The sequence below is a fragment of the Oncorhynchus tshawytscha genome, linkage group LG19 (assembly GCF_018296145.1).
Source record: "Oncorhynchus tshawytscha isolate Ot180627B linkage group LG19, Otsh_v2.0, whole genome shotgun sequence".
Lineage (NCBI taxonomy): Eukaryota > Metazoa > Chordata > Actinopteri > Salmoniformes > Salmonidae > Oncorhynchus > Oncorhynchus tshawytscha.
Genome location: NC_056447.1, coordinates 42981101 through 43125279, shown reverse-complemented (window position 1 = coordinate 43125279; position 144179 = coordinate 42981101). Strand labels below are relative to the sequence as shown.

At 42.8% G+C, this 144179-nt stretch overlaps 1 protein-coding gene across 1 annotated transcript; it reads left to right on the top strand.

Annotated features, from left to right (window-relative positions):
• The first annotated feature begins 25425 nt into the window (after nucleotides 1-25425).
• spon1b (spondin 1b) lies at nucleotides 25426-129254 on the top strand. The gene is made up of 16 exons (XM_024379986.2): nucleotides 25426-26045; nucleotides 38867-38973; nucleotides 48894-49027; nucleotides 58495-58568; nucleotides 58764-58886; nucleotides 61015-61163; nucleotides 92597-92661; nucleotides 98047-98248; nucleotides 100317-100457; nucleotides 100856-100931; nucleotides 101501-101683; nucleotides 105206-105376; nucleotides 105687-105854; nucleotides 106183-106344; nucleotides 122684-122968; nucleotides 127948-129254. The coding sequence occupies exons 1-16, from the start codon at nucleotides 25817-25819 to the stop codon at nucleotides 128115-128117; spliced, it is 2439 nt and encodes an 812-aa protein (XP_024235754.1). The 5' UTR covers nucleotides 25426-25816; the 3' UTR covers nucleotides 128118-129254.
• The last annotated feature ends 14925 nt before the right edge of the window (nucleotides 129255-144179 follow it).

Sequence of the window (144179 nt, the reverse complement as noted above, 5' to 3'; positions counted from 1 at the left end):
GGGCATGCGGGTGCAGGCAGCGATCGGTTGAAAAGCATGCATTTGGTTTTACTAGCGTTTAAGAGCAGTTGGAGGCCACGGAAGGAGTGTTGTATGGCATTGAAGCTTGTTTGGAGGTTAGATAGCACAGTGTCCAATGACGGGCCGAAAGTATATAGAATGGTGTCGTCTGCGTAGAGGTGGATCAGGGAATCGCCCGCAGCAAGAGCAACGTCATTGATATATACAGAGAAAAGAGTCGGCCCGAGAATTGAACCCTGTGGCACCCCCATAGAGACTGCCAGAGGACCGGACAGCATGCCCTCCGATTTGACACACTGAACTCTGTCTGCAAAGTAATTGGTGAACCAGGCAAGGCAGTCATCCGAAAAACCGAGGCTACTGAGTCTGCCGATAAGAATATGGTGATTGACAGAGTCGAAAGCCTTGGCAAGGTCAATGAAGACGGCTGCACAGTACTGTCTTTTATCGATGGCGGTTATGATATCGTTTAGTACCTTGAGTGTTGCTGAGGTGCACCCGTGACCGGCTCGGAAACCAGATTGCACAGCGGAGAAGGTACGGTGGGATTCGAGATGGTCAGTGACCTGTTTGTTGACTTGGCTTTCGAAGACCTTAGATAGGCAGGGCAGGATGGATATAGGTCTGTAACAGTTTGGGTCCAGGGTGTCTCCCCCTTTGAAGAGGGGATGACTGCGGCAGCTTTCCAATCCTTGGGGATCTCAGACGATATGAAAGAGAGGTTGAACAGGCTGGTAATAGGGGTTGCGACAATGGCGGCGGAAAGTTTCAGAAATAGGGGTCCAGATTGTCAAGCCCAGCTGATTTGTACGGGTCCAGGTTTTGCAGCTCTTTCAGAACATCTGCTATCTGGATTTGGGTAAAGGAGAACCTGGAGAGGCTTGGGCGAGGAGCTGCCGGGGGCAGAGCTGTTGGCCGAGGTTGGAGTAGCCAGGCGGAAGGCATGGCCAGCCGTTGAGAAATGCTTATTGAAGTCTTCGATAATCATGGATTTATCGGTGGTGACCGTGTTACCTAGCCTCAGTGCAGTGGGCAGCTGGGAGGAGGTGCTCTTGTTCTCCATGGACTTCACAGTGTCCCAGAACTTTTTGGAGTTGGAGCTACAGGATGCAAACTTCTGCCTGAAGAAGCTGGCCTTAGCTTTCCTGACTGACTGCGTGTATTGGTTCCGGACTTCCCTGAACAGTTGCATATCCCGGGGACTATTCGATGCTATTGCAGTCCGCCACAGGATGTTTTTGTGCTGGTCGAGGGCAGTCAGGTCTGGGGTGAACCAAGGACTGTATCTGTTCTTAGTTCTGCATTTTTGAACGGAGCATGCTTATCTAAAATGGTAAGGAAGTTACTTTTAAAGAATGACCAGGCATCCTCAACTGACGGGATGAGGTCAATGTCCTTCCAGGATACCCGGGCCAGGTCGATTAGAAAGGCCTGCTCACAGAAGTGTTTTAGGGAGCGTTTGACAGTGATGAGGGGTGGTCGTTTGACTGCGGCTCCGTAGCGGATACAGGCAATGAGGCAGTGATCGCTGAGATCCTGGTTGAAGACAGCGGAGGTGTATTTGGAGGGCCAGTTGGTCAGGATGACGTCTATGAGGGTGCCCTTGTTTACAGAGTTAGGGTTGTACCTGGTGGGTTCCTTGATGATTTGTGTGAGATTGAGGGCATCTAGCTTAGATTGTAGGACTGGTGGGGTGTTAAGCATATCCCAGTTTAGGTCACCTAACAGAAATGAATGACTCATAAGCTTAGTTCAACTGTTGTACCCCATCAGAACCCAAAATACAAGCTTGTTTTACTCCAATGTTTGTAAAGGAAGTACATGTAAACAAACAAAGGTATTGCATATTAAACATGCTTAAAACTACAATTTTGATATCTTGGATGTTCAGTCCTAGCATCCATAGCTCTGTCTATGAATTTGAGTGTTTACATTTCTCCAGCCCCATCCCTTTGCTATATACCGAAACAGAGGTGAGGAAGACGCGTTGTTAATGTTTATACTGCAGATTGACACTTTAAGGACATTTATTTTCTTTCCACCCAACATTTAACCTAAATCCAATGACATGGTGAAATGTTGCATTGAATTCACGTTAGCTGACAACTCAACAAAATATAAATGAAAACTATACGCTGAACTGATGTCGGTGTCCAGTGGGTACAGTCAGTGGACTGCACCATGAGAAAGAGATTGCAAGAGTAAGATGTATGACTCATCTACATTGAAAAACTGTTATTATTACATGCTATAGTGATTGTTATGTCCTCTCACTAGCCACACACACTCAACCTTTATAAGAGAGGGCAGAGATGAGATGAGATGGGATGAGGAATGGAGGGATAGATGGGAAGAGGAGGGAGGAGGATAGAAACTTGAAGGAGAGGCTGATTTAAAAGAGTTGGAGGAGGTCAGGCAGAGAAAGGCTATTACAGGAGAAGGACAAGGGACTCTTCTATTCCTCTATATTTCATCTCTCTCTCTCTCACGTTCTCACTCTCTCACTCTCGCTTTCTCAGTGGTGTGAAGTACTTAAGCAAAAAATACTTTAAAGTACTACTCTTGAGTGTAGGGGGCAGTATTTTGATGTTTGGATGAAAAACGTACCCAAATGAAACTGCCTATTTCTCAGGACCAGAATCTAGAATATGCATATAAGTTGAAGATTAGGAAAGAAAACACTCTAAAAGTTTCCAAAAATGTCAAAATATTGTCTATAACAGAACTGGTATTGCAGGCGAAAACCTGAGAAAAACACAACCAGGAAGTGCTGTTTTTCCTGAAACCTCTCTGTTCCATTGCATGCCTTCCCTCCATTTAAAGGGATATCAACCATATTCCTTTTTCCTATGGCTTCCACATGGTGTGAACAGTCTTTAGACATAGTTTCATTTATTTATTTATTTTATTCAGAAAAATTAGCGAGAAAGATCACATCGCGTCAGTGGATGGCTGGGTGCCAGCAGAGTTTTGCATGCACGAGCAGCTTGGAGCAGACATTTTCTCTCTCACTCCTATTGAAAAAGCTACGGTACGGTTGAAATATTATTGATTATTTACTGTAAAAACAACCTGAGGATTGATTGTAAAAAAACTTTTGACATGTTTCTACGAACTTTATGGATACTATTTGGAATTTTGCCCCGTCGTGACCGCTTGAGCCTGTGGATTTCTGAACATAACGCGCCAACCAAATGGAGGTATTTTGGATTTTAAAATAATCTTTATGGAACAAAAGGAACATTTATTGTGTAACTGGGAGTCTCGTGAGTGCAAACATCCAAAGATCATCAAAGGTAAGCGATTCATATTGTTGCTTTTCTGACTTTCGTGACCAATCTACTTTGCTACTAGCTGTTTGTAATGTTTTGTCTGCTGAGAGAGATGTCCTAACGTAAACGCTTGGATAGCTTTCGCCGAAAAGCTTTTCGTAATCTGTGAATTAACAACAAGCTAAGCTGTGTTTTGCTATATTGCACTTGTGATTTCATGAAAATTAAATATTTTTAGTAATTTAATTTGAATGTGGCGCTCTGCCATTCAGCAGATGTTGACGAAAATGATCCCGCTAACGGGATGGGTGCGCCAAGAAGTTAAGTCTTTTTTGGGGTATCTGTACTTTACTTTGCTATTTATATTTTTTACAACTTTTACTTTTACTCCACTACTTTCCTAATGAAAATAATGTACTTTTTCCTCCTTACATTTGACCTGACACCCAAAAGTACTAGCTACATTTTGAATGCTTTGCAGGACAGGAAAATAGTCTAATTCATGCACTTATCAAGAGAACATCCTCGGTCATCCCCACTGCAGACTCGCTAAACACAAATGCTTAGTTTGTAAATTAGTCTGATCGTTGAAGTGTGCCCCTGGCTATCCGTAAATTTAAAAATCAAGAATATCGTGCCGTCTGATTTGCTTAATTAAAGGAATTTGAAATTATTTATACTTTTCCTTTTGATACTGAAGTATATTTGTGATTACATTTACTTTTGATACTTAAGTACATTTAAAACCAAATACTTGTATACTTTTACTCAAGTATGACTATTGGGTACTTTTTTACACCACTGATCTCTCTCTCCCCCCCCCCTCTCTCTGTCTCAATCTCTCTGTCTCTCTCTCTCTTTCTCTCTCTCTCTCTCCTCTCTCTCCCCCTCTCTCTCCCCCTCTCTCGCTCTCTCTCTCTCTCTCACTCACACTCTCACTCTCACTCTCTCTCACTCTTACTTTTGAAAAAACCAAATACTTTTATACTTTTACTCAGGTATGACTATTGGATACTTTTTACACCAATGACCTCTCTCTCTGTCTCTGTCTCTCTCTGTCTCTCTCTGTCTCTCTCTCGCTCACAGGCTCTCTCTCTCTGTCTCTCAATTCAATTCAATTTGCTTTATTGGCATGATGTAACAATGTACATATTGCCAGGGCTTATTTTGGATATTTACAATATAAAAATAAATAAAAATGAGAATCAAAATTGTCAACGGAACAACAGTAACAACAATAACCAAGGGTCTGGGGGGGAGATAAACAACGAATCTCAACGTCGCCGACCCACGAGGAGTTAGCTGAAGAGGCTAGCTTCCAAGAGTACCCCATAGAGCCTACTCAAAGTGACATACTGGCTGCCATAAACTCACTAAGCAAGAAGGTGGACACAAGGTTGACTGATATCTCAAAGAGTATTGGGACTTTGGCCAAAACTGTGAAGGCAACTAAGGGAAGGGTGCATGAGGTTGAGCAGACGACCGTTGATCACGAGCCAAGGCTACAGGACATAGAGAACCAGTGCGCAACATTAAAAAATGACAACAAAACACTGAAAGCCCGACTGGAAATGCTCGAGTCGCATTCAAGACGCCAGAACTTCCGAATATGTGGGATCCAGGAGGACACTGAGAAAGGGAAACCCACTGAATTTGTGTCGGAGCTGATACTGGCATTGCTGGGGAGAGAACACTTCAAAACGGCCATCCTGATCGACCGCGCACACAGATCTCAGGCAACGAGGCCGGCCAAGGGCGGGCCACCAAGGCCATTCATTGTACGGCTGCACTATCCCCAGACCAGGGATCTCATCCTCAAGCTGGCTAGTCAAAGGTTCCCCCTTAACTTCAAAGGAGCCAGGGTGTCTTTCTACCCAGATCTTACCTTGGAGGTGAGGAACCAACGGAAAGAGTATGATGAGGTACGCAACAAATGCAGGGTGGCCAACATCTGATTCGGATTCCTCTTCCCAGCCCGGTTTAAGGTGACAGTCGAGGGATCAACACGTAGGTTTGACAACCCAAAAGAGGTCGATCTGTTCTTGACAAGCAAGCTCTCTGGCTGAGGATACAAGAACGGCTGTGTCAGCCAGCTAAATGGCCAAATACAGGCCAGGAATGTGTTTGAATTTCCGGCCTATGTCTTTTCGATCAGAAGATCAGAATTTGGGACTTATATGATAGGTGAGATGTTGTGGCTAATAGAGCATTATTTAGCCTATCATGTTTTAGCACCACTCACCCCCTAACGTGAGTGTTAAGTGTTATTTAATATTACTTTATATGTGGAGCATCTATAGATGACGAGTTAGTTCAAGCTGTATGTCTAGACACCCTAAGGTTTGTGTGTTAGCCAAGGAGTGCTTCATTTGGGGAAGTCACTCAGTAAAGGGACGGGAGGGGGGATGGGGTCTGTGTTTTATGTTCACGTTTATTATTAGTACAGGTGGCATGACAAGCTCCCGCACGGCGGGACGTTCTTCTTCTGGGTTTTGTATGACAGCAACAATTTGCTCTAAAATAAGAAATGCCACATAGTGACAGTGCACAGAGTAGACCAGGTGGAATAAAGATAGTCAGCTGGAACTGTAATGGCTTAGGGCATGTGGTGAAATGAGGTAAGGTTTTTTCTCATCTTAAATCACTGGGGGCTGACATAGTGCTTCTTCAAGAAACTCATGTTAAACGCTCAGCTCAGGCCAAGCTACGAGTCGGCTGGATCGGTCAGATATACCAGTCTAACTTTGATGCAAAAGCGAGAGGGGTAGCAATCCTGATAAGGAAAAACATTCCTTTTGTTTACTCATCCTCCATTTCAGATCCTAATGGTCGGTATATTATTGTGGCTGGTACACTGAATTCGAAACCAGTAACCTTGGTAAATTTATATGGACCCAACTTCGATGATCCATTATTTTTTCAAAGGGTATTTAAGGCCATACCAAATATCTCGGATACAAGTGTTATTGTGGGAGGTGACTTTAACTGTACATTAGATCCTATTTTAGATAAACAGCTATCAAGGTCACTTCAACAATCAAATGCCAGAGTCTGTCTAAATACATTGATGACAAACCTTAACATTGTCGATATTTGGAGACTGACGCACCCAACAGACAGGGATTATTCTTTCTTTTCATCAGTTCATAAATCATATTCCAGAATGGACTATTTTTTGTTGGACTCCAAACTAATTTCAGCAGCTGAGTCGGTTACCTATCACCCTATTCTAATTACGGACCACTCTCCTCTGTCCAGGGTGCTGAAACTCAACAATATGTCGACAGGTTGGCGACCGTGGCGCTTAGACGCATACCTGTTGAAAGATGAGGTTTTTTGTCAGTATTTGAAGGAGCAGATTGCCTTTTTTCTCGGAACTAACGACACGGGGGATGTTGACGACTCCACGCTTTGGGAATCTCTAAAGGCTGTGATTAGAGGTTACATTATTTGTTATACATCAGAGAGGAAGAAACGCGCCAGGACGAATTCCTCATATACAGTCACAAAGTTAAAAGTTAAAATATGAATACAATACCATCCTTTCGAAATTGGTGGGCTCTTTACTTGCTAGAACGCAACAAAGTTATTTTGAACTGGGTGACAAAAATTATTAGCAAGACAGCTAAGGCATGTACAGGCATCTAGAGCTATTCACAAAATAAAAGACAAGGAGGGTAAAATAGTAACAGATCCGCAGGATATTAATAAATGCTTTGCACAGTTTTAGTCAGAGCTATACCAATCAAAATGCGATGCTACTGATCCACAAACTATGGGACGCTTTCTCGCTGAATGTGAACTTCCTAAACTAGACAGGGGGGCAGCTTCTGCACTCGATGCAGGGATAACTTTAGAGGAAATTAACACAGCGATAGCACAATTTCCAAACAGCAAGGCCCCTGGGCCCGATGGATATGTAATAGAATTCTATAAGAAGTACTGCGCCAGTCTAGCTCCACTTGTGTTGCGAATGTTTAAATAATCCAAAGAAAATGCCAAACTCCCGCAAACACTGTATGAGGCTACAATAGCACTGATCTTGAAAAAAGATAGAGATTCCATGGAGATGTCGTCTTATCGCCCTGTGTCGTTACTCCCCATAGAAAACAAGGTGTTGACAAAGATATTGGCAAACCGATTGAAAACATATATTTCGACATCATACACCCTGACCAGACAGGTTTTATCCCGGGTCGACATATATACTACAATTTGCCTTTTCAACGTAATGTATCACGATCACAAGGTTGAGGCAGTGGTAATAGCTCTTGATGCAGAGAAGGCGTTTGATCAGATTGAGTGGAAGTATATGATATGTCGGTTCTGGAGCACTTCGGGTTCAGAAAGGAATTTATTCATTGGATAAGAATTATTTATGCACACCCAATGGCGTCCGTGGTAACCAATCAGGAAATGTCGCAGTCATTCCGCCTGTTCAAGGGGTGCCGACAGGGGTGCCCTATTTTGCCTGCTCTCTTCGCTATAGCGATGGAACCCCTTGCTACTCGCATTCGGGCATGTGCCGATATAGCTTCTGTTAAAATTAAAGACACACAGCACAAAATTTCCCTATATGCAGACGATGTTCTTTTGTTTTTGTCCAAGCCTAAAACTTCTATTCCACCCTTACTTAACTTGATAAACACATTTGGCTCCTTCTCTGGCTACAAGATAAACTGGCAAAAAAGTGAGTTGATGCCAATATCACGGCCTGTAGATATGCAATTTCTGCAATCTACCCCGTTTAGAACAGTGAGGGACAAGTTCACAAGCCTTGGCATTGTAGTGACAAGAGACCTTGATCAGCTATTGAAAGCGAATTGGGACAAGAAAATATATCAGCTTTAACAAAATATAGATTTTTGGAAAACTCTGCCTATTTCCTTGGTTGGTCGTATAAACGCTATTAACATGGTTGTCCTACCCAGGTTTCTTTACCTCTTCCAATGTCTACCCAATTTCATACCACAAAGCTATTTTAAGAAACTGGATTCAATAGTAACACCATTTTTATGGGATAACAAGGCAGCCAGAATTTCAAAGAAGCATTTATGCAAGTACAAGATAGAGGGGGGCTTTGGCCTTCCTCACTTCAAACTGTATTATTGGGCTGCTAATCTGAACATTGTCTTTCTGGAGGGAAAGTTTACCTGCGATGAGACAGAAGGATATGCCTTCATGGCTTTTGATTGAGCAGGCCTCCTGTTAACGTTCCTCACTCCCTGCACTTGTTAATAGCCCATCATATGTGAAGAAATCCACTTATGACTCTAACCCAGTCATTTGTCATACGCTTAGGATCTGGAACAGATTAGGTGTTTTCTTAACATACCTACTGTTTACATAGACAGCCCAATTTGCCTGAATCATGCATTCCACCCTGCATTGGATGATGTGGTGTTTTCACAGTGGAGGGAGAAGGGGCTCACAACAATTGGTAATCTATACATAGATGGTCAGTTAGCTTCATTTCAACAATTACAGGGAAAGTTCAACATGCCAACAACACATTTTTTCAGATACCTTCAAATCAAGAATTTCGTAAGGACACATATCCCACAGTATGGCATGAAGCCAAATAGTCCTACATAAGATAGCTTGATCCTAGTCAAACCCCATTCAAAAGGGTCGGTCTCTAGACTGTATGATGTGCTACAGGCCCACATATAGGTATCCACAGACACTATTAAAAGGGCTTGGGAACAAGAACTTGGTTCAGAAATCTCAGATGAGGACTGGGTAGAAGCTCTCAGGAATATAAACCACAGTTCAGTGAATGCCAGACACAACCTTGTACAGTTTAAGGTGATACACAGGTTACATTACTCAAAAGTAAAACTGTATAAAATATTCCCGGACACCTCACCACTGTGTGAGAGGTGCAAGCAGGATGAGGGGGCGTTGACCCACTTATTCTGGACATTCCCTAAGTTACATGCTTACTGGGCTCTCATTTTTGATTACTTATCTAAAACCTTTGATAGAGTTCTAGCCCCAGACCCATTGATCGCTCTGTTTGGTACAGTTGATGGGAATAACCAGGAAGGGAAGGCTGTCTCTCTTTGTACTCTATTAGCCAAAAGGCTCGTATTGCAATTTTGGAAACTGGAGACTGTACCTACCTTTGAAATGTGGTTACGAGATTTAGGGAATGTAATACATATGGAAAAGATTCGATACAATACCTCCAATAGAAGTCCAGTGTTTTACAAAATATGGCAGCCGATACTGGATAAATGGTCTAGTCCCGCTTCATAACTGGGTTGACGATCTGATGCTACTCTGTGTTGTACTCCACTCAATATTTATTTTTAGCTTAACTACACTGCTTATAATGACTATATGCTGTCTTCTATTACATGTGCCACCTAATAGGATTTTGTTTTATTTTGTGTATGTGTGAGTTAGGTTTTGTTTTGTCCTCTAAATTGGCCATCCCATTCAACATTACAATGAATGTCATTGTTAGTATTGCTGTCTTTTTTTATTTGTTTTTTTATTGGAAAATAATAAACATATTATTTATAAAAAACAATAACCAAGGGTCAAAATAACAATACATTCAACAATAACAATAAGCATACAGTAGAGTACATGTGCAGGTTGATTGGTCTGTCTCTCATCAGAGAGGTCTTTGAAACCTTGAATAAGGGTTTCAAATTTGGGGAAATGACACTCTCTAATTGTTTTATATTTTTTACATTTTGTCAGGAAATGCAGGTCAGTTTCAGGTTCTGCTGTTGTGCAGCGGTTGCACAGCCTTTCCTCTACAGGGAGCCAGGTTTTCCTGCGTCTACCTTTCTCAATGGCAAGGCTGTGCTCACTGAGCCTGTACTTTGTCAAGGTTTTTCTAAGGTTTTGATCAGTAACCGTGGTCAAATATTTAGCCACGGTGTACAGTCGATTTAGGGCCTGATAGCACTGCATTTTGCTTTGTGCTTGTGTTTCCCAATAAGCAATATAGCTTTGTTTTGACTGTGTTGTAATTTGGTTTATCCTGATTGATTGGATGTTCTGGTCCTGAGGTTTCTGTGTGTTAGTAGAAAAAGTATGTGAACTCAGCCCCGGGACCAGCTGGATGAGGGGACTCTTTTCTTTGCTCAGCTCTTGGCCTTGCAATGGCCTCTTGGCCTTGGGCTTGGTAATGATATGAGAGGGGGTCACTGTATTTTAAATGCTCTTTTTTTGAGTTTTTATTATTAGTGGATATTGGCCTAATTCTGCCCTGCATGGCCTAATTCTGCCCTGCATTCTTGCCCTGCATTGGCCTAATTCTGCCCTGCATGTAGTTTTCCTCTGGACATGTAGGCAAATCTTACAGAACTCTGCATGCAGGGTTTCAATGGGGTGTTTGTCCCATTTGATGAAATCTTGTTTTGCAAGTGGACCCCACACCTCGCTGCCATAAAATGCAATCGGTTCAATGACATATTCAATTAGTTTTAGCTCAATTTCAGTAGGTATTTCAATTTGAATTTGCTTTTTAATGGCATAGAATGCCCTGCGTGCTTTCTCTCTCAGTTCATTCACTGCCTCATTAAGGTCTCCAGTTGAGCTTATTTTTAAACCTACATAATTGTAGTGTGTACAGTACTCTATATATGTTGTACCAATTGAGAACTTTGGTCTAGTTTCCTGAGATCTGGATCTTCTCTGGAAAATCATTATTTTAGTCTTTTTGGGGTTTACTGCCAGGGCCCAGGTCTGGCAGTACTGCTCTAGCAGGTCCAGGCTCTGCTGTAGGCCATGTGACAGCAGGCATAGGTCATCTGCAAAGAGTAGTCACTGAGTAGGCAAAGAGTAGGAACTTCTGAATTGTGGAGACTAACACCAGGGGCTGAGGATTTTTCTAGAATAGTGGCCAATTCGTTAATGTAAATATTGAAGAGTGTAGGGCTCAGATTGCAACCCTGGCGAAGGCCCCACCCCTGGTTAAAGAATTCTGCTCTTTTCTTACCAATTTTAACGCTGCACGTATTGCCAGTATACATTGATTTAATTATGTCATATGTTTTACCCCCTACACCACTTTCAATAACTTTGTAGAACAGTCCTATATGCCAAATAGAATCAAATGCTTTTTGGAAGTCGATAAGGCAAGCGTATATTTTGGTATTATTTTGGTGGACATGTTTATCTATCAGGGTGTATGGTGTAAATATGATCAGTTGTGCAATGTTTTGGTATGAATCCAATTTGGCTTTTACTCAAAACATTGTGCTTATTAAGGAAGTTTAGAACTCTAATACTACAGAAAACCTTCCCCAGGTTATTTTTCACACAAATGCCTCTGTAATTGTTAGGGTCAAATTATTCTCCGTTCTTAAAGATTGGGGTTATGAGTCCTTGATTCCAGATGTCAGGGAAATAACCCACACTCAGGATCAAATTAAACAGTTTTAATATAGCCAATTGAAATTTTGCACTAGTGAGTATGAGTATCTCATTTAGGATGCCATCAGGTCTGCATGCCTTTTTAAATTTGAGAGCCTGAAGTTTCTTATAGAGCTCCTGGTCAGTATTGGGGAGTCCAGTGGATTTTGATTGTCCTTTATAGCATTTTCTAATCCATTCAACTTCTCATGAATTTGGCGTTGTTCTGCGTTTGTGTCAATTTGAACGGTGTTTTAAAATGGGTTGTCCATATGTCACCATTTTGTATCGCTAATTCCTCTTGTTTAGATTTTTTAAAGGTTTTTTCCAATTTTGCCAGAAGTTGTGTGTGTTTATGGACTCCTCAATTAGTGTCAGCTGCTTGCTGTTGTACTGTGCTTTTTTTTGGTTCTGAGTGTACGTTTATAGAGTTTTAAAGTCTCACAGTAATGAAGGTGTAATTCACCATTATTTGGGTCTCTGTGCTTTTGGTTGGATAGTGTTTTAATTTTTTTCCTTATAATTTTACAATCTGCATCAAACCAGTTGTCATCTGTGGTGTTTTTTATTTTGTTTTTTATCAATTTCGATTGTGCTTCTTTTGCCATTTGCCTGAATATATAGTTGATGTTTTGTACTGCCAGATTGATGCAGTCTTTACTGTGAGTGAATGTGGTATCCAGAATGTTATCTAAGAGTGTTTGGATATTTTGGTTCCAGGTTGCTTTCTGTGCTGTTTTGGGCGAATCTGTATGAATTTCTGATGTTGTACAGCTTACTGGGCTGTGAATGTGTGGTTGTTTCCATGTCGTGCAGATGCTCTGGGGTGATTGTTGGGTGGTGAGCAACGTGTACGTTCGGGAGTAGGCCACACCCTCTGGTGATGTCAGCGTTGACGTTCTGAATGGTACGGGGATGAAAGTCTTTGCGGGGCAGCAGAGTGGAGATGGTGATGTGGGAGTTGAGGAACCGCTCAGAGGCCCTCTCTGCTACTCTGTTGACCAGGCTGCCTACTCTCTCCTGCTCCTCTCGCAGGTTGTTGGTGCCGGTGTGAATAATAATGTGGCCTGGTGTGCCAAAGTCAGGCTGGAACAGGATGTGGAGTGCATCTTGTGTTGGGGGAAGAGTTTATCGTCTTGGATGAATTTCCCAATCCCAATGTTTCTGTCGATATTATGGATATAATTAGAATGATTTTTCGGCGTTGTCGTGATCGCTATAAACAGAGGTATTTTGGGTATAAAAATTATCTTTATGGAACAAAAGGAACATTTGCTGTCTAACTGGGAGTCTCGTCAGTGAAAACATCTGAAGATCATCAAAGGTAAACTGTTAATTTGATTGCTTTTCTGATTTTTCGTGACCAAGCTTCCTGCTGCTAGCTGGACATAATGCTATGCTAGGCTATCGATAAACTTACACAAGCACTTGTCTTGCAATGGCTGTAAAGCATAATTTCTAAATCTGAGATGACAGGGTGATTAACAAAAGGCTAAGCTGTGTTTCACTATATATCACTTGTGATTTCATGAATCTGAATATTTTCTAGTAATATTTTTTGACCGTTGCGCTATGCTAATTAGTGTAATTGATGACAATTCTCCTGGATCCGGGATGGGTAGTTCCAAGTTAACAGGAGAAAAGATATGCAGCAGCACAGCATTTCAGGTTTCAATGAATTAACAGTTTCCCAGCCCTCTCCAGAAACTCTGACATTTCTAGTTAATGTATGCAACTTAATGTATGCTACTGGATTTTAACTTAAATGCAGCTAATTTGACTTATGCTTTGAATGATGACTTGTTGTCATATTGCATATTTATCATCCTAATGCATGCTTTACCTGCATGGAGCTGCATCTCCCATAGGACAGCTGTGGTTCTCCGGAGGGTGGAGGCCGGTTGGCTTCCCTCCTAGCCCTCTCAGCAGACCTCCACCCCAGGCCCCTGGAAACCCACCCTGGCCTCCATCACGGGCCCCTGGGACCCACACTGGCAGACTGCGAATGTCCCTCCACGGCCTCAGCCTTGAATTATAAATGAGTGAGCTCACCAGCACCCAGCACCCCGCGACACGATGACACCAACCGTTTGTCAGAGCTTTGGATCCAGCAACGATTAGAAAACCATTCAAATTTGACAAATCACATCGGACATTATCAGGTACAGAACAAACCCCAAGGACCTGCAGATTTCCCCTGCTTTATCATTGTCTAATTTGTCACCTTACCATTAGTGTATTATTCCCTATGTTTCGATCTGCTGTCTCTAATAGACTTTGGGGCTGGGTGAAGTGAGGTAAAGTGGGGTTGGGTATCTTGTACATTACCTGGCAATGTTACCATTGTCATTTATTAATCATTGGTTCTGATAATTATTTATTTACTTTAACTTTGAAATCCCTGGTTGTTGTCTTTAATCAGGACGGCACTACTTTGCTTTTATCCTTCTGTTTTCATCTCTCTCTGACGTCTCTCCTGTTGAGATGGTGCTCGTCAGAGAGAGCCTCTGGAACTGACCCTGAGGGAGCAACCCAATGTTTGGCATTCCTCAGCAGGCCTGTAAGACACATCCTGTTGAGGTTGGACTATCTGAAGTCGAAATGAAGTGTCCATTAAAGAGAGGAGGAGGAGATTCAGTCTATTTGCTTCAGCTGCTTCTCTCTCTCTCCTTGCTCTCTCTTGTTTCTCTCTCTCTCTCTCTCCTTGCTCTCTCTTGTTTCTCTCTTTCTCTCGTCTCTCGTCTCTCGTTTGCCTTAGGGGTTAACAGAATTCACATCACTGTCCAACCATCACAGCAGCATATGGTTCTGTCTTACTAGTTCAGCTGATGTAATGCATGTTCTCATTAGAGTCCATGTAATCTCCTGTCCAGCCCAACAATGATTTACAGACATGCTATCCTCTTTCTTTGACCGACCCAGCTATCAGCAATCTTAATTTATTGTGAATCCTCCGAGAGAATGTGAGATTGATGATCAAAGAAACTCTATCAGGTCCATGTCTTTGCAGATCATCAGCTGGCACACATCATAACCTTACGGTGCATACAACTTTTCGGCTCACTTGTTTCATTGCTAAAAGAGCCATGAGGTATAAACATACCTTTATGTTCATATCGAGTGAGAATGGTGATGGTGAAAAGAAGTTCATCTGGAATTACCCCCACTGCTTTCAACTGACAAATCTTTACTTGGTCAGCAAAAAAGTCCCTACCTTCTCTGTCAGATGTCAGTCAGGTTGGGGATTCACTAATCTCTGTGTGCTTCAACTCACATCCACCGCCTTAAGCAGCCAGCACAGGGAGCTGACAGTGGGTTGTTGCAAATGCTGAGCAGAAAATAAAAAGCCTGTAAAAATGGACATGTAAGAAACTTAGCTTAAATAATCTTCTTGGGCCCTCGGGTCCTCTAAGGTCCCGGACTTCATGTTCAGAGAAGTCTGCTGATGCTACAATACATTAACATATATATGAGACCGTTTTCCCACCTGAGATTCCAAAGTGGGTTCGAGTAAACTCGTAAAGGGAGACCATGGTAATGGGTTACTGAAATTAGATGTGGTGCCTCCTGTTTGTCTTCATTGTATTAGGGACAGAGATCCATTACTGCACAATCATCACTCACAATAGGAAAATAAATGCAACAAAAGGTGTTGCTCAGAGTGAACAGTCAGCTGTTAGGACATTTAATTGGATAAAAATGGCGTTATGTAAAATAATTGTAACCATGTTTTTAACCAAAATCATTTTATGGCCAGATCTAAAGTTGTTCCCTCATGTTCTATACATCCCAGTACTCCAAAAGGTTACCTGAAACTGATGAGCACACTATCTGTACCAAAGGTAGGCCAACGTGTAGCCAAACACACTGGGAATAGAGACAGAGCCAAGGGAAAGGAGAGTGCCCATTCAGCTGATAGTCAGCACAGTAAGAGGGAGCCAGCCTCTGAGATTGTATAACACACAACCTAAGGCAACTATGAGATTGGTTCATTTAAAGAGATTGAACAGGATCTTAAGCACTTACAAATTCGTAACATATTGTACGAATATGAACTCATAATATATACTATATATATATATATATATATATATATATATATATATAATATATATATATATATATATATATATATAATATATACTATATATATATATATATATATAATATATACTATATATATATATATATAATATATACTATATATATATATATATATATATAATAGCAGGAACATGTATTTTGCTTTTTTTGCAGTAAGTTCCATACGAAATGGATAACATTGCGCACAATTTTCACTGACTTGTTTTGGCTCGTGGGCGCTACTTTCAAAACGACTGGCTGCAATTATACAAAACCTTTAAAACACATCTTTAAGTCTTCACCGCAGCCTAGACTTAAAGTGCTTTTTAGGTACTGATTTGTCTTTGTATCTACTGTAGGCCTATACCAGAGCACTGTGTGGGAACTATTTATTTATTCACCTTTATTCAACCAGGTAGGCCAGTTGAGAACAAGTTCTGATTTACATCTGTGATCTGACCAAGGTAAAGCAAAGCGGTGTGACAAAAACAACAACACAGAGTTACACATGGAATAAACAAACGTACAGTCAATAACACAATAGAAACATCTGTATACAGTGTGAGCAAATGAAGTAAGGAGGTAAGGCAATAAATAGGCCATAGTGGCGAAGTAATTACAATTTAGCAATTAACACTATAGTGATAGATGTGCAGTTGAGGATGTGCAAGTAGAAATACTTGTGTGCAAAAGAGCAGAAAAACAAATATGCCAATTCTGCCAATGAAAAACATCCCCAGAGCATGATGCTGCCACCGCCATGCTTCATTGTGGGGATGGTGTTCTTGGGGTGATGCGAGGTGTTGAGTTTGCACCAGACAGTGTTTTCCTTGATGGCCAAAAAGCTACATTTTAGTCTCATCTGACCAGAGTACCGTCTTCCATATGTTTGGGGAGTCTCCCACATGCCTTTTTTTCTTTAAGCAATGGCTTTTTTCTGGCCACTCTTCCGTAAAACCCAGCTCTCTGGAGTGTATGGCTTTAAGTGGTCCTATGGACAGATACTCCAATCTCCGCTGTGGAGATTTGCAGCTCCTTCAGGGTTATCTTTGGTCTCTTTGTTGCCTCTCTGATTAATGCCCTCCTTGCCTGGTCCATTAGTGTTGGTGGGTGGCCCTCTTTTGGCATGTTTGTTGTGGTGCCATATTCTTTCCATTTTTTAATAATGGATTTAATGGTGCTCCGTGGGATGTTCAAAGTTTTGGAATGTTTTTTCTAACCCAACCTTGATCTGTACTTCTCCACAACTTTGTCCCTGACCTTATACAAACGTAAAACAAGAAGGGGTCTAGTCTCCCTTGAGGTTCTTGAGAGAGCAGCCAAGGAAGTGAGAGAAGGGAAAAGTCCATTAAGCAGCAGCAAGAGATGAAGAAATGGACTGAATGACACATGTACGTGTGTGAAAGAGAGGCTATGATACAGTAGCTTTCTAAACATATGCAGACTTTCTCCGACCAGTTTCATGGGCATAGTAGCCTCAAATGCAGAGAACTTGGCTACGAATTGGTACATCGAAACATCATCCCTTTCCCAGACAACTGGCCAAGAAATGGAAGGGAAAGTGATATTGAACAGATACTGAAGATATACAGTATATGTGAATGTAGGCATCCATAACCCACTGTAACCCACCCCATACCCAGAGTAAGTTCATCAAAATTTGATTGTACCGCATCAGCAAAACAACAGTACAGTAACATTTTGGACCCCATGATTTGCATTTTTGTGTCCTGGCCTTCAACTGAATGCCAAGTTACATAATTTTTGCAAAGTCATAACTTTGTATTCTATATTTCACAAGAATACAGCACATCATAGGTTTATGTGATTTTTAAATAATTGAACACCTTACTGTTACTGCGATTCTACAGTGCCTTGCAAAAGTATTCATCTCCCTTGGCGTTTTTCCTATTTTGTTGCATTACAACCTGTAATTTAAATGGATCTTTATTTGGATTTCATGTAAAATAGTCCAAATTGGTGAAGTGAAATGAAAAAAATTACTTTTAAATTTTAAAAATTTAAATTTAAATTTAAAAAACGGAAAAGTAGTGCGTGCATAGGTATTCACCCCCTTTACTATGAAGCCCCTAAATAAGATCTGGTGCAACCAATTACCTTCAGAAGTCACATAATTAGTTAGATTGCACACAGGTGGACTTTATATAAGTGTCACATGATCTCAGTATATATACACCTGCTCCGAAAGGCCCCAGAGTCTGCAACACCACCAAGCAAGCGGCACCATGAAGACAAAGGAGCTCTCCAAACAGACAGTGCATGATGATCTACTCTATGTCTGCTCTGTAACAATAAAAATGCACTATCTTGAGTACATACGCATAACACATTGCAAAAAACTATGCATAAAACTGACTAAATGTAATCATCATTTGTATGGGGTATTGTGGACATTGGCTCAACTCACAGTACCCCAAGGCAAACATTTTGACTATATTAGCCCACACAGCTACAAGGATGCACTTTCATGCTAGGTTTAGGACCTCATATTGTAGCTTATAGAGACCCCGACTGATGTATACTGAACAAAAATATAAAACACAACATGCAACAATTTCAAAGATTTTACTGAGTTACAGTTCATAAAGAAATCAGTCTATTGAAATAAATTCATCAGGCTCTAATCTATGGATTTGACATGACTGGGAATACAGATATGCATCTAGTGGCCACAGATACCTTTATAAAGTAGGGGCGTGACACATCTCCTTCGCATACAGTTGCTCAGCCTGTTGATTGTGGCCAGTGTAATGTTGTCCCACTCCTCTTCAATGGCTGTGCGAAGTTGCTGGACATTGGCGGGAACTGGAACAAGCTGTCATACACGTCAATCCAGATCATCCCAAACATGCTCAATGGGTGACATGTCTGGTGAGTATGCACACCATGGAAGAACTGAGACATTTTCAGCTTCCAGGAATTGTGTACAGATCGTTGTGACATGGGGCCGTGCATTATCATGCTGAAATATGAGGTGATGGCGGTGGATGAATGGCACGACAATGGGCCTCAGGATCTCATCACGGTATCTCTGTGCATTCAAATTGCCATCGATAAAAGGCAACTGTGTTCGTTGTTCAAAGCTTATACCTGCCCATACCATAACCCCACCGTCCCCATGGGGCACTCTGGTAACAACATTGACATCAGCAAACCGCTAAGCCCACATGACACCATACACATGGTCTGTGGTTGTGAGGCCGGTTGGTCATACTGCCAAATTATGTAAAAGAATGTTGGAGAGGTAGAGAAATTACATTCAATTCTCTGGCAAAAGCTCTGGTGGACATTCTTGCAGTCAGCATGCCAATTGCACGCTCCCTCAACTTGATACATCTGTGGCATTGTGTTGTGTGACAGAACTGCGCATTTTAAAGTGGTCATTTATTGTCCTCAGCACAAGATGCACATGTGTAATGACCATGCTGTTTAATCAGCTTCTTGATATGCCACATCTGTCAGGTGGATGGATTATCTTGGCAAAGGAAAAATGATCGCTAACAGGGATGTAAACAGATTTGTGCACAAAATTAGACAGAAATAAGCTTTTTGAGCTTTTATTTGAGCTTATGTAACATGGGACCAACAATTTACATTTATATTTTTTATTTTTTATTTTTGTTCAGTGTATAAAACAATCTGGACCTAACTTGCTTACCACTTTTTCCATGTGGTTTCTTCCTTCCCACACTCCATGAAATGATGACCTCTTCCTAAATATTCGGTCACATTGATTCATTTTGTGTATTCTTTTTTAGAAACAAAAGATGGCTCAACTAACCCTTTGGCTCAATTTACCCCACTCTCTCCTACTTCCCCTACTTTATCTCTCACTCAAATCTTAGAGACAGAATACCTGCTATACAAGACAACCATTAAGAAGAATTTCAAGACATTGTCCATATTTGAATACCTTCGTCACTGACAAACAGTAACACTTTGGTGCACCCAAGTCCATCCATAAAGCTCTGACTATGATGCTTTGCTATAGAGCTTATGTTAGTGCTTGCATGTCCTCACAATCAGGATAGAATTGTACTCACCACCCACCACGCTACATTCACACACACACACACTTCCTCCTCCTACCTAGGAGTGTGTTCTGATTATGTTTGATGTGAAGTGTTGATAGGCACATGTCAGATGCCGCTCCCCTTATCTACTCCCTGATAAGATAACTTCCGTTGGCTCCTGTGTTTGACAATGATGTCCTCAGGAAAGACATGACCACAATAGTTGGATTTCACCTACAGATAACAAATGAAACAGTGTTCAAGGAATGTAACAGAATTGGGTTATTCACACATGGTTACAGGCTTTTAGAAATCAATAATCAACATATTTCTCCTACCTTATTTACTGGAGCTATGGGTAGCTACAGTAATTTTTTACCATTATCTATGACAGAAGCATCACTACAGGCTGCATCACACCCGGCTGTGATAGACCCTGGTTCGATTCCAGGCTGTATCACAACCGGCTGTGATTGGGAGTCCAATTGTGATTGGGATGCACAATTGGCCCAGCGGGGTGGGCCGTCATTGTAAATAAGAATTTGTTCTTAACTGACTTGCCAGTTAAATAAAGGTTAAAGAAAAATAAAGAAAATTAAATTAAATCAGCTAAGCATCACTGCATTAACATGGAGTATAATTGAAGGGTTATTTGGGGTATGATATCCTCTCAGTCAGTGAGAAATACCGCAACTACCTGGGGAAGCACATTTCGATTCAGAGTTGTCTGTCTTGACTCACTGTAATTGCATCTGATGGCCTCCAAATGTTCACGATATTTCAGCAGGGTGTTTAAATGGACGATCTGAACCGATTACCTCCCAACTTCCATCAAGGTGCACAAAGTACAGTTCCCGGGAAGCGGGTCAGACTGACACAACACATGCCTGCTGAGAGATAAACACTTTCTAGTCTACTACACATTATAAATAGATGTATATAAATAGTTGTATACAGAACATGGTTTATGATATTATTAATATGCTTATCTTATACCATTTTCACACTATCGTCCCGACCCAAATCAAGCTGCACAGGCTCAGATTTATTTTCAAATGGTCCTCTTCAGCACGGTTCCAGCGCCCATGGTGGATAGGTATCCAGGCCAGCTCACTACAGCTTGGTTTAGCTTGGCTAGGCTCACTAGTGTGAACCACCATTTATTATTGTTTATGTCCGGCACAACAGGTAGGTTTGAAGGTTGAGACGTCCATGTAGACATCTGTGTGTTTATGAAGCAGTAAAATATAAATGTACCATTGGGAAATAGTATTGCAAGTAGTAAACAGCCAAGCAGGCCGCTAGATGGGAAACAGCCACCACTCATACATACACATGGGACCGAAGTACAGCGGTGGGCTTCCTCAGACAACGTCATGGTGGATGCAGAGTAACCACCTCCAGCCTCAGGTACTGTTCTCCTCTATGTGTTGTTAACACTGCCACATGGGTCTCACTCCCAGGTCCACACCACCACACCTTTCCCCGCCATTCAGACCAAGCAACCACCATTATTCAATAATGCATGTGTAGTGATGTTTATTTGATCTTGCTAGGGGAAATGTTTTCATAGCAGCGCATAGATTGGTTTGCTTCAATGGAGGTTTTAGTGAATGGCAGCTAGGAAGCATTATGGCAGACATCCACACAGCTAATACACTCCTGTTGTCTTCAATACAGACCAGACCACTACTAACTCACATTGGCGGGCACAGTGTCCATACGATACAGAAGGATTTGCGTAGATGGAAGACAGTGGATGGAGAGTGGTAGTATGGAGAGTTTCAAATTCTATCCTTTCGAGCGGCTCATAAAAAAAGCTAGAATAAGTGAGACACTTTTCAGATGATGAAAGGATATGCCAATTGGTCTCAGATATGTTTATGCAAATACTTGAGGCACATTTACATAAAACAAATAAAACTGTTAGAAGATGACACAGTGAAACATCACAGTAGGCTGTCTCAATCAAAAGTGAGATTTCCTATAGTTTGTAATACTTTATTATACAATTTCATCAGTGTTTTAATGTATTGGATATGGACCTTATAGACTTTATGTGCTACTGCATAGCCATTAGTAAATATTTATTGATATGAAATGGAAGTCTGCCTAAATGATTTATTACAGCTACCTCCATTGATTCACTTCCAGATCTCACATGTGCTTTTTATGCATGAGGTGAATGTAATTCAATTACATCCCAGTACCCCAAAAAATCCTCCCATTTGCTATTTTCCACGTTCCTACGCCCAAGGCTATACATTCCTACCGCCAGCGGTGGAGTGGAGTTTGCCGTTCAAGACGTGATTTGCATCTCTGGCAGGTGTGACCCCCACTCATAGGAACCTATAAACCCTTGGCAGGCACTTTTGTATCTCTGGCATTTAGGCTCCACTCAGAGGACAGCTATAAGCCCTAGGCAAGCCATCTAGACATGAATTAATTTGAAAGACAATAGCAAGGAATTTCTCTCATCTCAAATTCATCCTGCCACCTTCTAGCTAACCACAGCCAGCCAGAGGCTGCAAGCTGTTTTTGCTGTTTCTATAAATACCTTACATTTGTTGTGATTTGATTTACCAATGCAATAGTTGTCACCTTACTCCACTACTAATGTATATGTTTCATATAATTATATGCTGCTTCTGCACTTTATTCCACTCACTATGCACATGGCAAATAAGGTCCATACTATATCCTTATAGGCTATGTTTAAAAATCTTATTTTCATTTATATTTTATTTTATCTGCATGCCTATTTTACTTGATTTAGTTTATTTAGTATTTGTATTAGTGCGTTGTACTGTATATTTACAATGTTACTTATTTGATTGCTTTCCTTTGTTACTTATTTGTCACTTTTGTCACCATTGCACTGTGTGAGAAGCCTGCAAGTACATGACAATACAATTTGCTTAATTTACTTACAAAAATATGCATATTTTTCTGAATATCTAATACCTATAGAGCTGGTTGTATCCTCCTGACTGGTCGTTCTTTTTTTAAAGAAACAAATTATGCTTCTCTGCACCTCTGCTAAAATCTGGGTAAGTACATTTAGTTATTGCTTGCTTTTCTAAAGTCTACTAACCTTGCCAGCAGGCATGCCAGCTAAAATGGTTAGACAAGCTAGGTACTCAAACTTGATTGATGGTCTGAAATGGCTTCTTGGTAGCTCTTGAAAACTCTAGGCGTAATTCTGTTTCTCCATCCGAAGAAACTACATTTCCACTCCACTTCCTGAGTTACGCTTACACACAGGTGTTCAGAGCATGCTAGATCGCTAATTAGCACACGTGGTTGCCTCATCTTCCGTCTGTTTTCTGTAAACAAGCGTTGTAGCATGGAGATATTGCTGTGTGGGGGAACTAACCTTAACCCTATCAATTTAACATTTAGCTTTTTGAAAAGGATTTCTCGCTGATATGAATCAAATCAAACTTTATCAAAATCTGGGATTCAACAAAATAAGGTCCTTATGCTTCCAATACCATATGGCAAGCGATGCATGTTAATGAGCAGCTTGAGCGTCAGGGATCTTAACAAAACTCACCACTACAGATACGCATTCGTCCAATGACCTAGCAAATATATGAAGGTGGCTTTAGCCGAGATAGGTTATCAATCTCCCAACCTCATAACTAGCTACCAAGAAGCTAACCTTTGATCATGACTCTCAGTTCCATTACATGATCATGACTCTCAGTTCCATTACATGATCATGACACTCAGTTCCATTACATGATCATGACACTCAGTTCCATTACATGATCATGACACTCAGTTCCTTTACATGATCATGACACTCAGTTCCATTACATGATCATGACACTCAGTTCCATTACATGATCATGACACTCAGTTCCATTACATGATCATGACACTCAGTTCCATTACATGATCATGACACTCAGTTCCATTACATGATCATGACACTCAGTTCCATTACATGATCATGACACTCAGTTCCATTACATGATCATGACACTCAGTTCCATTACATGATCATGACACTCAGTTCCATTACATGATCATGACACTCCATTACATGTCATCCATTCCATTACATGATCATGACACTCAGTTCCATTACATGATCATGACACTCAGTTCCATTACATGATCATGACACTCAGTTCCATTACATGATCATGACACTCAGTTCCATTACATGATCATGACACTCAGTTCCATTACATGATCATGACACTCAGTTCCATTACATGATCATGACACTCAGTTCCATTACATGATCATGACTCTCAGTTCCATTACATGATCATGACTCTCAGTTCCATTACATGATCATGACTCTCAGTTCCATTACATGATCATTACACTCAGTTCCATTACATGATCATTACACTCAGTTCCATTACATGATCATGACTCTCAGTTCCATTATGCTACATAATGGAACTGAGAGTCATGATCAAGGGCTAGCTTGTTGGCAGCTAGTTATGAGGTTGGGAGATCAAATCGTATGAATCACATGCACTGAATAAAACAGGTGTAGACCTTACTGACGAGCCCCTAACCAACAATGCAGTGAACAAAATGTTTAAATACAAATAAGAATAATAAATAAAAGTAACAAGTAATTAAAGAGCAGCAGTAAAATAACAATAGCGAGACTATATACAGGGGGGTACCGGTACAGCGTCAATGTGCGGGGGCACCGGTTAGTTGAGGTAATATGTACAAATGTACAGAGTTATTAAAGTGACTATGCATAGATGATAACAACAGAGAGAGGCAGAGTAGCAGCGGTGTAAAGAAGGGGGGGGCAATGCAAATAGTCTGGGTAGCCATTTGATTGGATGTTCAGGAGTCTTATGGCTTGGGGGTAGAAGCTGTTTAGATTGGGAACCTATCTGGGCTAAAGACACCTTCATAAAATTGGTAGGTGGTTAGTAATATTACAGAGAAAAAACAACTACGAAAATTACATTAAAATATATATATATATTTTTTAAACAGGACAAATCTAAGGGGACAAGTGCCCCTGTGCCCCCAATGGGCATGAAGACTGACAGGACTGACCCTCATTATCTGATATATTTTGCACACATAATAATTTACAATACTTTTCCACAAACCTTTTTCAATGCCATCCAATGTATATTAAATAATAAAAATCAATAAACATATATTTTTTTAAAGTGGCGACAGGGAGTAGGCATGCCGCTGCCTTGACACAGAAAAATATTATTGCTTCCAATTGGCAGCTGTAGTGTCACAGGTCAGGAGAAGGACGAGTGGGCTGTGAGAGGAAAACGCCATGTGAGAACCACGGTTGCGGGAGTCCGGTGAATGCAGCCGGTGGGCAAAAAAGCTATCGCACGGCACTCCACCACTCTGGAGGGACGCCGGTCACTCATTGTTAATCGGGAAGAAAACGTCACGCAAATAATTGTGCACTATATAAACGGTAAAATTGTAAAATCGTCAAAAGTAAATCATTGAGCACACACCAAACATTTGCCTTGCCATTATCATCAATACAAGAAAAGGCGCATGATTGTTATGAGCGCCCTGCTATATTCTAATTGACTTGTGAGATCCACCGCTGTGTAAACATTGGCCGACAGTTTTCCTGCGTCTCACCAAGAATGTCAAATGCACCTCTCGGTCACAGGGGTGATTAGGAATGTCTGGGTTTTGTTTATACTCTGCTGCCTTCATCGCTACAATCTAGTTATTCCCTAGTTGTCGGGGACAGCTGTGCTGCTGCGCTTCGCTATTTCCCGGACCCTGAGAATTACTCCGTTAACTCAACACTCAAGCTACCTATCACCGCTTTCCTCTCAGATCAGTGTAACTGTATGCTGAAGCAGTGCCATCGAACTTCGAAACCCGCTCTGTCTGGGATGGATTCACCGCGGTTTCTCTCACCATTTATTACCAAGTGTCAGGGCTAATAGTTTGCAGGAATTCCGTAGTTGGGGACTGTGGGGAGATAATACATCCTCTATTTTGTTTCCTTTGTAGAGGTGGAATAAAGAACTTCCCACCACACCATCAATAATGGGAATATATTTGAATTTGCTGCTTTTGCAGTATTTTGTCTCCAATTGTGTGTGCAATGCTCTCACGTTCGTCGAGGAACCAACAGATAAGCAAGCGAAGTCGGATGGATATTGCGGCAGGATTTTACGGGCACAGACACAGGGTACACGGAGAGATGGCTACAATGAGTTTCGGCTAAGAGTCGAGGGGGACCCAGAAAATTACCAACCTGCAAGCACATACAGAGGTATACAACAATAAGAGCACATTTTACGTATCGTTGCTTGCTTGGCTTTGCATATATCCACCAAATTGGAGTGACTTTGAAAAGGACAACTCTCAGAAAGTATAACCTACTTCAGTTGTCTAACACACTAATAAGATAAGTTTATAGATTCCGTGCGCAAGTCACTTCCATTGCGTAATTGTGACAAATGTAGCTAACGAGAGCTACTAATCACACCTCAATATGACACCTGAAGACAAGTGCAATACTTGTATGAAAACAATTAAATCTGCACTGAACAAACATATTAGTGAAAGTAACACATATTATGCGTTTGGCACTCTCAGGAAAGATGTCAATATGCCATGCACTCTTGGAAAAAAAGGTGCTATCTGGGGCCTAAAAGGGTTATTTGGCTGTCCCCAGAGAATACCCCTTTGAAGAACCTTTTTAGGTTCCAGGTAGAACCTTTTGGGGTTAGAATCATTTCCACAGAGGGTTCTACATGGAAACCAGAAGGGTTCTACCTGGAACCAAAAAGGGTGCTCCTATGGGGACAGCGAAGAACCATTTTGGAACCCTTTTTCTGAGAGAGAGAGAGAGGGGGGGATTTATGCTGGTAAAGTCATACGTCACAACACGTTCTAAACCGCTTTGGTGACAAACATTGATTTCCTTGTTTCCATTCGTCCACATGGCTGTGCTTTGCTTACACCGAAAATATCGTGAAGATTGCCCATTTATTTTATTTTTGTAAGGACCCAAAAAACAGAGGCAGTGGAATTACCTATTCAAGTAAGTAAATACATGTTTAAATGTTTTTTTTAAACTGTCTTATTAGCTAGCTAGCTATGTGGCTACAGTTCGCCACTTTGAAGGCAAACTCAACTGAGCTGCTAGCCAAATGGCCAACATTGCACACCGTTTAGCTAAGTGAATTAAATGGCACCAGCTAGCTAATTTTCTATTAGCTAGATATCTTGGTGTAATCATTCTAAATTAAAAACAGTCTCCAAATACATTTGTAGATAACAGCCATGGAAAAGGGTGAAATTGCAGCTCTAGCTGTCAGTAAAGGGAGATTGTAGGCTACTAGATTGGGCAGGTAATTTTGTGGGAGGACATTATGAAAATATTCTCCAGTTCCAGACCCAAGAGGGAAAAACCATAAGGCCAGAGATAATAGCAACATAATATTCAGTGCTGTCTAATTGTATTATAATGAAGTCTGTTTCTTTGACGTTTTCTGTCCTCAGATATCGAAAACTGAAAGCCTGTTTGCAGATTAAAAGAGGTCCCAATGAATGTCACATAAGACTAAGGGTATATCCTATATGCCATGGGTCATATGTGTAGGCCTGCCTATGTTGCCAAATACACAATACAGTTAAACATCACACACAATGTATAAACCTATTACAATCTGAGCAGGCCAACCTTGCTGGAAGTCTGCTGGGTGTGCAGGGTTCTGTTTTAGCCCAGCAATAACACACTTCATTGAACTTATCAAATATAATGAGTTGATAATCAAGTGTGCTATTGTTGGGCTGGAATAGAAGTCTGCTCACCCAGTAGATCAGGGATCACTGGAGAAAGTTTGGTCACTGCTAGTATGGAGTTGTTTTTGTTCCCCTGAAATGATGCTTTAGTAATAATAGCGTACAATTATCGATTGTTGTTTCGACTAAGATGTCTAATCTTTACATACAGGTAATCTTATTTGTACATTTTGAAGTGACAAAGTGTTGATTCTTTGAAGTGAAGTTTTTAAACTTATTTGAATTATTAAACTATTTTTCAAAATGAACTAGATTCAATGTTGATTAATCATATCACAATCCTGCAATAAAGAGGAGAAGGGGTTCCGTGTCTATGTTTCTGTGTTTCTGTGTATTCTCAAATTAACATTGCATTTTTGTGTAGTTGTAAGATCCCAAGTCAGTTTTATTTGATTTTCACTCTCTCTCAGTATATCAGCTATGTGAATACATTTAGCAGCTTATCATATGGCATGCATTGCCAATGGAGTCACAGGCCTACAGTAGGATGGCATTACTGGCCTTATGGGCATCTGAAGCAGAGCGTAGCTCAACTCAGACATTGTTTAAATGTTGAGCTATATGTTCTCAATTTAAAATGATACCAGTAGACAATGTATGAGGGAAACCATATACCAGATTTTGTACATGCCTTTTGAGTGCTGACATAAAATGTTTAGTGCAAATCCACTCCTTGTAATTTAGGTACAGTATAAAAATAGGTAGACCACAATTAGGCTACAGGAGATGAGCATTACAGGTAACAATTAGGCTACAGGAGTTGGGGCAATACAGATAACATTTTAAGAGGTTCATTAGAATGTTCTTCATTTTAGCAACGTTGCTTGCAAAATGACTGCAGTTGTCCCCATAGATAAACAGTACATGGTTGCCGTAAAATATTGACATGGCCAGCATTGTAGACCATTTCTGCAGCTTTTGCTCACCTTGAAATAACAGAAATGCTGTGAAAACCAGCGTGTTGCAAACGTTGTCATATGTTTTGTCACCAGTGCATGTTTTGATGATATTTTTAGTCCTCACACACTGTTGCTCCCATGGCACTAATCTGGTGAACTTCTTTGTAGCTCCGCCCAAGTAAGGCATTTGATTGGTTTGATGTGTCGTGAGGTGTCAAATTCCACTCCTATTTAGTTGATTTCTGCCATGGAACTTTCCCAGGCTTCCCGTTAGCCTGTTCTGCAACGAGGCTTGGTATGCCATACCCCACCTCTAGACCAAACATTTTAAGTAGTCAAAAAAGTGGTTGAAAACGTACTCAATTGTTATACTTGAGTAAATGTAAAAATACCTTAATAGAAAATGACTCAAGTAAAAGTGAAAGTCACCCAGTAAAATACTACAAGTGAAAGTCTAAAAGTATTTGGTTTTAAATATACTTAAATATACTTAAAAGTAAGTGGAATTGCAATTGTCTTCTTTTTTTTTTTACATTTACAGATAGTCAGGGCATACTCCAAAACTCAGTCATAATGTATTGTAACGGTTTTCTTCCTGGGAAGGAGAGGAGGACCAAAATGCAGCGTGGTTATTGTTAAGCATCTTTAATAAAGATGAAAAAGTAAACACTATACAAATACAAAATAAGAAAACGTGGCAAAACCGAAACAGTCCTAACTGGTGCAGAGAACACAGAGACAGGAAACAACCACCCACAAAATACTCAAAGAATATGGCTGCCTAAACATGGTTCCCAATCAGAGACAACGATAAACACCTGCCTCTCATTGAGATCCACTCTAGGCAACCATAGACTTACCTAGACAACTACACTGAACACAACCCCATAAATCTAATAAACCCCTAGACAAGTCAAAACACAAAAAAAAAAAAAATCACCCATGTCACACCCTGGCCTAACCAAAATAATAAAGAAAACACAGATAACTAAGACCAGGGCGTGACATGTATAAACAAAGAATTTGTGTTTAGTGAGTCCTCCGGATCAGATGCAGTAGGAATGACCAGGGATGTTCTCTTGAGAAGTCTGTCAATTGGACCACTTTCTTGTCAAAATGTAAGGAGTGCTTTTGGGTGTCAGGGAAAATGTGTGGAGTAAAATTATTTAATCTAGGAATATAGTGAAGTGAAAGTAAACGTTGGCAAAAAATATAGTAAAGTACAGAAACACCAAAAACTACTTAAGTAGTAGACTACTTTAAAGTATTTTGACTGAAGTACTTTACACCACTGGTAAAAAATAATAAAACAGACTAAATAATTCCAATCCCGATTAAAATACAACAGCTGTTTAGCGTACAGAGAGGGTGGTTTTAGGACCATGCGGAGCATCCCTCAGAGAGCAGCTGCCCACCTGCGTGCCTTTTGTCTCATTTTAGAAAGCAGAGTGCAGACAGTGCCAGTTTGCTTTGATGGTCAGAGAATCAGGCATTGAGTGGATTGCTTTGAACTTGATGTAGGCATTTGAACTCGGCCTTGATTTCCTTGTTGTAATCTGATAACCAGGGGTTAATTGAATTGGGAAGTGGGGGAGCCTGCTTTTTTGGTGACCATTCTAAACCAAAAGCTGTTTTATTGCTATTAAAATATAGGTTGTGATAGCTGTATGCCTAATTTAAATGTTCATTCATTCGCCCAGTAGGCTAGCGCAATTTTCGTTTCATGTATTGGTATGAAAATAAACACAACTGAACAACTTGCTATTTATTTTTTTATTTCACCTTTATTTAACCAGGTAGGCCAGTTGAGAACAAGTTCTCATTTACAACTGCAAATGTAGAAGATTAGGGAGGCAAGGCAATAAATATGCCATAGAGGTGAAATAATTTCAATTTAGCATTATCACTGGAGTGATACATGTGCAGATGATGTGCAAGTAGATACTGGGGTGCAAAAAGATAAATAACAATATGGGGATGAGGTTGTTGAGTGTGCTATTTACAGATTGGCTGTGTACAGGTACAGTGATCGGTAAGCTGCAGCTTACAGCTGATGCTTAAAGTTAGAGAGGGAGATATAAGTCTCCAGCTTCAGTGATTTTTGCAATTCGTTCCAGTCATTGGCAGCAGAGAACTGGAAGGAAAGGCGGTCAAAGGGGTGCTGGCTTTGGGGATGACCAGTGAAATATACCTGCTGGAGCGTGTGATACGGGTAGGTGTTGCTATGGTGACCAGTGAGCTGAGATAAGGCGGGGCTTTACCTAGCAAAGACTTATAGATGACCTGGAGCCAGTGGGTTTGGCGATGAATATGTAGCGAGGGCCAGCCAACGAGATCATACAGGTCGCAGTGGTGGGTAGTATATGGAGCTTTGGTGACAAAACGGATGGCACTGTGATAGACTAATTCCAATTCGAGTAGAGTATTGGAGGATATTTTGTAAATGACAAAGTCAAGAGACGTCAAGGATCGGTAGGATAGTCAGTTTTACGAGGGTATGTTTGGCAGCATGAGTGAATGAGGCTTTGTTGCGAAATTCTAGATTTAATTAATGAAGCCGATTCTAGATTTAATTTTGGATTGGAGATGCTTAATGTGAGTCTGGAAGGAGAGTCTACAGTCTAAACAGACACCGAGGTATTTGTAGTTGTCCACATATTCTAAGTCAGAACTGTCTAGAGTATTGATGCTAGTCGGGCAGGCTGGTGCAGGCAGCAATCAGTTGAAGAGCATGCATTTAGTTTTACTAGCATTTAAAAGCAGATGGGGGCCACAGAAGGAGTGTTGTATGGCATTGAAGCTCGTTTGGATGTTTGTTAACACAGTGTCCAAAGAAGGGCCAGATGTATACAGAATGGTGTCGTCTGCGTGGAGGTGGGTCAGAGAATCACCAGCAGCAAGAGCGACATCATTGATGTATACAGAGAAAAGAGTTGTCCAGAGAATTGAACTCTGTGGCACCCCCATAGAGACTTCCAGAGGTCTGGACAACAGGCCCTCCGATTTGACACACTGAACTCTATCTGGGAAGTAGTTGGTGAAACAGGTGAGGCAGTCATTTGAGAAACCAAGGCTATCGAGTCTGCCGATAAGAATACGGTGATTGACAGAGTCAAAAGCCTTGGCCAGGTCGATGAAGACGGCTGCACAGTACTGTCTTTTATTGATGGTGGTTATGATATCGTTTAGGACCTTGAGCGTGGCTGAGGTGCACCCATGACCAGCTTGGGAAACCAGATTGCGTAGTGGAGAAGTTACGGTGGGATTCGAAATGGTCGGTGATCTGTTTGTTAACTTGGCTTTCAAAGATTTTTAGAAAGGCAGGGCAGGAGGGATATAGGTCTATAACAGTTTGAGTCTAGAGTGTCTCCACCTTTGTAGAGGGGGATGACTGCGGCAGGGCAAGTTGCTGCAGGGTGTGCAGAGCTGTTGGCCAGGGTAGGGGTAGCCAGGTGGAAAGCATGGCCAGCTGTAGAAAGATACTTTATTTATTGGTGGTGACAGTGTTTCCTAGCCTCAGTGCAGTGGGCAGCTGGGAGGCAGCTGGGCAGCTCAGTGCAGTGGGCAGCTGTTCAATGACTTTACAGTGTCCAAAAACTTTTTGGAATCCCGGGGGCTATTCGATGCTAATGCAGAACGCCACAGGATGTTTTTGTGCTGGTCAGGGGCAGTTTGGACTGCAGAGAACCAAGGGCTATATCTGTTCTTAGTTTTACATTTTTTGAATGGGGCATGCTTATTTAAGTTGGTGAGGAAAGCACTTTTAAAGAGCAACCAGGCATCCTCTACTGACGGGATGAGGTCAATATCCTTCCAGGGGACCTGGGCCAGGTAGATTAAAAAGGCCGGTTGAAGACAGCAGAGGTGTATTTAGAGGGAAAGTTGGTCAGGATCATATCTAAGAGGGTGCCCATGGCTACGGATTTAGGGTTGTACCTGGTATAATTTGTGTGAGATTGAGGGCATCTATCTTAGATTGTAGGACAGCTGGGGTGTTAATAAGCATATCCCAGTTTAGGTCACCTAACAGTACGAACTCTGAAGATAGATGGCTGGCAATCAATTCACATATGGAGCCCAGGGCACAGCTGGGGGCTGAGGGGGGTGTATAACAAGTGGCAACGTTGAGAGACTTGTTTCTGGAATTATGGATTTTTAAAAGTAGATGCCCAAATTGTTTGGGCACAGACCTGGATAGTGTAACAGAACTCTGCAGGCTATCTCTGCAGTAGATTGCAACTCCGCCCCCTTTGGCAGTTCTATCTTGTTAGAAAATGTTGTAGTTGGGGATGGAAATTTCCGAATTTTTGGTGGCCTTCCTAAGCCAGGATTCAGACACGGCTAGGACATCAGGGTTGGGGGAGTGTGCTAAACCAGTGAATAAAACAAGCTAAGGGAGGAGGGTTCTGATGTATACATGCATGAAACCAAGGCTTTTACAGTTACAGAAGTCATCAAAAGAGAGCGCCTGGGGAATAGGAGTGGTGCTGGGGGCTGCAGGGCCTGGGTTAACCTCTACATCACCAGAGGAACAGAGGAGGAGTAGGATAAGGGTACGGCTAAAGGCTATAAGAACTGGTCGTCTAGTGCGTATGGAACAGAGAGTAAAAGGAGCAGTTTTCTGGGCGTGGTAGAATCGATTCAAGGCATAATGTACAGACAAGGGTATGGTAGGATGTGAGTAGAGTGGAGGTAAACCTAGGCAATGAGTGACGATGAGAGGTTTTGTTTTTAGAGGCACCAGTTAAGCCAGGTGAGTTAACCACGTGTGTGTGTGTGTGTGGGGGGGGGACAAAAGGCCTATCTAAGGCATGTAGGGCAGGGCTGGGGTTTCTACAGTGAAATAAGACAATAGTAACTAATAACTAACCAAACCAGCAATAGACAAGTCATATTTACATTAGGGAGAGGCATGTGTAGTCGAGTGATATTGGGGTCCAATGAGCAGCAATAGGTGAGTCAGGGAGCCGTTCAGTAGTTGCTACTACGCTAGGCGAGCTGGAGACACGCCGATTCAGACAGCTAGCAGATGGGCCTTAGGCAACTTTGCAATGGAAGAGCCTGTTGAAACCTCCTCAGAAGATTACGTCGGCAGACCAGTCGTGATGGATCGGTATGGCTCCGTGTCGGCAATAAAGGGGCCAGGCCAATTGGAAAAAGAGGTATTGTAGCCCAAGAATTAGCTGGTAGACCTCTTCGGATAGCCCGGAGATGGGCGCAGCTCAAGGCTAACTGGTGCTCTCTTCGTGACAGAGGTGTTAGCCAGCAGTAGCCACTCGACTGCAGCTAGCTAGGTGCGATGATCCAGTGTAATGGACCAGGACTTGCGGCAGGAATCCGGTGATGAGGTAGAGAAAAAGCAGTCTGATATGCTCTGGGTTAATATCGCACTGTGCAGACTGGCAGGTATTGACCGAGCTGAAGCTGGCTGGAGTCCGAGTTAATGGTGAAGACCGCTAGCAGTGGCTAACTGACTACTAGCTAGTTAGCTGGCTAGCTCCTGATGGGGTTCCGATTCTAAAGTATAAAAATAGCATATCCGTACCACATTGGGTGAGGCTGGTTGCAGGAAAGTATATTCAGTTCGTGGATGGAAAGTGAGAATTAAATATATCAGAAAAAAATGAGGAAAATGACTGTCTACAAGATATGACAAGTGTCACAACTCCGACCGAAGGTGGCTCCCCTTCCTGTTCAGGTGGTGCTCGGCGGTCGTCGTCACCAGCCTACTAGCTGCCACTGATCCTTTCTCCCCTTTCTGTTTATTGGTTTCACCTGTTTGTGTTTTAGGCTGATTAGTCAGGCTTTATTTACCGGTAGGCCCGCCTGCTCTGTGTGTGGGATTGGTTTTGTGGTACTTCTGTGGGTTACCTGTTTCCCATTTTTGTGGGGTTTGCTGGACAGTTTTAGTCCCTGTGTTTGGGGCATTTGTTTTGTTGTGCGCCCTGTGTTTTCGTGGGGTTGCTTATGTTCGCCATTTTGTGCATTAAAGTAGCACTACCCTGAACTCTCTACTTCCTGCGCCTGACTTCTCACCCACTACACCAAGAACGTTACAACAAGGCAAAGACACGTCCGACTGCTATGCCATCTTGGAAAACCTTTAGAGCATTTACCCAAAAAACATGTCCTGTTTTTGGCTTCAAAGACAATAACAGTTTTAGGTTATAATAAACGTGCATTGTAATGCAGTGACAGAATGATAGGCCTACTTGTATGCCAGCAGCATTCCACCCTGCAACCCACTGCCAGTTTGCTTCTGAAGCTAAGTGGTGTTAGCCTTGGTTAGTTTCTGGATGGGAGACCAGCTGCTGTTGGAGGTCCAGTAAGAGGCACCATTCCCTCTGGTTTAAAAATTATACCTATGCCGTAGGGTGGTGTCTTTTAGATGGGACGTTAAACAGGTGTCCTGACTCTCTATGGTCCCAGGGCACTTATCGTAAGAGCAGGGGTGTTAACCCTGGTGTCCTGGCTAAATTCCGAATCTCCCCTGTAACTATTCCCCAGTTCGTTGTTGTAAATGAGGATGTGTTCGCAGTCAATTTACCTGGTAAAATAAGGGAGATAATGCAAATCATTAATCATTACTTTGTTGGGTTAACTTTTTTTTAATGTATTGCTGTAGGCCTACGTCATCATTATTCTCTGCCTGAATCCCTAATCCCTACATGTAGCCTACCGGCCTATGATATAATGCATTTCCACCTTGATTGTCCATCTTCCTCAATTAAAATGAGAAATTCTTACTGATCAATTTGGCTGGCAAAACGTCATTAAATAGGCTATTGCTAAATTATTTAGCTATACTGTAGACGTAGGGCTGTGCAACTACTAATATCAGACAGAGGCAAACTGGACAGGGGAAAAAATGGTTCTCTATGTTACAATGAATATTCTCGGAGCCGGTTTGGTGATACTAATTGTTTCAATATTCTCTGGTCCTCTTCGTTTGTTGATGCAATGTTTCAATGGTATCAGAGCCACTTTGTTGATACAATGCTTCAGTATTTGCAGAATGTTTCCCTTCCCTGGCGAATAATTGCAGACAGGCAAATGCAACAATGTGCAGGAAGTGCAGGAGACAATTTTGGTGGGAAGCGCATGATACAATGATACTGTCATAGTAAACTGTTTGCACCGTTCCACAAGGGTGGCTTCATATAGCCTATAGAAGGGAATCGGCAACCTTTTTTTCTACAATTCTACAATTGATCCTACCATTTCTAAAGATCTGCATGCCAGTTATGATTTTCATATACGCATAACTGTGCCCAACCAATGTCAAACTGCACACAACCAAAATAATTCTATAGCTGGCTGCTAGACAGGTGCTGTCTATTCAGCACCATGCCACGGAGCTCCACTATGCTTACCTGTACTGAGGCGCTGTCCATGTGGCAGTGCTGAATCACGGGCGGGGCCTTAGCTCCCTTTAAAAAGGTATGTGTATGTTTACCTTTTGTATTTTGTGTTTTCGCCGTTCTTTAGTCGAGTTTGTTTGTCTTCTTGCGTACCTGTCGAGGCCTACGTAAATCCTTTGATGTGTGCATTTTATTTCAATGCATGTGTAGGATTTATCTGGAATAGTTTGCATTCACGATCAGCTGTTTTATGCTCTGGAAACTTTCACATTGATGTCGGCATTTGAAGTCGGCCTTGTTGTGACTTGATAGATGCATGTATGCACTGTTCTACAAGTAAATTAGTCCATTTATGATATGGTTGAGTAGTGGTTGACATTGTACACACGGTCCACAGACCTTTAAACCTAATATTGTGGTGATAATTAATGGCAGGGGTCATTTTTTGTATTTTTAAAAAGAGAAAATTGCCCACCCCACTTTGCTTAAAACAATGTTTATTAAAAACGTTTTTTTTTTCACATTTTACAAACATAATAGATGAATATAAATACAAATCTGTTTTAACACCCATACCCTAGGTTTAGCTGAACTGACACGCCTAGGGGGATGCAAGGTTATAACCTTCAGGTGTTCATTGGTCTGTGATAAGTGGCTCATTATCACATTATAATTCACTGTTGTGTGATTGTAAGCAGCATTTTTTCCCTTGGAAAAATAAACCAGGTGTGCTTTTGACTGAGCTATGCTGGTCAGTAGTGTGCAATTAGTAAATACAATTATATTATTACATTCTTCATAACTGTCTCAAAGTTTCCGATACAGGTGTCTGAATATCATATAACTGCTCCCAGTGACCCTACATTAATAATACTAATTATGTTCACTTAAAAATGAATTACATTATTATCGAACGAATGTGTAAATACATCTAACAATGTTTATCTTTTATAATGTACCCGATACAGCCCAAGGAGGATGCATTGTGTGTTGTCAGTTTTCAGGGAAACCATAAGCTAATATTGTTAGTAAAGCTGACTTTTCAAAGATCTTTTACCACCGCAACACACGTTACATTTGACCCTGTTGAAATCACTGACTGGAAAACAGTTAAACAGCAGGCAACTAATGAGCTGCTAGCAGCGCATACCTTTATCCCACATTCTGTAGTAGGCTCCTCCAGCTGAGTTTGTTGCTCTCTCAACAGTGCCTGGGATGGGGCGACAATACATTATCTTTCATCTTTGATAGGATCTTCATTTGATCACTTGTTTGTTGCTGAGTATTTTCTGTAGTAGGCTCCTCCAGCTGAGTTTGTTGCTCTCTCAACAGTGCCTGGGATGGGGCGACATTACATTATCTTTCATCTTTGATAGGATCTTCATTTGATCACTCGTTTGTTGCTCTCTCAACAGTGCCTGGGATGGGGCGACATTACATTATCTTTCATCTTTGATAGGATCTTCATTTGATCACTCGTTTGTTGCTCTCTCAACAGTGCCTGGGATGGGGCGACATTACATTATCTTTCATCTTTGATAGGATCTTCATTTGATCACTCGTTTGTTGCTCTCTCAACAGTGCCTGGGATGGGGCGACATTACATTATCTTTCATCTTTGATAGGATCTTCGTTTGATGACTCGTTTGTTGCTGAGTATTTTCTTGCACCACAGGAAATTCAGATGAGCTTCACGATTTACATAAATTCTCAGAATCGCCTAGAATGTGTAACGGCGTTGGTCTGTTGCAGGAGAGTCAGACCGAAATGCAGCGTGGTGGTTACTCATGTCTTTTAATGAAGAATAGCGATACATGAAAATACTATATATAAACAAAACAACAAACGGAACGCCAAAACCTATTACAGCCTATCTGGTGAAACTACACAGAGACAGGAACAATCACCCACAAAATACACAGTGAAACCCCGGCTACCTAAATATGGTTCCCAATCAGAGACAACGAGAATCACCTGACTCTGATTGAGAACCGCCTCAGGCAGCCAAACCTATGCTAGACACACCCCTAATCAGCCACAATCCCAATGCCTACAAAAAACCCAATACGACGACACAATAAACCCATGTCACACCCTGGCCTGAACAAATAATTAAAGAAAACACAAAATACTAAGACCAAGGCGTGACAGAATGTCATTGTATGCTGTAGCATTAAGATTTAAGTGGCTAGCCTGAACCATGAAAAACATCCCCAGACCATTATGCCGCCTCCACCAAACTTTACAGGTGGCACTATGCATTGGGGCAGGTAGCGTTCTTCTGGCATTTATCTGTCGGACTGCCAAATGGTCCGTGGGACAGCCAGATTGCCAGAATGCGTTTCCACTGCTCCAGAGTCCAATGGCGGTGAGCTTTACACCACTCCATTCTACACTTGGCATTGCACATGGTGATCTTAGGCTTGTGTGCGTGAGGCTGCTCTGCCATGGAAACCCATTTCATGATGCTCCCGAAGAACAGTCATTGTGCTGACGTTGCTTCCAGAGGCAGTTTGGAACTTGGTAGTTGGTGTTGCAACCGAAGACAGACGATTTTTACACGCTTCAGCACTAGGCGGTGCCGTTCTGTGAGCTTGTGTGGCCTACCACTTACAGTTGACCGGGGCAGCTCTAGCATGGCAGACATTTAACGGACTGACTTGTTAGAAAGGTGGCATCCTATGACGAAGCCATGTTGAAAGTCACTGAGCTCTTCAGTAAGGGCATTCTACTACCAATATTTGTCTATGGAGATTGCATGGCTGTCAGCAACGGGCGTGGCTCAAATAGCCGAATCTACTAATTTGAAGGCGTGTCCACATACTTTTGTATTCATAGTGTATATTAACAGTATTGTACTTTTCATGTAGCCTAATTTTGGCCAGGTAATAGCCTAACTACAGATCAAGCAACATTAACATTCAAATCCTGTTGAGCAGGATTATTTTGCCCGCGACAATACTGGTCAAATTAAGATCTAACATCTGTATATTCCCTAAACTCCCCTCCTGTCCTGTTTCCAGTGACTCTGCACGCCTCCAGTCCCTCCTATTTCAGAGGCTTTACCCTTATCGCTCTGAAGGAGGGGAAGGAAGGAACCACAGATGACCACTACGCTGGCAAATTCCAGGTAATGTACTATGCATGTATATTGTGGCCATATTTCAGTAATTGTCTTCAAAATCACTTTCCTCAAGACTAAATGCGTATTCCCTAACGTCTCCATAAGAGCAGCTAAAAGCAAGTAAATAGTTGTCTCCTTTGCTCAGCTCATGATAATAATACACAACCTACTGTGTGAGAGTGCTCTACAGCAGTGAGAACACACTTCCTTACCTGGCAATTACCTGACAACATAAAAAGGAATAAACACTCCCACAACCTGCCTGCTCAGCCTCAGCCCACACTTCGCGCTCTGCATCCTTCGGTTCCCAGAGTGTGTAACCCTTTTTTAGTCTCAAGATTCTAATCCTGTTTTCATTTGGCCTCTTCAAATTACCATTGTGTCACCCATAATAGATAATCAAACACATTCAATATGCATTATGGTTCTGTTGTTAAGAACATGGTTATATTACAATGTCATTACTACTGTAGGTCTTTGTATTGTAAAGAGGGACTGATTGTCATCACTTAATTGGACAAATAATTGACAAATGATTCAATGAGATCAGAATGATACAGCTAAATTAAGAGAAAGAGATGGAGATATCGGGAATGTGGGTCAGGGTGCCTTGTAAGGATCCAACAGCGAGTGGGTATTCTGCCTTTACCATCAGTCCTATTAGCCAATGTACAATCATTGGATAACAATATAGATGAACTATGATCACATACAGTTGAAGTCGGAAGTTTACATACACTTAGGTTGGAGTCATTAAGACTCGTTTTTCAACCACTCCACAAATTTCTTGTTAACAAACTATAGTTTTGGCAAGTCGGTTAGGACATCTACTTTGTGCATGACACAGTAATTTTTCCAACAATTGTTTACAGACAGATTATTTCACTTACAGTATAATTCACCGTATCACAATTCCAATGGGTCAGAAGTTTACATACACTAAGTTGACTGTGCCTTTAAACAGCCTGGAAAATTCCATAAAATGATGTCATGGCTTTAGAAGCTTCTGATAGGCTAATTGATAGACTAATTTGAGTCAATTGGAGGTGTACCTGTGGATGTATTTCAAGGCCTACCTTCAAACTCAGTGCCTCTTTGCTTGACATCATGGGAAAATCAAAAGAAATAAGCCAAGACCTCAGAAAACAAATTGTAGACCTCCTCAGGTCTGGTTCATTCTTGGGAGCAATTTCCAAAAGCCTGAACGTACCACATTCATCTGTACAAACAATAGTACGCAAGTATAAACACCATGGGACCACGCAGCCGTCATACCGCTCAGGAAGGAGGCGCATTCTGTCTCCTAGAGATTAACGTACTTTGGTGCAAAAAAGTGCAAATCAATTCCAGAACAACAGCAAAGGATCTTGTGAAGATGCTGGAGGAAAGAGGTACAAAAGTAACTATATCTTTTGTACCTGTAAAACGAGTCCTATATCGACATAACCTGAAAGGCCGCTCAGCAAGGAAGAAGCCACTGCTCCAAAAAACCCATAACAAAGCCTGACTACGGTTTGCAACTGCACACGGGGACAAAGATTGTACTTTTTTGAGAAATGTCCTCTGGTCTGATGAAACAAAAATAGAACTGTTTGGCCATAATGACCATCGTTATGTTTGGAGGAAAAAGGGGAGGCTTGCAAGCCGAAGAACTCAATCAAAACCGTGAAGCACAGGGATGGCAGCGTCATGTTGTGGGGGTGGCAGCATCATGTTGTGGGGGTGGCAGCATCATGTTGTGGGGGTGCTTTGCTGCAGGAGGGCCCGGTGCACTTCACAAAATAGATGGCATCATGAGGATGAAAATTAAGGTATTTGAGTGGTCATTATAAGCCCTGACCTCAATCCTATAGAAAATTAGTGAACAGAACTGAAAAAGCATGTGCGTGCAAGGACTCAGTTACACGAGCTCTTTCAGGAGGAATGGGCCAAAATTCACCCAACTTATTGTGGGAAGCTTGTGGAAGGGTACCCTTTAAACAATTTAAAGACAATGCTACCAAATACTAATTGAATGTATGTAAACTTCTGACCCACTGGGAATGTGATGAAAGAAATAAAAGCTGAAATAAATAATTCTCTCTACTATTATTCTGACATATCACATTCTTAAAATAAAGTGGTGATCCTAACTGACCTAAGACAGGGAATTTTTACTAGGATTAAGTGTTTGAAATTGTGAAAAACTGAGTATTTGGCTAAGGTGTATGTAAACTTCCGACTTCAACTGTATATTCTTCGTAGCTGTCTATTTACCACCACACACCGATGCTGGTACTAAGACCACACTCAATGAGCTGCATACGGCCATAAGCAAACAGGAAGACGCTCATCCAGAGGTGGAGCTCCTAGTGGCCGGGGAATTTAATGCAGGGAAACTTAAATCCATTTGACGTCATTTCTACCAGCATGTTAAATGTGCACCCAGAGGGAGAAAAAACTCTAGACCACTTTTACTCCATACACAGAGACGTGAACAAAGCTCTCCCTCACCCTCCATTTGGCAAATCAGACAACAATTCTATCATCCTGATTCCTGCTTACAAGCAAAACCTGAGGCAGAAAGCACCAGTGACTTGTTCAGTAAAGAAGTGGTCAGATGACGTATATGCTAAGCTACAGGACGGTTTTGCTAACGCAGACTGGAATATGTTCCGGGATTCTTCCGATGGCATTGAGGAATACACCACATCAGTCATTGGCTTTATCAATAAGTGCATTAATGATGTCCCCCCCCCCCAGTGACTGTATGTACACACCCCAACCAGAAGCCATGGATTACAGGCAACATTCGCACTGAGCTAAAGGGCAGAGCTGCCACTTTCAAGGAGTGGGACTCTAACCCGGAAGCTTATAAGAAATCCCACTCTGTCCTCCGACGAAACCATCAAACAGACAAATGTCAATACAACTCTAAGATTGAATCATACGACACCGGCTTCGACGCTCGTCGGATGTGGCAGGGCTGGCAAACTATTACACACTACAAAGGCAAGAACAGCCGCGAGCTGCCCAGGGACATGAGCCTACCAGACAAGCTAAAATACTTCTATGCTCATTTCAGGCAAGCAACACTGAAGCATGCATGAGAGCATCACACTGTGTGATCATGCTCTCCGTAGCCTATGTGAGTAAGACCTTTAAACAGGTCAACATTCACAAGGCCGCAGGGCCAGACGGATTACCAGGATGTGTTCTCCGAGCATGTGCTGACCAACTGGTAAGTGTCTTCGCTGACATTTTCAACCTGTCACTGACTGAGTCAGTAATACCAACATGTTTCAATCAGACCACCATAGTCCCTGTGCCCAAGAAGGTAACCTGCCTAAATGACTATTGACCCGTAGCACTCACGTCTGTAGCTATGAAGTACTTTGAAATTATGGTCATGGCTCACATCAACACCATTATCACACTGCCCTCAAGAGCTTCCTGGTTGCATCACTGCCTGGTATGGCAACTGCTCGTCCTTCAACCGCAAGGCACTACAGAGGGTAGTGTACATCACTAGGACCAAGCTTCCTGCCATCTAGGACCGTTATACCAGGTGGTGTCAGAGGAAGGCCCTAAAAATTGTCAAAGACTCCAGCCACCCTAGTCATAGACTATTCTCTCTGCTACCACACAGCAAGCGGTACCGGAGCACCACATCTAGGTCCAAAAGGCTTCTTAACAGCTTCTAACCCCAATCCATAAGACTCCTGAACAGCGAATCAAATGGCTTATCTATTTTTTACATAACACTTATTTTTCTTAAAATTGTATTGTTGGTTAAGGGCTTGTAAGTAAGCATTTCACTGTAAGGTCTACACCTGTTGTATTCGGCGCATGTGACAAATACAATTTGATTTGTTTTGATTTGACTAAGCCCAAACCATATGGGATGTCGTATCGCTGCAGAATGCTGTGGTATCCGTGCTGGTTTAGTGTGCCTTCATTTCTAAATAAATCATGGACAGTGTCACCAGCAAACCACCCCACACCATCACACCTCCTCCTCCATGCTTTACGGTGGGAAATACACATGCGGAGATCATCTGTTCCCCCACACCGCGTCTCACAAAGACATGGTGGTTAGAACCAAAAATCTCCAATTTGGACTCCAGACCAAAGGACAGATTTCCACTGGTCTAATGTCCATTGCTCGTGTTTCTTGGCCGAAGCAAGTCTCTTCTTCCTATTGGTGTCCTTTAGTAGTGGTTTCTTTGCAGCAATTTGACCATGAAGGCCTGATTCATGCAGTCTCCACTGAACAGTTGATGCTGTGATGTGTCTGACACTTGAACTCTGTGAAACCTTTATTTGGGCTGTAATTTCTGAGGCTAGTAACTCTAATTAACATATCCTCTGCAGCAGAGGTAACTCTGGGTCTTCCATTTCTGTGACGGTCCTCATGAGAGCCAGTTTCATTATAGTGCTTGATGCTTGAAGAAACTTTCAAAGTTCTTAACATTTTCTGTATTGAATGACCTTCATGTCTGAAAGTAATGATGGACATTTCTTTTTGCTTATTTGAGCTGTTCTTGCCATAATATGGACTTGGTCTTTTCCCAAATAGGGCTATCTTCTGTATACCCCCCACCACATCTGTATACCCCCCACCACCACCACCTCTGTATACCCCCCACCACCACCACCACCTTGTCACAACAAGAAGGAAAGAAATTCCACAAATTAACTTTTAAGAAGGCACACCTGTTAATTGAAATGCATTCCAGGTGACTACCTCATGAAGCTGGTTGAGAGAATGCCAAGAGTGTGCAAAGCTGTCATCAAGGTAAACGGTGGCTATTTGAAGAATCTCAAATTGAAAGTATATTTTGATTTGTTTAACACTTTTTTTAAAATTACTACATGATTCCATATGTGTTATTTCATAGTTTTGATGTCTTCACTATTATTCTACAATGTAGAAAATAGTAAAAATAAAGAAAAACCCTTGAGTGAGTAGATGTTCTAAAACTTTTGACCTGTGGTGTATGTGCTGATAAAGTTTGCATAATACTTTTCCAAATGAATTGAAAGGATGATGGAAATTTGAAGAAAAGATTTACTATAAAAATGAAGCATGGTAAATGCACAATATCCCCCAGCAAATAATCCTTGTTGTTGGCTCCTTTCCTGGAATGTGCCTGGCGTCCATTTCTAAACATGTACAACCTCCAGGAGTCATACTGCTTTTATGTTTAGAACACATTGTCTTTCTCTTCACACGTTACCATGAGACCCCCATTTGTGCCTTAGGCCTCAGAGAAACCCCCGCAGATTTTCTAACTCTCCTCATTCTTATTTATTTAGGCCAGAGACATGCTATTACCCAGGGAAGCAAACTAAGTTTATTTGGAGAGACAAGATGAGCCCAGATTAGATAGGATCTTGTGTTTACAGAGATCAAAAACATCACTTTGTTTCTGGGTTGCCATGGATAGACAGACAAGCTGACTCAGTTAGATGTCTTCTCGTTAGGTCAATGGCTGCAAGTACATTAAACACAGCAGGGCAAATACAAATGAGTGGTGGATGATCTACAGAGGCCGACTCCTTAGAGAAGGGCTATTACATCACAGCAGGATATGACATGGTGAGGGGGGGTAGTCAACAGGTCAGGGGAAATACAGTGCCTTGCGAAAGTATTCGGCCCCCTTGAACTTTGCGACCTTTTGCCACATTTCAGGCTTCAAACATAAAGATATAAAACTGTATTTTTTTGTGAAGAATCAACAATAAGTGGGACACAATCATGAAGTGGAACGACATTTATTGGATATTTCAAACTTTTTTAACAAATCAAAACCTGACAAATTGGGCGTGCAAAATTATTCAGCCCCCTTAAGTTAATACTTTGTAGCGCCACCTTTTGCTGCGATTACAACAGCTGTAAGTCGCTTGGGGTATGTCTCTATCAGTTTTGCACATCGAGAGACTGAATTTTTTTCCCATTCCTCCTTGCAAAACAGCTCGAGCTCAGTGAGGTTGGATGGAGAGCATTTGTGAACAGCAGTTTTCAGTTCTTTCCACAGATTCTCGATTGGATTCAGGTCTGGACTTTGACTTGGCCATTCTAACACCTGGATATGTTTATTTTTGAACCATTCCATTGTAGATTTTGCTTTATGTTTTGGATCATTGTCTTGTTGGAAGACAAATCTCAGTCCCAGTCTCAGGTCTTTTGCAGACTCCATCAGGTTTTCTTCCAGAATGGTCCTGTATTTGGCTCCATCCATCTTCCCATCAATTTTAACCATCTTCCCTGTCCCTGCTGAAGAAAAGCAGGCCCAAACCATGATGCTGCCACCACCATGTTTGACAGTGGGGATGGTGTGTTCAGGGTGATGAGCTGTGTTGCTTTTACGCCAAACATAACGTTTTGCATTGTTGCCAAAAAGTTCAATTTTGGTTTCATCTGACCAGAGCACCTTCTTCCACATGTTTGGTGTGTCTCCCAGGTGGCTTGTGGCAAACTTTAAACGACACTTTTATGGATATCTTTAAGAAATGGCTTTCTTCTTGCCACTCTTCCATAAAGGCCAGATTTGTGCAATATACGACTGATTGTTGTCCTATGGACAGAGTCTCCCACCTCAGCTGTAGATCTCTGCAGTTCATCCAGAGTGATCATGGGCCTCTTGGCTGCATCTCTGATCAGTCTTCTCCTTGTATGAGCTGAAAGTTTAGAGGGACGGCCAGGTCTTGGTAGATTTGCAGTGGTCTGATACTCCTTCCATTTCAATATTATCGCTTGCACAGTGCTCCTTGGGAAGTTTAAAGCTTGGGAAATCTTTTTGTATCCAAATCCGGCTTTAAACTTCTTCACAACAGTATCTCGGACCTGCCTGGTGTATTCCTTGTTCTTCATGATGCTCTCTGCGCTTTTAACGGACCTCTGAGACTATCACAGTGCAGGTGCATTTATACGGAGACTTGATTACACACAGGTGGATTGTATTTATCATCATTAGTCATTTAGGTCAACATTGGATCATTCAGAGATTCTCACTAAACTTCTGGAGAGAGTTTGCTGCACTGAAAGTAAAGGGGCTGAATAATTTTGAAGAATAATTTTGCACGCCCAATTTTTCAGTTTTTGATTTGTTAAAAAAGTTTGAAATATCCAATAAATGTCGTTCCACTTCATGATTGTGTCCCACTTGTTGTTGATTCTTCACAAAAAAATACAGTTTTATATCTTTATGTTTGAAGCCTGAAATGTGGTAAAAGGTCGCAAAGTTCAAGGGGGCCGAATACTTTCGCAAGGCACTGTATATGGAAACTTTGACCAAGTTTCAGTGACGTCATGACAGTGGCTTCTGCTTTAAGTCTGTTCTTGCTGTGTTGATTCTGATGTATTGAAAGACAATTTGCACCACTCATATTCTCACATTTAAGAAGCAGAACTCATCTTCACACCTTTTAAAAGGCAATACATCTGGCCTGGTTTCTTTACAGCGCCGTAATGTTAGTTCTTCACTCATTTTACGGCAGCTGCTCTTAAGAGTGTCTTTTCTATCCAAGTGATAGACATGTCTCCTGTGTAAAAGCTTTTCTCACTAACCCAGCCGGCGCTAAAAGCTTTCAGGGATTGGAACAGGAGGAGTGTCTTCCATGACTTCCTCTGGGATCTCAGCCCCTGTATACTGTATGTAAAGAGCACCGTTCATCATTGGCATTTTTGTTTTGGGCCAGAGATTGCCCGCGACAGTTATTCAGTAGCATCCTTGAGCTAGCTCTCCAGGCTGAAGCTCGCTGCAGCATTACAGACTAAAGGAAATGCCCAGGAAGGCTTGGACCTTTACTATAAATACTGTCAAGCCAAGAATGACCAAGTGATGTATGAAGAAGAAACATGGCAGTTGCTGTTACAGATATCTTGATAAATAAGACTACCCAAACCCAAAAGGGTTCTACCTGGAACCAAAAGGGTTCTACCTGGAACCAAAAAGGGTTCTCCAATGGGGACAGCCGAGTGCAGATAATTTCACTGTTTGAAAAATATATAATAAGATTTAATATCAGAGATTTATATGGGTTTCTGTTGTAATAGAATTATTTGATTGGTAGGAGGCTCAAGGCAAATGTTAGTGCTCTTGAGTCCAGAGATTTCCATTGAGATGGGAAGAAACCTGTTACTTTTAAATCACATGTTGATGTGACATTTGCATCGTGTCAGAAAGTTACATCCGCCCCGAGTCTCTTGCCAAACTATCATCTATTCCATGTCTTGATTTTCCAAGGGGGCTTCAAACTTCTACTCAGCCCAAAATAAATACTGTCCATCTGTGTCTCCTTGAAAATACACATTTACTTTAGCAGGCACTGCAAAGCATCTGTGTTTGCTGTGTCACCAGGGAGAGAATGACTATGAAAACAGAAGTATTCAGCTGCTCCTCCAGACCCAGACCCTGCCTCCCTAGGCAGCCCCAGAGGAGCTCTGAGGAGAGCTGGGCCACTGAGCCAAGCCAAGCCAGGAGCCACAATTAAAACAAACGCTCCACTTTCCCAGCTCCTCCGTCCTCCTGACGGCTCTGCTGCTTGGCTGCAGTTCAACCCCGATCTGACAGCCACTTAGATTCCGTTTTGAGAGGAAACTACAGCGCTGGCCTCCCAGGAGGGGATAGTGGGTTTACAGGACAATGGATCCCCCTCCCTCCCTCCCTCCCTCCCTCCCTCCCTCCCTCCCTCCCTCCCTCCCTCCCTCCCTCCCTCCCTCCCTCCCTCCCACAGGGGATAAAATAGATATGCGCTGGGTGTACTGTAAGAAATGCACAGTTTCCGAAGTAACTAAACTCCAAGTTCAGCCTCCTATCAATTGGTTGTTTTCCTGTGCACTGTCAGTTGTTTGCAGCTGTCTGTGACTGACAGGATATCAATGGTGAAGAGGCAAAAAAAAGACATTATTTCAGTATGAGTATAATGAGGCCTAAGATATAGTATGGAGGAACCCTGGTTGAGCAGGGAGCATATGAGTCAGAGAGAGAAAAAGAGAGAAAGCTAGAGACGGAGGCAAGTTACAGTGAGGGAAGACATGGCTCACCAGGGTTCCTTAGACAATCATCAGCATCAATGAAGACTCTTTTATTTTTCTAAAAGGCCTCTATAGAAATGTATTCCTCTTACTTTCTGTCACGTGTGAAGCATCTGGCTGTTAGGTCAATGTTATGGTGGAGTCATAGCAGCTGGCGAACAGGGGGCCAGAGGTCATCTCTGTGTGAGGCTGCTGCTCGTCATGCCAGGTTTTCATTCCTCTCTCACAGCCATGACATAGAGGGGGACTGGGCTGGACACGCCATGGACTCACAACACTGTTATTACACTGTCTCATTGCACAACGTGGAGTATTATTTTATTACTGTCCCACTTTACTGCGCCAAGGATAGGTGAAGGAACGTTATGCACTGTACAGTCAGCTCTCAATCAACCAGTCACATGTGCAAAGAGATGAGGTGAAACAGAACTACAATGTCAGCGTTGGCATCTGAAAAGGATGCCATTTGAAAACATCCAGCCACGCTTGACGTTGAAATACACTATTGATCCTGGTATTGGGAAGTACTAGTGGAGTGTGTCGCAGCAAAGAGGTGATTACAAAACACATATTACAGCCTGTCTCAGACTCTAAACCATCGGTTTATTACAGGAGCCCTGAATTATAGCACCCATTAAATGCAACCAAACATGCATAGCAGAACATATTGCTCAACAATGAAAATTAATCATAAGTCTCAGGCCAGAGTTGTGATAATTAAAAGCACCACGGTTGAAAGTGAAAAAGGATTTTTAACTATAAAAATAACAAAAAGTTAATTGACTCAATTACTTTCTTTCAGCTAATATGTGTTTGTTTTACAAAAAACGTAATTGTTTTTGCCAAAAGTGAAGTTGGTGAGAAATTGTGTAGTTGTGACTGACTGGTTTTCTGTGTCTCCTAGATCATAGATGAGGAAGACACCCAGTTCATGACCAACTGTCCCCCGGCTGTGACGGAGAGCACCCCCCGCAGGAGGACCAGGATACAAGTGTTCTGGACAGCACCCTCTTCTGGTAGCGGCTGTGTCATCCTCAAGTGGGTAACTTTAATACTGCTGCTACTACCACTACTATAGCTACGGAAATATGTTTTGGGTTGGGGGGGGGGTGCTGAGGAGTATGTTTGTTTGTCCACTCACACAGGAGTAATAAAGCCCTACTTCACACAGGAGTATTAAAGCTCTACTTCACAAATCAAATCAAATTTTATTTGTCACATACACATGGTTAGCAGATGTTAATGAGAGTGTAGCGAAATGCTTGTGCTTCTAGTTCCGACAATGCAGTAATAACCAACAAGTAATCTAACTAACTACTGTCTTATACACGGTGTAAGGGGATAAAGAATATGTACATAAGGATATATGAATGAGTGATGGTACAGAGCAGCATAGGCAAGATACAGTAGCTGATATCGAGTACAGTATATACATATGAGATGAGTATGTAAACCAAGTGGCATAGTTAAAGTGGCTAGTGATACATGTATTACATAAGGATGCAGTCGATGATATAGTGTACAGTATATACGTATGCATATGAGATGAATAATGTAGGGTATGTAAACATTATATAAGGTAGCATTGTTTAAAGTGGCTAGTGATATATTTACATCATTTCCCATCAGTTCCCATTATTAAAGTGGCCGGAGTTGAGTCAGTGTCAGTGTCAGTGTGTTGGCAGCAGCCACTCAATGTTAGTGGTGGCTGTTTAACAGTCTGATGGCCTTGAGATAGAAGCTGTTTTTCAGTCTCTCGGTCCCAGCTTTGATGCACCTGTACTGACCTCGCCTTCTGGATGATAGCGGGGTGAACAGGCAGTGGCTCGGGTGGTTGATGTCCTTGATGATCTTTATGGCCTTCCTGTAACATCGGGTGGTGTAGGTGTCCTGGAGGGCAGGTAGTTTGCCCCGGTGATGCGTTGTGCAGACCTCACTACCCTCTGGAGAGCCTTACGGTTGAGGGCGGAGCAGTTGCCGTACCAGGCGGTGATACAGCCCGCCAGGATGCTCTCGATTGTGCATCTGTAGAAGTTTGTGAGTGCTTTTGGTGACAAGCCGAATTTCTTCAGCCTCCTGAGGTTGAAGAGGCGCTGCTGCGCCTTCTTCACGATGCTGTCTGTGTGAGTGGACCAATTCAGTTTGTCTGTGATGTGTATGCCGAGGAACTTGAAACTTGCTACCCTCTCCACTACTGTTCCATCGATGTGGATAGGGAGGTGTTCCCTCTGCTGTTTCCTGAAGTCCACAATCATCTCCTTAGTTTTGTTGACGTTGAGTGTGAGGTTATTTTCCTGACACCACACTCCGAGGGCCCTCACCTCCTCCCTGTAGGCCGTCTCGTCGTTGTTGGTAATCAAGCCTACCACTGTTGTGTCGTCCGCAAACTTGATGATTGAGTTGGAGGCGTGCGTGGCCACGCAGTCGTGGGTGAACAGGGAGTACAGGAGAGGGCTCAGAACGCACCCTTGTGGGGCCCCAGTGTTGAGGATCAGCGGGGAGGAGATGTTGTTGCCTACCCTCACCACCTGGGGGCGGCCCGTCAGGAAGTCCAGTACCCAGTTGCACAGGGCGGGGTCGAGACCCAGGGTCTCGAGCTTGATGACGAGCTTGGAGGGTACTATGGTGTTGAATGCCGAGCTGTAGTCGATGAACAGCATTCTCACATAGGTATTCCTCTTGTCCAGATGGGTTAGGGCAGTGTGCAGTGTGGTTGAGATTGCATCATCTGTGGACCTATTTGGGCGGTAAGCAAATTGGAGTGGGTCTAGGGTGTCAGGTAGGGTGGAGGTGATATGGTCCTTGACTAGTCTCTCAAAGCACTTCATGATGACGGATGTGAGTGCTACGGGCGGTAGTCGTTTAGCTCAGTTACCTTAGCTTTCTTGGGAACAGGAACAATGGTGGCCCTCTTGAAGCATGTGGGAACAGCAGACTGGTATAGGGATTGATTGAATATGTCCGTAAACACACCGGCCAGCTGGTCTGCGCATGCTCTGAGGGCGCGGCTGGGGATGCCGTCTGGGCCTGCAGCCTTGCGAGGGTTAACACGTTTAAATGTCTTACTCACTTCGGCTGCAGTGAAGGAGAGACCGCATGTTTTCGTTGCAGGCCGTGTCAGTGGCACTGTATTGTCCTCAAAGCGGGCAAAAAGTTATTTAGTCTGCCTGGGAGCAAGACATCCTGGTCCGTGACTGGGCTGAATTTCTTCCTGTAGTCAGTGATTGACTGTAGACCCTGCCACATGCCTCTTGTGTCTGAGCCGTTGAATTGAGATTCTACTTTGTCTCTGTACTGACGCTTAGCTTGTTTGATAGCCTTGCGGAGGGAATAGCTGCACTGTTTGTATTCAGTCATGTCACCAGACACCTTGCCCTGATTAAAAGCAGTGGTTCGCGCTTTCAGTTTCACACGAATGCTGCCATCAATCCACGGTTTCTGGTTAGGGAATGTTTTAATCGTTGCTATGGGAACGACATCTTCAACGCACGTTCTAATGAACTCGCTCACCGAATCAGCGTATTCGTCAATGTTGTTGTCTGACGCAATACGAAACATCTCCCAGTCCACGTGATGGAAGCAGTCTTGGAGTGTGGAGTCAGCTTGGTCGGACCAGCGTTGGACAGACCTCAGCGTGGGAGCTTCTTGTTTTAGTTTCTGTCTGTAGGCAGGGATCAACAAAATGGAGTCGTGGTCAGCTTTTCCGAAAGGGGGGCAGGGCAGGGCCTTATATGCGTCGCGGAAGTTAGAGTAACAATGATCCAGGGTCTTTCCACCCCTGGTTGCGCAATCGATATGCTGATAAAATTTAGGGAGTCTTGTTTTCAGATTAGCCTTGTTAAAATCCCCAGCTACAATGAATGCAGCCTCCGGATAAATCGTTTCCTGTTTGCAGAGAGTTAAATAAAGTTTGTTCAGAGCCATCGATGTGTCTGCTTGGGGGGGATATATACGGCTGTGATTATGATCGAAGAGAATTCTCTTGGTAGATAATGCGGTCTACATTTGATTGTGAGGAATTCTAAATCAGGTGAACAGAAGGATTTGAGTTCCTGTATGTTTCTTTCATCACACCATGTCACGTTGGCCATAAGGCATACGCCCCCGCCCCTCTTCTTACCAGAAAGATGTTTGTTTCTGTCCGCGCGATGCGTGGAGAAACCCGCTGGCTGCACCGCTTCGGATAGCGTCGTTCCAGTGAGCCATGTTTCCGTGAAACAAAGAACGTTACAGTCTCTGATGTCCCTCTGGAATGCTACCCTTGCCCGGATTTCATCAACCTTGTTGTCAAGAGACTGGACATTGGCAAGAAGAATGCTAGGGAGTGGTGCACGGTGTGCCCGTCTCCGGAGTCTGACCAGAAGACCGCCTCGTTTCCCTCTTTTTCGGAGTCGTCTTTTTGGGTCGCTGCATGGAATCCACTCAGTTGTCCTGTTTGTAAGGCAGAACACAGGATCCGCGTCGCGAAAAACATATTCTTGGTCGTACTGATGGTGAGTTGACGCTGATCTTATATTCAGTAGTTCTTCTCGACTGTATGTAATGAAACCTAAGATGACCTGGGGTACTAATGTAAGAAATAACACGGAAAAAAACAAAAACCTACATAGTTTCCTAGGAACGCGAAGCGAGGCGGCCATCTCTGTCGGCGCCGGGAGTTCACACAGAAGTAATAAAGCCCTAGTTCACACAGGAGTAATAAAGCCCTAGTTCACACAGGAGTAATAAAGCCCTACTTCACACAGGAGTAATAAAGCCCTACTTCACACAGGAGTAATAAAGCCCTACTTCACACAGGAGTAATAAAGCCCTACTTCACACAGGAGTAATAAAGCCCTACTTCACACAGGAGTAATAAAGCCCTACTTCACACAGGAGTAATAAAGCCCTACTTCACACAGGAGTAATAAGCCCTAGTTCACACAGGAGTAATAAAGCCCTAAAGCTTCACACAGGAGTAATAAAGCCCTACTTCACACAGGAGTAATAAAGCCCTACTTCACACAGGAGTAATAAAGCCCTACTTCACACAGGAGTAATAAAGCCCTAGTTCACACAGGAGTAATAAAACCCTAGTTCACACAGGAGTAATAAAGCCCTAGTTCACACAGGAGTATTAAAGCCCTACTTCACACAGGAGTAATAAAGCCCTACTTCACACAGGAGGAATAAAGCCCTACTTCACACAGGAGGAATAAAGCCCTACTTCACACGGGAGTAATAAAGCCCAGGAGTAATAAAGCCCTAGTTCACACAGGAGTAATAAAGCCCTAGTTCACACAGGAGTAATAAAGCCCTACTTCACACAGGAGTAATAAAGCTCTACTTCACACATGAGTAATAAAGCCCTACTTCACACAGGAATAATAAAGCCCTAGTTCACACAGGAGTAATAAAGCCCTACTTCACACAGGAGTAATAAAGCCCTACTTCACACAGGAGTAATAAAGCCCTACTTCACACAGGAGTAATAAAGCCCTACTTCACACAGGAGTAATAAGCCCTAGTTCACACAGGAGTAATAAAGCCCTACTTCACACAGGAGTAATAAAGCCCTACTTCACACAGGAGTAATAAAGCCCTACTTCACACAGGAGTAATAAAGCCCTACTTCACACAGGAGTAATAAAGCCCTACTTCACACAGGAGTAATATGATTTGGTGATTTATATTATTACTTGTTTATGTCTATTTATCAAAGGCACTGTCATAACCACTGTTACTGTAACTGTTAATGCTAACAATCATTTGTTTCTGAATACCATTTGTCATTATTGATACAGCTGTGGTTAAATATATTAGCACCCTTGCACTATTCACTATTTCTTCTCAAATAAGATGAAATTGAAACAACATTTGGTGTTCACATGTGTTCATTTTGTTTGATTCACAACCGCACTGGACCAAGAAGAAAAAGCTATCAAAACTGAAATAGAGATTTTTCACTTCAAAGTAAAGAAAAATGGCCTGATTTCTTCAACATTCAAATCTATTTGTTTGTTAGGCAAGCTATGCGGCTGTTCTAGGCACCATGTCTTTTCAGTGGACCACCTATGGGTTGCCAGAGAGCACGGTCATGCTGATTAGTGGTCTGAAGAAGCAGGTGTGACTACAGACCATAGCATTGTAATGTCCCAGATCAACACCCCTCCCTCCATGGTTATAGGACTGAATTTAGTCTTACGTGATAACATTGTTTAGTAAGTAGATTGGGAGTAAAGTTTTCATGATGATAAGCTTGGTGTAAAAGTTTTGGAGAATTTATAACCTTTATGTAAAGTCTCACGACATAAAAAGTGTCAGGATTGTAAATAACATTGTGTTTCTTACTCCTGGCGAGGAGCGCTGATAGTCACCGATCAAGTTGAGTCGTCTTGCTCTGTTAGAGCGACGTGTGGGTTAAACTCGTCCCAAGGCAAATCCTATTTGAATTTGATTGCTGCCCAAAGAAGTGAGCCCTGATGTGTCTGTGTAATTCCTTGACAGTCATGAAGCGTGAGACAAATTCATTCCAAAAGCTGCTCTTTGACAGGAATTGTAGCACTTCCAGAAGTGTTGGAATGAAACAAAATTGACAAACATTAACACACACAGGTAGACACAAACGATTGTCAAGGGGTCAAGGGGTCTGAATACTTTCCAGAAGGCACTGTAGATATTTAAGAGATCCTTTTCCCTAACACATCAAATAAAATAAATTAAAATGTATTTATAAAGCCCTTCTTACATCAGCTGATATATCAAAGTGCTGTACAGAAACCCAGCATAAAACCCCAAACAGCAAGCAATGCAGGTGTAGAAGCACGATGGCTAGGAAAAACTCCCTAGAAAGGCCAAAACCTAGGAAGAAACCTAGAGAGGAACCAGGCTCTGAGGGGTGGCCAGTCCTCTTCTGGCTGTGCCGGGTGGAGATTATAACAGAACATGGCCAAGATGTTCAAATGTTCATAGATGAAGGTGCAGCAAGTCAGCACCTCAGGAGTAAATGTCAGTTGGCTTTTCATAGCCGATCATTCAGAGTATCTCTACTGCTCCTGCTGTGTCTAGAGAGTTGAAAACAGCAGGTCTGGGACAGGTAGCACGTCCGGTGAACAGGTCAGGGTTCCATAGCCGCAGGCAGAACAGTTGAAACTGGAGCAGCAGCACGGCCAGGTGAACTGGGGACAGCAAGGAGTCATCAGGCCAGGTAGTCCTGAGGAATGGTCCAAGGGCTCAGGTCCTCCAAGAGAGAGAAAGAGAGAATTTAAAAAGAGAGAGCATACTTAAGTTCACACAGGACACCGGATAAGACTGTCTCTCGTTCCGCTGGCCTGGATTTACACAGAAAATAGTGCTGCCATTCACTGACTTAGTGCTGGATGTAACTCAGTCCACAATAGTAACTTTTAATTGATCTTCCTGTCCCATACAACAGATAGCTTATAGAGGTCAAAGTATTATTCTAATAAATGTTGCGCTGAGAAACATCTGCTATGCAAATCTCACTGTATTGCTTTCACTTTGTCTTTGCCTGTCAAAGTAAAGATAGAGCTCTCTACCTCGTACCGGAGCAGGGGGCTGCCTGCCTGTCAAAGTAAAGATAGAGCTCTCTACCTCATACCGGAGCAGGAGGCTGCCTGCCTGTCAAAGTAAAGATAGAGCTCTCTACCTCGTACCGGAGCAGGGGGCTGCCTGCCTGTCAAAGTAAAGATAGAGCTCTCTACCTCGTACCGGAGCAGGGGGCTGCCTGCCAGACAAAGCAAAGATAGAGCTCTCTACCTCGTACCGGAGCAGGGGGCTGCCTGCTTGTCAAAGTAAAGATAGAGCTCTCTACCTCGTACCGGAGCTGCCTGCCAGGGGGCTGCCTGCCTGTCAAAGTAAAGATAGAGTTCTCTACCTCGTACCGGAGCAGGGGGATGCCTGCCAGACAAAGTAAAGATAGAGCTCTCTACCTCGTACCGGAGGGGGCTGCCTGCCAGACAAAGTAAAGATAGAGCTCTCTACCTCGTACCGGAGCAGGGGGCTGCCTGCCAGACAAAGTAAAGATAGAGCTCTCTACCTCGTACCGGAGCAGGGGGCTGACTGCCAGACAAAGTAAAGATAGAGCTCTCTACCTCGTACCAGAGCAGGGGGGGGCTGACTGCCAGACAAAGTAATGATAGAGCTCGCTACCTCGTACCGGAGCAGGGGGCTGCCTGCCAGACAAAGTAAAGATAGAGCTCTCTACCTCGTACCGGAGCAGGGGGCTGCCTGCCAGACAAAGTAAAGATAGAGCTCTCTACCTCGTACCGGAGCAGGGGGCTGCCTGCCAGACAAAGTAAAGATAGAGCTCTCTACCTCGTACCGGAGCAGGGGGCTGACTGCCAGACAAAGTAAAGATAGAGCTCTCTACCTCGTACCGGAGCAGGGGGCTGACTGCCAGACAAAGGCCAATAAATACGGCTGCCAACTCTGTCCACCGAACATAAAATAAAACTCCAATTACTGCTAGGAGAGGTCCAATCATTCTCCCACTGAATCTCATAAAGGATATCACAGCAGAGATCCCAGAACGATGCTCCTCCTCCTACACTACAGAGTCCTGTCATTAGTGATACATTATCTTGTATACTAAAGTGTCAAATGCTGTTATGTCACAGGGCACTGCACATAGAGCTCTTGGAGGTTTGAAGAGAATAGCAGAACTGGAGAGAGCATCTCAGAGTACACAAACACAAAAGTCGCAGTGACTCATTGAGATGAAGTAGGTCTAAATGGAGCTCCTGCTCTCCATAGCCATCCTCTCCTGCGCTCTATAGCCATCCTCTCCTGTGCTCTATAGCCATCCTCTCCTGTGCTCTATAGCCATCCTCTCCTGCTCTCCATAGCCATCCTCTCCTGCGCTCTATAACCATCCTCTCCTGTGCTCTATAGCCATCCTCTCCTGTGCTCTATAGCCATCCTCTCCTGCTCTCTATAGCCACCCTCTCCTGCTCGCTATAGCCACCCTCTCCTAATCTCTATAGCCACCCTCTCCTGCCTTCTATAGCCACCCTCTCCTGCTCTCTACAGCCATCCTCTCCTGCTCTCTTTAAACATTATCTCCCTCTCTCTACAGCCATCCTCTCCTGCTCTCTTTAAGCATCCTCTCCTGCTCTCTATAGCCACCCTCTCCTGCTCTCTATTGCCACCCTCTCCTGCTCTCTATAGCCACCCTCTCCTACTCTCTATAGCCACCCTCTCCTACTCTCTATAGCCACCCTCTCCTGATCTCTATAGCCACCCTCTCCTGCTCTTTATATCCACCCTCTCCTGCACTTTATATCCACCTCTCCTGCTCTCTATAGCCACCCTCTCCTGCTCTCTATAGCAACCCTCTCCTGCTCTCTTTAAACATCCTCTCCTGCTCTCTTTAAACATCCTCTCCTGATCTCTATAGCCATCCTCTCCTGCTCTCTTTAAACATCCTCTCCTGCTCTCTATAGCCACCCTCTCTCCTCAGCGACACAGAGGTTGCAGGCTGGCAGCAGCACTGGAGACATGCAGCCCCAGCTCAAAGCCAGGGCCCATTTGCCTGGGTGTGGAACCACAACTAAAGGATCCTAAACTCTCCAACTGGAACTAATGGTCTGGACAGAAGCCCAACCATTGAGTGAAGAACATAACCATGGGAGAGAGCCATGCAAGTCATGGGTTAGTCAGGGATATTTTACCCAACTGCTACTGGATCCCATTGCTGAAAACAAATGTTAAGATATTGACATTGGGTTAAACTGATCTTTTTACAGAGTTTGTCCTCATCTGAACCTTAATAACTTGATGCGTCTAATATTAATCAATTACTGTGTCATATTTTAAAGTGAAATGATAAATGAAATGTATTATCAAGTTGCTTTATGACAAAGTCCCTGCTGAGCTCCATACAATGTAACTGTGGGCTTCAGAACAGCTGCATGGCTGAGGATGTATCCACAGCTTCCGTTTCCATCTACTGTGGAAAACAGTTTGGGCTGAACCTTGTCTATTTGGCTCCCGGTCACTTAGATCCTGCTGTTTGATGAGTCCAGCACCATTTGATATTTTATCTTCAACCCCCAGATACATTGCCAATGTTCTTCCCTGGGAGATGAGCTTTAGAGAGTGCAGTCATAATGGTCACAGTGTTGATGGGCTGTCCTGTGGATCAGTCTCAGTCTGGACTCCTGGCTCTCTGTACGTTGGTATTCTGCAGAGGTTGATGGGGGGCAGGTCTGGCAGTGCCTCTGGGGTGGTCTCTGACGAGGTGGTCTCTGACGGGATGGTCTTACCACCTCTCCTCAGAGGAAACAGACACTCCTTACGCACTACAAGAGAGAAAAAGAGGAGCATTCTAATGGCCGGGCGTTGCTATTGGCACACAGTTTCTGTTGCATGTACAAGTTTATGGCTCTCGGCAGTGTGTGTGTGTGTGTATGTGGATGCCCCTAGACGTTGTGTGCTAACACGAGTACTGTATTTTTGTTGTGCTGTCAGTGAATAAAAGGACTGCTGTTCCTCCTCCTCTGCAGGGCCAGCATTGTGCAGAAGAGGATCATATACTTCCAGGATGAAGGCTCCCTTACCGTCAGATTGTGTGAGAAAGGTGCAGCATATCTGTCCTATACCAATGTTACTTCTCACAGAACAGCCCTTTTATATGATCTGTTACCATAGATTATAATGGACATTCTGTATGGAGTCATATTCTTCAACTATTCTATCAGACCAAGCAATATCACCATTGTTATCCATTCTTTGTGTGTGTGTGTGTGTGCATGTGTATGTGTGTGCCTTTCAGAGGCTGTGTTTGGGGAGACCACAGAAAAGCCCCCTCTGGAATGCTGTGCCTGTGGGACGGCCAAGTACAGAGTCACCTTCTTTGGGAACTGGTCGGAGAAGATTCACCCTAAAGACTACCCCAGTAAGTCTCTCACTGGGGTCATACAGTATATCTACACCCCCACATGACTGTACAACCTCCCACCTGTTGCTCCTCTGTCCGTTTTCTATGGAGTGTGAAAGGATCTGCATTACAGTAATGAAGCAAGACATTGTGGTTGGGGAAGAAACACAAGAAGGTGACATTTTACCCTGGACATATTTAGACAGTCTGTTGACTCGAGTAACATGCTTATATTTTAGCAGATACTCTTATCCAGAGCGACTCACAGTAGTGAGTGCATACATTTTTTATACTGGTCCCCCGTGGTAAATGAAACCCACAGTCCTGGCATTGCGAGGGCAACGCTCTACCAACTGAGCCACACAGGACATACTGCATGTCCTAAAGCAGCACACTGTGGTTTAGAGGATTCCTCTCCAATTCTTTGTGTTTTGTTGGGATTTAAACAAAGAATGTTCAGTCAACGTAGGTCAGTAAAACAGTATCAAAGCTGTTATGACACTGTGACTTCTTTGGAGCTGATGATCTGAACCACAGACATGTGTATTCCTTGCAGTCAGCGTTATGTAGTCACAGCTTACGAAAGGAATCTCTATAAATAATTTGAGACAGGAAGAGGCTGTTTTGGCAGGAAATAAGAAAACAGGTTTTGGTACATTATAGCACATCACAGGGCTTCGCTATGGGCCTGATGGGTTTAAACAGATTAACTGTATAGTTCGCCTTTCCCTCCAGCGGTATATAGAATCTTTCACAAATAGTAACGTATCATGGAAAAACATAATTACATTCAAGGGTTTCTGAGGAGAGCGCTGAGGGACCATAGTACCAAGCATCAATTGTCTTTTGATAGAGTTATATATACAGTACCGTACAGTCACGTCCAAAATTATTGGCACCCTTGGTCAAGAGTGTGTGCAAATGGTTAACTGGAGTCAGGTGCAGGAGAGCAGAGACGAGTGAACAGGCACACTTTATTTGGCAGAAGGAAAACAGTCGGACGCCGACTATAGCGAAAACGACACTCCCACTAAAGGCAAAAGCGAATAGCGCACTCGTCACACAAATTATGTACAGCATATAATACCACGGGTTCCAAACCAGACCTGGCGAGAAACCAGCATGAAGTGTCACACATGACACGTAACGAACAATTACACACACAGACATGGGGGGAACAGAGGATAATATACAAGTAGAGTAATGAGGGGATGTAAAACAGGTGTGCGGAAAAACAAGACAAAACAAATGGAAAATGAAAGGTGGAGCGGCGATGGCTAGAAGACCGGTGACGTCGACCGCCGAGCGCCGCCCAAACAAGGAGAGGAGCCGACTTTGGCGGGAGTCATGACCCCCTTGATAAAGATGAGCAAAAAGACTGTATAAAATAATACAAATACTGAGCTATGCAAAAAAAAAAATATACTAATACAATTGCTCACAAAAAAAAATATTTAACCATTATTTTTTTTCTTCTAAAAGATTGAGTCAAAATTATTGCCACCCCTGTTTTCTATACCCTTCAATATCTCACCTTGTGACGAGAAGGGCACTGAGCCTTTTTACTAAATGTTTTATGAGATTGAAAAACACATTGGGAGGGAGGGATCTTAGTCTTAGGGATCTTAATTATTTGTTTTTACTAGTTTTTACAAAATGTCTTTCTCTGAGCAATTGTATTAGTATAAAATAATACAATCATGTTTTTCAATGTTGAGCATACAATATAGCTCAGTATTGTATTATTGTTTTTATACAGTCTTTTTTGCTGATTTTTATCAAGGATGCTAATCATTTTGGACCTAACTGACCTGACTGTACACATATATATGTGGTGTGACAGGGTCTATTCCAGCCTCAACTCTCTCAGTAATGATGAGGGCTCCAGCAATGGTAGTGCAGGCCTCACATTGTAACTAACAATGACCTTCCAGCCACATGCACAGTCAAAGGCAGGAGCGATCTGTCAGCCTCTACACACGCTAGCACGCACACACACACACACACACACACACACACACACACACACACACACACACACACACACACACACACACACACACACACACACACACACACACACACACACACACACACACACACTTTATTTCTTTGTCAAATTGTCTCTTTGTTTCCCCCTATACAGGACGTGCCAATCATTGGTCAGCCCTCATCGGGGCATCCCACTCCAGGAGCTACGTCCTGTGGGAGTATAGGGGCTTCGCCAGTGAAGGGGTGAAACAGGTGGCAGAGCTGGGGTCTCCAGTTAAGATGGAGGAAGAGATTAGACAGAAGGTGAGCTTGGTGAGACTATGATAGAAGAGAGATGCAGACTGTACAGTCAGGAGGTAAAACCAAACATCACGGATTCAGGCTACAGGAGGCCAGAGGGAGGAGCTATAGGAGAACGGTCTCATTATAATGGCTGGAATGGAATAGATGGAACAGAGTCAAACCTGTGGTTTCCATATGTTTGATGTGTTTGAAACCATTCTATTTATCCCATTACAATGAGCCCATCCTTTAGAATCTCCTCCCACCAGCCTCCTCTGGTTCAGACCTGTTCATGTACGCTGATCAGCTATATCTCCAAACTCGGATGTCTTGATATTTCTATTCTTTCAGCTGAGTCTTTTCTGTGCAGACCTTCGTAGTCATATCTCCTACCTGTCTCCGCCTCTGAAACAGCATGTCAAAGCTCTATCTTTACTTTGATCAGCTAATGGAAGGTCCTCTCTGACATCTTAATGAAACACTTTAGTCCGTATATTGGCTGATCTGCACCACTCTGCTGTTTAACGTTCATTTCCTGCTATTGGGCGACATGGCAACAATAGAGTGTTGAGCCCAGGGATAGATGAGATGCTGAGGGGCATTATGGGATGGCTGTGGAGGAGAGGGGACATAGCTAATGGAGGGAGAAGTGAGAGAGGACGGCCACATCACAGAGAATCTTAAAGAAGAACTGAACTCGAGAACTAACTTCTCTCGTTGAAAACGGCATATGAGACATTGAAATCAGTCTGAAGCATTTATTCCAGTGCTAGAATGGACCAAAAAAAGTGCAAGTAGGTTCATTTTGGTCGTAAAGTCAGTATCTTCCAGAACAGAGTTTCTTGAGATTTGAGTAAAAGAGTTCGTCATGACTTATTTGAGGGTTGGGTTTTGAATTCGACAATGCCCACTTGCTCCCACTAACATGGGATAAACAGCTGAGGTGAACGTGCTCTCCAGTCGTACAGCAGAACACACTGACAGTGAGACAGACCTGCCCAGCAGCACAGCAGATTGGACTTTGTTTACACACTGTCAGACAGCATGTGGCGCATTTCTTTACTTGAGAAATACTAAAACCTCCTTGGCAAATACATCAAAATGAAATACAGATTCCTTGAGTCATCTTAGATTCTGAATATTTTGAGGAAGTGATGCTGGCTTTGTTCCTATGGTGTCTCATGGTGTTACATGCCTCCTTGAAGGAGGGAGGTGCAGGAATCAGGAGCAGGAGAGCAAGGAAGTCCCAGTGGCACAATAGTTTATTAGAAGTCCCAACTCAAACACAACATGGGGGGGAATATGCCCAAACGTGTTCGCCACACAGGGAAATAAACGTTGCACACGGAGGAGTAACCTGTACTCCTAAACACATACCAAAAACAGTACAACTGCTGCGTGAAAGAAAACCCTGTGGTGCAGATACGCACCCCTAATACAGCAACTACAGAAAACCCTGTGGTGCAGATACGCACCCCTAACAAAGCAACTACAGAAAACCCTGTGGTGCAGATACGCACCCCTAATAAAGCAACTACAGAAAACCCTGTGGTGCAGATACGCACCCCTAACAAAGCAACTACAGAAAACCCTGTGGTGCAGATACGCACCCCTAATAAAGCAACTACAGAAAACCCTGTGGTGCAGATACGTACCCCTGACAAAGCAACTACAGAAAACCCTGTGGTGCAGATACGTACCCCTAACAAAGCAACTACAGAAAACCCTGTGGTGCAGATACGTACCCCTAATAAAGCAACTACAGAAAACCCTGTGGTGCAGATACGCCCCTAACAAAGCAACAGATACGCACCCCTAACAAAGCAACTACAGAAAACCCTGTGGTGCAGATACGTACCCCTAATACAGCAACTACAGAAAACCCTGTGGTGCAGATACGTACCCCTAACAAAGCAACTACAGAAAACCCTGTGGTGCAGATACGCACCCCTAACAAAGCAACTACAGAAAACCCTGTGGTGCAGATATTCACCCCTAACAAAGCAACTACAGAAAACCCTGTGGTGCAGATACGCACCCCTAACAAAGCAACTACAGAAAACCCTGTGGTGCAGATACGCACCCCTAACAAAGCAACTACAGAAAACCCTGTGGTGCAGATACGCACCCCTAACAAAGCAACTACAGAAAACCCTGTGGTGCAGATACGCACCCCTAATAAAGCAACTACAGAAAACCCTGTGGTGCAGATACGCACCCCTAACAAAGCAACTACAGAAAACCCTGTGGTGCAGATACGCACCCCTAACAAAGCAACTACAGAAAACCCTGTGGTGCAGATACGCACCCCTAACAAAGCAACTACCCCTGACAAAGCAACTACAGAAAACCCTGTGGTGCAGATACGCACCCCTAATAAAGCAACTACAGAAAACCCTGTGGTGCAGATACGCACCCAAAGCAACTAATAAAGCAACTACAGAAAACCCTGTGGTGCAGATACGCACCCCTAACAAAGCAACTACAGAAAACCCTGTGGTGCAGATACGCACCCCTAACAAAGCAACTACAGAAAACCCTGTGGTGCAGATACGCACCCCTAATAAAGCAACTACAGAAAACCCTGTGGTGCAGATACGCACCCCTAATAAAGCAACTACAGAAAACCCTGTGGTGCAGATACGCACCCCTAACAAAGCAACTACAGAAAACCCTGTGGTGCAGATATTCACCCCGAACAAAGCAACTACAGAAAACCCTGTGGTGCAGATACGTACCCCTAACAAAGCAACTACAGAAATCCCTGTGGTGCAGATATTCACCCCTAATAAAGCAACTACAGAAAACCCTGTGGTGCAGATACGCACCCCTAATAAAGCAACTACAGAAAACCCTGTGGTGCAGATACGCACCCCTAACAAAGCAGCTACAGAAAACCATGTGGTGCAGATACGCACCCCTAACAAAGCAACTACAGAAAACCCTGTGGTGCAGAGCACCTAACAAAGAAAAAACCCTGTGGTGCAGATACGCACCCCTAACAAAGCAACTACAGAAAACCCTGTGGTGCAGATACGCACCCCTAACAAAGCAACTACAGAAAACCCTGTGGTGCAGATACGCACCCCTAACAAAGCAACTACAGAAAACCCTGTGGTGCAGATATTCACCCCTAACAAAGCAACTACAGAAAACCCTGTGGTGCAGATATTCACCCCTAACAAAGCAACTACAGAAAACAATCCCGCACAAAGACTAGCAGGCAGCGGAGGTAAATAAACCCACCAAAATCAACTACTAAGACCGCCGAGCGCCGCCCGAACAGGGAGAGGAGCCCCCTTCGGTGGAAGTCGTGACACATGGGGGACAAACATCAGTAACTGCTACATCGAACCCCCTGAAACTTGAAACCATTTTATTCTTAATTAGCAACAGAAAAAGAAACATGCAGAATCGGTGTGTTCAGGAAAAAGCTCGTAACCCACGTGGGATCCTTTGTCTTTCCTACAATGCTGTGAGGGCTGACAGATCATAGGGAATGTTAACACGTTTCAGACGGATGATAGAGCGCCATGTTCTGTTCGACCTCTTGCAAATATATGATTGGTTGTCACATATTCTGGATACGGGCCACAATCACCTGTGGCAGTGCTCCCACTTTCAACTCGTCTGTTTTTACGTTTCAAACACTTAAACAAGTTGAATGATTGAATGTTGTTGTTGTAAGACTTGGGTGTGATATCAAAGTATAATTCAAACCACAGGAATAAGCGTAAGTATTACGCTATTAGTATTAAAATCTAAACACTCTTGCAAAAGTTATATTATTCATTGACATTAGTTATGAAACTAAATAGTGATAGAATTACATTGAACACAGATTAGTAATGGTCTTTACTGTATAGGATGCAGATGCTTCCAGAATTCAAAAGAGCAGTCTGGTTGTGGTGTTATGACTGTTGGTGAATGTGACAGTGACCAGTGTTCTCACAGCCCCCTGTCATCCATCCACTGCAGTGCACTGGCCTGTCAACACAGTCTACACCATTCATCACACCTGTCATCCATCCACTGCAGTGCACTGGCCTGTCCTCTACACCAATCATCACACCTGTCAACATCACAGCAGTGCACTGGCCTGTCAACACACAGTCTACACCATTCATCACACCTGTCATCCATCCACAGCAGTGCACTGGCCTGTCAACACACAGTCTACACCATTCATCACACCTGTCATCCATCCACTGCAGTGCACTGGCCTGTCAACACACAGTCTACACCATTCATCACACCTGTCATCCATCCACTGCAGTGCACTGGCCTGTCAACACACAGTCTACACCATTCATCACACCTGTCATCCATCCACTGCAGTGCAGTGCACTGGCCTGGCCTCAACACACAGTCTACACCATTCATCACACCTGTCATCCATCCACAGCAGTGCACTGGCCTGTCAACACACAGTCTACACCATTCATCACACCTGTCATCCATCCACTGCAGTGCACTGGCCTGTCAACACACAGTCTACACCATTCATCACACCTGTCATCCATCCACTGCAGTGCACTGGCCTGTCAACACACAGTCTACACCATTCATCACACCTGTCATCCATCCACTGCAGTGCACTGGCCTGTCAACACACAGTCTACACCATTCATCACACCTGTCATCCATCCACAGCAGTGCACTGGCCTGTCAACACACAGTCTACACCATTCATCACACCTGTCATCCATCCACTGCAGTGCACTGGCCTGTCAACACACAGTCTACACCATTCATCACACCTGTCATCCATCCACTGCAGTGCACTGGCCTGTCAACACACAGTCTACACCATTCATCACACCTGTCATCCATCCACTGCAGTGCACTGGCCTGTCAACACACAGTCTACACCATTCATCACACCTGTCATCTGTTTACTTTGGAATGCCGTCTCCTGTATTATAGACGGGTTGCTTGTTGAGCAACACAACCGACTCCTGCGCAACAATGGGGCAAAACAGATGGGGTCGGCTTAGATTGTTGACAACATGTAAACTATATTTAGTCTCCAATGTTTTTAAAAACATCAATACACTTGTTGTCTCTCAAATACGTCGTTACAGTTGTTGGTCAGCTACCTAGTGAATCTTAGCCATGTTAGCATTTACATGAAATCAGTTCATAAAACACCTCAAAACAAGACATGGCATCAAGAACAAGATGAAACTGTCTGAAGCGATTCACGATTCCCCACATGGAAGTTTATTATCATTGTTGGTAGCTATCTAGCGATCCAGAATCAACTGGTGCGCATCGTTTTCGTGATGTTGTCAGCTAACCAATTTATATCATACATCAATGTGGCCATCAGAGATCTTGTTTTTTTATGTGATCCTATGTAGGCCATTTATATAATGGCTTACATACTGCAAATATCTAACTATACATCCTTATCTATAACACAGCTGGTTTCACCTTGTGTTGAAGTGTCCATTTCTCTCTGAAGATGTGGACGTAACAGGGAGATATTTAGAGTGAAATCATAGATATGGCAGCAGTGTTTTGGCATCTGTGAGTGTCTCTCTGACAACATGCCTGTTTGTGGGTTACCTGTCACTCCTGATATCTGGGCTTTGGAGCAGCTTTTTCTTGTCAGAGAGATTGTCAGTCTTTTCCACCTGCAGATGTGTATTTTTGAATAGAAAATAGAACGTAAAGTGGCTGCACACACATGCTTCCTTTGTCAAAGCTCACACAATCATTGATCAACTTCCTGATGTTTGCTCTTAAATAGGCAATCTACAGTTTTGGTAAACAGCTGAGGGAGGGGCCTGGGGACAGCGCTCTGGATGCAAGGACTGACCATCCATGGGATAAAAAATGACACTTTTAACCATGTTTTGAGACTATGAAGTGTTTGACTACAATTACATTGTTTACAAACAATGGAGTACAACATGCTTACAGTTTTTTATTTATTATAGTAGCAATAGAGGATTGCCTCTTTTAGACAGCCAGGAATGCTTAATGCTTAATGCTGTATAGGGATACATGCCGCTCTAAGCCACAGCAATTGCTTCAATTCTGTTGAATTGAGAAACTGGCTATTGGCTGTTGTAGTATGTGCTTTCATTCTCACACGATAAGGGTAGATTATAACATTCAGTGATCATCATTTGACAATGTCGCGGGAAGAAATATTGTCCAGTTTTGGCGGTGATTACATTCTGTAATTCTGCTGCTGACCTTGGGAAATGCTACTGAAGGAGCTCAGAATCCATTTCTAGCCAGGGAAGGGAAATAGTTTCTGCTGAACACTGAAGCACTGGTACATAACAGTAGACTCACGATAAGGCAGGGAAAACATGGATTCATCTGAATTAACAGACACCATAGGACAGGAGCTCGAGGTGAAACTCAGAATGTTAATCTCCATGCTCTGCTATTTACATTGAGTAAAGACAGAATCAAAATAAATGGTTCTGAACACTTCATTACAATGTTACGCTGTACATTTAAATTTGTGTAAATAATAACTGAAGATTATTTCTCAACATAATATCATTCGTTGTTTTTAGTAATGAGCTGTATGAGCAAATTCTGATTTGTATCATTTGTATCGCCTTCTGTACACAGAAAAAAAGAGTTCTTTGGCTGTCCCCATAGGAGAACCCTTTTTGGTTCCTTCTTAGTAGAACCCTTTTTGGTTCCAGGTAGAACTCTTTTGGGTTCCATGTGGAATTCTCTTTGTAAAGGGTTCTACATGGAACCCTAAAGGGTTCTACCTGGAACCAAAGGGTTCTACCTGGAACAAAAAGGGTTCTTCAAAGGGTATTCCTATGTGTATGGCCGAATAACCCTTTTAGGTTCTAGATAGCACCTTTTTTCTAAGAGTGTTCTGTTATTCTGGAAGTTATTTTCAATGTTTATTAATGGTCCCATTCTGGCTCTGGTAGCCATGACTTATACAGGCATTTGTTGAAGTGCTGTGGACTGTGGAGATTGTTGTCCTTGAGCTCAACCAACTGTCATGTTGTGTAGAGGGGCTGTGGAACCGATGAGAGGACAATTGAAGAGAGTAAGGGTGTCAAACATGATGATTACATATTGATGAGGGGGCCATACTCATAGCATAGGTAGAAAGCAATACAGCATTTCAGTGAAGAAGTTATTGAAAAGATTGCCCCTTTAAGTAGTCTGTTCTTTTGAAAAGGTACAGTAGGACCTTGGTACAGATGTATGCTCCTTGCCAAGGATTTGTATTCCAGATATAATTCTTCTTGGGTGTTTTATGATGATCCCCATCAGGGTAACATGTGTATTGTGCTAACTATTACTAATTCACAGTATGAAGTTAATGACAACTCTGCTTATGCTGTAATGTTGTCCTCTAACCAAGGCGATGTGGTGAGTGCCTTCAGTGTTCTCTGATGTAACAGTGCTGTGAACTTTCCATTTCCTCTAACAGTATGGTGCATTCCATTTGCATACAATTGACATCCTTGGAATGCCTAACAACACAATCTCTGTGTGTGTGTGTGTGTGTGTGTGTGTGTGTGTGTGTGTGTGTGTGTGTGTGTGCGTGCGTGCGTGTGTGTGTGTGTGTGTGTGCGTGCGTGTGCGTGCGTTGAATCACAAAGCAGCTTACACATTGAGATTAGACATGGGCAACACGCACTGAGTAATTCAACATTTACATGCATTATCAATGGCTCAGATGATACACATTTAATGTAACGTCCGTATTGTAAGGACCCCCACAAACGCAGCAAATTGAAAACATGCTAATTTACATGTCACATTTCCAGGCTATAAGTTGTGAGGAAATGCTTGCAAGTTCGGAATCAGACTCTAATTAACATTTGGCAGGACATCACTGTCATACAGTGTATCCCTCTATATCTCCCTCTGTATCCCTCTATATCCAACTCTGTATCCCCCTCTGTATCGTCCTCTATATCCCCCTCTGTATCCCTCTATATCCCTCTCTATATATCATCTACTGTATCTTGCCTATGCTGCTCTGTACCATCACTCATTCATATATCCTTATGTACATATTCTTTATCCCCTTACACTGTGTATAAGACAGTAGTTTTTTTGGAATTGTTAGTTAGATTACTTGCTCGTTATTACTGCATTGTCGGAACTAGAAGCACAAGCATTTCGCTACACTCGCATTAACATCTGCTCACCATGTGTATGTGACAAATAAAATTTGATTTGATTTGATTTCTATATCCCCCTCTGTATCCCTCTATATCCCTCTCTATATCCAACTCTGTATCCCCCTCTGTATCTTCCTCTATATCCCCCTCCATATCCCCCTGTCTCTCCCTCTATATCCCTCTCTGTATCCCTCTCTGTATCCCCCTCTATATCCCCCCTTATCCCCCTCTATATCCCTCTCTGTATCCCTCTCTGTATCCCTCTATATCCCCCTCTATATCACCCTCTATATCCCCCTCTGTATCCCCCTCTGTATACCTCTCTGTATCCCCCTCTATATCCCCCTCTGTATCTCCCTCTATATCCCCCTCTATGTCCCCTCTGTATCTCTCTCTATATCCCCCTCTGTATCCCCCTCTGTATCCCCCTCTATATCCCCCTCTATATCCCCCTCTCTGTATCCCTCTCTATATCCCCCTCTCTATCTCCCTCTCTATCACCCTCTCTATATCCCCTCTCTATCTCCCTCTATATCCCCCTCTCTATCTCCCTCTATATCTCCATCTCTATATCCCCCTCTCTATCTCGCCCTCTCTCTATCTCCCTCTCTATATCCCCCTCTCTATATCCCCCTCTTTGCCTATGCTGCTCTGTACCATCACTCATTCATATATCCTTATGTACATATTCTTTATCCCCTTATACTGTGTATGACAGTAGTTTTTTTTTGGAATTGTTAGTTAGATTACTTGCTCGTTATTACTGCATTGTCGGAACTAGAAGCACAAGCATTTCGCTACACTCGCATTAACATCTGCTAACCATGTGTATGTGACAAATAAAATTTGATTTGATTTGATTTGATCTATATCCCCCTCTCTCTATCTCCCTCTATATCTCCCTCTCTATATCCCCCTCTCTATCTCCCTCTATATCTCCCTCTCTATATCCCCCTCTCTATCTCCCTCTATATCTCCCTCTCTATATCCCCCTCTCTATCTCCCTCTATATCTCAATTTCTGTATCCCCCTCTCTATCTCCCTCTATATCCTCCTCAAGAGGATTGGATCAGCTCAATCTAGAGCTGGGGCAATTTAAAGTAAATGCGATCTCTGGAGAGCTCTGTCTGTCGGCCCGGCCTTTCCACCACGCCTGCTAGCCCTAACAGCCCACACTATTGCCTAATGCTTTTTACAGACATTCTTAAGCTTTCAGGGTTTTGGATGGCCGCCACAGGATTCTTCACTGTGTGAATCTTCTGCTCGCTGGGCACGTTCGGGCACGATTGTTTGAAAGGTGTTCCAGTAGTTTATCGAGGAACAATTGTCTAATTTCAACCAACTGGCAGTTTCTGGTTGCCTGTCAGCTCAGCTTTGTGATTTTACACAGAGACATCAATATTTGAAAGACAGGCCTAAACCCCTCTCTTGGCTTGTGAGGCTGATCTTACAATAGACTTCCCTGTACAATAAAACCTGGCATAGTCTGATAAACAATGACATGGCTTGAAACTGAATTGAATTGCCTTTTACTGAGGTATACATTTCTATTCCTTGTTTTATATGAAAGTTTCCTCAACCACCAATGATTGTTGCTTAGAAAATAGATATAAAACAGTGGATACTGAGGGGAGGATGGCTCATAATAATGGCTGGAACTGAGAAAATGGAATGGCATCAAATACATGGAAACAATGTACTTGATGTATTTGATACCATTCCACTTATTCCACCCCAGCCATTTCCACAAACCTGTCCTCCCCAATTAAGCTGCCACCAACCTCCTGTGATATAAAACTATAGTGATTTCTGACTTCACTCACCATCGTCACTACAGAAAACTTTAATATACAGTATACAGACCAGGTAATTCCACATTCTGTTATAGACATCAGAAGTCCGCCTTATGTTACAGAGAGAATGACATGACAGACCAATCAGAACTCATCTCTCTGCATTTCCAACCGCTCCATTATATGAGCCAATCATGAGTAGCCAGAAAGGGTTGTTTCTCCTTGGCTAAACTAGGCTCGTAATTTACATTTTGAATTCATATTTACAGATTTCATACAAGTTTGTAATTAATGCACATGAAATGCTTTTTGTTATTGGCCTACTGTGAAAGAGGAACTATGGTCAAAAACCCACATTAAGGAATTTAGATACATAGTTATGCTGACAAATATTTTATCTGGTTTCTACAGAACTGTGGATCCCACTCATCTGTGTACAGTCTGGCCATTGTGGCTATACACATTCTATTTCAGCTGGTCAAACGTGTTTGTTTGTGCCCTCAACCCACTTGAAATGATTTTTCAGGGGATGAGAGAGGCTTTCCCTCCACTGTTAGGCTGCTGCCTAAGCACCCATGTTTGACTCTGTCCACTCTGCCAGTCTACTCTGTTGAGGCCTGGTGACCACCAATACACCGGGGGAGAAAGCCTGGTCCAGAGGCACACAGTTCATGGGCTCCAGTAAGCCCGGGATTACAGGGGAATCTCAAACATCCAGTGGGGAATTAGCTCTGATAATATGGAGGACAAAGCCCAAGATTTCCTAACAAATCTCTAATCCTGGGCATGGAGGAGAGATATGCCTCACAGCACCCATAGGTGTGCATAGGGAAGCAATTTTGCTGGGGTTAATCCGACCGGTACTGTAGCTGGTAGAATACTCAGGTGAATATTGAAAGGAAATGTAGATTGTTTTGGTTGTATAGTTTTGCAGAGCTTGCAGACTTCCTTTAGTGGTAGAGCAGTATTTTAACAGTGTCATATATATGCAAATGTCATAGGCAACATGCACTAGCTATGCACACATAGGGTCTTTCCTTGGATAGAAACCTGTAAATTAGTGTGCAAACATTTCAGACCAATTTTGCTGGAAACAAAGTTTAGAGTTTCTCGTCAATTATCGTCAATCTGGAAATCGACAAAGTGCATCTGTATATTTTCCTCTCCAGACACTTCACAGCCTCCCTTCCTTTCGACTGGAATGTCTGTCCTCTGTCTCATAAACACTTCACAGCCTCCCTTCCTTTCGACTGGAATGTCTGTCCTCTGTCTCATAAACACTTCACAGCCTCCCTTCCTTTCGACTGGAATGTCTGTCCTCTGTCTCATAAACACTTCACAGCCTCCCTTCCTTTCGACTGGAATGTCTGTCCTCTGTCTCATAAACACTTCACAGCCTCCCTTCCTTTCGACTGGAATGTCTGTCCTCTGTCTCATAAACACTTCACAGCCTTTCCTTTCGACTGGAATGCCTCCCTTCCTTTCGACTGGAATGTCTGTCCTCCGTCTCATAAACACTTCACAGCCTCCCTTCCTTTCGACTGGAGTGTCTGTCCTCCGTCTCATAAACACTTCACAGCCTCCCTTCCTTTCGACTGGAATGTCTGTCCTCCGTCTCATAAACACTTCACAGTCTCCCTTCCTTTCGATTGGAATGTCTGTCCTCCGTCTCATAAACACTTCACAGTCTCCCTTCCTTTCGACTGGAATGTCTGTCCTCCGTCTCATAAACACTTCACAGTCTCCCTTCCTTTCGACTGGAATGTCTGTCCTCTGTCTCATAAACACTTCACAGCCTCCCTTCCTTTCGACTGGAATGTCTGTCCTCCGTCTCATAAACACTTCACAGCCTCCCTTCCTTTCGACTGGAATGTCTGTCCTCTGTCTCATAAACACTTCACAGTCTCCCTTCCTTTCGATTGGAATGTCTGTCCTCTGTCTCATAAACACTTCACAGCCTCCCTTCCTTTCGACTGGAATGTCTGTCCTCCGTCTCATAAACACTTCACAGCCTCCCTTCCTTTCGACTGGAATGTCTGTCCTCCGTCTCATAAACACTTCACAGTCTCCCTTCCTTTCGACTGGAATGTCTGTCCTCCGTCTCATAAACACTTCACAGTCTCCCTTCCTTTCGACTGGAATGTCTGTCCTCTGTCTCATAAACACTTCACAGTCTCCCTTCCTTTCGACTGGAATGTCTGTCCTCCATCTCATAAACACTGGACTGGAATGTCTGTCCTCCGTCTCATAAACACTTCACAGTCTCCCTTCCTTTCGACTGGAATGTCTGTCCTCCATCTCATAAACACTTCACAGTCTCCTTCCTTTCGTCTCCTCCGTCTCATAAACACTTCACAGCCTCCCTTCCTTTCGACTGGAATGTCTGTCCTCCGTCTCATAAACACTTCACAGTCTCCCTTCCTTTCGACTGGAATGTCTGTCCTCCATCTCATAAACACTTCACAGCCTCCCTTCCTTTCGATTGGAATGTCTGTCCTCTGTCTCATAAACACATCACAGTCTCCCTTCCTTTCGATTGGAATGTCTGTCCTCTGTCTCATAAACACTTCACAGTCTCCCTTCCTTTCGACTGGAATGTCTGTCCTCTGTCTCATAAACACTTCACAGTCTCCCTTCCTTTCGATTGGAATGTCTGTCCTCCATCTCATAAACACTTCACAGCCTCCCTTCCTTTCGACTGGAGTGTCTGTCCTCCATCTCATAAACACTTCACAGTCTCCCTTCCTTTCGACTGGAATGTCTGTCCTCCGTCTCATAAACACTTCACAGTCTCCCTTCCTTTCGATTGGAGTGTCTGTCCTCCGTCTCATAAACACTTCACAGTCTCCCTTCCTTTCGATTGGAATGTCTGTCCTCCGTCTCATAAACACTTCACAGTCTCCCTTCCTTTCGATTGGAGTGTCTGTCCTCCGTCTCATAAACACTTCACAGCCTCCCTTCCTTTCGACTGGAATGTCTGTCCTCTGTCTCATAAACACTTCACAGTCTCCCTTCCTTTCGATTGGAATGTCTGTCCTCCGTCTCATAAACACTTCACAGCCTCCCTTCCTTTCGATTGGAGTGTCTCCTCCGTCTCCACTTTCCCTTCCTTTCGACTGGAATGTCTGTCCTCTGTCTCATAAACACTTCACAGCCTCCCTTCCTTTCGACTGGAATGTCTGTCCTCTGTCTCATAAACACTTCACAGCCTCCCTTCCTTTCGACTGGAATGTCTGTCCTCCGTCTCATAAACACTTCACAGCCTCCCTTCCTTTCGATTGGAATGTCTGTCCTCCATCTCATAAACACTTCACAGCCTCCCTTCCTTTCGATTGGAATGTCTGTCCTCTGTCTCATAAACACTTCACAGCCTCCCTTCCTTTCGACTGGAATGTCTGTCCTCCGTCTCATAAACACTTCACAGTCTCCCTTCCTTTCGACGGGAATGTCTGTCCTCTGTCTCATAAACACTTCACAGCCTCCCTTCCTTTCGACGGGAATGTCTGTCCTCCGTCTCATAAACACTTCACAGCCTCCCTTCCTTTCGATTGGAGTGTCTGTCCTCCGTCTCATAAACACTTCACAGTCTCCCTTCCTTTCGACAATGTCTGTCCTCTGTCTCATAAACACTTCACAGCCTCCCTTCCTTTTGATTGGAGTGTCTGTCCTCCGTCTCATAAACACTTCACAGTCTCCCTTCCTTTCGACTGGAATGTCTGTCCTCTGTCTCATAAACACTTCACAGCCTCCCTTCCTTTCGATTGGAGTGTCTGTCCTCCGTCTCATAAACACTTCACAGTCTCCCTTCCTTTCGACTGGAATGTCTGTCCTCCGTCTCATAAACACTTCACAGCCTCCCTTCCTTTCGACGGGAATGTCTGTCCTCTGTCTCATAAACACTTCACAGCCTCCCTTCCTTTCGACTGGAATGTCTGTCCTCCGTCTCATAAACACTTCACAGCCTCCCTTCCTTTCGACTGGAATGTCTGTCCTCCGTCTCATAAACACATCCTAAGCGTCTATCTTTTTGACTATCTGTCTTTTTTTTCTGAAGGCTTAATTTCACTGATATTGTCAGGGGAGGGTTGGGAGGAAGAGATGAAGGCAGGGGGCATGCCAGCCTGCATAGCTGTCCTTAACTTTCATCTGAATACTCGACTACTTCAGAAGAAATTGCTGCAGGCCTCTCCCACAGCCAAACTCAACCTTTATTGCCTCCCATACACATCCCAGTAAAGAGGAGGAAACCTGAAGTGTCCAGGCAGGGCCTGACCGCATCTCTTACAATCTGCTCACATCTTGACATTTCTAAAGCACATTAAAATAATGAACTGCTGCTTAGTAGAGCTCTCTTCAAAGGGAATCCCAAGTGTTTGTGCTTTGTCACCTCGTGACGACATCACTGTACTGCTAATGTCCAGGGAGCTCAAGACACTTTTGCAAGAACTGTGCACAACTATAACTATTGTGTGGCTGACAGTGTGTGCTGAGGGTCAGTGTCCTAGGCTTTTGTAAGGCAGTGAAGGTTCACTTTGTGAGTTTTTGTTGTTCGAAACATTCCTGGTTCTTGGCTTGTTCCCCAGAGGTATTGTTCTGAATGTCTCTGGCTCTAATAGCAGGATAAAATTGTTCCCATATTAAGATTCAGGCTATATCCCTCCAGCTCCTAAAGTCCTAACACAATAAAGCCACATTATGCTCAGAGCTTCTTTAATTCATGAGGGTCCCCTCATCAATCTGTTTTCAATAACGGCCATGTTTTTCCTATGCAAATGATCCCTGTTATCCAAAGGCCTTGTTGACAGTAATCTGCCCCTAATTTGCTCTGTGGATTCCTCCCTCCTGTGCCGCAGAGACATGCCTGACAGAATACACACACATTACACACAAAGAAAGATGACAGTCAACACACACACACACATACACACACACACAGGTCTGGGTGACAGCCTGGACTTTCTCCCCTAAACACTAGACAATCTCTCCAAGGCAGCTATTGTCCCATGGTACAGTAGGAATGTGAGAGTCCTTAACAAAAGCATTTCCAGGACAGTCTGTGTGGGCTTGTCAAACATTTCATTCCACTAAAAGTGCACAGTTTCTCACTCTCATACTCACCTATTTAATGTAGCAATACCATTGAGAGTGAACATAGTCTATAATACAGGACGGCAGGGTAGCCTAGTGGTTAGAGCGTTGGACTAGTAACCGGAAGGTTGCAAGTTCAAACCCCTGAGCTGACAAGGTACAAATCTGTCATTCTGGCCCTGAACAGGCAGTTAACCCACTGTTCCTAGGCCATCATTGAAAATAAGAATTTGTTCTTAACTGACTTGCCTAGTTAAATGTATTATTATTTTTTTTAAATACAGTTCATACATTATAATGTGGTTCTGTCTTTTGTTTATCAGATAATAATGGAAGGAATTGCTACAGTGGCAAGAAGAAGTATGTGAACCCTTTGGAAATCACATTTGGTGTGATCTTCATCTAGGTCAACACAATCAACAAACATAGTGTGCTTAAACTCATAACACACAAATGATTGTATTTTTCTAGTCGTTTAAACATTCACAGTGTAGGTTGGAAAAAGTATGTGAACCCCTAGGCTAATGACTTCTCAAGTGTATTTTCATATTGTCTTAGAAAATTACAAACCTTAACTATCAAGTCTAATTTTAGAATACTTCTCACTTCAGTGTTGTTCTTTTTATGTGTTTGTCTGCCTGTTTGTATGCCTAGGTCAACCTCAGACTGTTATTGTGAAAGGCATATGCTGACGATTGAGTAGACTTGTTTCAGAGAGCACTGGTGAGGTGAACTGGAGTAAGATATCACTGACAGAGACACGGGAAAGTGGTTGTAAGTTGTTTGTGGGAGCAGATGAGGGCAGTGTTGTGTGTGTGCGTGTGTGTGTGTGTGTGTGGGGATGTTGAGAGGGAGGATTTGATAGAAGCACACACTTCTTAAACATGTGTCAGTGCTGCCTGGGTAATTTATAGAGTGGGGATAGGAGAAAGAGGAGAGAGAACACTGGCCTTCATACAGACCCCTAAGCTACCATCTCACTGACAGATAATGATGAGTTTCCAAAATGAGAGAACATTTGTCTTGCATTTTAATTAGGTTAAATTGACACCGGTTGGCGATTTTGGTGACTTGCGTCAGCTGCAAGTCTTGAACATCATTCTCAGAATGTCTAAAACCGTTACCTAAAGACTCCAGCTATATCACCTCCTGTTCAGGACACCTTCATGCTGAAATGACAATATTTGCAGGGACGACTATCTCTCAACACACTCCTCTCTGTCACGTCTGATGTCTGATGCCTTTGATAGCACACTTTGTAGTGGGATTCAATCTGACATCAATGCTTAGAGACTCAGACAGGCTCTCCTTGGCCCATGTATCCCTTACTCCTTTGTTATGGTAGTGGTGAGTGGAGGGTCAAATATTTCACCCATAACACAGATGTAGGATCCTAATTTGAGCCAGTTTGCTACAGCAGGAAAATAATCCTGCAGCAACAGGAAATGTGAATTATTATTTGGATTATTTTTTAATTTAATTTTACTAGGCAAGTCAGTTAAGAACAAATTCTTATTTTCAATGATGGCCTAGGAACAGTGGGTTAACTGCCTGTTCAGGGGCAGAACAACAGATTTGTACCTTGTCAGCTCAGGGATTCAAACTTGCAACCTTTTGGTTACTAGTCCAACACTCTAACCACTAGGCTACCCTGCCGCCCCATAATTAATGTACTAATTTTGTAGAGGGTTGATACTTTTTTTGTAAGAGTCAATCAAGTGTGACATTTCAGAGTGGAAATAACTAACTTCTGAATTCTTTTCAATCTCAAATACACTACAAGTTTGACATTTTCTGCAACAGGGTGATCAAATTAAGATCCTACATCTGTCCTCTCTTTTAGTTGGCTGCTCTTGAAATACTTGAAGATGGCCTAAAGAGCGGCCATTTGTACTGTATGTATTGTATTGTTGTTTTAAAGAAAACAAATATATATATAAATATTTAAATTAAAAATAAATTAAAAAGATGGCCTATAGATAACTTACAGATATTATTTGCTCATATCAACAGGACTTGCCACCAATCAAGTGTGTATTATTTGTAGGTGTAGCTTCTCTCTTTGATAAAGCACTGTTCAACTGCTGAATATTACCTGATTTCTCTGTTTTTGTAAACACCTGATTTTGATGTCGGAAGAGAAGGTCATGTTATTGATTATCCATATTTAGAATTGATTAGAATTGAAGACAATAAATGTATCCCATTCAAAAGTCTTGAAGCTCCCTGAATTTGGAATGAACTTTTTGATGAAAGAGTGTTGCTGCTGCACAGGGTGTCTGTCTGTTGGCCTCACTGAAGGTGAAGCTTAAATCCTCTGTCAGAAAATCATTTGTAAAGATCGGAGCAGGAGGAAGCTCTCTTTATTATGGTAACAGAGACAAGATGTTCTATCTCTTTTCTTATCAGGGTATTATTGGACTCCACACATCTTTTGTTACGATATATTCTTGAGGAAGCTTGCAATATAAAAACTATTTTTGGTCGTAGCTGCAGCTCTGTCCTCCTATCAACTAGCCATAAAAGCCCCAATGATTAAAAGGAATATCTTGCCGGACAATGAGGAACAACTATGGTGGAGAAGCAGATCAGGGATTTGATTAGATATCTACACTGGGCGGTCATTATAAGCCGAAGGATTGTCTTTGCAATGAGATAAACATTCTGAATTTGTATCACACAGCCCAGAAGGTAATTCATAAAAATGCTTTGGTATGTTAAGAATGCATTATAATAACCTCTTCCCTGACTGCCAGCTGAATGATAAGATGCACACAACACCTTGAGTTTGTTCTCTTGACTGTGGCCCTTCCTTAGAATGAATAGCCAGACAAGACACAATCAGTTTCATCTGTAACTACAACTAGCTGATGAATCAGTGTGTGAACATTTGATCCCTTTAGGAGGGATGGATAGTTGGGCATTTCAACAAAACAAAAATATTTTTTTAAATGTGGATATACAGTGGGGCAAAAAAGTATTTAGTCAGCCACCAATTGTGCAAGTTCTCCCACTTAAAAAGATGAGAGAGGCTTGTAATTTTCATTATAGGTACACTTCAACTATAACAGACAAAATGAGAAAAAAAAAATCCAGAAAATCACATTTTAGGATTTTTAATGAATTTATTTGCAAATTATGGTGGAAAATAAGTATTTGGTCACTTACAAACAAGTAAGATATCTGGCTCTCACAGACCTGTAACTTCTTCTTTAAGAGGCTCCTCTGTCCTCCACTCGTTACCTGTATTAATGGCACCTGTTTGAACTTGTTATCAGTATAAAAGACACCTATCCACAACCTCAAACAGTCACACTCCAAACTCCACTATGTCCAAGACCAAAGAGCTGTCAAAGGACACCAGAAACAAAATTGTAGACCTGCACCAGGCTGGGAAGACTGAATCTACAATAGGTAAGCAGCTTGGTTTGAAGAAATCAACTGTGGGAGCAAGTATTAGGAAATGGAAGACATACAAGACCACTGATAATCTCCCTCGATCTGGGGCTCCACGCAAGATCTCACCCCGTGGGGTCAAAATGATCACAAGAACGGTGAGCAAAAATCCCAGAACCACACGGGGGACCTAGTGAATGACCTGCAGAGAGCTGGGACCAAAGTAACAAAGCCTACCATCAGTAACACACTACGCCGCCAGGGACTCAAATCCTGCAGTGCCAGACATGTCCCCCTGCTTAAGCCAGTACATGTCCACGCCCGTCTGAAGTTTGCTAGAGAGCATTTGGATGATCCAGAAGAAGATTGGGAGAATGTCATATGGTCAGATGAAACCAAAATATAACTTTTTGGTAAAAACTCAACCCATCGTGTTTGGAGGACAAAGAATGCTGAGTTGCATCCAAAGAACACCATACCTACTGTGAAGCATGGGGGTGGAAACATCATGTTTTGGGGCTGTTTTTCTGCAAAGTCACCAGGACGACTGATCCGTGTAAAGGAAAGAATGAATGGGGCCATGTATCGTGAGATTTTGAGTGAAAACCTCCTTCCATCAGCAAGGACATTGAAGATGAAACGTGGCTGGGTCTTTCAGCATGACAATGATCCCAAACACACCGCCCAGGCAAAGAAGGAGTGGGTTCGTAAGAAGCATTTCAAGGTCCTGGAGTGGCCTAGCCAGTCTCCAGATCTCAACCCCATAGAAAATCTTTGGAGGGAGTTGAAAGTCCGTGTTGCCCAGCAACAGCCCCAAAACATCACTGCTCTAGAGGAGATCTGCATGGAGGAATGGGCCAAAATACCAGCAACAGTGTGTGAAAACCTTGTGAAGACTTACAGAAAACGTTTGACCTCTGTCATTGCCAACAAAGGGTATATAACAAAGTATTGAGATAAACTTTTGTTATTGACCAAATACTTATTTTCCACCATAATTTGCAAATAAATTCATAAAAAATCCTACAATGTGATTTTCTGGATTTTTTTTTTCATTTTGTCTGTCATAGTTGATGTGTACCTATGATGAAAATTACAGGCCTCTCTCATCTTTTTAAGTGGGAGAACTTGCACAATTGGTGGCTGACTAAATACTTTTTTGCCCCACTGTAGATTGTGTTCCGTCCTAATTATTCTCTTGTATAATTGTGTAATCGAAAGAAGGGCCTAAGGTTTTGATGGAGAGGGATTTGATTGTTCAGGTTGAGGAACTTTCCATGAAGATGAAAGAGCAGGTAGCTAAACTCTCATGCTTGATGTCGAACAGATACTAATGAACGGCACAACAACAAACCACCAAAGGATTTTGATCTTAGTGCTGTAGCATGTTAGCAATCAATGAACAACGTGTGTGTTACCGTAGCCTTCAGGAAGGTTTGGCTCAGGTTCAGGATCTCTACCGTCACATTCATTAATGTAGTTCAGTGTTCCAATCTAGAGAAGACGAGCTCATTACCATTGAGTGGCTTAGGTGGTTATTACTGTCCTAACAGGCTGAATCACACATTTACATTTTACATTTAGCCATCTCCGATGGCGGTAGCTACAGCACCTGAGACCTGAATGTACAGTACGTGGATGGTATGGTAATGCCTTCATCAGCAGTTTTACACTGGGGTAAAAACATGTAAAGCATGTCTCTACAGTTAGGCTACATGTATTTGACATGTTTCTATGGATAAAAGCATATTTCTTAAAACATTTTTTTAAAGTGCTACAAAAAACTGTGAAAGAAAGTGTCAATCAGACAAGCCTATGACCAAAACCAGATAAAATCTTTACTGCTCGCGTCTCTTCCTACATTTAAAAGAAAAGTCAGATCCAAGCTTGGCTTATACCTGCATGCATATATTTCAACTCAAGAACAACTAGTGTGTGTGGAGTGTGACAAGTCTGTGTGTAGCACCTCACCCCGGACGATCACTGGGGTCAACATCCCTCCCAGTCAGATGATTCCCTGCCGGCCTGCCTGGCCTGGCTGAGTAAAGTCAACTTAACTGAAGGTCAAAGCTAATAACCAGACTCTCAGTTCCCCTCAACTCCCCCCAACCTCCAGGGGAATGGGAGGGAGGCTGTTCTGGTGTATAACCATTATAATATGGATGGAACATGCTAGCTGGGTATTTGAATTGTCAAATTGCACCTGAATGCATGTTTCAAATGTCCATTGCTGGGTCAAAAAATGCTTTGAAAACTGACTTTGAAACTTTCACAACTTTAAAGACAAATATAGGGACACGGTATGTGTATTTCTATTCATGGTCATGTTAAATTGTTTGAAGTATGTTGGAAACATAAGTTTTAAGGAACCAAACATCATCTTAAAAGTATCTGTCGTCTGCAAACTTTCTTCTCATCATTATGCAGAAATGTGTTTTCAGTCATTTCTAACATCACAGCACTATGATACCATATCTGCAATGTTCTTTTTACATTTGTAACGTACGTTGTTTGAAGGAGACCAAGGCGCTGCGTAATTTGTGGTCATATCATATTTATTTAAATGAGAACCAGCAACAAAATAACAAAGTGAAACCAAAATGATCGTATCGTTCCGTAGGCTACAAGAGCTGTACAAAAACAAGATCCCACAACCTAGGTGGGAAAAAGCCTACCTAAGTATGATTCCCAATCAGAGACGACGATAGACGTTGTTTGAAGGAGACCAAGGCGCAGCGTAATTTGTGGCATATCATATTTATTTAAATGAGAACCAGCAACAAAATAACAAAGTGAAACCAGGGATTGTTTCACTTTTTTCTCTGATTGGGAACCACACTTGGCCAAACACAAAAAAATACAAAACATAGAATGCCCACCCCACATCACACCCTGACCTCACCAAACAGAGAAATAAAACGTCTCTCTAAGGTCAGGGCATGACAGTACCCCCCTAAAAGGTGCAGACTCCCGGCCACAAACCTGAACCTATAGGGGAGGGTCCTGGTGGGCATTTACCCTTGGCGGCAGCTCCGCTCCACCTCTGGCTCCCCCCACTTTGGTGGCGCCTCTGGTGCGGGGACCCTCGTCGCCGACCCCAGACTGGGGACCCTCTCTGCATGCCCCGAACTGGGGACCCTCTCTGTAGGCCCCGGACTGGGGACCCTCTCTGCAGGTCCCGGACTGGGGACCCTCTCTGTAGGCCCCGGACTGGGGACCATCGCCGCAGGCCTCGGACTGGGGACCCTCTCTGCAGGCCCGGACTGGGGACCCTCGCTGCATGCCCCGGACTGGGGACCCTCTCTGCAGGCCCCGGACTGGGGACCATCGCCGCAGGCCTCGGACTGGGGACCCTCTCTGCAGGCCCCGGACTGGGGACCCTCGCTGCAGGCCACGGACTGGGGACCCTCGTTGCTGGCCCCGGACCCGGAGACCGTCACTGCAGGCTCCGGACCGGGGACCGTCACTGGAGGCTCCGGACTGGAGAACGTCGCTGGAGGCTCCGGACTGTGGATCAACGCTGGAGGCTTCGTGCCATGGATCCTCACTGCAGGCTCCCGGCCATGGATCATAACTGGAGGCTCCGTGCCATGGATCATCACTGGAGGCTTCGTGCCATGGATCATCACTGGAGGCCTCGTACCATGGATCATCACTGGAGGCTTCGAACGTGGAGCCGGAACCTACCCCCCCCGCCCTCGCCGTTCCACTCTAGCTGCTTCTATCTCCTCCCTTGGATGGTGATATTCTCCAGCCTGCGCCCAGGGACCTTTGCCTTCCAGTATCTCCTCCCATGTCCACTCCTCCAGAAAACACTGCTTGGTCTTTTTGTGGTGGGATCTTCTGTAACGTACGTTGTTTGAAGGAGACCAAGGCGCAGCATAATTTGTGGTCATATCATATTTATTTAAATGAGACCCAGCAACAAAATAACAAAGTTAATCCAAAACGAACGTACTGTTCCGTAGGCTACAAGAGCTGTACAAAAACAAGATCCCACAACATAGGTGGGAATCATACTTAGGTAGCCTTTTTTCCCACCTATGTTGTGGGATCTTGTTGGCAGGCAGGCAGGCAGGCAGCTGATCGTAGTCTCCTCCTCTAAACTAAAGTGAACAGTTTGTTTGCAGAGGTATTACCATCTGTATAGCCGCTTTGTGCTCGGTTAATTAGAGATTCGTCCAACTAATTTAGAATGTCACAGAAATAAACCAGTGTCTACACAAACTCAGCACTGTCAACTGCGTTTATTTTCAGCAAACTTAACATGTGTAAATATTTGTATGAACATAACAAGATTCAACAACTGAGACATAAACTGAACAAGGTCCACAGACATGTGACTAACAGAAATTGAATAATGTGTCCCTAAACAAAGGGGGGTCAAAATCAAAAGTAACAGTCAGTATCTGGTGTGGCCACCAGCTGCATTAAGTACTGCAGTGCATCTCCTCCTCATGGACTTGTACCAGATTTGCCAGTTCTTGCTGTGAGATGTTACCCCACAATTCCACCAAGGCACCTGCAAGTTCCCGGACATTTCTGTGGGGAATGGCCCTAGCCCTCAACCTCCGATCCAACAGGTCCCAGACGTGCTCAATGGGATTGAGATCAGGGCTCTTCGCTGGCCATGGTAGAACACTGACATTCCTGCCTTGCAGGAAATCACGCACAGAACGAGCAGTATGGCTGGTGGCATTGTCATGCTGGAAGGTCATGTCAGGATTAGCCTGCAGGAAGGGTACCACATGAGGGAGGAGGATGTCTTCCCTGTAACACACAGATTTGAGATTGCCTGCAATGACAACAAGCTCAGTCCAATGATGCTGTAACACACCGTCCCAGACCATGACGGACCCTCCACCTCCAAATCGATCCCGCTCCAGAGTACAGGCCTCGGTGTAACGCTCATCCCTTCGACGATAAACGTGAATCTGACCATCACCCCTGGTGAGACCAAACCGCGACTTGTCAGTGAAGAGCACTTTTTGCCAGTCCTGTCTGGTCCAGCGACCGTGGGTTTGTGTCCATAGGCGACGTTGTTGCCGGTGATGTCTGCTGAGGACCTGCCTTACAACAGGCCTGCAAGCCCTCAGTCTAGCCTCTCTCAGCCTATTGGGGACAGTCTGAGCACTGATGGAGGGATTGTGCGTTCCTGGTGTAACTTGTGAAGTTGTTGTTGCCATCCTGTACCTGTCCCGCAGGTGTGATGTTCGGATGTATCAATGCTGTGCAGGTGTTGTTACACGTGGGCTGCCACTGAGAAGACAACCAGCTGTCTGTCCTGTCTCTCTGTAGCGGCGTCTCACAGTACAGACATTGTAATTTATTGCCCTGGCCACATCTGCAGTCCTCGTGCCTCCTTGCAGCATGTCTAAGGCAAGTTCACGCAGATGAGCAGAGACCCTGGACATCTTTCTTTTGGTGTTTTTCAGAGTCAGTAGAAAGGCCTCTTTAATGTCCTAAGGATTCATAACTGTGACCTTAATTGCCTAACATCTGTAAGCTGTTAGTGTCTTAACGACCGTTCCACAGGTGCATGTTCGTTAATTGTTTATGGTTCATTGAACAAGCACGGGAAACAGTGTTTAAACCCTTTACAATGAAGATCTGTGAAGTTATTTGGATTTTTCTGAATTTATGAACAGGGTCCTGAAAAAGGGTTCATGTAAAAAGATTTTCTTTCAATGATCTGTGGTTAAAAATACAGTGCCTTGCGGAAGTATTCAGCCCCCTTGAACTTTGCGACCTTTTGCCACATTTCAGGCTTCAAACATAAAGATATAAAACTGTATTTTTTTGTGAAGAATCAACAACAAGTGGGACACAATCATGAAGTGAACGACATTTATTGGATATTTCAAACTTTTTTAACAAATCAAAAACTGAAAAATTGGGCGTGCAAAATTATTCAGCCCCTTTACTTTCAGTGCAGCAAACTCTCTCCAGAAGTTCAGTGTGGATCTCTGAATGATCCAATGTTGACCTAAATGACTAATGATGATAAATACAATCCACCTGTGTGTAATCAAGTCTCCGTATAAATGCACCTGCACTGTGATAGTCTCAGAGGTCCGTTAAAAGCGCAGAGAGCATCATGAAGAACAAGGAACACACCAGGCAGGTCCGAGATACTGTTGTGAAGAAGTTTAAAGCCGGATTTGGATACAAAAAGATTTCCCAAGCTTTAAACATCCCAAGGAGCACTGTGCAAGCGATAATATTGAAATGGAAGGAGTATCAGACCACTGCAAATCTACAAAAACCTGGCCGTCCCTCTAAACTTTCAGCTCATACAAGGAGAAGACTGATCAGAGATGCAGCCAAGAGGCCCATGATCACTCTGGATGAACTGCAGAGATCTACAGCTGAGGTGGGAGACTCTGTCCATAGGACAACAATCAGTCGTATATTGCACAAATCTGGCCTTTATGGAAGAGTGGCAAGAAGAAAGCCATTTCTTAAAGATATCCATAAAAAGTGTCGTTTAAAGTTTGCCACAAGCCACCTGGGAGACACACCAAACATGTGGAAGAAGGTGCTCTGGTCAGATGAAACCAAAATTGAACTTTTTGGCAACAATGCAAAACGTTATGTTTGGCGTAAAAGCAACACAGCTCATCACCCTGAACACACCATCCCCACTGTCAAACATGGTGGTGGCAGCATCATGGTTTGGGCCTGCTTTTCTTCAGCAGGGACAGGGAAGATGGTTAAAATTGATGGGAAGATGGATGGAGCCAAATACAGGACCATTCTGGAAGAAAACCTGATGGAGTCTGCAAAAGACCTGAGACTGGGACGGAGATTTGTCTTCCAACAAGACAATGATCCAAAACATAAAGCAAAATCTACAATGGAATGGTTCAAAAATAAACGTATCCAGGTGTTAGAATGGCCAAGTCAAAGTCCAGACCTGAATCCAATCGAGAATCTGTGGAAAGAACTGAAAACTGCTGTTCACAAATGCTCTCCATCCAACCTCACTGAGCTCGAGCTGTTTTGCAAGGAGGAATGGGAAAAAATGTCACTCTCGATGTGCAAAACTGATAGAGACATACCCCAAGCGACTTACAGCTGTAATCGCAGCAAAAGGTGGTGCTACAAAGTATTAACTTAAGGGGGCTGAATAATTTTGCATGCCCAATTTTTCAGTTTTTGATTTGTTAAAAAAGTTTGAAATATCCAATAAATGTCGTTCCACTTCATGATTGTGTCCCACTTGTTGTTGATTCTTCACAAAAAAATACAGTTTTATATCTTTATGTTTGAAGCCTGAAATGTGGCAAAAGGTCGCAAAGTTCAAGGGGGCCGAATACTTTCGCAAGGCACTGTATAAGAAAAATGTTCCTTAAAAAACACTTCTCTGTGACATAGCGTGGTATAATTAAAAGTAAGAATATCAGTGATTTCCAAAACCTGCAATGACTTTCTAGCCTGAGGGAGGATATTTTCTTGCCCCCTACTGCAAATCTCATCGTGTTTGAACATCACTTTGGGTAGCTTCAGGCTTCACTGGTATACATTATACAGTGCATTCGGGAAGTATACAGACCCCTTCCCTTTCTCCACATTTTCTTACATTACAGCCTTATTCTAAAATGGATTCAACAAAAATATCTCCACACAATACCCCATAATGACAAAGCAAAAACTTAAATTTAGCAACGTTATTAAAAATAAAAAAACAAAATACATTATTTACATAAGGATTCAGACCCTTTTCTATGAGACTCAACATTCCATTGATCATCCTTGAGATGTTTCTACAACTTGATTGGAGTCCACCTGTGATTAATTCAATTGATTGGACATGATTTGCAAAGGTAAACACACCTGTCTATATAAGGTCCCACGGTTGACAGTGCATGACAGATTAAAAACAAAGTCATGAGGTCAAAGGAATTGTCTGTAGAGCTCCAAGACAGGATTGTGTTGAGACACAGATCTGGGGAAGGGTATCAAAACATTTCTGCAGCATTGAAGGTCCCCAAGAACACAATGGCTTCAATTTTTCTTAAATAGAAGAAGTTTGGAACCACCAAGACTCTTCCTAGAGCTAGCCGCCAAAAGGCACCTAAATGACTGTCAGACCATGAGAAAGAAGATTATCTGGTCTGATGAAACAAAGATTTAACTTTTTGGCCTGAATGCCAAGCGTCACATCCGGAGGAACTGGGAGACTAGTCGTGCAAAAGATAAAGGGTGGAAAGATAAAGGGTGGCAAAGTAAAGAGAGGTCCTTGATGAAAACCTGCTCCAGACCGCTCAGGACCTCAGAATTGGGCGAAGGGTCACCTTCCAACAGGACAATGACCCTGAGCACACAGCGAAGACAATGCAGGAGTGGCTTCGGGAAAAGTCTCTGAATGTCCTTGTGGCCCAGCCAGAGCCTGGACTTGAACCAGTCAGTTGAACAACTGAATGCATTCAACCGAAATGCGTCTTCCGAATTTAACCCAACACCTCTGAATCAGAGATGTGTGAGGGGGGCGGGGGGCTGCCTTTATTGACGTCCACATCATCAGGAGTTGTTGTTGGGGACTGCCTTGCTCAAGGGCAGAACAGCAAATTGTTCAACTTGCCAGCTTGGGGATTTGAACCAGCGACCTTTCGGTTACTGGCCCAATGCTCTTAACCCTAGGTCTCAGACAACTTTATACCATGGTGTCCAGAGGGTCTGCTGGTAATGGTCATAGACATACTTTTACCTGTAGATCTATTCTTACTAATTTATTCCCCTGCTTTTAAACCCAAGCCAATACACTGAGATTATTAAATGGTCTGTGATTTACAGTATGTTTGACTCGTGTAATCTCTTGTCAAGTAATACATAATGTAAATTCTGACATATGGATGATTTATCACTTGGCCCACCATGAAAACATCCTCCAGCACCCAAACATGACAAATTACCCTTTTCTGAAGCCTGAGATAACTTAGTCTTGATGCTTTTGCTGTTGTCGTAGATGAGAAACACAGACGAATGTCATTGTTGATATCAAAGCTATAATCAATTTACAAATCAGTTCCTTGTTCCTTCAAATATGCCACGTGACAGGCGATACTTAACTTAGAAAGTCAATGAATGTAAAGCTTTTCAACCAGCTCATATACTGTAATGTTACATACGTGTATCCTCTTAATTGGTGTGAAATCAAGCAACCTCTATCAACCCACACATAGGATTAGGGGAAGTTACAGTACACTGGTAATCTGGCAATAATGAAATAGGCAGGACACAGGGGATCGGCAGGAAGTCTAATTAAGAACAATGACCTTTTGCCTGTCTCATTTAAGGATTAAAGTTATAATAATTAACAGCAAGTTTTTAAAAATGATTTGCATTGAAATGAAAATTGAAAGGGCAGTTTATTAGAATGTCAGGAGAATGCCGAGGGTTTATTCTTTATTAGGTCTACACAGACTATCCCAGAGGCTCCCAGCTCATTTTACATGATTAACATTTGACAATATTTATCCCGCTGCTGTGCAAAGGATCCCTTGGCAAAGCCAATGTCTTTTGATTGTACTCGGGCACCAGACGGTCGCAGCGACGACGGTGGCAGGAGTCTGCTGCTGGGTACATTGGGTACTAACAGTGCCTAGCTGGCACTCTAAGCACCCAACACCCGCCCGCCGCTGCCTGCCCGCCTGTCTCCGAGAATGATGTGATTGGGCCGAGCAGCGTGGTAAGAGGGAGCTCATGGCCCTGCCACTCAGTTCCTCTCAGCCTGTGGGAGTGACTGACACCTCACTGAAATCAAATCAATTACTGAGCAAGACTTTGGCCCAGACTCCTCTGTAGCTGGAGACAGACAGAGAGGGCCGTTTAGGGACTTGGGAGGCTGGACACTGGACAAGACATCACATTGGGTCAGCATATAGGATTAACTTGACAAATCAATAAAAGAGAAAAACATTGTAAAGGGAAAAGATAAGAGTGCTTGATTTTGGGGAGGACAATGGTAAGAGTGAAGACTAAGATATTATTTGTTAAGAGTCCTATTGCTCAGAGAAACTCTGTCAAGAGAGGCTACAAAGAATGTTAAAAAGAAACCTAGCTACAATTTAGCTCTCATTCAGCAATAATGATTAAAAAGTAAATGTGTTTGCTGAGACAAGTTAGAGATGAACTCTGAGTCTCTCAGTTTGTGTAGCAAAATTCCAGTACTTTGAAACTGTGGCATATGGAGAGGTGGTGGGACCAGGGACATTTTCCTCTGCAGCCTCTGACCGTGGCACTGTCTGCCCTGGGCGATGATGTAACCAATAGCCTCTTCTCCTCTTTTCATCCTGTCCTCCATCTCTCTCCCTGTGTACGTAAAGCAGTCAGGGTCAGCATGGCAGGCAGCTGTGTGAAGTGTAAAACATCCCCCTTCGGTGCTGCAGCTGCTTCCTCCCACTGCCTTTTCAGCCCCCTCCCCCTCATCCTCCTCCCTTAATAACACTCACGCCCTCTCCTTCAATAAATCCAATTTACCACTTCAATTATACTCAACAAAAATAGAAACGTAACATGTAAAGTGTTGGTCCCATGTTTCATGAGCTGAAATAAAAGATCACAGAAATGTTCCATACGCACAAAAAGCTGAGCACACATTTGTTTACATCCCTGTTAGTGGGCATTTCTCCTTTGCCAAGATAATCCATCCACCTGACAGGTGTGGCATATCAAGAAGCTGAACAGCATGATCATTACACAGGTGCACCTTGTGCTGGGGACAATAAAAGGCTACTCTAAAATGTGATTTATTTTCACACAACACAATGTCATTGGCAAGATGGCGCCGACAGACATGGCAGCTCTGCTTCTAGCTCCTAAGCAACTTTGCAGTATTTTTTTTTGCGTATAAAAAAAAAAAAAAAGCATTTCGGCTAAATATGTGACCAATAAAATTAGATTTTGATTTGCCACAAATGTCTCATGTTTTCAGGGAGCATACAATTGGCATGTTGACTGCAGGAATGTCCATCAGAGCTGTTGCCTGTTCTCTACCATAAGCCGCCTCCAAGGTTGTTGTAGAGAATTTGGCAGTACATCCAACCGGCCTCACAACCGCAGACCACGTGTAACCACGCCGTTGTGTGGGTGAGTGGTTTGCTGATGTCAACGTTGTGAACAGAGTGCCCCATGGTGGCAGTGGGGTTATGATATGGGCAGGCATAAGCTACGGACAATGAATACAATTGCATTTTATCGATGGCAATTTGAATGCACAGAGATACCGTGATGAGATCCTGAGACCCATTGTCGTGCCCTTCATCTGCCGCCATCACCTCATGTTTCAACATGATAATGCACAACCCCATGTCACAAGGATCTGTTCACAATTCCTGGAAGCTGAACATGTCCCACATTCAACAGCCTGATCAACTCTATGCGAAAGAGATGTGTCGTGCTGCATGAGGCAAATGGTGAACATACCAGATTCTGACTGGTTTTCTGATCCACGCCCCTACCTTTTTTTAATGGTATTTGTGACCAACAGATGCATATCTGTATTCTCAGTCATGTGAAATCCATAGATTAGGGCCTAATGAATGTATTTCAATTGACTGATTTCCTTATATGAACTGTAATCTTTGAAATTGTTGCATGTTGCGTTTATATTTTTGTTCAGTGTACATACAAGACTGTAGGGAGGACTGGATCACAACAAGGTCTATATGGGCTGTATGCTGTATGGCTCTGCCTCTGAATATTCAGCAAATGTGTTTGGATTGAACTATTCACAACACACAAACCTCCATGGAGAATGACATGATTTATCCTACTGTGATTCTCATGAATAACAATGCTTCTGTTTAGAGTTAGTTCCACATGCAGACATGCAGTTCAACTTATGTCAGTAGATGGACTAACTTATGTCAGTAGATGGACTAACTTATGTCAGTAGATGGACTAACTTATGTGAGTAGATATGGACTCCCTTAGTCCTCAGGATGTGCAAAAAAATCCTCTTCAAGGTGGTTCTGTGAAGTAGAGACACCCGAGAACAGAAAATCAGGCCAGACAGACAGGTGATTATCCTCCCCACCAAGAGACATACAGTTCACATCATCATGATAGACAGCCAGACTGTAGTGTAGAAGGACGGTGACAAACAGAAATCACGGGCATCTGCTTTGAGCTTTTTGCTGGTATGAGACCATGACTATTCTCGCAACACTCACTTATTGAGGAAAAATACTTTGAGCTTTAAATGAAGGCTGTGGGTCTCTTGAGTGTGGCCCAAAACTAGAGAGCTTGAAGAAGTAATTCAGAGGGCAAAAGCTGGTCAGCCCTGAGGTGCTCTGAGTAGAAATGGGAGACAGGCTTGTTTTCTATAGTAAGCCCCAAAAGAGAAGACTTTCAGGGCGATTGTGGAACCATCAGTCAACCATGAAAAAAGCATTTTTTACAAGCCTGTGGGCCGCGTCCCAAAAAGAGGCTGAGTGTTGCTGTCCCAGAAGGGCACACTCCACTAGTGAGCTAGAAGTGGTTAGATCTTTTCAAAGTAAAAGAGTGTGTCTCATATCTAAACCTGTTTCTGTTTACGAAACGGTACAGTGTGTGTGTATGTGTGTGTGTGTGTGTGTGTGCGTGTGTGTGTGTGTGTGTGTGCCTGCTCTGAAATGTGTGAGAACTGAACAAATCTCTACTGTGCTGTTTTTCCTTTTTTTCATGTCAGACACCAAACTGTCTCATAACGCTACAACAATTCCTACTTAGTTCGACATCAAAGGGGTCTGTTTGCTACTGGCCCTTTAATTTTTCAGCCGGAGGTGACAATGCTGCCATGGTAACACACTGCTCCCCCAGACTGGCCAGCTCAGCTGAACTACTGTGAATTGTGTGATTCACAGTAGTTATCCTCTTGTGGAAAAACAGCCATTATAAAATAGCAGACACTTCTGGTCCCAAGATGCCCATTTTCACAGCTCTCAACTTTGTAAAGTTTTTATATTTCAAAAGAAAGAGAGGAATGAACACTGTTTAGTATCTTTCTATGTTTTCCAGATTGTTTCTCTTATTTTACAAAAATAATGTATCTCTCTCTCCACAGGGTGATGAAGTTCTGACTGTTATCAAAACCAAGGCGCAGTGGCCAGCATGGCAGCCCCTGAATGTGTGAGTACACAGTGATGTACAAGAGTACCCTCACCTTTCACAGGTTTATAATGTTAATTGTCTTTCAAAAAATGTATACTTGTAGAGATGATCATTTGGATAACCATTAATTGAGAATTTAGATGTGAACAGAATATCTCATTCTACTAGGCTTCCTCCCAGCTGCCCACTGCACTGAGGCTAGGTAACACGGTCACCAACGATAAATCTGTGATAATCGAAAACTTCAACAAGCATTTCTCAACGGCTGGCCATGCCTTCCTCCTCGCTACTCCAACCTCGGCCAACAGATCCGCCCCCCTCCCCTCATCTACTCGCCCAAACCTCCCCAGCTTCTCCTTTACCCAAATCCAGATAGCAGATGTTCTGAAAGAGCTACAAAACCTGGACCCGTACAAATCAGCTGGTCTTGACAATCTGGACCCTCTATTTCTGAAACTATCCGCCGCCATTGTCGCAACCCCTATTACCAGCCTGTTCAACCTTTCTTTCATATCATCTTTCGCATAGAGTCATCCCCCTCTTCAAAGGGGGAGACACCCGGGACCCAAACTGTTACAGACCTATATCCATCCTGCCCTGCCTATCTAAGGTCTTCGAAAGCCAAGTCAACAAACAGATCACTGACCATCTCGTAATCCCACCGTACCTTCTCCGCTGTGCAATCTGGTTTCCGAGCCGGTCACGGGTGCACCTCAGCCACGCTCAAGGTACTAAACGATATCATAACCGCCATCGATAAAAGACATTACTGTGCAGCCGTCTGCATTGACGGGCCAAGGCTTTCGACTCTGTCAATCACCATATTCTTATCGGCAGCCTCAGTAGCCTCGGTTTTTCTAATGACTGCCTTGCCTGGTTCACCAACTACTTTGCAGACAGAATTCAGCGTGTCAAATCGGAGGACATGTTGTCCGGTCCTCTGGCAGTCTCTATGGGGGTGCCACAGGGTTCAATTCTCAGGCTCTTTCCTCTGTATATATCAATGATGTTGCTCTTGCTGCGGGCGATTCCCTGATCCACCTCTACGCAGACGACACCATTCTGTATACCTCTGGCCCTTCCTTGGACACTGTGCTATCTAACCTCCAAACGAGCTTTAATGCCATGCAACACTCCTTCCGTGGCCTCCAACTGCTCTTAAACGCTAGTAAAACCAAATGCATACTTTTCAAACGTTCGCTGCCTGCACCCGCACGCCCGACTAGCTTCACCACCCTGGATGGTTCCGACCTAGAATATGTGGACATCTATAAGTACCTAGGTGTCTGGCTAGACTGTAAACTCTCCTTCCAGACTCATATCAAACATCTCCAATCTAAAATCAAATCTAGAGTCGGCTTTCTATTCCGCAACAAAGCCTCCTTCACTCACGCCGCCAAACTTACCCTAGTAAAACTGACTATCCTACCGATCCTCGACTTCGGTGATGTCATCTACAAAATAGCTTCCAATACTCTACTCAGCAAACTGGATGCAGTTTATCACAGTGCCATCCGTTTTGTTACTAAAGCACTTTATACCACCCACCACTGCGACCTGTATGCTCTAGTCGGCTGGCCCTCGCTACATATTCGTGGCCAGACCCACTGGCTCCAGGTCATCTACAAGTCCATGCTAGGTAAAGCTCCGCCTTATCTCAGTTCACTGGTCACGATGGCAACACCCACCCGTAGCACGCGCTCCAGCAGGTGTATCTCACTGATCATCCCTAAAGCCAACACCCCATTTGGCCGCCTTTCCTTCCAGTTCTCTGCTGCCTGTGACTGGAACGAATTGCAAAAATCGCTGAAGTTAGAGACTTTTATCTCCCTCACCAACTTTAAATATTTGCTATCTGAGCAGCTAACCGATCGCTGCAGCTGCACATAGTCCATCGGTAAATAGCCCACCCAATTGACCTACCTCATCCCCATACTGTTTTTATTTATTTACTTTTCTGCTCTTTTGCACACCAGTATCTCTACCTGCACATGACCATCTGATCATTTATCACTCCAGTGTTAATCTGCAAAATTGTAATTATTCGCCTACCTCCTCATGCCTTTTGCACACAATGTATATAGACTCTTTAAAAAAAAAATATATATACTGTGTTATTGACTTGTTTATTGTTTACTCCATGTGTAACTCTGTGTTGTTGTCTGTTCACACTGCTATGCTTTATCTTGGCCAGGTCGCAGTTGTAAATGAGAACTTGTTCTCAACTAGCCTACCTGGTTAAATAAAGGCGAAATAAAAAAAATGACAGGCTAAAGGAGGAGGAGATAACCACCCAGAATTCATTCACCAGCTACATGCTTGGCCTGTGGATGTTTTCTTAAATTCATTCATGATTGTGTACATTTTTCATGAGCTTTTTTGTTTGTGAAAAGAAGGCTCCTGTTTTGATGAGAGATGTGTTCCCTCAGGGTGTTTCTGAGATGAAGGTTAATAGCCTCCCTCCTGCTCCAATATATCAACATGTTTCATTGACCTATTTTCAAATAAGCCTGTCAATTAAGCCAGGGAATGTTTGCTTTGTTGGACGAGACATATTCATTGTTAAAGGGGGTTGGAAAAACTTCAACATTATAGATGTCTCAAATTGAAGGAGATCGTTTAAAAATATTGATGTGCATGTGGAATGTGACAATTCTACACTGAAAAAAATATCTACGCAGCATGCAACAATTTCAACAATTTCAGATTTTACTGAGTTACAGTTCAAATCAGGAAATCAGTCAATTTAAATAAATAAACTAGGCCCTAATCTATCGATTTCATACGACTGGGAATACATACATGCATCTGTTGGTAACAGAAACCTTAAAAAAAGGTAGAGATGTGGATCAGAAAACCAGTCAGTATCTGGTGTGACCACCATTTGCATCATGCAGCGCGACACATCTCCTTCACATATAATTGATCAGGGTGTTGATTATGGCCTGTGGAATGTTGTCCCACTCCTCTTCAAAGGCTGTGTGAAGTTGCTGGATAATGGCGGGAACTGGAACACACTGTCGTACACATCGATCCAGAGCATCCCAAACTTGCTCAATGGGTGACATGTCTGGTGAGTATGCAGGCCATGGAAGAACAAGCACGCAGATGAGCTTCCGTGAGACGGTTTCTGACAGATTGTGCAGAAATTCTTTGGTTGTGCAAACCCACAGTTTCTTCAGCTGTCCAGGTAGTCTCCGAGAATCCCGCAGGTGAGATGTGGTTACACGTGATCTGCGGTTGTGAGGCCAATTGGACGTACTGCCAAATTCTCTATGATGATGTTGGAGGTGGCTTATGGTAGAGAAATTAATATTAGATTCTCTGAAAACATCTGTGGCTTTGTGTTATGTGACAAAACTGCACATTTAAGAGTGGCCTATTATTGTCCCAAGCACAAGGTGCACCTGTGTAATCAGATTTTTGAAATGTTGAAATGTTGAAATGTCAGTTGGATGGGTTATCTTGGCAAAGAACAAACCCTCACTAACAAGGATGTAAAGCTTTTTGTCCGTATCGAACATTTCTGGCACCTTTCTTTTCAGCTCATGTAAAGAATTTTGTTGTTAATCACTTAATTATATAATATTTCTCCTTCTCGTTTTTTATGATCTCTTCACACCTCTTTCAGTAACTATTGAGATGTTACTGGATGTTCTTCTCCTCTTAGTGTTAGTGTAGTGGCAATTAACACATAAATAGAGTCCCAAATGGCATCCTGTTCCCAATTTGTGCACTACCTTTGACCAGGGCCTATAGGGTCTGGTGAAAAGTAGTGCACTATATAGGGAATAGGGAGCTATTTGGAAAGGAATCATAATATCTTTCTTTAGCCTCCACACACATCCTCCAGCCTTAACAACATCTCCAACATAACATCTGTCTCATTAACACTTCTCGAATGCCTTCTGCTGTCTATGAAACAACATTATTCCCTCTAATGAGTTCTAAATATAAACAAGTTATTATTTATTAATATGTTGAGTGGTTATGACAGAATGTGTTATACTTCTTTGTTTGGACTTAAGATAGTGTAAGTGTTAATTTTGAATATTTATTGAACTAAACGTTATGAATAGACAGTGTTTTGAAAAAGTATTTGCCCCCTTGTTAATTTTCTCTACTTTTGCATATTTTTGATACTGAATTTTGATACTGAGATCTTCAAGCAAAACTTAATTTTAGATAAAGGGAATCTTAGTGAGCAAATAACACAAAAATTACATAACTTATTTCATAAACAAAGTTATGCAAACACCCAAGCCCCTGTGTGAAAAAAAGTATTACCACCTTACACTCAATAACTGGTTATGCCACCTTTTAGCTGCAATGACTCCAAACACTTCCTGTAGTTGTTAATCAGTCTCTCGTGTCGCTGTGCAGGTATTTTGGCCCACTCTTCCATGCAGAACTGCTTTAACTCAGCAACGTTTGTGGGTTTTCAAGCATTTCAAGTCCTGCCACACATTTCAATTGTGATTAGGTCTGGACTTTGACTAGGCCCTTCCAAAACTTTTTTTTGCCATTTTCATGTAGACATGATTGTGTGTTTTGGATCATTGTCTTGCTGCATGACCCAGCTGCGCTAAAGCTTCAGCTCACAGACCGATGACCTGACATTCTCCTGTAGAATTCTCTGATACGGAGCAGAATTCATGGCTCCATCTATTAAGGCAAGTTGTCCAGGTCCTGAAGCATCCCCAAACCATCACACTACCACCACCATGCTTGACCGTTGGTATAATGTTCTTACTGTGGAATACAGAGCTTGGTTTTCGCCAGGCATAATAGGACTCATGTCATCCAAAAAGTTATACTTTTGACTCATCTGTCCATAGAACATTCCTCCAAGAGTCTTGATGATCATCCAGGTGATTTTTGGCAAACTTGAGTCAACTTTTTGGAAGAGTGACTTCAGTCAACTTTTTGGAAGAGTGGGCCAAAATTCCTCCACAGCGTTGTGAGAGACTGATCAACAACTACAGGAAGCTTTTGGTTGCAGTCATTGCAGCTAAAGGTGGCACAACCAGTTAAAGTATTGATTGTGAGGGGGGCAATTACTTTAAAAAAGTAACACAATAAAATGACATAACAATAAAAAGGCTATATACAGGGAATGCCAGTACCGAGAAACACTTAAAGCACTTAATTGGTGCGGTATGCACTGCATCTACATTAACACCACAGTTGTATATTGTATTAGCCTTCACCAGTCTTTAACGTTGCCAATATTGTCAACCCTCTCTATCTATCAATACTAATGTATACATATTTATCTCATACTGTACTTGTAGAGCTTGCCACTTATGGAGCTGGCTGTCTCATGGAGCTATGTTGATCAATAAGATCAATCTGCACATTGGGGAGCATACGGTACATGTCTGTATATCACTGTCTTTCCAGGCGGGCAGCTCCCTCGGCTGAGTTCTCAGTGGACCGTACGCGTCACCTCATGTCCTTTCTGAGCATGCTGGGGCCCAGCCCTGACTGGAATGTGGGGCTGTCTGCAGAGGACCTCTGCACCAAGGAGTGTGGCTGGGTCCAGAGGTTGGACCAAGACCTCATCCCCTGGGACGCAGGCACTGACAGTGGAGTCACCTATGAGGTGAGGGTCCTGAGCCCCCCAGACAAGGGGTCAATATTTAATAAATGGCTCTGGTTTCTTGGTCTGGTTCAGTTAACTAGTAAAATACCTCTGCCTTTCTGACTTTCAAAACCAGGCCTCTGTATTTTTCCATGAATCTGGAATGAAAGCTTTTGATCTATTTTCATTAATAGTGCAGGAGATTTGCTTTTTTATTTTTAGTTTATGGCTCATGAATATACAAATGACCCAACCTTGGCTGAAAACCCACGAAACAGATTCAGCGAAAAACCTACTGCTAACATAAAGCAGCACATTCACTCTGTAGTCATTTTATTGAGGCGTGCCTATTTACCCAAGAGGCTGCCTCACAGACTAGTTGTCTCTACACTGTAAATATGTCCCCAACAAATCCTGCCCTGGAACTTATAATGACATTTTCTGCTGGCTTTAAAAGACACTGGGGAACGAAATGGAAAGACACTGCCATCTATAGGCCAGAAAAGACACTGAAGATTAAACCAGACTTCAATGTAGACCCACACAGCATACCATACGTAAATCCACAATCTGTAAATACCATTTTATGTTTTCTTTGTAAAGAAAGCAGATGACAAATACATTCATCTACTCCATATGTGATTTAGTCATTTAGTTTCTGTCTACTTTTGGCTGCAGTACCAATGAATACATATAAAAACTAAAACTAGATTCACTGAAGTTAAAGTAGAAATGGCTTTTGTAGTTTTCTCTTCCCTGAAGTAACTGTTTTGGAACCGAATCATGAAAGGTGATTTACAAAGCACCTAGCAGGAAACATAAACATAAATCACTCATAAAATAAATATTACACATTTGATCAATTATGCATATTGAGATCAAACACTGAGTCCCCTAACAGATGGCAGCTGAACATGATGAGGTGCTCGCTCTCACTCAGCCCCGTGCCCACACTGTTTCACTAGCGCCCCTCTCTGTGCCCACACTACCCTGTGTTACAGTTACTATCAGCCCTGTGCCCCAGTGGCGATCTGTGCCAATTAAGATGAGGGAGGATGATTAAATAAAATTCATGAGCCTTATTTCTATTACAGCATTTTGGATGACTGTCATTCATATTTCATTCACCCAACTCAATGTAACATCAATAGGTTTTAGATAATACGTGATACTCAAATTTTCCCTGTACCCATCATGTGGGTGCTACAATCTAGCCTATGAATGAAAATGTACAATGTAGGTGCACAGGTTGAGAGAATTTTGAGTAATCAAGGTGACAGACAGGGACGCACACTTTTGCCTGCATCTAGCTGATCTAGGGTGTAATCGTTAGTCCAACAGTTGCAAATGAGAGTTTCTATTCGACAAATTTACCTGAATTTGAATTTTTACCCAATTTCGTTCCGTTTGCCTCCGTTTGCCTCCGTTCAGCACAATGAATACACCCCTGATCACATGCAAACACAGTTAACTTTCATACCAGACACGTACAAGCAGCTTGTGTAATATAGAATTCCTTCTCGCATCAATCTATGTGCTCTCCTCCGGAAGTCGTCATAATTACTGTGTAAGTCTATGGAAGGGGGTGAGAACCATGAGCCTCTTAGGTTTTGAATTGAAGTCATTTTACCCAAAGGAGGACAGAAACTAGCTGTCTTCCAGCTACACCATAGTGCTACCCTACAGAGTGCTTCTATCTTCATTGCAAAACAGTTTTAATAAATGATTTGGTAACATTAATATATTTTGTATAGTTTCATCAAAAATTATAACTTTTTTAATGTTCCACTATTTTATTTTTATGAAATTCACTGAGGAGGATGGTCCTCCCCTTACTCCTCTGAGGAGCCTCCACTGGCGTCCCCATACTACCCTGTGTTAGTTATTACTGTACCAGCCCTGTTCCCATACTACCCTGTGTTACAGTTACTGCCAACCCTGTGCCCATACTAACTCCTGTTAGTATTACTGTTAGTACTGTTGTACTAACTCCCTTCCATGGACCTATATTACCCTGTGTTACAGTTACTCCTGGCCCTATGCCCATGTTGTATCACTCATACTCCACCCTGTACCTTTACCATTCCAGTCTCCCAATAAGCCCACAATACCTCAGGAGAGGATCCGGTCCCTGACCAGCCTGGACCACCCCCAGAGCCCCTTCTATGACACAGAGGGAGGCCCTATCACAGCCTTGGCCCGGGTAGTGGTGGAGAGGATAGCCCGAAAGGTAACTGTAGCATATGCCTCATTCATTCAGCTCTCTGTCTGTGTCTGCTCCCTCTGAAGAGATGTGAATGTTCATGCAACATAACTCTCCTCACAGTCGCTATACATGTAATGTTGCTTTGGATACATAGCTCTTTGAATTGGCAGTATATTGCCATAGTGATCATAGCAAGTCTTTGAAAAACACAGAGAAAATTGACAGTGTGGTCAACTGAAGCAAAAAAAAAACGAAATCTCTTTTAATCCAAAAACCAGATGTCATATTGACCTAAACTCCATTTTACTGAAGATTGCCTAGAAAATAAATACCCTTGTCTCCAATGAGAATATCTGATATTAGATGGTAAATGTAACATTTTATCAGTGTTTGTGATGTTGAATCATGTTTCTTGCCCACAGGGAGAGCAGTGCAATATTGTCCCGGACACGGTGGATGATATTGTGGCAGATATTGGCCAGGAGGAGAAGGAGGAAGGTGAGTAATCACTTTATCTCAAACCAATTTGGGATGTTCAATTTAAAAGCCACACACTGTATCTGCTGGAGTCTTTAATGAAGCGTTTGCCTGGCAGCCTGTTTAAACCTCCAGATGTCTGTCTGCTGAAAAACATGAACACGGCCAAGCAGCAGAAACGAACCTGATGGGGTTTCTAACCACACCCTGCAATTACATTCCAATACTACCTTTGAACCTCAACCAAATGATTTGTTCTCTCTACTCTCATTCTGTTGAGCACGACACTGTCTGTTTCCTAAACAGGACGGTCTCCAGTACATTACAATACACGTACTGTGGGTATTGTACAGTAACTATACACTGTGGTTAGAGCAAGAGATGAACTGTATGAACTTGCATTGACTTTTATAGGCAATTAGTGCTTACCTATACAGCCCCAACACATTCTAAACCAGTGAAAATATAGGGTTACATACATGAACAGTGCATATGAATTCCCCCCTTCCCACCAACATGGTCTCATTAGAATATGCCAAAATAGTGACATTTAACCAATGCAGTTATTGTCACCCAATTTCTCCGTCCAGACGACACTCCAGAGACGTGCATCTACTCCAACTGGTCTCCGTGGTCAGCCTGCAGCTCAGCCAGCTGTGACAAGGGCCGGAGGATGAGACAGAGGATGCTGAAGGCCCAGCTGGACCTCAGTGTGCCCTGCCCTCATACCCAGGACTTCAAGCCCTGCATGGGGCCTGGCTGCAGCGAGGAGGGTGAGGACTAAGGACAGTCTCACAGTCGGGGTCTCTAACTCTACTGTTTAGAGTTAGAATAGTAAAAACATAAGGTGCAATTTAGAGATTTGGTTGTGCATCAGCAGTTTCTCTCTTGTTATGTCAGTTGCTGACAGTCACTCAATTAGCCATGTCAGCTAACAATGTTTAGATTGGTAAGTTAGTCTAGCCAGCCATTTAATGTTGTAAACATGGCCAAATACCGACTGGGCACGCAGGGCATCTCCCTGGGGCCCTGACCTCCAGGGGGCCCCCATTGATTTTGTTCATCACTCTCACTCAGATATCATATTAACATGGAAAGTCATGGCAAATAGTTAGAATTGCAGGAAATTAGCTGTAAAACTGAAAAAAAAGTATCTGCCCCATGGCAAAATGTGTAGAATTGCAGGAAATATAGTTTTTATCTACGCCTTCAAGACAGTTAAATGTTTTTCCCACCATGTGGGTGGGCCCCCAACCAAATTTTGCTTAGGTCCCCCAAATGCATTTACAGTGCTTTCGGAAAGTAATCAGAACCCTTGACTTTTTCCACAATTTGTTAGGTTACAGCCCCGTCCTAAATTGATTAAATCTACACACAATATCCCATAATGACAAAGCAAAAATATATATTTTTGATTTTTTTTACATAAGTATTCAGACCCTTTACTCAGTACTTTGTTGAAGCACCTTTGGCAGCGATTACAGCCTCAGGTCTTCTTGGGTATGACGCTACAAGCTTGGCACACCTGTATTTGGAGAGTTTCTCGCATTCTTCTCTGCAGATCCTCTCAAGCTCTGTCAGGTTGGATGGGGAGCGTTGCTGTACAGCTATTTTCAGGTCTCTTCAGAGATGTTCGATCTGGTTGAAGTCTGGGCTCTTACTGTGCCACTCAAGGACATTCAGAGACTTGTCCCGAAGCCACTCCTGCGTTGTCTTGGCTGTGTGCTAAGACAAGCGGGTTTTAATCAAGGATCTCTCTGTACTTTGCTCCATTCATCTTTGCCTCGATCCTGACTAGTCTCCCAGTCCCTGCCGCTGAAAAACATCCCCACAGCATGATGCTGCCTTTGCCATGCTTCACCGTAGCGATGGTGCCAGATTTCCTCCAGAAGTGACTCTTGGCATTCAGGCAAAAGAGTTCAATCTTGGTTTCATCAGAACAGAGTCACTCCGTAGAAAAATGCTTATTGAAATGATTGATTATCGTAGTTTAATCAGTGGTGACATTGTTTCCTACCCTCACATATCCATGTGCAATCAGACTGAACTAAGGCCTAACATGGGAGAGGTCCCGTGTTCATGAGAACAGGAATTTGGGTTGAGATGGTGTCATGCTCCTCCTCCAACTTCTTAGCCAAGCACAAGGAAGTAGGTCTTTATCAATAAAACATCACAATAAGATGCAGAGTGTTGGATTAGCCTGCTGGTGGGCAAGGAGACCCCTGCTCTGCTAAAACCATTTAAAACTGTGTGATGTTTTCAAGGGATTGTTAAGTAAACGTTAACTATTTGGTTGTAACATCATCACCTCAGCACATTTAGCAGAGTTATACAGCAGGTAACTGCATGCTTTTCATGAGCAGTAAAAATACGTTGATCATGTCATTTTTAGCCTCACAATATCTCTAAATATTGGCCACCAATAATTGGATATTTGAGTGATATAAAATCAAAGTGAACTATACCTGACAAGTATGAGTGGTTTAGGTTGATTTCTCATTCTTTCTGGGCTCAGCCTGTCAAGCAGAAGGACACATTTGCGGATTAACTGTTAGATGATAATGTTTACATTGCAAGCTACCGGTAGAACAGTTGGCTAAACATATAGGCTAGTGGTAAATTGAATTAATGTACTTTCTTCTCCAACCAATGTAAGCCTACCTAGAAAAGTTAGCTAACATCCTCTTTTCAACATTGTTTTTAAGAGTGTTTCATCATGATTGCTGCTAACAGACATGGTTACATTGATTGATGGATCATGTCTAATTGACTATCTAGCTAATAACAGATCAGGTCAATATGGCTAGTTAACAAGCTAACTTTCAGGGGATAAACTAGATGGCTATATGTAAATATTGTTTGATTTGCTTGCCATCTAGTGGTAATGACAGTATTCCGACTGATAACTTTATCAGGACGAGGACTTGCCGATGTCAAGCTCTTTCCAAAAGCCTAATCTCTGATGAAGCAAGCTAAATGACACTACATGCCAAATGGATAGGCTACCCTCACGTATCTGAAATTACATGATCAATTGATGTGTACTGATCATGAAAAGCAAGCAGTTACTTGCTGTATAACTCTGATGATGCTCTGATGATGACTATGCTCTTCAAGAGGTGATAATATTGAAACCAGCATTTATTTAAAACATTTATTTTCCCTTGAAAATGGCACGTAGTTGTCAATGTTTTCAGTGGAGCTGGGGGTCTCCGTACCGTCCAGCAGTCAAATCGAATGCTCTAAACCGTATTATTGATAACGACCTATATGGTGTTGGAATTGTTTTCCCTTTCACGGTTTACGTGCTACCGAAGATGCATAAATAACACTGTTTTATCCTTGGCATTCAAACACAAGAAGCAAAGCTAGGACTTTGGAGTCTCATCAACTGCTGTAACCGGGTAGAGATCAAAACACATGATTTTCAACAAGCACTTCTTCCTCCAGTAAACAAGGGAGGTCTGAAGGCTGTTCTATTCAGATTGGCATTAACTTTCTTTATCAGGAAGTAACTGACTCTTTGTCCAATACTCATCAAAGTTGTCAATTAGGACCACTCTTCTTAAAGTCACATGATCAGTCATGCAGAGGTGTCTCTCTCTTTCTCCTTCCTCCCTACTTCCTACTATCTTTCTCTCTCCTACTTCCATTAATCTCTCTCGGGGCCCCAAATCTCAGCTTTGTCAGAGCTTGATGAGTGGGTTTGAATTGTTCAAGGCTATCTTTTCGCTCTAATGCACACTATTGATTAATAATACTGGCATTGCAAGCTTTTCCTCCTGCACGTTACTCTTTTGTTTTAATTTATCGCTCCGTCAACAGCCCGTAGTTGATTGATATTCCTGAAGCTGAACAGGGCCTCATCGGGGCCACATTTGTTTACAGCTCTTATTAATGATTCACTTAGTTCTGCTTTATTAAGCTACACTCACCACTGCTCCCAATCTGCAGCCAGGCAGTGGGGGGGACCAGATGAGAGACAAATCCATGTTAAAGTTCCCGAAAGTTCATCCATCCTCTCTGAAAAATATCTATTTCCAAACTCTGTTCCCAGATAATTGAAGAGAGCAGAGTGGATAATTTATGTTGGGTGTGTTACTTGTTACCAGATGAAGGGCGGTGGAATTCAGGTGTCAGCTATTAGTGATGTTTGTATGACTTGTCAATGACCCTGCTCGTCTTTGCTAGCCTGGTTAAACCAGACTGAACCCTGCACTCACCATGACACAATGGTGATCACAGAGTTCGGTCTGGTTTATCCAGGCTATGCCCTTGACTCTTGTCGTTCCCAGACGTGTCTACCTGTATGATGTCAGAGTGGATCAGCTGGTCTCCATGCAGTGAGTCCTGTGGGATGGGGATGAGGTATCGGGAGCGCTACATCAAACAGTTCCCCGAGGATGGATCCATATGCTCTCTGAACACTGAGGAGACAGAAAAGTGTGTGGTCAACGACGACTGCTGTGAGTCTCAGTGAAACATGGAGATGATCCAAATTGTGACATCAGGATCATGTTGTGGGTTCAGGCCTTTTGTGTTAAAGACTAAAAGATTATGTTTTGTCTATAATATGATGGCATGATGACATATAGTTTTTTTTAAAACAACCACAAATCCTATGTTGAAAAGCTGCTATATGCCACCAGGCTTAATATTCAGTGTGTTAATGGAACATGGTTTCTCAAGTAAATGTTAACAACAGTAATCGCAAGCTGCTACAACAAAGTCCCATCCCTGTGGATGAATGTATATCTGTCCATGTAAATCCATCAGCCCCCAGTAACTGTGTGGTGACAGAGTGGGGCGAGTGGGATCCCTGCAGCACCACCTGTGGGCTGGGTATGAAGCGGCGTGAGCGCATGGTGAAGATGCCCCCCTCAGACGGTTCCATGTGCAAGGCGGAGGTGGCAGAGGTGGAGAAGTGCATGATGCCTGAGTGCAGTGAGTAATTCCTCCAACACCCACTCAACAACTGCCTCAGCACTGTGACAGGTAGCCTTGTTCAGCCATCTGCCAAGGGGCCTTGTAGTTTGTACCTATCTAGATCCAACCGGCTAGATACTCACTCAAATCAACAGATCTCTCAGAGGAGCGCATGCGTGAGAATACATTCAAACAATAAGATCATTTCAAGTCCATTCAGCTATGAAAAAACAGTAGCTGAAGATGGCGGAAATGAATGTTGTCATGTATGTTGAAACTATTGTTCGGAACAGCAGGGGACATTATTATGTATCATGTATTATGCCTGCTTGGTATATCCCTGCAGACACCATCCTGTGCATGCTGTCTCCGTGGTCGGACTGGAGCGTCTGTAGTGTAACGTGTGGGAAGGGCGTGAGGGCACGCCAGCGAATGCTCAAGTCTCCGGACCTAGGGGAGTGTACAGAGGAGCTGGAACAGGTGGAGCGGTGTATGCAGCCTGAGTGTCGTAAGTGTCCTCATCAGATGTTGCCGTACTCTTTACCACTACCATCACCCCTAAATGACAGTCTGGCCATCACAGTCTGGCCACTGGGAACTTAATGCATAATACTTTAAATTCATATGCTTTTTTAGCACTATCATAGCTGGTCCCAGATATGTTTGTGCTGTATAGCTGACTCCTAGGGCTCTATTTGCAGTTGGAGTGAAGCCAGCGCAATTGTCAAACATACACTCTTTTGCAATATCGAACTGTTAAACCCTAACCCTCATCGCCAAACCCACTGGCTCCAGGTCATCTATAAGTCTTTGCTAGGTAAAGCCCCACCTTATCTCAGCTCACTGGTCACCATAGCAACACCCACCCGTAGCACGCGCTCCAGCAGGTGTATTTCACTGGTCATCCCCAAAGCCAACACTTCCTTTGGCCACCTTTCCTTCCGGTTTTCTGCTGCCAATGACTGGAACAAATTGCAGAAATCACTGAAGCTGGAGTCTTATATCTCCATCTCTAACTTTAAGCATCAGCTGTTAGAGCAGCTTAACGATCACTGTACCTGTACACAGCCACTGTGTAAATAGCCCACCCAACTACCTCATCCCCATATTGTTATATATCTTCTTGCTCTTTTGCACCCCAGTATTTCTACTTGCACATCATCACCTGCACATCTATCACTCCAGTGTTAATGCTAAGTTGTAATTAATTTGCCTCTATGTTCAATTTATTGCCTTACCTCCCTAATCTTCTACATTGCACACACTGTATATAGATTTTTCTCTTGTGTTATAGACTGTACGTTTGTTTATGTGTAACTCTGTGTTATTGTTTTTGTCGCAAATAAAATAAAATCAAATCAAATTTATTTATATAGCCCTTTGTACATCAGCTGATATCTCAAAGTGCTGTAGAGAAACCCAGCCTAAAACCCCAAACAGCAAGCAATGCAGGTGTAGAAGCTCGGTGGCTAGGAAAAACTCCCTAGAAAGGCCAAAACCTAGGAAGAAATCTAGAGAGGAACCAGGCTATGTGGGGTGGCCAGTCCTCTTCTGGCTGTGCCGGGTGGACATTATAACAGAACATGTCCAAGCTGTTCAAATGTTCATAAATGACCAGCATGGTCCAATAATAATAAGGCAGAACAGTTGAAACTGGAGCAGCAGCACGGCCAGGTGGACTGGGGACAGCAAGGAGTCATCATGTCAGGTAGTCCTGAGGCATGGTCCTAGGGCTCAGGTCCTCCGAGAGAGAGAAACAAAGAGAGAAAGAGAGGATTAGAGAGAGCACACTTAAATCACACTGCTTTGCTTTATCTTGACCAGGTTGCAGTTGTAAATGAGAACTTGTTCTCAACTGGCCTACCTGGTTAAATAAAGGTGAAATAAAATGTATATAAATTAATAAATCGGACGCTCTTCTATTTTCAAATCTTATAAATTGGTAATTTACCTGTCTTAAATGAGCTTGCTTGCATTGAGGTGGGAGGGGTGGCAATATCTGAGGTGTGTCCTTAACAATGTGCTTGCTTCAAAATGCCAATTTCAGTATGTGTTGATGGGGATATTTAAGACCAACCGAAAGCTAGTCTTAAACTGTAACGCGACGGTAGCACAGCCTATCCAGCTGTGACGCACAGTGCCCATATGCACATGGAACCAGAGAGATGTGCTTTTTGTGCCTGTAAACCTCGTATTTAGAAACAAAACAAACAAATGTTTTTTCCCATTTCGTTACATTTGATTAAATCCCCTCCTCTTAATGATGGAAGTCTTGTTTGTCCAATACATTCACAAAGTAGACTATCAATACAGGGTTTGGCTCATGAGACCTCTTTGGAATAAATCTTAAATCACTACAGCTTTATTAAAAGGTCAAGTTTGGCAGCAGCAAAACAGTGAGTGGACATCTCCTATTTATCAATGTAGACTATTACATTATTTTAGCCAGCTCCTGTTATTATTGTGGATGTGCGTAAAACCCCTCCATGTAGGCTACAGTTGAAGTCGGAGGTTTACATACACCTTAGCCAAATACATTTAAACTCAATTTTTCACAATTCCTGACATTTAATCCTAGTAAAAATTCCTTTTTAGGTCAGTTAGGATCACCACTACATTTTAAGAATGTGAAATGTCAGAATAGTAATAGAGAAAATGATTTATTTCTGCTTTTATTTCTTTCATCACATTCCCAGTGGGTCAGACGTTTACATACACTCAATTAGTATTTGGTAGCATTGCCTTTAAATTGTTTAACTTGGGTCAAACGTTTCGGGTAGCCTTCCACAAGCTTCCCACAATAAGTTGGGTGAATTTTCGCCCATTCCTCCTGACAGCTGGTGTAACTGAGTCAGGTTTGTAGGCCTTCTTGCTCGCACACACTTTTTCAGTTCTGCCCAAAAATGTTCAATAGGATTGAGGTCAGGGCTTTGTGATGGCCACTCCAATACCTTGACTTCATTGTTCTTAAGCCATTTTGCCACAACTTTGGAAGTATGCTTGGGGTCATTGTCAAGTTTGAACTTCCTGACTGATGTCTTGAGATGTTGCTTCAATATATCCACATAATTTCCCTACATCATGATGCCATCTATTTTGTGAAGTGCACCAGTCCCTCCTGCAGAAAAGCACCCCCACAACATGATGCTGCCATCCCCGTGCGTCACGGTTGGGATGGTGTCTTCGGCTTGCAAGCCTCCCCCTTTTTCCTCCAAACATAACGATGGTCATTATGGCCAAACAGTTCTATTTTTGTTTCACCAGACCAGAGGACATTTCTCCAAGAAGTACAATCTTTGTCCCCATGTGCAGTTGCAAACCGTAGTCTGGCTTCTTTATGGTGGTTTTGGAGCAGTGGCTTCTTCCTTGCTAAGCAGCCTTTTGTGGATATAGATACTTTTGTACCTGTTTCCTCCAGCATCTTCCCAAGGCCCTTTGCTGTTGTTCTGGGATTGATTTGCACTTTTCGCACCAAAGTACGTTCATCTCTAGGAGTACATCTCCTTCCTGAGTGGTATGACGGCTGCGTGGTCCCATGAAGTTTATACTTGCGTACTATTGTTTGTACAGAAGAACGTGGTACCTTCAGGCGTTTGGAAATTACTCCCAAGGATGAACCAGACTTGTGGAGGTCTACAATTTTTTACTGAGGTCTTGGCTGATTTCTTTAGATTTTCCCATGATGTCAAGCAAAGAGGCACTGAGTTTGAAGGTAGGCCTTGAAATACATCCACAGGTACACCTCCAATTGACTAAAATGATGTCAATTATCCTATCAGAAGCTTCTAAAGCCATGATATCTTTTTCTGAATTTTCCAAGCTGTTTAACGGCACAGTCAACTTAGTGTATGTAAACTTCTGACCCACTGGAATTGTGATACAGTGAATTATAAGTGAAATAATCTGTGTAAACAATTGTTGGAAAAATTACTTGTGTCATGCACAAAGTAGATGTCCTAACCGACTTGCCAAAACTATAGTTTGTTAACAAGAAATTTGTGGAGTGGTTGAAAAACAAGTTTTAATGACTCCAACCTAAGTGTATGTAAACTTCCCACTTCAGCTGTATATCCCCATCATGGAATGAGAGATGAGAGAATCTGGTTACACTCATGTTTAGAAACATTTAAGTTATTTTCCTCTAACAATTGCTTGTTTTCCATTTAATTTGATTAAAAACCCCTTACCCTACTATAACTAATGCTGGTTCAACAGCAATGCATCTGGTGTCTTTCTTATCGTGGCCTTGCACAAGTAGCCTATCATTAAAGGTTTTCTTAATGGTCTACTCGTGAGGCTTTTCCATTATTCACAATTCACAAAGGCCTATCTCCAGTGCTCCGTTTGGCTTGTATCTGTCCCCATCTCCAAAGAGAGCCTCTTGTCCAGATACCAAAGACACGCTCCTCCAGACGTAGGCTATTCAAAATGTTCTGTCCTATAACGCCATATCAATGGTAGGCCTAGGCTATAGCTTTGAGAACATGCCTCACACATACAATACAATTTACGTGGGCCTAGTATTTTTTATTTGAGGCAAAGTGCGATACGTAAAGGCCTAGAGGCTACTCATTGAAGCCAATTACAACTATGTTGACTGTCAACACTCCCCAATTTATTTTTACTGTTGCTTCCACTCGTTACTGTAGCAGCCTGTGCTATTTAATAAACTGTAGGATCAATCCACAATGGTCTAAGAGGAGAATATTCCGTTCCCATTGCCAAGTTGGAGTTGATGGAAATGCAAAGACTGTAAATAACCAACAGAACTTGAGACACAAGCATGCAGTATTAAGCCATGGAATGCCTTGATTGGCCAGTGCAGTGAGTGGGCAAGTCCTCATCACACCTAGAATTGGTTTATTCCATAGACATAATGCGGCATTCAAAACAACTGGAACTCTGGAGCTCAAGAAAGAGGCGGGAAAAATGTGTTTTTCCAAGTTCCCAGTTTTTTTGAACACACTGAAGTCGGAAGTCAGAGATTTCCCAGTTCCGAGTTCCGAGTTCCTAGTTGTTTTGAAAGCGGAATTAAAATCATCAGCGACAGCACTTACGTCATCCACGTAGATCCTATGGAAAACTCCCAATGGCACATGAAGCCGGAAGTATTGAATTGAAGCGCGTTGCTGAATTGGGCTGAATGTAGGCTGAATGGCAACAACAAATAGCTAACGATCATGGTGAAAGTGTCTGTAACTAGCAAAGGATCATGGTCGATTTAGTCATTTTCATCCTACCTGAGAGAGTCAACCAACCGGCCCCGAGACTCTTCGTAGCCTGCCATCCCGGTATTGGTCTGTCAGCACATGGGCCTGTGTGATGACAAATGTAGTAGTCAAAATAGATCACTTTGGAGCGAACTTTAAAAGTTTTCACAGTGTGGATTGAACTTAATCATAATAAACACATTTTGAGCCCAAAACGGACGTCTAAATTTGTTTTGTTTGGCCTTTCTGGCGACTGCAATTTTCATAGGCTTGCTAGGGCAGACCATGGCTTTTGGCATTGCTATGTCATGACTTCACACTCCAGACAGGACATTGGGGGTTTATTCATCAACCATTTCACGCCACAGACAGCTATTGTGCTCATAATAACGGCTGCGAAAATAGCAAAACTTTTTTTCGCATTCCCCTGGACCTATAGCGCTACCACCAACGCTTAGATGTACTATTATGTTACGTTTGTTAAAATTGTGTCACACATGGTTTGTTTACCATAACAATGACCACAGGAGCTGATTATACAGCACAATCAGACCTGGGACCAGGTTAGCACTGTCACATATATACAGTATGTCGACTGCTGTTACTACAGTGTAAACACACAAGTACAAACCGACAATTATATAAATTAATCCCACACGACCCAACTTTGCCAAAGTCTGGCCTGTGAGTTGTCAAACGTTGTTGAGGCTCATAGGATCACAGACAGAGGATTTGACTTTTTCTGTCTCCTTTTTTTGTTGCATAAACTCTGAACTTGTACTTTGACATTTGAAGCGGAGATCCCTGATTGATATTCTAATTGGGTTCCTTGCAAAGTAAAAACAAATGTTCTTCATAAATATATAATTGTTCCTTGCAAAGTAAAAACAAATGTTCTGCATAAATATATAATTGTTCCTTGCAAAGTAAAAACAAATGTTCTGCATAAATATATAATTGTTCCTTGCAAAGTAATAACAAATGTTCTGCATAAATATATAATTGTTCCTTGCAAAGTAATAACAAATGTTCTGCATAAATATATAATTGTTCCTTGCAAAGTAAAAACAAATGTTCTGCATAAATATATAGTTGTTCCTTGTAAAGTAATAACAAATGTTCTGCATAAATATATAATTGTTCCTTGCAAAGTAATAACAAATGTTCCGCAAAAATACACCATCGTATAATTTCCTGAAGGATGCAGTCAAATGTGAAAATGGATTATGAAAAGGATTGTTGAAACGAGAAATAGTTTTCTGGTTTTCAGCCAGACTGATATAGCATATGGAAAGATGACAATTTAGTCCTTAACAATAAACAAAGCTTTCCTTTGCCAAAGCAGCAGCTACTCTTCCTGGGGTCCAGCAACATTAAGGCAGTTATATACAATTAAAAATATTACATGACATTACATTTCACAACACATTAAGTGTGTGCCCTGAAGCCACTACTCCACTACCACATACAGTGGGGCAAAAAAGTATTTAGTCAGCCACCAATTGTGCAAGTTCTCCCACTTAAAAAGATGAGAGAGGCCTGTAATTTTCATCATAGGTACACTTCAACTATGACATTCAAAATGAGAAAAAAAAAATATCCAGAAAATCATATTGTAGGATTTTTAATGAATTTATTTGCAAATTATGGTGGAAAATAAGTATTTGGTCACCTACAAACAAGCAAGATTTCTGTCTCTCACAGACCTGTAACTTCTTCTTTAAGAGGCTCCTCTGTCCTCCACCCGTTACCTGTATTAATGGCACCTGTTTGAACTTGTTATCAGTATAAAATACACCTGTCCACAACCTCAAACAGTCACACTCCAAACTATGGCCAAGAGCTGTCAAAGGACACCAGAAACAAAATTGTACACCTGCACCAGGCTGGGAAGACTGAATCTGCAATAGGTAAGCAGCTTGGTTTGAAGAAATCAACTGTGGGAGCAATTATTAGGAAATGGAAGACATACAAGACCACTGATAATCTCCCTCGATCTGGGGCTCCGCGAAAGATCTCACCCAGTGGGGTCAAAATGATCACATGGAATGGTGAGCAAAAATCCCAGAACCACACGGGGGGACCTAGTGAATGACCTGCAGAGAGCTGGGACCAAAGTAACAAAGCCTACCATCAGTAACACACTACGCCGCCAGGGACTAAAATCCTGCAGTGCCAGACGTGTCCCCCTGCTTAAGCCAGTACATGTCCAGGCCCGTCTGAAGTTTGCTAGAGAGCATTTGGATGATCTAGAAGAAGATTGGGAGAATGTCATATGGTCAGATGAAACCAAAATAGAACTTTTTGGTAAAACTCAACTCGTCGTGTTTGGAGGACAAAGAATGCTGAGTTGCCCCCAAAGAACACCATACCTACTGTGAAGCATGGGAGTGGAAACATCATGCTTTGGGGCTGTTTTTCTGCAAAGGGACCAGGACGACTGATCCGTGTAAAGGAAAGAATGAATGGGGCCATGTATCGTGAGATTTTGAGTGAAAACCTCCTTCCATCAGCAAGGACATTGAAGATGAAATGTGGCTGGGTCTTTCAGCGTGACAATGATCCCAAACACACCGCCCGGGCAATGAAGGAGTGGCTTCGTAAGAAGCATTTCAAGGCCCTGGAGTGGCCTAGCCAGTCTCCAGATCTCAACCCCAACATCACTGCTCTAGAGGAGATCTGCATGGAGGAATGGGCCAAAATACCAGCAACAGTGTGTGAAAACCTTGTGAAGACTAACAGAAAACGTTTGACCTCTGTCATTGCCAACAAAGGGTATATAACAAATCAAATCAGCTATCTGAGCAGCTAACCGATCGCTGCTGCTGTACATAGTCTATTGGTAAATAGCCCACCCATTTTCACCTACCTCATCCCCATACTGTTTTTATTTATTTACTTGCTCTTTTGCACACCAATATCTCTACCTGTACATGACCATCTGATCATTTATCACTCCAGTGTTAATCTGCAAAATTGTAATTATTCGCCTACCTCCTCATGCCTTTTGCACACGTTGTATATAGACTCCCCCCTTTGTTTTCTACTGTGTTATTGACTTGTTAATTGTTTATTCCATGTGTAACTCTGTGTTGTCTGCTCACACTGCTATGCTTTATCTTGGCCAGGTCGCAGTTGCAAATGAGAACTTGTTCTCAACTGGCCTACCTGGTTAAATAAAGGTGAAATAAATAAAAAAATAAAAAATCAAATCCAATTTTATTTGTCACATACACATGGTTAGCAGATGTTAATGCGAGTGTAGCGAAATGCTTGTGCTTCTAGTTCCGACAATGCAGTAATAACCAACAAGTAATCTAAATAACAATTTCAAAACTACTGTCTTATACACACAAGTGTAAGGGGATAAAGAATATGTACATAAAGATATATGAATGAGTGATGGTACAGAGCGACATAGGCAAGATACAGTAGATGGTATCGAGTACAGTGTATACATATGAGATGAGTATGTAAACAAAGTGGCATAGTTAAAGTGGCTAATGATACATGTATTACATAAAGATGCAGTAGATGATATAGAGTACAGTATATACGTATACATATGAGATGAATAATGTAGGGTATGTAAACATTATATTAGGTAGCATTGTTTAAAGTGGCTAGTGATATATTTTACATCATTTCCCATCAATTCCCATTATTAAAGTGGCTGGAGTTGAGTCAATGTGTTGGCAGCAGCCACTCAATGTTAGTGGTGGCTGTTTAACAGTCTGATGGCCTTGAGATAGAAGCTGTTTTTCAGTCTCTCTGTCCCAGCTTTGATGCACCTGTACTGACCTCGCCTTCTGGATGATAGCGGGGTGAACAGGCAGTGGCTCGGGTGGTTGTTGTCCTTGATGATCTTTATGGCCTTCCTGTAACATCGGGTGGTGTAGGTGTCCTGGAGGGCAGGTAGTTTGCCCCCGGTGATGCGTTGTGCAGACCTCACTACCCTCTGGAGAGCCTTACGGTTGTGGGCGGAGCAGTTGCCGTACCAGGTGGTGATACAGCCCGCCAGTATGCTCTCGATTGTGCATCTGTAGAAGTTTGTGAGTGCTTTTGGTGACAAGCTGAATTTCTTCAGCCTCCTGAGGTTGAAGAGGCGCTGCTGCGCCTTCTTCACGATGCTGTCTGTGTGGGTGGACCAATTCAGTTTGTCTGTGATGTGTATGCCGAGGAACTTAAAACTTGCTACCCTCTCCACTATTGTTCCATCGATGTGGATAGGGGGGTGTTCCCTCTGCTGTTTCCTGAAGTCCACAATCATCTCCTTAGTTTTGTTGATGTTGAGTGTGAAGTTATTTTCCTGACACCACACTCCGAGGGCCCTCACCCCCTCCCTGTAGGCCGTCTCGTCGTTGTTGGTAATCAAGCCTACCACTGTTGTGTCGTCCGCAAACTTGATGATTGAGTTGGAGGCGTGCGTGGCCACGCAGTCGTGGGTGAACAGGGAGTACAGGAGAGGGTTCAGAACGCACCCTTGTGGGGCCCCAGTGTTGAGGATCAGCGGGGTGGAGATGTTGTTGCCTACCCTCACCACCTGGGGGCGGCCCGTCAGGAAGTCCAGTACCCAGTTGCACAGGGCGGGGTCGAGACCCAGGGTCTCGAGCTTGATGATGAGCTTGGAGGGTACTATGGTGTTGAATGCCGAGCTGTAGTCGATGAACAGCATTCTCACATAGGTATTCCTCTTGTCCAGATGGGTTAGGGCAGTGTGCAGTGTGGTTGAGATTGCATCGTCTGTGGACCTATTTGGGCGGTAAGCAAATTGGAGTGGGTCTAGGGTGTCAGGTAGGGTGGAGGTGGTATGGTCCTTGACTAGTCTCTCAAAGCACTTCATGATGACCGAAGTGAGTGCTACGGGGCGGTAGTCGTTTAGCTCAGTTACCTTAGCTTTCTTGGGAACAGGAACAATGGTGGCCCTCTTGAAGCATGTGGGAACAGCAGACTGGTATAGGGATTGATTGAATATGTCCGTGAACACACCGGCCAGCCGGTCTGCGCATGCTCTGAGGGCGCGGCTGGGAATGCCGTCTGGGCCTGCAGCCTTGCGAGGGTTAAGACGTTTAAATGTTTTACTCACCTCGGCTGCAGTGAAGGAGAGTTCGCATGTTTTCGTTGCAGGCCGTGTCAGTGGCACTGTATTGTCCTCAAAGCGGGCAAAAAAGTTATTTAGTCTGCCTGGGAGCAAGACATCCTGGTCCGCGACTGGGCTGGTTTTCTTCTTGTAGTCCGTGATTGACTGTAGACCCTGCCACATACCTCTTGCGTCTGAGCCGTTGAATTGAGATTCTACTTTGTCTCTATACTGACGCTTAGCTTGTTTGATAGCCTTGTGGAGGGAATAGATGCACTGTTTGTATTCGGTCATGTTACCAATCACCTTGCCCTGATAAGAGACATTACTGTGCAGCCGTATTCATCGACCTGGCTAAGGCTTTCGACTCTGTCAATCACAACATTCTTATTGGTAGACTCAACAGCCTTGGTTTCTAAAATGACTGCCTCGCTTGGTTCACCAACTACCTCTCCGATAGAGTTCAGTATGTCAAATTGGAGGGCTTGTTGTCCGGACCTCTGGCAGTCTCTATGGGAGCGCCACATGGTTCAATTCTCGGGCCAACTCTCTTCTCTGTTGACATCAATGATGTCGCTCTCGCTGCTGGTGATTCTTTGATCCACCTCTACGCAGACGACACCATTCTGTATACCTCTGGCTCTTCGTTGGACACTGTGTTAACTTCTTGCGTCGAGCCATCCCGGATCCGGGATCGTGAATACAGCCTCAAGCTCATTACCATAACGCAACGTTAACTATTCATGAAAATCGCAAATGAAATGAAATGAATATGCTAGCTCTCAAGCTTAGCCTTTTGTTAACAACACTGTCATCAGCAAAACAAGCATTTGTGTAACAGCTAGCGCAGCTAGCGTAGCATTTAGCATTAGCATTAGCAGGCAACATTTTCACAAAAAACAGAAAATCATTCAAATAAAATCATTACCTTTGAAGAACTTCAGATGTTTTCAATGAGACTCTCAGTTAGATAGCAAATGCTCAGTTTTTCCTGAAAGATTATTTGTTTAGGAGAAATTGCTCCTTTTGGTGCGTCACGTTTGGCTACCAAAAAAAAACGAAAATTCAGTCTTCAAAACGCCAAACCTTTTTCCAAATTAACTCCATAATATCGACTGAAACATGGTAAACGTTGTTTAGAATCAATCCTCAAGGTGTTTTTCACATATCTCTTCATGATATATCGTTCGTTGAAAGCCTCCTCTCTCCTCTCAATCACTGGATGACTGCGTGCAGCTTGTAGATTACGCACCAATTTAGACAAAGGACACCGGGCGGACCCCTGGTAAATGTAGTCTCTTATGGCCAATCTTCCAATGATATGCCTACAAATACGTCACAATGCTGCAGACACCTTGGAGAAACGATAGAAAGGGTAGGCTCATTCCCGGCGCATTCACAGCCATATAAGAAGACAATGGAAAACAGAGCTTCAAAAATTCTGCCCATTTCCTGGTTGAAGTTTCATCTTGGTTTCGCCTGTAGCATGAGTTCTGTGGCACTCACAGATAATATCTTTGCCGTTTTGGAAACGTTAGAGTGTTTTCTTTCCAAAGCTTTGCCAATTATATGCATAGTCGAGCATCTTTTCGTGACAAAATATTGCGCTTAAAACGGGCACATAAATTAAAAGAGCGCCCCCTATATCCAATAAGTTAACTAACCTCCAGATGAGCTTCAATGCCATACAACTCTCCATCCGTGGCCTCCAACTGCTCTTAAATGCAAGTAAAAATAAATGAATGCTCTTCAACCGATCGCTGCCCGCACCTGACTTAGAAGATGTGGACAACTACAAATGCCTAGGTGTCTGGTTAGACTGTAAACTCTCCTTCCAGACTCACATTAAACATCTCCAATCTAAAACTAAATCTAGAATCTGCTTCCTATTTCGCAACAAAGCCTCCTTCACTCATGCTGCCAAACATACCCTCATAAAACTGACCATCCTACTGATCCTCGACTTCGGTGAAGTAATTTACCAAATAGCCTCCAACACGCAGTCTATCATAGTGCCATCCGTATACTACCCACCACTATGACCTGTATGATCTCGTTGGCTGGCCCTCACTTCGTACTCGTCGCCAAACCCACTTGCTCCAGGTCACCTATAAGTCTCTGCTAGGTAAAGCCCCGCCTTATCTCAGCTCACTGGTCACCACAGCAGCCCCCACCCATAGCACGCGCTCCAGCAGGTATATCTCACTGGTCACCCCCAAAGCCAAAGCTTCCTTTGGCCGCCTCTCCTTCCAGTTCTCTGCTGCCAATGACTGGAATGAACTGCAAAAATCTCTGAAGCTGGAGACTCTTACCTCCCTCACTAGCTTTAAGCACCAGCTGTCAGAGCAGCTCACAGATCACTGCACCTGTACATAGCTCATCTGTAAATAGCCCTTCCAATCTACCTCATCCCCATACTGTATCTATTTATCTTGCTCCTTTGCACCCCAGTATTCTCAACTTGCACATTCATCTTATGCACATTCTACCATTCCAGTGTTTAATTGCTATATTGTAATTACTTTGCCACCATGGCCTATTTATTGCCTTACCTCTCTTATCCTACCTAATTTGCATATGCTGTATATAGATTTTTCTACTGTATTATTGATTGTGTGTTTGTTTATTCCATGTGTAACTCTGTGTTGTTGTATATGTCGAACTGCTTTGCTTTATCTTGGCCAGGTCGCAGTTGCAAATGAGATCTTGTTCTCAACTAGGCTACCTGGTTAAATAAAGGTGTTCTCAACTAGCTTACCTGGTTAAATAAAGGTGAAATAAAAATAAATAAAATGTGTATGAGGAAGTGTATGCACATGCAGCACTATAAGTATTTGTAAAATGATTCATGCCAATTGTTGACATGCACCTGTTAAAAAATCAACTGTGAGAACTGTTTGAGCCCCATGTATCGATGATGAATTGAAACATTTTGTAAACTTAAATGAATCATTCTTTATTATCAGCAAACTGGAGAGGTTCCAACAAACTCAATGCACCATAGTACAGTCATCGGGAGCTCTGCCAGGGCGGTCCCTTCAGTTCTCTTATTAACATGCTAACACTGACAAGTTATTAGGGATGCATGTACACCGTATGTTATCGAACCGTTTGGTACGCCCCCTATGGTTCAATACGCACACGTGAACCGCGGAATTACGGTATGCCTGTCATTTTCCTTTCATTGCAGACTACACGCATGTTGTATTGACATTCAGATTCACAGAACCAGACGCGCAGCTTGTGGTAGTTAGGGGGCTCCTGAGGGATGACAAACTTTACTCCACAGCAATGTCTCAAAACATGGCTACCGCAGTGACCGCAGCCTCCTACCACTTAAACAACCAATGGACAATTTGGAATGACATCTCAGTAGGAAACCTCCCCAAAGGGGTCCCGTGAAGAGGGGGGAAACTAAATCCGCTGTGAGGGATCGTTTTGCATTCATCGTTCAATACGATGACGAGGGTAAGAAGTCCATAAACAAACAAAGTACAGTCTGCAAGCATTGCCACTGTCGGCTACTTGAGTGGAAACACTTCTAACATGACGTGTCATTTACTTCGCCATCACCCGGCCATATCCCTTGCAGGTGGAGCTGGAGCAAGGAGAGTCCACTCGTTAGCCAAAACAATCTCTCGCTGCTGCCTTCCAACAACAATTTGCGACAAATTCAGAAAAACATAAAGAAATAATGAAAGCAGTGGGAGTATTCATAGCCAAAGACTTGCAGACCTATTCAGTGATTACTGACTCTGGATTTCGTCACCTGATGAAAACAATGTAACTGCGTTACAATGTCCCCTCCCGCACACATTTCAGCAGCAAAGTAATTCCCAAACTCTGAAACATCACAGAGAGAAATTGAAAGTGAATTGACACAGGCACCATATCTAGCTCTCTCCACTGATAGTTGGACCTCCAGAGCAACTCAAAGCTACCTCACTGTGACGGTTCACTATGTACTGGATTGGGAGATGAAGAGCTACAGGTTGTCAAAGCTAAGAAGCACTTTTAATTTTTGTGTTTTTCTCCCCTTGATTTCATACAGTCATAGAGACATAAACCAGGCCTAGTCAGTCATGCTGCCATTTTTCTGAATGTAAAGTTTTATTTGTCAATAGACAAAATAAGAGTCAATTGTTTAATGGGTGATTTTATTTTTTTCTTAAATATAAAGATACCGAAACCGTACCATTACCATGGCCCACAAACCATGATACTACATACCAAACCGTGGGCCCACTGTACCGTTGCATCCATACAAGTTATATTTGCATGATTTACATGATTCATTATTAACCCATTAACCCATAACCCATTATCATTGGTTCCTGCACGTGACTGACGAATACCTCTTAAGGCTTCTTCTCTCCAAGCTGAGACCTTGACACTGAGATACCCCTTTCGGTTCTCAGAGCAATGTTCTGGGCATACTGCAAAATTGCTTAAACTGATAGTGAGGATTCTTTCCATGCACCATCAGTCAGTCACTTGCATAAACCCAATTGGTTATGAGAAAAGAAGCATGTATGCTGAACACACGATCTGTGTACAATCTGATACACACACTGATAAAAATGTTCCGTCGCAATTGTATGTTTTAAAGAAGTGATGAAAAAGAGGTGGCAAACAAGTCAGGCTGCTCAGCTGATTGGTTGACATACTGTGAATTGAGACATTTTGTGACTAAACTTAACAAAAATAGGAAATATTACAAAACAAAGATAAATGACATACAAAACAATAGAAAAAGACTGTGGATTACCTTAAATGTTATAATGGGCAGAAAAACCCAATTAATCTCCTGCGTTCATTGAAGTTAGTGAGTTATTTATAACAGAATCTTTTGATATTGCCAATCATTTCAATGACTATTTCACTAGTAATGTGATGATGGGAAACTATTGATGGGAAACTATTGAGAATGGTAGCATTGAGAATGGTAGCAGACTGTATTGCCACCCCTGTTTGCTATATCTTAACCAAAGCCTAAAGGAGTGTGTTTGTTGACAGGCGTGGGAGGCAGCTAAAGTAATTCCACTGCCTAAAAATACTAAAGCACCCTTTGCTGGCCTTAACAGCCGCCCAATCAGTTTGCTGCCTGTTCTTAGTAAACTGATGGAGAGGATTGTGTTTGACCAAATACAATGCTAGTTTTCAAAGAACAAGTTAACTACTGACTTTCAGCATGCATATAGAGAAGGGCACTGATTTGTATTGCACTGACTCAGATGACGGATGATTGGTTAAAATAAATGGATAATAATAAGATAGTTGGAGCTGTATTGCTAGATTTCAGTGCAGCCTTTGATGTTATTGATCATAAATTGTTATTGAAAAACTAAATTGCTATTACATGACCTCCCATCACATGGTTGGATAGTTTTTTATCCAATAGAACCCAGAGAGTGTTCTTCAATGGAAGCTTCTATAACATCAGATATGTACAGTGCGGTGTCCCTCAGGGCAGTTGCCTTAGGCCGTTACTCTTCTCTATTTTTACAAATGATTTGCCGCTGGTCTTACACAAAGCGGTACCCCCTGTATTTAGCCACTATGACTATGTATGCTGATGATTTCATACTCTACATGTCAGCAACCAAAGCCAGTGAGCTCACTGAAATTATAAATAAGGAGTTACAGTCAGTATCAAAATGCGTGATCAATAATAAACTGGTCTTAAATATATATAAAACTAAAAGTATTGTGTTTGTTTCAAAACATTCTCTAAGACCTAAACCTCATTATCATGGTCAAGTCATATTGACAAAGTGGTTGTGAAGTTGGGGAGGGGTATGTCTGTTATAAAAACAAAAATCAACTGTACTAGTTATTCAGGCTCTGGTATTGTCCCATCTTGATTGCTGTCCAGTAATATGGTTAAGTGCAGCAAAGAAAGACCTAGAAAAGCTGCAGCTTGCTCAGAACAGAGCAGCACGCCTTGCCCATAACTGCACATACAGAACTAACATCAACAACATGCATGCCAGTCTTTCCTGGTTGAGGGTTGATGAGAGATTGACTGATTTTATTCTAGTTTTTATTTGAAATATTACTGTGACAAAAATTCCAGATTTTCTGCATAATTAAATAATATTCAACCTAGACACCCATACATACCCCACAAGACCTGCCACCAGGGGTCACTTCACAGTCCCCAAATCCAAAACGGATTCACGGCAACCCACACTTTTATAGAGTACCATGATCTTATGGAACTCCCTTCCATCTCTAATTACTCAAACAAACAGCAAAATTACATTTAAAAAACAGATTAAACAATAACTCATGGAACGCCGGGGACTATGAGGGGACACACACAAGCACACACAGACACACTAACACACATTGTGTTGTGTATTTTTGTTGTTGTAGTGTTTGTATATCGTTGTCTTTTAAATGTGTGTGACTGTCTGTGTTTTTTGGGACCCCAGGAAGAGTAGCTGCCACTTCTGCAAAAGCTAATGTGGATCTGAATAAACAAATAAGGACAGAGTCAGTTACTTACACTTCATTCACACACCCCCCCTCCCCCACCCCCGATCTCTCCCCAGCTATGGACTGCATGGTGTCAGAGTGGACGGAGTGGTCCGAGTGTAATAAGTCCTGCGGCAAAGGCCACACCATCAGGACGCGCATGGTGAAGCTAGAGCCCCAGTTTGGAGGGGAGCCCTGCTCTGAGACGGTCCAGAGGAAGAAGTGTAAGATCAGGAAGTGCAAACGGGGCTCCAGGGCCAGCGAGGAGAAGAAGAGACAGCGGGGGGGAGAGGTGGGCGGCGGGAAGGAGAAGAGGAGGGGAAAACAGCAAGGACGGGACGCAGCAGTGGAGGAACAGCCAGGTCAGTCATCATCATCACCTGTGTGGCATAAATACTGTATATACACATGTTTTATCTTCATCATCATCACCTGTGTGGCATAAATACTGTATATACACATGTTATATCTTCATCATCATCACCTGTGTGGCAAATATACTGTATATACACATTTTATATCTTCATCATCATCGCCTGTGTGACATATATACTGTATATACACATTTTATATCTTCATCATCATCGCCTGTGTTGCAAATATACTGTATATACACATTTTATAGCATCATCATCATCGCCTGTGTGACATATATACTGTATATACACATGTTATATCTTCATCATTATCACCTGTGTGGCATAAATACTGTATATACACATTTTATATCTTCATCATCATCACCTGTGTGGTATATATACTGTATATACACATTTTATATCTTCATCATTATCACCTCTTTGATTCATATCATTGATACATGCTTTATCCACCACCTTGATGTGTCCTTTATGTCCCAAATATAGGGTTAAATAAATCGGGCTTGTCACTGACGATGATTTCCCAGTCACTCATTATTCATTTGGATTTCCCATAAGTCCTGCTGAGGTATTGTTTGTATCTCAGAATGTAAATCAAATCAAATGTTATTTGTCACATGTGCCGAATACCACAGGTGTAGATCTTAGCGTGAAATGCTTACAAGCCCTTAACCAACAATGCAGTGTTAAGAAAAATATTTACTAAATAAACAAAAGTAAAAAATATAAGAGCAACAATAAAATAACAATAATGTGGCTATATACAGGGGGTACTGGTACACAGTCAATGTGCGGGGGTACAGGTTAGTCAATGTAATTGAGGTAATATATACATGTTGGTAGGGGTAAAGTGACTATGCATAGATAATAGATAATAAACAGCGAGTAGCACCAGTGTATAAAAAAGGGGGGGTCAATGCAGATAGTCCAGGTAGCCATTTGATTAGCTGTTCAGGAGTCTTATAGCTTGGGGGTAAAAGCTGTTAAGAAGCCTTTTGGACCTAGACTTGGCGCTCTGGTACCACTTGCCGTGCGGTAGCAAAGAGAACAGTCTATGACTAGGGTGGCTGTAGTCTTTGGCAATTTTTAGGGCCTTCATCTGACACGCCTGATATAGAGGTCCTGGATGGCAGGAAGCTTGGCCCCAGTGATATACTGGGCCATATGCACTACCCTCTGTAGCACCTTGCCGTCTGAGGCCAAGCAGTTGCCATACCAGGCGGTGATGCAACCATGCTCTCAATGGTCCAGCTGTAGAACTTTTTGAGGATCTGAGGACCCATGCCAAATCTTTTCAGTCTCCTGAGGGGGAATAGGTGTTGTCATGCCCTCTTCATGACTGTCTTGGTGTGTTTGGACCATGATAATTTGTTGGTGATGTGGACACCAAGGAACTTGAAGCTCTCAACCTGCTCCACTACTGCCCTGTCGATGAGAATGAGGACGTGCTCTGCCCTCATTTTCCTGTAGTCCATGATCATCTCCTTTGTTTTGATCATGATAAGGGAGAGTTTGTTGTCCTGGCACCACACTTCCAGGTCTCTGACCTCCACCCTATAGGCTGTCTCCTCATTGTCGGTGATCAGGCCTACCACTGTTGTGTAGTTGACAAAGTTAATGACGGTGTTGGAGTCGTGCTTGAGCACACAGTCATTGGTGAACAGGGAGTACAGGAGGGGACTAAGCACACACCCCTGAGGGGCCCCCATGTTGAGAATCAGCGTGGCAGATATGTTGTTGTCTACCCTTACCACCTGGGGGGTGGCCCGTCAGGAAGTTCAGGATCCTGTTGCAGAGGGAGGTGTTTAGTTACAGGGTACTTAGCTTAATGATGAGCTTTGAGGGCACTATGGTGTTGAACGCTGAGCTGTAGTCAATGAACAGCATTCTCACATAGGTGTTCCTTTTGTCCAGGTGGGAAGGGGCAGTGTTGAGTGCAATAGAGATTGTGTCATCTGTGGATCTGTTGGGGCAGTATGCAAATTAGTGTGGGTCTAAGGTTTCTGGGATGATGGTGTTGATGTGAGCCATGACCTGCCTTTCAAAGCACTTTATGGCTACAGATGTGAGTGCTATGGGTCAGTGGTCATTTAGGCAGGTTACCTTGGTGTTCTTGAGCCCTATGACTATGACTAAGCAGACTATGATGGTCTGCTTGAAACATATACAGTGCCTGGCAAAAGTATTCATCCCCCTTGGCGTTTTTCCTATTTTGGAATAGGAAACCTGTAATTTAACTTGATTTTTATTTGGATTTCATGTAGTGGACCTACACAAAATAGTCTAAATTAGTGAAGTGAAATATAAAAAATTCAAACAATTTTTTAAAAAACGAGGGAAGAAAACCCCACTTTGCTATGAAGCCCCTAAATACGATCTGGTGCAACCAATTACCTTCAGAAGTCACATAATTAGTTAAAGTCCACCTGTGTGCAATCTAAGTGTCACATGATCTCAGTATATATACGCCTGTTCTGAAAGGCCCCAGAGTCTGCAACACCACTAAGCAATGGGCACCACCAAGCAACCGGCACCATGAAGACCAAGGAACTCTCAAACAGATCAGGGACAAAGTTGTGGAGATGTACAGATCTCTACAACTTGATGTACAGTTGGGTTATAAAAAATATTTCAAAACTTTGAACATCCCACGGAGCACCATTAAATCCATTATTAAACATTTTTAAGAATATGGCACCACAACAAACCTGCCAAGAGAGGGCCGCCCACCAAAACTCACAGACCAGGCAAGGAGGGCATTAATCAGAGAGGCAAAAGAGACCAAAGATAACCATAGAGTAGCTGCAAAGCTCCACAGCAGAGATTGGAGTATCTGTCCAAAGGACCACTTTAAACCTTACACTCCACAGAGCTGGGCTTTACAGAAGAGTGGCCAGAAAAAAGCCATTGCTTAAAGAAAAAAATAAGTAAACACATTTGGTGTTCGCCAAAAGGCATGTGGGAGACTCCCCAAACATATGGAAGAAGGTACTCTGGTCAGATGAGACTAAAATGTAGCTTTTTGGCCATCAAGGAACATGCCATGTCTGGCGCAAACCCAACACCTCACATCACCCCGAGAACAACATCCCCACAGTGAAGCATGGTGGTGGCAGCATCAAGCTGTGGGGATGTTTTTTATCGGCAGGGACTGGGAAACTGGTCAGAATTGAAGGAATGATGGATGGTGCTAAATACAGGGAAATTCTTGAGGAAAACCTGTTTCAGTCTTCCAGAGATTTGAGACTGGGACAGAGGTTCACCTTCCAGCAGGACAATGACCCTAAGCATACTGCTAAAGCAACACTTGAGTGGTTTAAGGGGAAACATTTAAATGTCTTGGAATGGCCTAGTCAAAGCCCAGACCTCAATCCAATTGAGAATCTGTGGTATGACTTAAAGATTGCTGTACACCAGCGGAACCCATCCAACTTGAAGGGGCTGGAGAAGTTTTGCCTTGAAGAATGGACAAAAATCCAAGTGGCTAGATGTGCCAAGCTTATAGAGACATACCCCAAGAGACTTGCAGCTGTAATTGCTGCAAAAGGTGGCTCTACAAAGTATTGATTTTGTTGGGGTGAAAAGTTATATGCACATTTTCTGTTTTTTTTTGTCTTATTTCTTGTTTGTTTCACAATAAAAAATATGCTGCATCTTCAAAGTGGTAGGAATGTTGTATGAATCAAATGATACAAACCCCCCCAAAAACTGATTTTAATTCCAGGTTGTAAGGTAACAAAATAGGAAAAATGCCAAGGGGGGGGTCAATACTTTCGCAAGCCACTGTAGGTATTACAGACTCAACCTGCCAGTGACAGGTTGAAAACCAGTGAAGACACTTGCCAGTTGGTCAGCGCATGCTCGTAGTACGTGTCCTGGTAATCCATTTGGCCTATGGCCTTGTGAATGCTGACCTGTTTAAAGGTCTTACCCACATTGGCTACGTCGAGCGTGATCACAAAGTCGTCCGGCACAGCTGGTGCTCTCATTCATGCTTCAGTGTTGCTTGCCTTGAAGCACGCATAGAAGTTATTTAGCTCGTCTGGTAGGCTTGTGTCACTGGGCAGCTTGCATCTGGTCTTCCCTTTGTAGTCCGTAATAGTCTGCAAGCCCTGCCACATCCGACGAGCATCGGAGCCGGTGAAGTAGGATTCAATCTTTGTCCTGTATTTACGCTTTGCATGTTTGATGGTTTGTCTGAGGGCATAGCGGAATATCTTATAAGAGGGTTGGAGTTCCGCTCCTTGAAAGCGGCAGCTCTACCCTTTAGCTCAGTCCTCATGCCTCATGTCAAATTTCTCATGCAGCTCACTCTAAATCCATCCGCCAAAGTCCTGAGATGATCAATGCTGCCCTCTCCTCCCTCCCTCCCTCCCTGCCTGGCTGGCTGTGTTAAAGTTGCTACACTCAGTGCTGATTAGCCCTGTCAGGTTGATAAAGTGACTGGGCCTGCTCACAGATGGTCGTCATGATGCTCCCAGCGGGTAGAGGCAGAGCAGTCAGGGTGGGCTTTGGACTGTTGCCTCCCCACAGAGACAGGTTTCTTTAACCCGTGGCTAATGAGCTGGTGACGGTGACAAATACCCCCACAGATCTGGCTGGGGCTGGGAAGAATACCCCTCCCCCTCCACCACCACAACCCACACCACCCACCAATCATCATCACTAATTAAGGGCGGTAGGGAGCGGACCGGGACTCCATGCTCTCTGGAGCATGGATGATTGTTCAGTCTAATGTAAGGCTAAAAATGATTGGTCATGAAATTAAGGCTTGAACATTGCACATTTGATATGTCTCACTTGTGCTTGCTCACATTAATTAATATGTCGTAATCAAGTCAAATATTTGGTGCATGATTGATTTGGCTTACTAAGTAAAGCCACCTGAAACCCAACCTGGTCTCAGAGCATTTTGTATTATTCTAACCCCCCTCTCTCGTCTCATTGACTTGTTCCCACAGGTTGTAAGATGAAGCCCTGGTCCAGTTGGACGGACTGTTCCAAGTACTGCGGTGGGGGGATCCAGGAGCGCTTAATGGCTGTGAAGAAGAGAGCCAAGAGTGCCCCTGCACAGGTCACCAGCTGCAAGGACAGGAAGGAGATCCGTGCCTGTAATGTCCAGCCCTGCTAGGGGGCTCTGCTGTCTATCTGTGTTTATCTTTGTTAGGGCTGGGGGGAGGAAGGAGAAGCAGACTGTCAGTGTTGATTTAGCCTGGGTTGGCAGTCAGTGTGATGGATACAGCACCTGTGTGTTGGAGGGAGATGAGAGAATCTCCAGAGACTCCATTACTGTGGATCACTGGGCTGAGGACGAGACCAGCGTCAGTCATTAGTCTTATAGTAGCCTCCTCACTCAGGAGGCCAATGTATTACTATGTAACCAACACTATACAGTACACCACAACTTCACAATCACACACATTTTTTTACAATGTTATTTTTGTCTTTATACTACAGTTCTATTGGCATTACTAGCTAGCACTGATAACACTCTTTCACTCTTGCATGTCTAACGTTTCTCAGTCAGAAGACTTCACTGGTAGTGACCCTAGACTTCAAAATGTGGCCAGATGATGATGATAACCATGTTTTAAAGGGCACTTGCAGATCTTAGAAAGAGCCACTTCAGTCCAGGCCTCGTCTAGGGCATCAAAAGGAATTTGCATTTGGCATTTTTCCTGCCCCCAATTTCTTTATCCACATCAGAGAGTTGAGTTTCACTCCAGCATTCATGTATCATTAAGGCAGGTCTCCAAACTTCACTGTCCAGTTGATTTGAGCATTGTAACCCTGCTGGTTGAACCACAATACTCCATACAGGTTGTACAAAGTAGCTCCGTATACACAGTAACAGAAAATCAGTGTTGATTGTTTTGAAACATTATTGAATGAAAATACCAACCAATTTTATCCTGTGTTTAGTTTGTTAATTTGACAATTATATTCCAAGACAAAGCACAGGTGAACAATCATTCCAAGTTTTTGTATGCCTCAATACATTATTATTTTCAAGACACGAATCTGTTGTGACTTTTTATTCCATTGTAAGACATGTAGAGTCTTAAACACGCCTCGTTGAGTGTGCATAATTACATATTTTGTTTCTTTTGTCGTTGTATTTTGATAAGAATGTCAGACAAGACTCTTTCCAAAGTCATATGTAGATGTTCTCTCTGTCATTTTATTAGTCCTCTCTTCTTTTGCCTCTACACCATATTACTATTTTGGAATAAATCACCTTTACCATAAAAGTAAACGTGATAAATCATTTTGTGAATGTCTTTTTGCTCATCTCCCACCGTTTCTATAGACATGTACTGTCTTGTCCTGTCCAATGATTTGCCCACTTGTATAAAATGATCTAGTTCAATCATAAAGCACTTCTAGATGATTGTAGAAGCCATTGTTTCATATAGCTCTCAACAAAATAATCATTGAGTATGAAAGTGAGTATCCAGCTCCAGGTTTAGAGAGACGAGCCACCTCCAAGCTCCAGGTTTAGAGAGATGAGCCACCCAGCTCCAGGTTTAGAGAGACGAGCCACCCAGCTCCAGGTTTAGAGAGACGAGCCACCCAGCTCCAGGTTTAGAGAGATGAGCTACCCAGCTCCAGGTTTAGAGAGATGAGCCACCTCCCAGCTCCAGGTTTAGAGAGATGAGCCACCCAGCTCCAGGTTTAGAGAGACGAGCCACCCAGCTCCAGGTTTAGAGAGACGAGCCACCCAGCTCCAGGTTTAGAGAGATGAGCCACCCAGCTCCAGGTTTAGAGAGATGAGCCACCTCCCAGCTCCAGGTTTAGAGAGATGAGCCACCTCCAAGCTCCGGTTTTATAGAGATGGGCCACCTCCCAGCTCCAGGTTTAGAGAGATGAGCCACCTCCCAGCTCCAGGTTTAGAGAGATGAGCCACCTCCAAGCTCCGGTTTTATAGAGATGGGCCACCTCCCAGCTCCAGGTTTAGAGAGATGAGCCACCTCCCAGCTCCAGGTTTAGAGAGATGGGCCACCTCCCAGCTCAACCTGGTCTCAGAGCATTTTGTAATATTCTTGTAAATCTGAGACACTTAATTTATTATGTGTAACGTTTCGTACGGTATGTATTCATTTGTGGATGTCTTTCACCCATTTCGTACGGTATGTATTCATTTGTGGATGTCCTTCACCCATTTCGTACGGTATGTATTCATTTGTGGATGTCCTTCACCCATTTCGTACGGTATGTATTCATTTGTGGATGTCCTTCACCCATTTCGTACGGTATGTATTCATTTGTGGATGTCCTTCACCCATTTCGTACGGTATGTATTCATTTGTGGATGTCTTTCACCCATTTCGTACGGTATGTATTCATTTGTGGATGTCCTTCACCCATTTCGTACGGTATGTATTCATTTGTGGATGTCCTTCACCGACTTCGTACGGTATGTATTCATTTGTGGATGTCTTTCACCCATTTCGTACGGTATGTATTCATTTGTGGATGTCTTTCACCCACTTCGTACGGTATGTATTCATTTGTGGATGTCCTTCCCCATTTCGTACGGTATGTATTCATTTGTGGATGTCCTTCACCCATTTCGTACGGTATGTATTCATTTGTGGATGTCCTTCACCGACTTCGTACGGTATGTATTCATTTGTGGATGTCCTTCACCCACTTCGTACGGTATGTATTCATTTGTGGATGTCCTTCACTGACTTCGTACGGTATGTATTCATTTGTGGATGTCTTTCACCCACTTCGTACGGTATGTATTCATTTGTGGATGTCCTTCACTGACTTCGTACGGTATGTATTCATTTGTGGATGTCTTTCACCCACTTCGTACGGTATGTATTCATTTGTGGATGTCTTTCACCCACTTCGTACGGTATGTATTCATTTGTGGATGTCTTTCACCCACTTCGTGCGGTATGTATTCATTTGTGGATGTCTTTCACCCATTTCGTACGGTATGTATTCATTTGTGGATGTCTTTCACCCACTTCGTACGGTATGTATTCATTTGTGGATGTCCTTCACTGACTTCGTACGGTATGTATTCATTTGTGGATGTCTTTCACCCACTTCGTACGGTATGTATTCATTTGTGGATGTCTTTCACCCATTTCGTACGGTATGTATTCATTTGTGGATGTCTTTCACCCACTTCGTACGGTATGTATTCATTTGTGGATGTCTTTCACCCACTTCGTACGGTATGTATTCATTTGTGGATGTCCTTCACCCATTTCGTACGGTATGTATTCATTTGTGGATGTCTTTCACCCATTTCGTACGGTATGTATTCATTTGTGGATGTCTTTCACCCATTTCGTACGGTATGTATTCATTTGTGGATGTCCTTCACCCACTTCGTACGGTATGTATTCATTTGTGGATGTCTTTCACCCATTTCGTACGGTATGTATTCATTTGTGGATGTCTTTCACCCATTTCGTACGGTATGTATTCATTTGTGGATGTCCTTCACCCACTTCGTACGGTATGTATTCATTTGTGGATGTCCTTCACCCACTTCATATGATATGTTCCAAATTCCAATTAGTATTAAATGTAACAAATTTGCAACATGCACAAATTTACAAATTTGCAAAAAGTACAATATTTAATGGATTTGAAAAAACGCACATTATGTTATGAATATGCAAAATATTTGATATATTACGAATTCTAGCTAGGTGGCTAACATTAGCTAGTTGGCTAACGTTAGCTAGGCTAGGGCCTCCCTAATGGCGCAGTGGTCTAAGGCATTGCATCGCAGTGCTAACTGTGCCACTAGAGATTCTGGGTTCATTCCAGACTCTGTCGCAGCTGGCCGTGCCCGGGAGACCCATGGGGTGGTGCACGATTGGCCCAGTGTCGTCCGGGTTAGGGGAGGGTTTGGCCGGCAGGGATGTCCTTGACCCATTGCGCACTAGTGACACCTATAGCGGGCCTGGCGCAGTGCACGCTGACACGATCGCCACGTGTATGGTGTTTCCTCCGACACATTGGTGCGGCTGGCTTCCGGGTTAAGTGGGAATTGTGTCAAGAAGCAGTGCAGCTTGGTTGGGTTGTGTTTCGGAGGATGCACGGTTCTCGACCTTCGCCTCTCCTGAGTCCGTACGAGAGTTGCAGTGATGAGACAAGACCGTAACTACCAATTGGATACCACAAAATTGGGGATAAATAGGGGTAAAAAATACATTTTAAAATACATTTTAAAAATGACATTATCTGGGTTAGGGTTAAGTTTAGGAGTTATGTTAAAGGTTTAGGAGAAGGGTTAGCTAACATGCTAAGTAGTTTAAAAGTTGTTTGTGATGAGATCCGAACAAGCAACCTGTTAGACGTTTGCGTTATATGCCCACCCATCTAACCCAACCACACCAAACTTAACATACCGTCTCATACTAACTTAGGTGTTCTGGATGTACTTTTACTATGTTACGTCTAGTCTATGACACCAGGCTGCCCTTTAGAGATGAGCCACATTCCAGCTGCACTGTATCAGAACAGCCAACAGGGGGAGAAAGAGCCTTGATTATAAATGTTCCTCTGCCTCTGTCAAATCAGCCCTGTACCTGAGTTACTGTTCAGCCACAGGTTTACCAGGGATGTCATAGATTTAAGAGAACAAATATCAGATAGACTTTCTTTGTTAAAGTAAGGTTCAACCTCAAATGTAAATTAAATGTCAAAATACAAGAGTTGCATTCCTTTCTTGAATTTCAAAAGCGAAAGAACACTTGTATTTCAATAAGGTAAGCATACAATGCATGTCTTTATAAATTAGTCTTAGCTGTAGTGGTGATGCCGGCGTTATATCCTGCCGCTGGAGCCATGGTAACAAACACTGAGGCCTACATTGCACACTTATGAAAGATTTACTATGAATTGTGGGACAGACACTTGCCGATACAGACATTAAATATCCATGGTGGGGGGCTGAGCGAGGCATCCGCCGAGACAAACAGTGATAAATGGCAGAGTACACCACCCTGTGGATGAAGGGGACTGGGGGGGTTTAAACCGCTCTCTGTCTCCTGACCTTTTCTGCCTCTCTTCCTCTGTGTGACAGGCAAATGCCACGGTGTACCGCCAGGTACCACTCCAAGGTAGGGCTTCATCTCCCTGTCAGATCTAGCCTTTAAGCAGGGGTGTCCAACTCATTTTGCCCCAGGAGAGCATTCGGTCTTCAACGAGGTCCGGAGGGCCGCACTAAAAATGAGTTATATTTCCTTGCCGTCAAAACATAGTCTTCTATCCATCGTTTTGGGAATTTTCAATACTCCCTGACTGTCTAGATTTCATTTCAGTGATTATTAGAGAGCTGGACACAGTCAATAAACTGTATGAATGTAGGTCCTTTATCATTTCTACACCGTTTAGATTTGGTTTTAGTCATTTAGTTGCATAGACCACATACATTTACAATGTTCGACACCTCTGCTTTAAAGTTTTGGTGTTGGAGCTACGGCTCTGAGATCACTGAAAATGTCACCAGGGCCATTTTCTACTAACACCCCAGCTATGAGTTAGTCTTTATTGCTATGCCTAGTCTTGTCTACCAGCTGACTCTAGCAGTGAGCCTAGAGACCAGGTTACTATTTGCCGAAGAGTAAAGGCTTTTAGATGACACCTCCCTGTCTTTCATCACTTCTGCATTCTCCCCATAGTTCCCACTCCTTCCCTTCCCAAAGCCAGCTGAATGGCCTGCCTCCTGCACCTGGCTCTTCCTGTGTAGAGTCATGTGTAGAGTCATGTGTCATTAAAGACTGCTCTCAGTGCGTGCTGTTCTCCAGTCATCTTCAAACACTCAGCCTTCAGAGCTATAATGGCTGTATTATGGGTAGGCTGCACATCATTGCCAAAACTCATGGACATGTAGATGAGCTTCGACTCTGGCCTTGTTGTGGCTCCTGTTTACAGTCAGACCTGGCTTCATAAAGTGGCTCTATATTTTCTTTGTGCATTTCAAAAGGTCAAAAGCTGAAGCGTTACAGATTCTGCGATAGAAATGTAAAAGTAATTTCCAATTGAGGCGATATAAGCAGCGTTTACCAGGAATGTAGTCTCTCCCAGAGCTGGAACACTACCTTAACATTTCAATCATGCTGTAAAGCTGAATTTCCACAATGCGGATTGAATAAAGCCCATTCAGTGACAAAAGACCCTGTTTTTGGAACTTTTAATAAGACACAGTAGGTGGTTGTTTTCTTCAGAGATTCACTACAATAACAATACGCTAAGATAAAGGCCTGCCATTTACTATGATCTCAATATTTACAGTTTAAAAGATATTTAAGTATTTCTGTTGAATGATGTCTGATGATAATTTCTTGAATATGTAAATTAATCAGCATTCATAGTTTAATAATATAGCAGAGGAAAGAGAAAAACCTTGATCATTTTGCGATTCATTTATACCATTATCACAATGAGACAATATTCCCCATCAATTTCTTCAGGCACAGGGCACTGGGATGCATTTTGACATGTTCATTATGATTCACCCCACACACATGATATACAGGCCTACTTTTCTATTGGGTTTTGAACAATAGGTCCTGTTTGGCGTAGGAACTGTAGGTAGTGATCATGTTTGAGAGGTCTGAATCTGGTTACCATGGGTTCACTCAGTCAACTACCACCCTAGCATCTGACATGTCTCTGGTGCGTGTTTCATCCCCATGCAACCTTCTCTCCCTCTCACCTTGCCATCCTGTGATTGCTTCTGCACTATCGTATCCCGGTGGGCATAATTGTGTGGCGCTAACCCATACAGAGCTGTGTTCGCCCTCATTGTAAACAGAAGCACAGCAGCTAACGCTTTGAAGAAGGAATGGAAACGCTGCTGCTACTGAGGGAGTTGGTCTTTCTCTGGCCAGACAGGTCGTGAAGCACAGACCACAGTCTCCAGCAGGAACCTATCAGCAGGGGGGAAGAGGGAGGGTAAGTGTTGACATTATAAAACATAGTACATACACTTCTCCCATGCAACTTCAGGAGCTGGAGGCTGACCATTGATCTGACATATTGAGAAAAATATATTTAGTGAATTGACTGGAGACAAAAATGTCATTTGTAATACATATGACATGAGAACTTATTTTCCAATCGCCCTTTCAAATGTCTTTCCTACTGTATCAGGCTATAATTTGTTGAGCCTATAGGTCAGGGCTTTGTTGCTGCCATGATGGATGGTTAATAAGATATGTGAATTTCATAATGTAGCAAATCAATAGCAAGTCCAGACATAGAAAGGCCATGCTGCAAATGGCTAGACATGACTACTGGCTGTGCACACAGAGAGCTCAGGAAATGCCAACCCAAGTACGACCAGTAATTGTTTACTTTAAAACAAAAATGCTGAAAGCTACTAATGATGAGGAATGTCATGACCAGTTCATAGCTTTACTTCAAAACAATATTTTAACACAGTTAAAATAGCACAGCAGAATTGATACAAAACTAAGTTGTTCTTCGACAAAAAGGAAACGAAAGCTGGGCCACTTTTGCTCAAAGCAAATTCATTCATTAGAACATTGAATTCATTTGATGCATTTATTAATTTCTCTGCATGGTATTCTACTTTAATAGTCCTCCCAAATGTCCCAATTATTTCACAGTCCATACCACTGAGTAATATAATAATAATAATAATAATATTATACGCCTTTTAACAGACCCTTTTATCCAAAGCGACTTAATTTCCTATGGGACCTCACCTGATATATGGTGATGATGATGATGATTATATTGGACCAATCAGCTATTGTTGATTATTTTTGTGGTTTGTCCACTGTGTTTTCTGTTCATTGAATGACTGTGTAAACAACAGGAAGGGAACTAGACGGTAGGCTCCTTCTCTAGAATACCAGAATAGGATTGTTGGTGTTGTTGTTGTTTTGTCAGAGCATAAGGTATAATAGGCATGTCCTCCTCTGCAGTGGGATCCTATAGGGCTCTACTGCATGTTAGAGAGGAGTAGGAGATTCTGTTTCTAAATGATCTGTTCTCTCTCCCGAAGTCTGAACCAAGCAAACTGATTGTGTATGAGCCTGCTCTGAGTCTGTTCTATTCTATTCTGTTCCATTCTGTTCTGTTCCGTTATGTTCGATTCTGTTCTGCAACGTTATGTTCTGCTCTGTTCCGTTCTGCTCTGTTCCGTTCTGCTCTGTTCTGTTCTGCTCTGTTCCGTTCTGTTCTTTTCCATTATTTTTTATTCTGTTCCATTCTGATCTTTTATGTTCTGTTCTGTTCCTTTCAGTTCTGTTCTGTTCCCTTCTGATGTGTTCTGATATTTTCTATTCTGTTCTGTTCCATTCTGATCTGTCCTGTTTTCTTCTCTTCTATTATGTTCCATTCTCTTCTGATCTGTGCAGAATGTGCCTTTATCGCATGTCTGAGGCTAACTATCTGACTGTGCTTTTCCTGTCAGTGTCTCAGTGAGCTGGTATCTACAGTCTCTCCTCTCCTCCCTAATAAGAGCACATTAATGTCTTGGCCGGGTTATTGCTCACTATTCCCCTTTATGAATCTTCAATCCTTATATTGGTGGTGATGAGGCCAGGGGCCTGGGGCCTACCGGCCCCTCAGAAGCTCCTCGTTACCTAGAGAGATAGCAGCTCACTCCCCTATGGCCCCCAGGCTCCAACACATTAATATTTTAGTATGTTGACTTGGCAAAGTGTGCTGAATGGATAGCACACAGCCCATGGCCAGCAAAGGCACTGAAATGGGATCTAATGCGTTGAACTACAGGGAAATATGATGGCAAGCACAAGAACCCGGTGATGTGAGGTTTAGGTGTGTTGGATGGAAAGCTAGCAGAGGATGCTTGTTAATGACTGTCATTCAATAAAAAATACATGTATCTTGTTTGTTGAGATGCACTTTCAAAAGGACAGAAATTAAACACACTTCTCTCAAACTGGTCCAACCTCGCCTGAGCTAAAAGCCATGTTCAATGGACTCCTTTTCCTTTGAAAGAACATCTTACGACACAACAGGGACTGTGAAGAGACACAGAACATTTTAATATATTTTGTATTGTGTATTGTATTATACATTGTGTTATGTGGTGTTATTATATTGTGTATTTTATTTGTTATTTTGTTTCCTATGTGGACCCCAGGAAGAGTAGCAGCTGTCTTGGAAACAGTTCATGGGGATCCTAATAAAACACAAAATACTTCCATTCCCTGTGAGAACCAAATCCTTACTTCTACTCTCCAAATATACATTTCATGCCTAAATGCACAGTTGAGACATAAAACATGCGGTATAAGTATAAGGGCATTAATTTCAGAAATCCTCTGAACAGAAGATCTCTGAAGACATGCTGAATTAAGTATAAGCTGGGGCAGAAGCCCACCATGTCACAAAAAAGACTATAGCAGCCACCACCACCATAGCTGTCACATTGGAGAGTGAGGCAGTGCTGAAAATAGGTTGGTCAGAAGAGTTACTGAGAGATACATACTGTATCTGAGTGATAAGTGAGTAAATCCATATATATATACAAATCCATATATCTTAATTAACTCTCTCAGATCACAGAACACCCATACTAATTAATTTACTGACTAAGAGTGTTAACTAGTATGGAGTTTGAACGCTTGACATAGTGTATTGGACATACTGTAGTGTGGACCCATACTAATTAATTTTCTGACCAAGAGTGTTGACATACAGTGTATTGGACATAGTGCAGCCCTTTCCTGCAGTCAACTGACCAAATCACCCTCTAATGGCCTCAAGGGTGGAATTTTCATAATTTCATAATTAATAAACATAACAATTTAAAATAAATGAAAATCCGGTGTTTCTATGTCAAACGGTTTTGTTATATTTCAGTCTTCTGTGAGGTATATAAAGTGTAATATTGGGGTGCAAACTCAAAATTTAATACATTTCTACTCTATATCTGACATGGTACAGGTGTCTTCTTCTTTTAAGCCCATAACCATGTGTGTGAGGTGTATATTTTTGTTTCAAAATAGATTTATTTAAGACTTCCAAGAATCACTCTGTGTGGCCCTGATTTAGTCCACTGCAATAATTGAACCCTTTCCCTGTGGTTAACCCTGTGAAGTGTGGGTTTCTCTCAATTTAGTCAACGGACATCTCTGGTCCCATTGTGAGAGAAAAATAGTTGCCATGGATATGTAAAGTCAGTGTAAAAGCTTGTGTGGGTGAGCCAATCCCCATGGAAGAATTACTGCGTTCTCCACCAGTGTTCACCATGGCTATGTCAACATACACAAACACACATTCAAATCGTTGTTTTAATGCTATTTATTGTGTCACCAAAATGTGACGTATACAGAAGGTTTTGTGCAGACAAGACATCTGAAAAGAACAGAAAGACCCGCATACTGAATATGCTCCCAATTACCACCTTTATTGACAAGGAAGAAAACTGATTACGTTGACATGACATCTCCCAGATCCCCAAAATGCTGATACACTCTATGTCCATAATTAGCCTACAGTCTCAGAAACACAAGTCCTGTTGCTAAAGACATATTATACAGTCTGCCTTAATTAATTGGTTGTGTACGTGCACATTATAAATAGAAACTGAGAAAACACAAACTCCCAAAGCGCAGTGAATCTATCACACCACAGTAGAGTGCTGCTCTGATACCATACAGTGACCAAATGAATGGATTTAATAAGGGAATTATGCAGCATTTATCCATTTCACCCATTGTGAAGTGAAATTTGTAGCACTCAGATCCTAAATTCAGATTTCATTGCACCAGTTGACAACCACACTGGTCATTAAAACCTCCTGGAGTCAATTGACATACCGGTGGCTCAATCTAAGTAACAACAATTAACCATCAAAATCTGTCAATTTAAGCTAGAGATGTGTTTTTTTGTATGGGCTGCATCTCAATCCATTACAGCCTCCTATTTCGGCGTTCCTCATCTGCAGTGGAAGGTGGCCGAGCTACAGAGGTGTTTGTCAGACCATGAGACATCCTGAAGATCGGTCTTCTCGCGAAAATGTCTGTAGCGTCTGAACAGTTTGGCTTACTTCACAAGTTTTAAAGACCAGACATTGAAATGGGTTTAGAATATTTATTGGGGAAAATGATGTGAGAAAGATTCAGGAGGGGAATGAGAATGGGCCAGATGAAGCCGTAGGCTGCAGATGAAGGATCCAGGGGTGTGGACTCTAGAGTTTGGCTTGGAGTCTCAGGTAGTCATCGTCAGGCTGTGGGAGTTAGGCTGCTGTGCTGATGGCAAAGGATGCAATCTCTTGATGAGGCTAGTAAAGCAGAGTGTCGTGTAACGCGACATGCACTTCAGAACACAGCAAGAATGTTGGTTTGGTCAGGTTTAAGTAGGGTGGCAGTGGTGGAGGTTGATTAGGAATGAGTTAAAGCTTATTCTGTTGAGAAGCTGCGTTCACAGCATCTAGTTAAAGTGTTACAACATGCATGGAGCTGATTGGAAGTTAGTAACAGCTGGTGCTTGTTGAGTTAGTAGGGAGCTGCGTTCAAGGCAACTAGTTAAGCGTTGCATTCAAGTCTGATCCTCTCTCCTAAATTTTTGTTAATTTCTTATCATAGACTATTATGACCACTCTAAAGGGGAGACTCTCACGAACACGATGGTGTTATTGTTATCCTACGACTCCCATAAGTGTTACTGTAGACCCCCCCAAGTGTCAGGGGTCTCGTCTGAAGTCAGTACAGTCGATGTGCCAACTTCTGTTTGCAGCGTCTGAACAGTTTGGGATACAAACTAATGTCACCCCACTGTGGAAAGGGGAGCTTCTCACGAACACGGTGGTGTTCTCCACGTTGCTCTATGAACCCCACAAGTGTCATGGTCTGAATGTAACCAGTACCGTTGTTTAAAATTTGATTATGGAAATATGGGAGGTAGTTTTGTGCATAACCCCAAGTGGTTTTAAATGTGTAAAAAAAAATACATATATATATTACCTTTCTTTTATCTCCTAGATTTAGGACACACACTTCAAAACATTGTTCCGTATGATTTACTTTTTCACTGTCTTTTTTGCCATTCAATGCATATCTATGGGCCAAATTCAATACTTTATAACATATTTTTTTAAATATTTGATTTGGATACCTAAAGGGTCCTTTAATCTAATTGTAGCTTTTTAACACAGCGGGAAGAGAAGGCCATCAGTGCTTCAGGTGTACTGATTCTGACCAAACTTTTTATTGATTGGTTAGTCTTTATTTGGACAAATAGTCATTGTAGATCAAAGGACTGGATTCTGCAAGGCAGTAGGAAAAGGGGACACCTAGTCAGTTTTTTATTTTATTTTTATTTCACCTTTATTTAATCAGGTAGGTCAGTTGAGAACAAGTTCTCATTTACAACTGCTACCTGGCCAAGTTAAAGTAAAGCAGTGTGACAAAAACAACAACGCAGAGTTACACATGGAATAAACAAACGTACAGTCAATAACACAATAGAAAAATCTATATACAGTGTGTGCAAATTAGTAGTAAGATTAGGGAGGTAAGTCAATAAATAGGCCATAGTGGCGAAATATTTACAATTTAGCATTAACACTGGAGTGATAGATGTGCAGATGATGATGTGGAAGTAGAGATAGTGGGGTGCAAAAGAACAAAAATAAATAGCAATATGGGGATGAGGTAGTTGGGTGGGCTATTTACAGATGGGCTAGTGAGTAGTTTGCAAGCGCTATGACGTAATCGTTTCAAGTTTACAACCAATGTTGGGAGAGTTGTCTGTCTGAAGAGCACCCTCCACGAACTGGCCAAGAAAATCTGACATGATTCCCAAACCTAGTGCTGCTGGTCTGGGATTGCCGAGACCACTCTCTCTCTGAACTGATACGACCACAGAGTCCTGTGTGAACAGTAACCTTAGGCAGAACATAACTCTTCAGGTTGACTCTTAGACCTCCATATCACACAGAGCCGACCTCATGACCACCACCTCTCAGCTATTCATGCCCCCACTTAAGTGTACTACATCCCTGTGTGGTGCCCTTGAGCAAAGCACTTACAGTGGTTGTTACTCTGCTTTCCAAGGACGTCTAAGGGGGAGTTGAGATATGCAAAAAATATGTATATAATTCACACATGCGTATTAATACACACTTGAATGTGTGAAATAGAACAAATATGAGCACCAATCGAATAAAATGGTATTTGTCACATGCTTGGTAAACAACAGGTGTAGACTAACAGTGAAATGCTTACTTACAGGCCCTTCCCAACAATACAGAGAGAGAAATAATAGAAGCAATAATAAATGCACAATGAGTAGCGATAACCTGGCTATATACACAGGGAACAAGTACCGAGTCCATGTGCAGGGGTACGAGGTAGATAGATAACTAGGAATAAAGTGACTAGTCAACAGGACAGGACAAATAAACAGCAGTGTATGGGATAAGTGAAAAAAGGGTCAATGCAGATAGTTAAATATTTAACCAAATAACTAGCCGGACTATTTAGCAGTCTTATGGCTTGGGGGTATAATCTGTTAATTGTCCTGTTGGTTCCAGACTTGGTGCATCGGTATCACTTTCTGTAGCATAGAAAACAGTCTATGACTTGGGTGGTTGGGTGGTTTGAAGGCCTTCCTCTGATACCACCTGGTATAGAGGTCCTGGATGGCAGTGGGTTCAGCCACAGTGATGTACTGGGCCATACGCACTACCCTCTATAGTGTCTAGCAGTCAGGTGCCAAGCAGCTGCCCTACCAACCGATGATGCAGCCAGTTAAGATGCACTCAATGGTGAAGCCGTATTACTTTTTGAGGAGCTGAGGGCCCATGCCAAACTTTGTTGGTGCTTGCCTGTAAGCACATTTGTTTATTGTTTTTTATCTTCATGTTTCTGTAAAATATGAAGAATTTAGTTAGCTATTAGCTACTTTGCATTCACTTCAGTGCTATTCTCCCTAGGGGCACCTAGCTTAGCAATATCAAGCATACAGTTGCATTCTAATAACTTTATTTTATATTTGATTCTAGATTGAGTACTCATTCCTTATTTCGTACATTTAGTGCAGTTATTGTGTAAGACATTCTGTGCTCTATGCTACTGTAACTGAAAACAGGTACTTTGTTTTTGTTGCAGTTTCACACTGTGATTCAAGTAAACTTACAAAATGGCACCCTGCCTCTAAAATAGTTATTTGAATGAGTGTTTAGCTAACTGGATAAGGGCTACTGTTAGCGAGTTTAGTACAGACGCATCAGACACTCCGGTCTTGTCTAAAAGCACTATGATTACCTCCCCGTGCAGAAGGGGTGTGCATCCTTATTAGTCACAGAGGAAATACGTGTTTACGGGAACACACTGTCAAAATGTTATATCTGAGGCTAACGAGAGCTCCCTGTGTACTTTCATTAAACCACTGCCCCTCTATATGAATGTCATTCCTCCCCTTTATATGAATGCCATTCCTCACATCTCAGCCTTATGAGAAATATTACAGTATGATATACCTAACTCTTAGTTGATGTAGTGACAGACAGTGTTTTATTTCTCAAATATCCAACCCCCTTTACCTTTACTCAATGATGATTTTTATGGAACGGTCTGCCTACCCATGTGAGAGACACAGACTCAGTTTCCTTTAAGTCTTTACTGAAGACATCTCTTCAGTAGGTCCTATGATTGAGTGTAGTCTGGCCCAGGAGTGTGAAGGTGAATGGAAAGGCTCTAGAGCAACAAACCGCCATTTCTGTCTCTGCCTGGCTGGTTCCCCTCTCTCCACTTAAGTATGCTCTCTCTAATTCTCTCTTTCTTTCTCTCGGAGGACCTGAGCCCTAGGACCATGCCCCAGGACTACCTGGCATGATGACTCCTTGCTGTCCCCAGTCCACCTGGCTGTGCTGCTGCTCCAGTTTCAACTGTTCTGCCTGCGGCTATGGAACCCTGACCTCTTTACCAGACGTGCTACCTGTCCCAGACCTGCTGTTTTCCACTCTCTAGACACAGCAGGAGCGGTAGAGATACTCTCAATGATCGGCTATGAAAAGCCAACTGACATTTACTCCTGAGATGCTGACCTGTTGCACCCTCGACAACTACTGTGATTATTATTATTTGACCATGCTGGTCATTTATGAACATTTGAACATCTTGGCCATGTTCTGTTATAATCTCCACCCAGCACAGCCAGAAGAGGACTGGCTACCCCTCATAGCCTGGTTCCTCTCTAGGTTTCTTCCTAGGTTCTGGCCTTTCTAGGGAGTTTTTCCTAGCCACCGTGCTTCTACACCTGCATTTCTTACTGTTTGGGATTTTAGGCTGGGTTTCTGTACATGACTTTGATATATCAGCTGATGTACGAAGGGCTTTATAAATACATTTGATTTGATGATAACACTGACTTGATGAAGACACACCAGCAATTGCCCACCATAGTCCTATATTAATTTTGGCAGGTATAATCATCATTATACTTAATGTAAAAAGAACTAATTCATCTTCTAGAGACACACAAAGGGTTGTTATGTGGAACATCCCCTGGATTCCTGTAAAAACATACCCATCCTTTCTTCCTCCCTCCTTCTATGATGTCAGTACAACAGAGACACAAGCCAGCCATAACTCTGATGATCCATTGTATTCACAATGGGACTCTGGGTGAAATGTAATGAAACCTGCCATAGCTAATATATATGTATGCAGTATCTTAGTCAGTACAACTGCTGCCTGCCAGAAATCACATCCTATCATGACAACGATAAGTACTGTGTATACTACCATAAGTTCCATGTTAGAGTATACAGTACATACAGGTTTGATTGATCTGAGCCCATGCAGTCTCTGCACTAGCACTTTGACAAGCAGTTGACAAGCTTTCTGTTAAAGGAAAGATCGGAGTGTCTATTTTTGGACTTCTAAATAAATGGCATACCCATTGATTCTTGATGTCTCACAAGCTTGGTAAAACTGTCGGAGCCAAAATATACTCCATTCTTTGAAATATATGTAATTGTAAACACATATTTTATAGCCTCAAAACATGGCTAAAACTATAGTTGTGATGTCATGGACGATCAGTTCTTGCATACTTAGCTCTGTCTATGAATTTGAGAGTGGTTCCATTTCTTCAGCCCCATCCCTCAGCCATTTACCAAATCAGTGACCGGGTGACCCCTTAGGCTTTGTTTAAATAGCACATTACCACCTTACAGTAAATGTATTGGTTTTGTACAAGATGG

Excerpts from the sequence above, each read along its gene's own strand:
- spon1b (XM_024379986.2), top strand. The coding sequence starts at position 25,817 with ATGGGAATATATTTGAATTTGCTGCTTTTGCAGTATTTTGTCTCCAAT. Across the intron at positions 100,458-100,855 it reads TGGAGAGGATAGCCCGAAAG|GGAGAGCAGTGCAATATTGT; the intron begins GTAACTGTAGCA and ends TCTTGCCCACAG. Across the intron at positions 122,969-127,947 it reads AGCAGTGGAGGAACAGCCAG|GTTGTAAGATGAAGCCCTGG; the intron begins GTCAGTCATCAT and ends TTGTTCCCACAG.